The sequence below is a fragment of the Eulemur rufifrons genome, chromosome 2, assembly GCF_041146395.1.
Source record: "Eulemur rufifrons isolate Redbay chromosome 2, OSU_ERuf_1, whole genome shotgun sequence".
In the NCBI taxonomy this organism is placed as follows: domain Eukaryota; kingdom Metazoa; phylum Chordata; class Mammalia; order Primates; family Lemuridae; genus Eulemur; species Eulemur rufifrons.
In genome coordinates this window covers 19,347,079-19,455,134 of record NC_090984.1, presented here as the reverse complement: position 1 = coordinate 19,455,134, position 108,056 = coordinate 19,347,079, and the positions used below count along the sequence as shown (strand labels likewise).

At 47.6% G+C, this 108,056-nt stretch overlaps 2 protein-coding genes across 4 annotated transcripts; one reads left to right on the top strand and one right to left on the bottom strand.

The window, feature by feature from the left end:
• The first annotated feature begins 32,027 nt into the window (after positions 1-32,027).
• ACSBG1 (acyl-CoA synthetase bubblegum family member 1) lies at positions 32,028-86,055 on the top strand. Of its 2 annotated transcripts, none has more exons than XM_069481424.1 (14): positions 32,028-32,158; positions 52,696-52,796; positions 65,233-65,453; positions 65,909-65,985; positions 66,285-66,405; positions 75,572-75,652; positions 75,743-75,892; positions 76,212-76,388; positions 77,165-77,346; positions 78,652-78,882; positions 79,580-79,797; positions 82,705-82,844; positions 83,392-83,638; positions 85,985-86,055. In XM_069481424.1, the coding sequence occupies exons 1-14, from the start codon at positions 32,028-32,030 to the stop codon at positions 86,053-86,055; spliced, it is 2,148 nt and encodes a 715-aa protein (XP_069337525.1). The 2 variants fall into 2 exon arrangements, with proteins under 2 accessions (XP_069337525.1, XP_069337517.1); XM_069481416.1 differs by having other exon boundaries at positions 65,897-65,985.
• Positions 86,056-86,096: 41 nt separating this feature from the next.
• Positions 86,097-103,794, bottom strand: IDH3A (isocitrate dehydrogenase (NAD(+)) 3 catalytic subunit alpha). 2 transcript variants are annotated; one of them, XM_069481446.1, is made up of 12 exons: positions 103,750-103,794; positions 98,764-98,826; positions 96,579-96,662; positions 94,885-94,999; positions 94,342-94,529; positions 93,741-93,874; positions 92,794-92,896; positions 92,631-92,695; positions 91,512-91,596; positions 90,933-91,085; positions 88,448-88,545; positions 86,097-86,419 (listed from the first exon to the last, which is right to left on the bottom strand). In XM_069481446.1, the coding sequence occupies exons 1-11, from the start codon at positions 103,774-103,776 to the stop codon at positions 88,462-88,464; spliced, it is 1,101 nt and encodes a 366-aa protein (XP_069337547.1). In that variant the 5' UTR covers positions 103,777-103,794; the 3' UTR covers positions 86,097-86,419; positions 88,448-88,461. The 2 variants fall into 2 exon arrangements, with proteins under 2 accessions (XP_069337547.1, XP_069337538.1); XM_069481437.1 differs by lacking the exon at positions 86,097-86,419 and having other exon boundaries at positions 88,170-88,545.
• Between the last annotated feature and the right edge of the window lie 4,262 nt (positions 103,795-108,056).

The following is a 108,056-nucleotide window of genomic DNA, read 5'->3' as shown; positions in this document are numbered from 1 at the left end:
AGATGGTCTCAAACCAGCTCCTCATAGGGACCAGCTGGAAGCTGGTAGTAATCCCTGCAACCAGGCTGTACCCCAGACCAGTTATTTTAGAGCTTCTGAGGGTGGGTCCCAAACATGGGTATTTTTAAGGTTCCCCAGGTGGTTGCAATGTGCAGCCAGAGCTGAGATCCACTGCCCAGCACCACATACTTGCCCAGATCCAGTACTCTGTCCAGTGACATTGGTAGGATGAGCATGTGAGGGAGGGAGATGGCTTAAAGGTGGTTGGAGCCTAGAGGCATAGAATGGGTCTGTGGACTCTGGGTGACAGCTAATTCTGGAACCAGGTTCAAATCTCAGCACTACTACTTCTGGCTGTGTGACCTTGAGCAGGTGACAATCTTTTTGAGCCTCAGTTTTCTCATCCTTTTAATGGAGATGATATCAACAGCACCTACCTTATAATCTTGTGAAGCACCTGAAAAATAGTCTCAACATGTTGATGCATGCTTTTTTTTTTTTTCTTCTTTTTATGTTTGTCTAAGCTAAAAAAGCTGACAAAGATTCCTTTCTTGGCCAAACTCTAGCCTCTGCTTGGCTAGGCTTCAATTTAGGCTTATAAAGACTGAGCAAACACATAGTTTCTAACAGCTCAAGGCCAATCCCTGAGATGACCCTAGATCCCCTTAGAGTGTCTGCCTGAGAAAACTCAAGGCTGCCCCCCAAATGTACTGCTTGTTTCATCCAGCACCTGAGGATAGAGCTGCCTCCCGGTCTCTGTGGGAGGATAGACTCCTAATTTCAGTAATTGCCAGCTAGCAGACACAGCTGGCCTAATCTCGTTTACACTGACTGGCACTTGGTAATTTTTTACTTCCCTGACTATATTGAACCCCTGCTTGTCCCTCTCCCTATTCTCTCATCCTCTCTTCAAAATGCAAGTTACTTTTGTATGAATCAGTTAAGTTCATGCTAGACTCTTTTCTCTGTTGCAACAGTTATTACTGATTAAATTCTGTCCTTTCCATTTTAACTAGTGTCCAGCTTTGTTTATCTTCAACAAAGCTTTTGATGATCTAGATTGTTTCCCACAACTATACATGGGAGGGTTTGAGGCATTACACAGACATTTCTTACATTATCAGTTACGTGTTTATTTTCATGATTACCTTTTCTTTATTGCAGATTTTATTGCAAGTGACATTGGTTTTCCAGTCATGGGAAGCAATGTAAAGTTTCCTTTTTATATTTTTTTAAAAAGAGTAGATAAATAGTTAAGCATAAGTGGTACTGGTGATACTTGAATGACTGAAATTTGAGAAATGCTGATCCAATTCTACCATCTCATTTTGCAGTTGGGGAGACTCTTAGACAAAGAAGTCAAACCAGTAGGCATAGAATGGGCATTGTCCCCTGACTCCCAGTGCCTGACTTCCTCTCTGACCCAGTGTGGAAGGAGAATCAAAACAAGCAAGAAAGTAGCTTTTGCCCAAGGAAGCCTGGGGTAGGTTCTTAAAGGAGAAGGACTTCATGGAGGAGGGGCACGTGCCGTGCCGGAGACTGGAAGGCAGAAGTCCCTTGAGCAGAGGTGGGAGGGAGGGAGCCATGCTGGCGGGACAGCAGAGTAAAGGCCGAGAGCACAGGTGGATGAAGGCTTTGAATTGGGTGGGATGCAGGGACAGGTGTACTGGAGCCTGGATGCCTTGGGCAGGGGTTTGCTCCTCCTCTGATGGACCCTGGGAAGCCATCGAAGGTCTCAAAGCAGGACCTGCATTCTGGGAGGAGTAACCAGCAGCAGCTGTCAGGGGCTGGGTGGGTCTGGACCTTCTGGGAGAGATCTGAGCTGGTCATGCAGATTTAAGACGCTGGCCCAGAGAGAGGGTGTAGGAGGAAGAAGAAAGCGCCAAGGAGAAGCCTGCAGGGGGCACGGGCCTTTAGGAATTGGAAGTAAGAAGAACAGCCATCAGAGAGGCAGGAGGAGAGCACAGAAGGTGGAGAGGGGCTGAGACCGTGGAAGGCCTGGACAGCGGGAAGGAGCACAGGGGTCAGTGGGTGGCAGAGAGGCGGAGAATGGTGGGGCCAGCACTTTGAGGGGAGGACACTGGGCTTCTCCAATGAGAGGATGTTAGTTTATTGGCCCCCAAAAGAGCAGTTGTCATTCCAGACCATTGTTTCAATATCTCGAGAGATTTCTGCTTGAAGAGGCCCTGCCTCTTGCTGGTTGTGTGACTTTGGGCAAATTACCTCTTTCTAAACCTCCATCTCCTCCTCTGTAAAGTGAGGATAAGAACATCTACTTCAGGGGGTTACAGTAAAGATGCATAGAGACAATGTGTAGAGGGCTTACCCTGTGCAGAGATCACATGCTCACAAAAAGGAATTTATTGATTTCATCACAACAGGGTTAGTGTGCACCTGCTGCCTTTGTGGTGCAGTGCTAGATTCTGGTTGTGCCTGCCTTCGGTTAGTTCACGGGACTTGCCGTGCCTGAATACCTGAATCTAACCGCTCTGGGTGACCTCTGGCATGGGCTGATTTCACTCGCACTCCAACCCCTCAGGTCCTCTCATCAGGGCACCCATCTTGTGAGGTCCCAGAGTCCTGAGAGAAGACACCCATCCAATGTCCTTTCAGCTTGTTAATAAAGTGCCTTTTGCGTCCCAGCACTGCAAGAGGCTTTGGAGCACACTGAGAAACACCACTTTCTCGCCCACATGGAGGGCAAGGGCAAGTGGAGAAATAAAGCTCCAACTGCAAGTAGTGATGAGAGCCATGAAGGAGAAGTATCCCATTGAATTCTGGGTGGTCAGGGAGGTTTATTGGAGGACATGATCTTCAGATGAGTCCTGGAGGTTGAGAAGAAGCTGGCCGTGAAGGGCTAGAGGTACAAAGTTCCAGGCACAGGCAACAGCATGTGTGAAGGCCCCAAGGTGTGAAAGACCTTGGCCTCTTCTAGAACCAAAAAGGAACCAGTGTTTCCAGAACAGAGATGAAGCAGGGGTGTGGCCCTTAGGGCAGAGTTGGATTTTATCCTTAGGGTGACAAGAAGCCTCTAAAGGGCTGTAAGCTGGGGGGTGTACTTTTAAAAAAAAATGTTATCTATTTATTTCATAACATTTTTTTACTTTATTTCAGAAAAATCACTATGTTATAAACAGCATCTTTGCTCACTTTCTGTTCTATTTTCAGTAATGCCAGATTATAAAACATTTCTTGGGCCATGGTAGCTCTCTGTTTTAATTTGGAAATATTTTACTCTTCTGAGGCATAGCACAATTCTCAAAGGGATACTTAGCTTCAGAAATGTTGAACTATGTATTTTATGTATAATGTTTGAACACTGTAATGGAGTCATGTAAGATAAATGAGAGTTACTGTGGAAATACTACAAATGTTTTAATTCCATCATATAATTGCTATCAGTTTTTAAAAACAGCTTTATTGAGTTATAATAAACACAAATGAATTGTGCATATTTAATGTGTACCATTTAATAAGTGTCTTTACCACTTTAACTTTTAAATTTGATATTTTGGTTTTTTTTTTTATTTTATTTATTTATTTTTTTTCATATTGTTATGAAAATTTTTTTTTTATTTTATTTTACAGAATCAAAGAGTCTAACAGTATATCTTGTTAGATACAGTATGTCCTCATAATGTATACATTATTTCTTGTACAATGATATGAAATAATATGGGAAATATTCATGATAAATTATTAAGTGAACAGTGCAAGTTAAAAACAATAGTTTCATATTTTTTTCTCCACCCCCCCTTTCCCGAGTCAGCACCTTCAAGTGTTACCACTCCCCAAACGGTGCGCATTGCACTCATTGTGTAGGCATACCCCCATCCCCTCCCCCACCCCCCACCTCAGTCTGATGTCCAATTGGTGTCGTTTCCAGATTTGTATTTAGGTGATGATCAGGGAAACCAATTTTCTGGTGAGTACCTGTGATGCTTGTTTTTCCATTCTTGGGATACTTCACTTAATATAATGGGTTCCAACTCTCTCCAGGAGAACCATAGAGATGTCGTATCTTCATCATTCCTTATAGCTGAGTAATATTCCATGGTATACATATACCACAGTTTACTAATCCAATCATGTATTGATGGGCATTTGGGTTGTTTCCACATCTTTGCTATTGTGAATTGTGCTGCTATAAACATTTGGGTACACGTGCCTTTGTTACAGAATGACCTTTTTTCCTTTGGGTATATGCCCAGTAATGGGATTGCTGGGTCAAATGGCAGGTCTACTTGAATCTGTTTAAGATACCTCCATAATGCTTTCCACAGGGGTTGCACTAGTTTGCAGTCCCACCAGCAGTGTATTAGTGTTCCTGTCTCTCCACACCCACGCCAACATGTGTTGTTTTGGGTTTTTTTGATAAAGGCCATTAAGTTTGATATTTTGAATAGGTAACATGGGCAATCCACATGGTTCAATTTTTTTTTTAATTTCAAAATACTAAGGAGATACAAATGTTTTTGTTACATGTATACATCGTATAATGCTGAAGTCAGGGCTTTCAGCGTACCTGCCACCAGGACAGTGTTCTTCGTACTTGAGAAGTTTTTAATCCTTCAACCCCCTCCCACCTTCCCCCTCTTGTTGGTTTCCAATGTCCTTTACATCTCTTTGTGACCATGTGTACCCACCGTTTGATCAGTTTTGATATACATACAGACCCGTGAAACCATCACCTTAAGAGATATAGAACATATCCATTACTCCCAAAAGAGTCCTCATGAGGGAGTGTACATTTAAAAGATGACCTGCTCAAGATTGTACCAGTCAGCAGCTAAACTGGGGGCACAGGCCTGGTCTGCTGTTTCCTAGTTTGGTTTTTTTCCAGAAAATAAACCCATCAGCACTTGGTTGTGATACTGGGTCTGCCACTCCCTAGCTGTGTGACCTTAGGCAAGTTACTTAACTTCTCTGCTTCTATTTCTTATCTGTAAAAGAGTACCTAGCTCATAGGGCTATGAGGAATATGTGAAATTATATACATATATATTTATACACAGATGCATATATTAATATATGTACACACAAAATAATATAAATTATACAATAAAAAGCCCTCAGTACTAGGCACAGCATTCAACAAATAATGGCCATTGTTGTTATTTGATACAAAAAGCTCCATACATGTATCGTATTTGGAGATACAAAAAGGCAAATAGGGTGGAAGGCTGAAAAACCTCTTCCTTCTCCAGGGGTGTTGGGTTGAGACATTTACCTTAATGATGCCACTAGTGGTTCTAGAATGTCCTGTGTGTGTGTCTAGTAAAAGCTACACTTAATGGTTTCTTCAGATCTTTCCACAACCTTGGCCAGTTCTATCTCAGCATCATGGCCTGTGTTAAGTCTGGTGCCTGGCAAACTACAGACTATTCCATGCCAGAAAGAAGATTTGACTTTAGCCTCAGACACTCAGGCTCAAACCTCAAGGCATCTCATCTCTTCCTCTCTCCTTCCCTATTACTAAATGGTGTGAATGTTCCCTGGAGTTTCCCAGACCTGTCCTCTGCTTTAAGAGGTGCCCTCATCATCCTCTGACTCTCCCCTTCCAATCACTGTCCTTCCATCCCAGCTGGCCATGTGACATCCAGATTATAACATTTCCAGAAGTCCAGTTCTGTTCAAGTCACAAACCTGCTCTAGAACCTTTGATGGATCCCTGAATAAAATGATCAAATCCAAATCCTCCCCCTGGCATTGAATTTTCTCTATGGTCTGAACCCAGCTCACCTTTCTTGGCTCCGAGTCCCACTCAGAGCCCTGTTTGCACCGTCAGAGTAGCACAGTGTGTTCACCAGCTCGGGAGGTTGGAGAACAAGCCTGGAATCCGTCCGAAATCAGACACCGTGATTCTATCATGTACATTTAAAAGATGACCTGCTCAAGATTGTACCAGTCAGCAGCTAAACTGGGGGCACAGGCCTGGTCTTCTGTCTCCTAGTTTGGTTTTTTCCAGAAAATAAACCCATCAGCACTTGGTTGTAATACTGGGTCTGCCACTTCCTAGCTGTGTTATCTTAATCTTTTAAATGTATCATGGTGAAGTAACATTTTAAAATGTGCATCTAAGTAGCTAGCATTGATTGTTCTTAGAATGGGAGCTATCTTTGGAAAAATACATCGATAAGCAGTTTAGAGAGGTGTTCGAGATTCTAAGGTCAGGGCCTTAAAAGGTGATGGCAAAATTGCCTGGCATCACACCAAACAGGAATTTCTTATACTTGGAGGAAGGAGAAAAATGAGAAGCGAGGACGGAGAGACAAGAGAGAAGAGCTTGGAGGAGGTGATGGGGTCCTCAGCCTCTGGGAAGGCACAGAACTGTGGGGAGAGCTTCAGAGTGTGACAGGCTGTGACAGTTGAGGGATTTGAGCCAAATTTACCCAGTCTTGATGAGCAGCCAGTTCCATTTATTATTGTTACTATCGTTATTACAAAAAAAAAAAAAATACTCCTTAAAAAGATACTCCTGCCTTGGGAGAAGCACAGGCGAGAGAAGAACAGAATCTTGCTGCAAAAAATTTAAAAATATATATCCTTTAGAAATGCTTGCTTGCAGAAACACATCTTTCCTTTTTGGTTAGCTGACAAGTTGTTTGTGGAACAAGGCCCTAGAAAATGTTGGGCTCTGAATAAAGTAATGAAAATGGCCAGTAACCGTATTTTAGAAGTTCAACCTCACTACTGATCAAAGAAAAGCAAATTAAGACAATGACGTGATACCATTTTTTGCCAGTGAGGACTGAGGAGCAGCTGAGTCAATAAGGGGACCTGTGCAGTGGCAAAAGAGATAACCCCATGTTCACTTGCTGCAGGCCTCTCAGGGGAGGCCATCAGAGCCAGCAGGGACCAGGCAACAGATGTCCCCACCTTGGGTCCAAGTCCCACCCCCCAGCATCCAGAAAAAAAGAGTAAATCTCCCTACTCACCCAGAAGCTGGGGGCCAGAGCTGGGCAAAGCTGAATATTCACCTGAAAAGGGCCATTGTAACTTGAAAAGGGGCCACCCTTTTTAATTTTTAAATTTTCATAGTACTTTATTAAAGTATAACTCACACATAGTAAATTGCACAAAACTTAAGTGGACTGCTCAATGACATTTTACACACGTGTATACCTGTGTGACTACCACCTGAATCCAAGATACAGGATACTTCTGTCACCCCAGAAAGTTCCCTCATTATTCTGAGTTCTGACATCGCAGACTGAGTTTGCCTGTTTTTGAACTCCATGTCGGTGGAACCATGCAGTGTGTATTCTTTTAGTCTGGCTACTTTTGCTCACTGTACAGTTTTGAGATTTATCTGTAAACATCATCAGTATTTCATTTGTATCGATGACAAGTATTCTATTGTACGACTATGCCACGATTTGTTTATCCATTTTTCTGATGATGGACATCAGGGTTGTTTCCTGTTTTAGTCCATCACAAATGAAGCTGCTTGTACAAATTTTTGTGTGAACATGTGGTTTCATTTCTCATCAGTAAATACCTGGGAGTGGATTTATAGGGTCATAGAATAGGTGTCGGTTTAACTGCTGTGTGGGGGTATCTCTGCACCAACAACCAAGCAAGCAATTCTGCAGTGGACATCAGCTGTGTATCCTCCAATTCCATTCACTTCTGACACTGTCTACCTGGAGATAGCATCAGATCCCACAGGTCAGTCCCACAAGACTGCCTCCCACTTTAGATGCCAATCACAAGCACAGGTTGTGACCTGTGCTCCTATTGACAGGCTGTAAACTGGGGTTCCCACAACCCGTTCTTTGGGTTTGATTACTAGAACAGCTCATGGAACTCAGGGAAACACGTTACTTACATTTACTGGTTTATCATAAAGAATATTACAGAAGACACAGATAAGCAGCCAGATGCAATAGACGCAAAGGTATGTGGGAGGGGGCAGGGAGCTCCCATGCCTTCTCTGAGGGCACCACCCTATGGAAACCTCCACGTGTTCAGCTGTCTGGAAGCCCATCCGAACCCTGTCCATTTGAGTTTTTATGGAGGCTCTATTATACAGGCATGCTTGATTACATCATTGGCCACTGGTGATTGACTCAATCTTCAGCCCCATCTCCGCTCTCATAGGTGGTGGGGTCAGGGGAGCTGTGAAAGTTCCAACCCTTTGATCACGGGATTAGTTCCCCTGGCAACCAGCCCCCATCCTGAGGCTATTCAGGAACCCACCAAGAGTCACCTCATTAGAACAAAAGACACTCCTATCATCCAGGAAATTCCAAGGGAGTTCTGTGTTAGGAATCTGGGTCAAAGACCAAATATTAGAACAGAAGATTTTCCTAGCATCTCTATTGCTCAGAAAATTACAAGGGTTTTAGTAGCTCCATCCCAAGGACCAAGAGCAGAGACTTATATGTATTTTTCTTATTTCACAACTGCCAGGCAGTTTTGCAAAATGGTTATACCACTGTATACTCCTACCAGCAATGTATATGAGTTCCAGTCACTCTGTATTGTTGGCAGCACGAGGGATTATCTGTCTTTTTAATTTCAGCCATTTCTGGTGAATGTGCAGTCATAACCCATGGTTTTCATTTGTATTTCCCTGAGAACCAACAATGTCAGCATCTTTTTGTGTACTTATTGTTTCACATGTGGAATGTGGTGTGTCAAGGACCTGGGCAATCATGGAGTGAGGTCTCCTAAAGACAAAACACCTCCAAACTGAAATTTGCATTTGTAGGCATTCTCTTTCCCGGTCCTTTCTCTGCTTTTTAGTGGCTATGGGTTGTTTCAATGATGGGGAGGGCTGGGGAAGTTGTCCTTGTGTATTTGGGGGCTTAACTCACCTTAGTGAGATGGAGCTGTTTTGAGCTGTGTTGGACTCCGCATGGCTCCTTTCCATGGGCTTCTGGGCAATTCTGTTTACCAGATGCTCTGACTTCTCTCCATTGCTGCAGAAACCCTGGGACAGCGATGGCCACTCAGTGGACAGGTGGGTAGGGGACACATGGGGCAAGACACGGGAAGGTCCCAGGTCTGATAACACAGTATGGTGAGATAGTATAAAAACTTGTTATTTGACTATCTATCACTAATCTGCTTTCTCAACAGCCTTTCAGAAAATTGTCCTTTTGTCACTGTTGACAACGCTGCATGATCTCACTCATAAGTGGAATCTAAAAACGTCAAAGTCACAGAAGCAGAGAGTGGAGTGGTGGGTGCCAGGGGTGGGAGAGGGGAGATGTTGGGCCAAGGGTGCAAAGTCCTGTAGTTAACAATAGTGTATTGTATACTTGGGATTTGCTAAGAGAGCAGATCTTAAGTGTTCTCACCACACACACAAAAAAGTAACTATGTGAGGTGGTGGATATGTTAATTAGCTTGGTTATGGTAATCATTTCACAATGTATACGTATATTAAATTATCACATTGTATGCCTTAAATAGGTACAATTTTTATTTGTCAGTTCTACCAAAATAAAACTGGAAGAAAAAGAAAATTGTCTCCCCTGAGGAGGGAGTGGGGGGAGCCCAGCAGAGGGAAGAGCCTGCCTCCCAGTGCTGAGGTTAAGGCACAAGACCCAGCCTCTCCTGGCCCTGGTGCAGCCAGGGATGGATGCATCACCAGTCAGAGAGACACTCTCTTCTAGAACACTGGATCCCAATAGAGCGACACCAGAAGCCAAGGAAGAATTGGAGGAAGTTCTTAGCAGCCATAGTGGGGCCGGGGGTGAGGATGTCAGTGGTGGCAGGCCCAGGCTGGCTATGGGGTCATTGCCATGTTTATTGCTTCCTGCTTTTAAGCTCCCTGGAGCTCCTTGGAGACTACTCAGTCTCAAGCCTGGTGCCCTAGCCTCCTAGATGAGGCCATGTCACTGCATTCTGGCCAATGGAAAGTGGAGAAATAGTATGGACACCACTTCAGGCCCACAAAATCTTCCCGCACAATCCTCCACACTCTCTCTTCCTCTGTCTGCTGGCTGCGTGCTGGCTGATAACCTAGGATGTCGTGTATTGAATGGGAGCAGGGGGGCCTTTGGCCTGTGTGAATCAGAACTGGCTCCCCCCACCACCATTTTTTGCCAGTGAGTACTGGGGAGCAGCTGAGTCAATAAGGAGACCTGTGCAGTGGCGAGAGAGAAAACCTCATGTTCACTTGCCGCAAGAACAGCTTTGTGGAGCTTTACGTGAGCAACTCATAAATTTGTGTTGTATAAAGCTATTGTTATTTTGGTATTTTCTTAATACAGCAGCTAATTATGCCTTAACTAATATAGCTGACCATAGTCAGTTTCTGTTGTCCGCAACCAAGAACCCTGACTGATAAAATATATCTGGTGATCCTTCATATAGACCACGAGGATATACACAAAAAATGCTAACAATACAATCTCCAGATGATGAAATGATGCTTGAGTTTTATTTCCTTATTTTGCTTTTCTGTGTGTTTCAAATTTTTCTGCATGAACATATATACATCATCTAATTAGAAAATACAGCTTTAAAAATAAGCAGGTTTGGATTCTCTGAGAAAGAGTCCTCCACACAAAAGGCCAGGAAATCCAGAGAGCCCATTGGATTTGCAAAAGCAATGACTCCAGGCCCCTCAAGTCTTCTCTAGGCTACACTGTCCAAATTCCAGCAGTTTCTCCAGAGGTCTCTCATGTTTCAAGATCTTTCCTCATTGCCCACTCTGGACCCCTCCTCAGAGTTTGTCAACAACCCCTCACAGCGTGGGCCCCAGAGCTGAGCACAGTGGGAAAGGCTGGAACTCCAGTTCAGCTCAGCAAGGCTTCACTGGCATCAGCCGTTGGCAGGTCCACAAGGCACTGGGAGTGATGACAGGCCCCCTGGACACTGGCCCATGCCCCTCTCTGCCGCATAGCAGTCCTATTACTCTGTGATCTCCTGCCAAGCCCCCAGCTCCCAGGCCTCAAGGGCAGGGGTGGTCTGAGTCCCCCCGGTGAGGTGAGGCTCTCAGACAAGGTCTCTATGACCAGGCAAGCAGGGGCCTGCTCTCCCAGGCGTCCCCGCCTACCAACAGCTGGGGGCACTTTTCACTTAATCCTCACATCTGCCCAGTAGAGTGGGCACAGTTGCCCTCACTTTACTAGTGAGGAAACTGGGACTCAGGGAGGTTAAGTATTAATATTAATAACTCACCCAAGTTCACACACAACTAAAATGGGGACCCTGCCAGAACCCTAACCCAGACTGAATGATGCCAAAGCCCACCACGTTCTTTCCAGTCCGCCACACACCTGTCTCTGTGGCCAAGGTCAAATACCTGGACTGTTAGTAACGGAGCCAAACCATTGCATGGCCACTCTAACAAGGAAACAGGAAAACATCTCCAGTTCAAACAAAGTTTTGGGCTCGCTCTTTCTTTCTTTTCGCCTCCCTCCCTCCCTCCCTCCCTTCCTTCTCTCTCTCTCTTTCTCTCTTTCTTTCCTCCTTTCTTCTTCTTTCTTTGTTTTTCTTTCTTTCCTCCTCTCCTTCCTTCCTTCCTTTCTTCTTTCTTTCTTTCTTTCTTTTTCTCCTTCCTTCCTTCTTTCCTTCCTTCTTTTCTCCCTTCCTTCCTCTCTTTCTTTCTTTTTAAATAGGGATTCAGGTTAGCAATAGTCCAATATTCTGCTGAGTTCCTGCAAAAATCATATAATGCACATACACACCCTCTCTCCCAATTTTTGGGTGAAGGAAACTGGGACCCAAAGAGGGGTCACAGCTTGCTCAGGGTCACACAGCATCTTATTCCAGGCCGGTTAAAGCCAGAACCTGGGCCTTCTAACTCCAAGCCAATGTCCTCTACATCAGATAGCCACCAAAATACCCCCAAGCATGCCAGTATATTCATTAATAATTTTTAAAATAAACCTATTGTAATATAATGTATACAAAGAAAATGCACAATCCCTAAGTGTACAACACAATGAATTACCATAAAGTGAACACGTCTATTTAACCCCTGCCCGGAATTAGAAAGAGAACATTGGCCGGGCGTGGTGGCTCACGCCTGTAATCCTAGCACTCTGGGAGGCCGAGGCGGGTGGATCGCTCAAGGTCAGGAGTTCGAGACCAGCCTGAGCGAGAGCGAGACCCCGTCTCTACTAAAAATAGAAAGAAATTATATGGACAACTAAAAAAATATATATATATATAGAAAAATTAGCCGGGCATAGTGGCGCATGCCTGTAGTCCCAGCTACTCGGGAGGCTGAGGCAGGAGGATCGCTTGAGCCCAGGAGTCTGAGGTTGCTGTGAGCTAGGCTGACGCCACGGCACTCACTCTAGCCTGGGCAACAAAGTGAGACTCTGTCTCTAAAAAAAAAAAAAAAAGAAAGAAAGAGAACATCACCAGCACTCCAGAAGCTGTCTAGCATGAGGGGTCATTTTGCCTCTTTGTGAGCATCATACAAGTGGAGCCATGTAATAGGTATTCTTCTGTGTCTGGCTTTTCATGCTCAACATCAAATTGGCAAGAATTTTCAGCGCTGCTGGGTTTAGCAATATTTCATTCATTTTCATTGCTGCTTAGTGTTCCATCGTAGGAATACACCACACTTTAACCATCCGTTCTACAGTTGGTGGACGTTGGGCTGTTTCCAGTTTGGGGCAGTTATGGCACTGCCGTTATGCCTTTTGGCACAAGTATGTTCACACTTCTGTTATTAATAGATACACTCCTGGGAGTGGAATTGCCGGGTGGGTTCAGGGCCACTTCAGTGGCCCTCTTGCTTTCTCCCAGCACACTGCCCCCACAGTGGAGACTCCTATTTGGCGCTTTGAGAAATCCCTGCTGACCCCCACGCCTTGTTGCCCACAAGACCCTCAGGCTGCCCCGCTGAGAATGGGCAGCGGGCAGCCATGGCACAAATTTGCTACAGCCAAGTGGCTGCGGGGCTGGCTTAGCACATCTGCTGGGAAGCGCTCTGCTCCGAGCTCTGCAGACAAGTCCCTTCTCAATTAAACACAGGCCCCGCAGCTGCCAGCTGGGAACTGGCTCTGTTCAGGCTGCCAGTTAGTGATAATCTGCTCATTTTGTTATCATTGTGGTTTTAATTTGCATTTCCCTAATGTTTGTTGGCCATTTGTCTATCTTCTTTTGAAAACAATCTGTTCGTGTCTTTCCCTCACTTTTTTTAAAGACGATTTTCTTTTTTTATTTCAGCATATTACGGGAGTACAAATGTTTAGGTTACATATATTGCCTTTGCCCCACCCAGGTCAGAGCTTCAAGTGTGTCCATCCCCCAGACAGTGAACACTGCACCCATTAGGTGTGAATATACCCATCCCCACCCCCCCCCACCTGCCCAACACCAGATGAATGTTATTACTATATGTGCACTTAAATGTTGATCAGTTAATACCAATTTGATGGTGAATACATGTGGTGCTTGTCTTTCCATTCTTGTGATACTTCACTTAGTAGAATGGCCTCCAGCTGTATCCAGGGTAATACAAGAGGTGCTAGAGCACCATTGTTTTTTGTGGCTGAGTAGAACTCCATGGTATATATATACACCACATTTTATTAATCCACTCATGTATTGATGGGCACTTGGGCTGTTTCCACATCTTTGCAATTGTGAATTATGCTCCTATAAACATTCGAGTGCAGATGTCTCTTTTATAGAATGTCTTTTATTCCTTTGGGTAGATGCCCAGTAATGGGATTGCTGGATCAAATGGTAGTTCTACCTGTAGCTCTTTGAGGTATCTCCAAATTACTTTCCACAGAGGTTGTACTAGTTTGCAGTCCCACCAGCAGTGTAAGAGTGTTCCTGTCTGCATCCATGCCAACATTTATTGTTTGGGGACTTTTTGATAAAGGCCATTCTTACTGGAGATCAGTGATATCTCATTGTGATTTAGATTTGCATTTCCCTGATGATTAGAGGTATTGAGCATTTTTTCATGTTTTTTGGCCATTAGTCTATCTTGTTTTGCAAAGTTTCTGTTGATGTCCTTCACCTCTCACAAAAATCAACTCACGGTTGGTAACAGACTTAAACCTAAGGCCTGAAACTGTAAGAATCCTAGAAGAAACTGTTGTAAAACTCTTGTAGACATTGGCCTAGGCAAAGAATTTATGAAGAAGTCCCCCACTTATTGATGGGGTTATTTTCTTTTTTTTTTTTTTTCTTGCTGATTTGAGTTCTTTGTAGATTCTGTATATTAGTCCTTTGTCAGATATATAGTTTGTGAATATTTTCTCACATTCTGTAGGTTATCTATTTACTCTGTTATTTCTTTTTCTGTGCAGAAACTTTTTGGTTTAATTAAGTCCCATTTATTTATTTTTCTTGTTGCTGTATGTGCTTTTAGGGTCTTAGTCATAAATTCTTTGCCTAGGCCAATGTCTAGAAGAGTTTTTCCTACATTTTCTTCTAGAATTTTTAGGGGTTCAGGTATTTCATTTAAGTCTTTAATCTATCTTACGTTAATTTTTAATCTGTTTTACGTTAATCCAGTTTCATTCTTCTGCATGTATCTATCCAATTTTCCCAGCACCATTTATTGAATAGACTGTCCTTTCCCCATTGTATGTTTTTGTCTGATTTGTTGAAAATCAGTTGGTCATAGTTATATATCTTTATTTCTGGGTTCTCTGTTCTGTTCCATTGTTCTATGTGTCTACATTTACCCCATAACCATGCTGTTTTGATTACTACAGCCATGAAGTATAATTTGAAGTCAAGCAATATGATGCCTCCAGATTTGTTCCTTTTGCTTAGGATTGCTTTGGCTATTTGGGCTCTTTTTGGTTCCATATGAAGTTTAGGACTGTTTTTTCTAGGTCTGTGAAAAATGATGTTGGCATTTTCATGGGAATTGCACTGAATCCATAAATCACTTTGAGCAGTATGGACATTTTAATAATGTTGATTGTTCCAATCCATGAGCATGGGATGTTTTTCCATTTGTTTGTGTTATCTATGATTTCTTTCATCAGTGTTTTGTAATTCTCCTTGTAGAGATCTTTCATCTCCTTGGTTAAATATATTCCTAGGTATTTTGTTTTCTTTGCAGCTATTATAAATGGTATTGAGTGCTTGATTTGAGTGTCAGCTACATTCATGTAATTTATGTATATTAATTTTGTAACCTGAGACTTTACTGAATTTATTTATTAATTCTAGGAGTCGTTTGGTGGAGTCTTTAGGGTTTTCTAGATATAATATCATATTGTCAGCAAACAGGGATAGTTTGCCCTCCTCTTTACCAGTTTGGATGCCATTTATTTCTTTCTCTTGCCTGATTGCTCTGCCTAGGACTTCCAATACTGTGTTGAATAGAAGTGCTGACAGTGGGCATCTTTGTCTTGTTCCAGTTCTTAGGGGTAATTTTTTCAAGTTTTCCCCATTCAGTATGATGTTGACTGTGGGTTTGTCATATGTGGCTTTTATTATTTTTGAGGTATGTTCCTTCTATGCCTAGTTTGTTGAGGGTTTTTATCATAAAGTGGTGGCGGATTTTATTGAATGCTTTTTCTGCATCTGAGATGATCATATGGTTTTTGTTTTTAATTCTGTTTGTGTGGTGACTCACATTTATTCATTTGTGTATATTGAACCATACTTGCATCTCTGAGATAAAACCTACTTGGTCATGGCGGACTATTTTTTTGATGTGCTGTTGGATTCAGTTTGCTAGTATTTTGCTGAGAATTTTTGCATCTATGTTCATTGGGTATATTGGTCTATAGTTTTCTTTTCTTCTTTTACTCTTTCCTGGCTTTGGTATCAGGGTGATATTGGCTTGATAGAATGAGTTAGGGAGGATTCCCTGCTTCTTGATATTATGGAACAGTTTTCAGTGTAGAGGTTTTCATAGTAGTCTTGGATGATATTTTATACTTCTGTGGTATCAGTCATAATGCCTCCTTTTCTTTTCTGTTTGAGCTTATCTGAATCCTTTCCCTTTTATTTATGGTTAATATAGCTAGTGGTCTATTGATTCTGCTTACCTTTTCAAAGACCCAACTTTTTTTTTTTTTTAAGAGATGATGTTTCACTATGTTGCTCAGGGTGGTTTCAAACTCCTGAGCTCAAGTGATCCTCCTGTCTCAGCCTGCCAAAGTACTAGAATTACAGTCATGAGCCTTCATGCCTGGCCTCAAAGAAGCAACTTTGTGTTTCATTGACCCTCTGTATTGCTTTTTTGGTTTCAATTTTGTTTGGGTCTACTCTGATCTTTGTTATTTCTTTTCTTCTGCTACCTTTGGGTTTGGTTTGTTCTTTTTTTTCTAACTTAATTTGTGATCTTTCTTTCTTTTTGATGTAGGCATTTAAGTCTATGAACTTCTCTCTTAACACTGCTTCTTCTGTATCCTAGAGATTTTGAAAACTTTTGTCACCTTTGTTGTTCCATTCAAAAAAATTTTTTATTTCCATTTGACTTCATAATTGATCCAAGGATCATTCAGCAGCAGGTTGTTTAATTTCCCTGTATTTGTGTCATTTTGAGAGTTCCTCTTGGAATTGGAGAGTTCCTCTTGTGGTCTGAGAAGATACATGGTATGATTTCAACTTTTTATTTCTTTTTTTTTTTTTTTTTTTGAGACAGAGTCTCACTCTGTTGACCAGGCTAGAGTGAGTGCCATGGCGTCAGCCTAACTCACAGCAACCTCAAACTCCTGAGCTCAAGCGATCCTCCTGTCTCAGCCTCCCAAGTAGCTGGGACTACAGGCATGCACCACCATGCCCGGCTAATTTTTTCTATATATATTTTTAGCTGTCTGTATAATTTCTTTCTATTTTTAGTAGAGATGGGGTCTCGCTCTTGCTCAGGCTGGTCTCGAACTCCTGAGCTCAAACGATCCGCCCACCTCGGCCTCCCAGAGTGTTAGGATTACAGGCGTGAGCCACCGCGCCTGGCCTGATTTCAACTTTTTAAAATTTGCCAAGACTTATTTTGTGGCCTAACATATGATCTATTTTGGAAAATGTCCTATGTGCTGATGAGAAGAATGTATATTCTGAAGTTTTTGAGTAGAATATTTTGTAAATATCTGTTAGATCCATTTGTTCTGAAGTTCTGTTTAAGTCCCATGTATCTTTGTTGATTTTCTGCCTTGATGATCTGTCTGGTTCTGTAGTGAAGTGTTGAAGTTCCTGGCCATTTTGATTTTGCTGTTATTTCTTTCCTTAATAAAGAAATAAAATTAATAAATAAAATCTAGTGGAATTTGTTTTATGAACCTGGGAGCTCCTGTGTTAGGTGCATATATATGTAGAATTGTTATATCTTCTTGTTGAATTGATACCTTTATCATTATATAATGGCTATCTTTGTCTTTTTTTAACCATTGTTGATTTAAGTCTATTTTATCTGATACAAAAATAGATACTCCTGCTTGCTTTTGATTTCCATTTGAGTGGAATATTTTTTCCACCCTATTACCTTGAGTCTATGAGAATCTTTGTGAGTTAAATGAGTTTCTTGGAGACAGCATATAATTGGGTTGTATTTTTTTTTATTCATTCAGCCAATCTGTATCTTTTCAGTGGGGCATTAAGACCATTTACATTCAATGTTAATATTGATATGTGAGATACTATTCTGGTCATCCCTGTTGATTGCTACCTAGCTGCTTTGTTTTTCTCTCTTATTTACTGTTTTATAAGAGCTGTGAGTTTTAACTTTTGGATGTTTTTACACTGGTAGGTATTGACTGTTCTGCTCCATGTATAGAGCACTTTCAAGCATTTCTTGTAGGGCAGGTCTAATGTGACAAATTCCCTTAGTATTAGCTTGTTTGGGAGAGACTTCTTTTCTCTTTTATTTATAAAATTAGTTTTGCAGGATACAAAATCCTTGGCTGGCAGTTATTCTATTAATAAGAAGACTAAAAATGGAACCCCAATCCCTTCTGGCTTGTAAGGTTTCTGCTGAGAAGTCTGCCATTAATCTTGGGGAGGCAGCAGCAATGGATCTGACCTCTGGGTAGACGCAGCACTCTGGGACTGGGTTTTCCTTTGTAAGTTACTTGATGCTTTTGTCTCAGAACTTACAGGATTTTCTCCTTCACTTTGACTTTGGCCAGATTGATGATTATGTGCCTTGATGATGTCCTATTTGCCTTGAATCTTCCAAGTATTTGATGACTTCTTGTATCTGGATATCTATATCTCTACCAATACTAGGAAAGCTTTCCTCCATTATTTCCTCAAATTGATTTTCCATACTTTTTGCTTTTTCTTCTTCTCTCTCCCGGATACCTATGCTTCTTATATATTTGTTCACTTTACATAGTCCCATATTTCTTGGAGACATTGTTCATTCTTCTTCATTTTTGACTGACTGGGTTAATTCAAAAGCCTTGTCTTCAAGCTCTGAAATTATTTCTTCTGCTTGGTATAGTCTGTTCTTAAAACTTTCTGCTGTACTTTTTGAAATTCCCTAAATGACTTTCATTTCTAGAAGTTCTATTGTTTCTTATATTATCTATTTCATTAGTGAATTTTTCAGTTATGTCCTGAATTTTTTTTGGTTTGTGTTAGTTTTCAACTTTCATATCAATTCCATTAATCTTACTTGTGATCCATACTCTGAATTCCGTATCCAACATTACAACAATTTCCTTTGGGTTGGAGTCCATTGCTGGAGTATGATCCTTCGGGGTGTCAAAGCAGCCTGTTTGTTTTTTTTTTTTTTCCACGTTGCCAGTTCTTATGCTTGTTCCTTTTTATCTGGTACCTATTCTCTCAGCTCAAAACAGATAGCTTTGCAGTACACCTGTTCTCCTCTGCTGGGAACTCTGCTGCTCAGTGAAGAGATGGAGAGGTCCCTGGATGGCATGCTAGAGTCCTACTCTGAAAGACTGACTGGGGAGGAGAGGGTGGATCCACTGTGAGCCTTTAACACTGCTGCTCTTCTGTGTCTCCCTGTTCCCCTGTAGTTGTCACAGGTGGACGAGTGCACAGCGGGTGTGTGGCAGGCAGTAGTCATGCAGTGGATGTGCAGTGGGTGGTCTGTGCACAGTGGCATAGGTGTGCCCAGGTTCATCAGTGGCAGTGCTACCCAGGTGGTGGCAGCAGGTGCTGGGGGCCACAAGTCCCTGCTCCACCCAGGTCCCATGGCAGCTGTGGCTGGGTGGGGTCACCTAGGCAATGACAGCAGGCACTGGGTCCATGGGTGCCTTCTCTGCCTGGGTCCCCCAGTGGCAGTGGGGGCATTCAGCACCTGCCCACAGGGTGTACGAGAGTGCCTGGCCTCCCCACTCCATCCCTGGCTCAGCAGGGGTGATGGGAAGGTGGCAGCAACAGATATGACTCCCAGTAGATGCAACACCCTGGGGATGGGACCTCAAAACTGTGCCAGCCACAGTGCCCAGGGTTCATAAGCCAGCGAGACCCTACTGTGCCTTCTCTCTGAAGAAATGTTGCTGCACAGTCTCTATTCAGCTCCCTGTATCAGACCTGGGGCCTCCTGTGATGGAGGGGCCCTCCCACAGAGAGTGGCGTGTGCAGGCTCCTTCTAGTCCCCCATCTCGGCCCCTCCCCTCACATCTCCTTCCCTCACTCTGACCCTCCTGCCTCCTTCTTATAAGGCCTCATGACTGATTACACTGGGCTCACCTGGACAATCCAGGCTACTCTTCCCATCTCAAAATCCTTAACTTGATCACACCTGAAACATCTCTTTTGCCGTGTAAGCGGGCATATTCACAGGTTTCAGGTATTAGGATATGGACATCTTTGGGGCCGTAATGCTTCTTACCATAAGCCCCAAGCCCTCAGCCTGGCAGCAGGGGCCCAAGCCTATGAAATTGCGTTTCCCTCCACTCAGTCCACATCCACACCCTCCTCTTCTGGCCTGCACACTCCTCCTTGGTCACTCCACATGCCTTGCACTTTTCTACCTTTGTTCCTAGAATTCTCATGGCCCAAGTCTCAGTGCCTCCAATCCAGGCCCCGCTGACAAGTCACCAGGAAACCACTCCTGGCACCCCCAGTGAGAGTGGCCTCTTCTTAGTCCCGCACATGCTGGTGGCTCTGACAGGTGGCATTTCTGGGGTGCAAAACCTGGATCTGTCATTTGCTGCCCTTGTGGCAAGTTAATGTCTATGTATTTTAGTGTCCTTATCTATGTGATAATAATAATAATAGTGGTTTGATAAGGTTGTATGAGGATTAAATGAGAAAATGTGCATAAAATGCTTTAGCACAGAGCCTAGTACATAATAAAAGCTTATTTTTTAAAAACGGTGCTGTTTCTATCACTATTGATGGCTAATGCTTGATTCCTAGCTGGGCTGTGATTCCACATAAGTAGACCAGTGTTACTTATCCTGGTGTCACCAAGGTGTCCCCTGCATACTCATAGACACTTGTTAAATTGGTGTTGGAGGGATGGAGGGATGGGTGGACAGAGGGATGGATGTGTGGTCACATTTATTTGTGCTCATCTAGCTGAGTGTTGTCAGACCATGGGATCAGCAGGAAAACCAAGCTTCTGTGGCCCCAGGCCGAGCAGAAGTGGCAGCTTAGCTGAAAGTGGTGGTGGGGGAGTCTTCACGGAATATATGAAGAAGTCAGAGAACGTAGGGGTATCTGGAAAGGATTCCCAGAGGAGTAAGCGTGGGAAGCCAGAGGGGAGAAAGCAGTGGGTTGTCTTCCCTCTCTTCCTGGGCCCACCCCTCAAAGGTAACAACCCGAGGGCTCTCCCCACCCCTCTGTCCGTTTATAGCACCGTCTTCAGCTTTCCACGGCCCTGCTGTGTGAATGGTTTTTGCAAATGGTGGTAAAGCCCCAAGGGCAGTCAGTTATAGATGCCGAGAAGGTCCCTGGGGTGACTCTTATGTGACCCAGAGATCCTCAAAAAGGGCCGATCAAGACTAATCCTACCTGTTCCCAACCATCCAGGAATGGGCAGCTCTTTCCCCGTCTTTGACAGGGGCTTCGCTCTACCTTCTTGGGGAGTGGGGGCAAGATATGTCTGGGTTCTGCCTAAGAGAGAACATCATAAAAAATGGAGCCCCTGAAGTCCTACCAGGCAAGAGTGGTCTATTGAAGTGATCAGATTCCTATTTGGACAAAGAAAAAAATGTTTTTTTAGAGTTTTGGGCAATGTTACAGAAAAGAGCACCAATGCGCTCAGCTGGAACCGTGCCCTGCACTGTGAGTTCCGCTAGGGACTCGCAGGGAAGGCCCCGGCCCCTGGGTCAGTGCAGCCACCACACGTTCATTATCCGATGGCTGCAGGGCCTCCTCTGGGCTCCTGCCCCACAGCTCAGGAGGCCCTTGGCACTGGCAGTGGAGGCCTGGGTCAGATGTCAGCCCACCCGGGTTCTAGTCCCATGTCTGTAACTGGCTTGCTGGGGGACCTTGGCATGTCTCAGCCCCCTCAGAATGACTCCATATGTACTAGGGGGGTTACACTAATGCCTCCTGGCAGGACTGTCACGAGGCACTCATGAAACCTTTGGTGTGAGTGGCTGGCACGGCTCTGGGGACTTTGGCACCAGTATCACCGCCTACCCATCCCCTTCTTGTTTTGGAAGGCCAGGAAGCAGCCACTCACCCCTGAGTGTGGGCTCACCTGGACACTTCCTTTCCTCCCAGCTAGTGCCCTCTGGACATCCAGGAGCAGGGGGTGGGGGATGAAAGGTCAGCCAGAATCTGAGAGGGTCCAGCCCGGCTCAGCTAAAGATGCTCCCCTCGCCCCTCACGGCCTGGCCTTAGAAGTTTGTCATTCAGTAAGCCATAGGGTTTGAGCAAGGTGGCAAGTTCTCTGTGCTTGGGTGTTCAGCCCCCACGGTGAGCAGACCTGATCTGTCCCAGCCTGCCTCAGCCCATGTGTCAGGACTCAGCCTGGGGTCCCCATTCCCGGCCACATCCACAGGCCCAGGCAGAGGCTGGAGAGTCCCCAGACTTGGAGCAGATACCCCCTTTCAGGATCCCTGATGCTGGAAGTCTGTGCCAGAGAAGGTATTTCCAGGCCAGCTCTAAGGCTCAGAGAGAGGAACTTACACACGCCCTCCCTCTGACACGCCACTCTGTCCCTGTCCCATACCACAGGCCCTTTCCCTCACCCTGGCCACGATACTTCCTCACTCTGGGCCGCAGCTTCCTCATCTGTAAAATGAAGGCTGAGGGCTGGAGGGAATGTCTCTAAGCCCTTCCAGGTCTGACAGTCACAGACATCGCCTGGGGTAAGCACCTACTGGCGTTCTGTTCAATCAATGTAGTCCCTTTACAGGTAAGGAAATTGAGGTTCTGAGATGCAGAGGCCTCTCCTGGGGTCACGCAGGCTGGAAACAAATCCTGCTGACTCTCAGTCCAGTGCTCCTTCGCCAGCCCCAGGCCACTCCCCCAACTTCAGGGGCAGCCAGCTCCAGGCACGGTGCAGCCTGGGCAGCAACAAGCACCCTCTGCCCCCAGGCTCTGTCATTGATGAGAGGCCTGGAGAAAGTCTTTCAAACGTGCATTCTCCTCTTGATGACCTGCCTCTGTCCAGGGTCCAGAGATTTCTCCGGCCCCAGGGTACTAAAAAGAGCAAATGTGAACTTTTATTGAAAGCTTACATGCTGCTGAGTGCGTTCTGTGTGTTTAACTCACTACAATCCCATAGGATAGGAATTATGATGACTCCATTTTACAGATGAGGAAACTGAAGCACAGAGAGGTTAAGTCATGTACCCAAGGTCACACAGCTTGTAAGCGGCTATCTTATCCCCAGCTCCCTAAAAACCAGAGTCCAAGGCAAAGCTTATGTCCTAAGGCTTTGTTGGCAGTGCAACCCTAGGGCGCAAGAGTGAGGGGAAAAGGAAGTGAGGCAGAACAGGGAGAAAGCAAATGCAAGCTAGAGAGTGCATTTCTGAGCTGTCCACTGTTGCACAACGAAACAGAGCTCTTTGCCATGTCACGCAGGACACCCAGACAGGTCCCGTGCTCTGCCCTTTGGACATTCTGCTGAGAGCAGAAAGGGGGGAACTTTCTGCTGTCTCCTTCCTCTCGCCTGTGTCTCCACAGGAAGGAGCCAGTGTACAGTGCGCCATGAGGCTGATGGGATGTGGGGGCGGGGAGGTGGGCCCTGTCCAGCTGGTTGACCACCCCTGACACTCCATATTTGGTTGCTAACCCTGTCTTGGATCGAATGAGTCATCTTGTTGTCGTTTTTGCCTGAGCTGGTTTCAGTTGGGGAGCAGGAGCCCTATTTTACAAATGGGGAAACTGAGACTCGGAAAGGTGGGGTGGCTTGGCTTGGGTCATGTGGCTAATTCAAAGACCAGTGTGCTTGGCCGGGCGCGGTGGCTCACGCCTGTAATCCTAGCACTCTGGGAGGCCGAGGCGGGTGGATTGCTCAAGGTCAGGAGTTCGAGACCAGCCTGAGCGAGACCCCGTCTCTACTAAAAATAGAAAGACATTATATGGACACCTAAAAATCTATATAGAAAAAATTAGCCGGGCATAGTGGCGCATGCCTGTAGTCCCAGCTACTCGGGAGGCTGAGGCAGTAGGATCGCTTGAGCCCAGGAGTTTGAGGTTGCTGTGAGCTAAGCTGACGCCACGGCACTCACTCTAGCCTGGGCAACAAAGTGAGACTCTGTCTCAACAAAAAAAAAAAAAAAAAAAAAAAAAAAAAAACAAAGACCAGTGTGCTCAACCTCTGCCCTGTTTGGTCCAGATCCTGAGCATGCAGGTCACATGGCCCTGGAGCCAGGTCTCTCCAGGTGAGAAGAGAAGGTGGCTCCTCTGCAGAGGCTGGGCAGAAATCTGGGTTTGCTTCCTTCCTTCTTTTCTTCCCTAATTCCCTCCCCCAGAGGGACTGACCTCCGTGGTCCCCGTCGCCCACTCCCAGCTGTGTACCTACTCGTTAGAATCCTCTGTGTGTCATGTCCTTATGCCCCTGCTCACAGGAAAGCTCTGCTTGGGTAGCCTAATCCTCCTAGAATCTGAGTCCCTGGGAGAGGAGTCTGACCCTCTGAATTCTCTGGGTTCTATCTAGAGCTGGAGGAAACTCACAGCTCTGATCCCGGGACCCAAACCCTACCCATGCAGTGTAGACAGGGGGGCCATGAGGACACAAACGCAGCCCAGGGCCTCAGCGCCCTCAGGAGCACAGGAGCCTCGCAGCTGGACCCTGAGACCTGACGTCCAGGGCGCACTGCGATGGCTGACGGAGCTGTCCTGCAGGCGGGGGGTGGCAGGAGGCAGTTTCTGGGGCTGCTGGTGGCAGCAAGATCCCAGGTTCTGGGGACACTAGGGCAGGTGGGTGGTGCTGTGGCCGGCAGGGGTCAGCAGAGGCCCATTGTTCTCCTGCTCCTCCTGCGCACAGAAAGCACGTGCGAGGCCTCCAGCCGGAGCCCCAGCTACAGTACTTTGAAATTTAGAAAGAAAAACAGGCTGAGCGCGGTGGCTCACGCCTGTAATCCTAGCACTCTGGGAGGCCGAGGTGGGCGGATCGTTTGAGCTCAGGAGTTCGAGACCAGCCTGAGCAAGAGCGAGACCCCACCTCTACTAAAAATAGAAAGAAATTATATGGACAGCTAAAAATATATATAGAAAAAAATTAGCCGGGCATGGTGGCGCATGCCTGTAGTCCCAGCTACTCGGGAGGCTGAGACAGGAGGATCGCTTGAGCTCAGGAGTTTGAGGTTGCTGTGAGGTTGCTGTGAGCTAGGCTGACGCCACGGCACTCACTCTAGCATGGGCAACAGAGTGAGACTCGGTCTCAAAAAAAAAAAAAAGAAAGAAAGAAAAACAAATTGTATCCTAGTAATACATACACATAACAAAAAAGTAGCCCAGAATAGTTGACGCTGAAAAGATACAGCAATGCTCCTGCCACCCAAGCCCCAGGGGCACATTTTAAAAATAAAACACAAAACAAAACCCCATTTCTTATGGAGCAGATATCCCCAATAGAAAAAAAAAACCTCACATTTCTGCCTCTAATACCTCTTTCCTGTGGGGGCTCCACAGGTTTAAAGCACATGTCTATCTCTCTAGATCTTGATTCACTCACTGTAAATGACACCGCGTACGATGATGTAGCTTGTTACACTCAGCTTCCTCCCTGCCTGCTTCCAGTGTTTGATAATTATACTCCAAATTTCAGTTCTATTATTTGCTTCTGTGCCTTTAAATGCATATGGACACCCCTAATCCATGTTCCATCCGCGTGTCACAGCACCTCAGCTGCCCCCGGTGCAGGACGGGGACCGTGAGCAGACCCGCTCCCAGCCACCTCCCACCCTCCCACAGCCGTGCCTTTACTTCGGTGTTGTTAGGATTAAATTAACATTTACATTCTTTAATGAAAACAAAATGAAGTTTTCAGCGCTTTTTCTATACTGTAGTAGATTCCAGACGTGTCCTATGATGTTATGGGCGGTACATGGACAAACATTTTAAAAAATAGTTTCCACATCAACTTCAATATGCTTTAGGAAATATATGTGTACATTCAAGTATACGATGAATCGTTCAGTTTGTGAGTTCACAGATATAATTGCTTAGGATAAAGCTAGAGTCCATTTTTAAATTTTAAAAGTGAAGCCAGGCATGATAGAGCGGGCCTGTAGTCCCAGCTACTTGGGAGGCTGAGGCGGGAGGATCGCTCGAGATCAGGAGTTCGAGGCTGCAGGGAGCTCTGATTGTGCCACTGCACTCCAGCCTGGGTGACAGAGTGAGACCCTGTCTTTAAATAAATAATAAAAAAATAAATTTAAAAAGTGAGTCAGGGTGAAGAAAAATATTAAATGATATACAGTACAAGAGGGATGCAGATATGGCAAAAATCATACAGGTGGTTAAGAAATGGATCAGGAAACAGCGGTCTTGATTCTCAAAGTTGAAAACCAGTGAGCCCAGCAATCGCTTCTGTGACAGTAAATGTCGTCTACTGCTGAGCCAAGCAGCATGCTACGATGATATTTCCCTCCCTAGAGGCCAGTGCCAGGGACCCAGGCTACCTGAGACACAATGTGTCCACTGAGGACATGCGAACTCCGTTTTCTTACAGTTGATTGTTTACAATCATGCCACATTCATATTTGTGCCATGACTTATTTTTGCAGGCTGTTTTTCCTGGTGTTTCTAATCACCTTTTTCCCCTTATGACTGAACAGCATATCTTCAGGTGGAGGTGTCAGCTCAGTCATAGCATCTATTACACAGAATCCCCCTTTTTGCTGGGAGACACCCAGGACCTGTTTCCAAAAGGCGCCATGGTGGGCGGAGTCCACACGGCTGCACCTGTTCCATGCTCGTAGGTAACAGGTCATGCGTGTGACTGATATTTATGAAGCACCGATTCCATGCCAGGCTGTGTTTTGGAGTCCCGTGGATAGGAAAGGAACAAAAGAGACAAAATCCCTGCCCTCAAGGAGCACGCACTCCAGTGGACAGATACATGCACGGTAAGACACACAGCATGTTAGGATGGAATGACGGTCAGGGCAGTGGAGAAAACCAACCAGAAAGTGGGTGGGGTGCGGGGTCAGGTGTGGCTTTAGATGGCCTGGTCAGAGAAGGCCTCCCTGGGAAGGTGACATCTGAGTAAAGGCTGAGAGAGGGAGGGAGAGAGCTGGCTGCTATGTGGGGAAAGTGTGTTTCCGGCCCAGGGAGCAGCCAGGACCACAGCCCAGCCTGGTGTGTGGGATGAACAGCAGGAAGCCAGCGTGGCCAGGGTGCGGCAGGCGGAGTCGTGGGAGAGGAGGGCAGAAGATGGCAGGGCCAGATCCCAGAGGGCCCAGTGTAAGGACTTTGGCTTTTATTCTGAGAAGGGAAGGCTTGGCAAGGCTCTGGCAGAGGAGCAATGTGCTCTCTGACTTCGGTTCTAGTCCTTGTGGCCTCATTCTTGTGCAGGGTCCCTGGATCCCGGTCTGCTCCAGGCGGCTCACACAGGGTCAGGACGATGACAGCCGGTCACCCGCGGCCAACGGTGTCACCCCCAGCACTTCCCGTCCTCTGAGTCCCTTCCAGCCCGCTTCCTCCCATTCTGAGGATTCCTCATCCTCCCTGAGCCCGTATGCCTCACTCTCCCTTTCACTCTCCCTTCTCAGCTGCTCTCCGGGAGAGGAAAATGGGCTCCGCATGCGTATTTACACCATCCGCCCAGTCAGCAGTTTCTGGGCATCACTGTGTCTGCCTTAGTAGGGACCCGCGTGGTCCCCTCGGAGTGCCGGTGAGAGGCAAGGAGGCAGACAAGTCCACAGAAACAGGTGGCACAATAGCAGGGTGCAACAGTGTCGCCAGGACGTCCCTACCAGCTGCCAGCCCCATGCGGTCTGGATCATTCCTCCCCCACAGCTCCAAGAAGTACTTACTACTCACCCACCTCACTGTGACAGAACGCAGGCTCAGAGAGGTGGAGTCCTTGTCCAAGGTCATTCAGGTCCTAAGCGGAAGACACAAGATTGAACACAGGTCTGTGTAACTCCAAAGCTTGAGGTTTTGCGCTGTTCCTCTGGTTCCTCACTGTCAGATACAGAGGTTTGAGAGGATCTACACGGAACCAGCACCCTCTCTCTAGAAAAATGCAAACAAATGATGGACACACATACAAGTCGCCTGTGACTTCAGGGGGTCCCCAGACTCCAGGTAGGAAGGTCTGCATCATCCGTTGGGCTGTCTCTCTGGAGAACCTTATCTTGGCTGGGCCCCATCTTACCAAACTGTACCCGGCCTTGGAGCCTCCAGGAGACATCCTGCTGCCAGCCAGCAAGCCTCCCCACTCCGCCCTCCCGGCATGGCACGCAGCCAGAGCAGAGGGAAGAGCCCTCCCGCTGGTGCGGAAGCGTTTGGCCCTTACACACCCAGCAGACACAAACTTCTGCAGTCAGCAAACTCAGGTGTGCAAAACTGCAACTTTATTTTCAGTAACTCAATGGAAAAAATATCTTTACAGCTCTCTCCCCTGCCTCCTACTTCCTCCTCCTGATAGAACTTTTTTTTTTTTTTGAGACAGAGTCTCACTCTGTTGCCTGGGCTAGAGTGAGTGCCGTGGCATCAGCCTAGCTCACAGCAACCTCAAACTCCTGGGCTTAAGCAGTCCTTCTGCCTCAGCCTCCAAAGTAGCTGGGACTACAGGCATGCACCACCATGCCCAGCTAATTTTTTCTGTATATTTTTAGCTGTCCAGCTAAATTATTTCTATTTTTAGTAGAGACGGGGTCTTCCTCTTGCTCAGGCTGGTCTCGAACTCCTGAGCTCAAATGATCCGCCTGCCTCAGCCTCCCAGAGTGCTAGGATTACAGGCCTGAGCCACCACGCTCAGCCTGATAGAACTTTTAATCTGTTCATTTTACAAAACTCTGTCATTTTCAGGTTTAAACTTAAAGTTCCAGCAGTTAGTTCCATTTCTAGGAGTTTGTCCTAGAGATAGACTAGCTCAAGTGGGCACGGTGCAGGAATAATATTATTTGTTGCAGCTTTGTCTGTAACAACAGAAGACTGAAAACAACGTAAAGGTTCATCATACAGAACTGGTTAAATGCTGGGCAGCCCTCCACGGGGATGCAGCACCTACATACCAAAAATGAGGCCCAGGAAGCTCTCAGGCAACAATATGAAAAGTCCTCCAGGGACTATTGTCAAGTGTAAGAAGCAAGGTACCAAACTGTGTGTGCCGTGTGTTACCGTTGATATATGCCTGGGATATTTCTAGAATGGTGCAAAAAGAAACTTAACAGCGGTGGCTCTGGGGAGAAGAAATGGGTGAGGGACAGGAGAGGGCAGAGAGGAGGAGGAAATTTTACTTTTCATTCTGAAGACCTTTGTACCTTTTAAAAAATGTTTTTTTAATGAGGTCAAATTCACCATTTTCAAGTGGACAATTCAATGGCGTTCAGTACATTCACAATGTTGTGCAACTATCACCTCTGCCCAGTCTCAATACACTGTCATCGCCCCCAAAGGAGACCCTGACCCCCCGGGCAGCCAGTCCTGTGCTCCTGGCACGCTCTGCTGTGTCTCTCAGGGCTCTGCCAGACAGCGGTGGCCTGCTCAGAAGGGACAGGGTAAGAGTTTACTGCGGGGCAGTTAGAGAAGTGAGGGCCGGGTTCAGGCAGCCACAAGGGAAGCGAGGCAACGCCAGGAGCCTGTGGCAGCCAGGGAGGAGCTGTCCCACCCAAAGCAGAGCCGGCTGAGAGGGGCTGCCCACGGGAGCTGCTGCCCAAGGGCCAGCAGGGAGGGCAGGAGGAATAAAACCCCAGCCTCTCTTTCCATCCACCCTCTACTCTCCTGCCGCAGCCTGCATCGGCCTCACGCAACCAGAGGTCAGAGGCCAGGAGCCCGAGTGACGCTCACACAGGTCAGCTCTGGGGACAGAGCCGGAGGAGAGGGTGGAGAGGGAATCTGGGGGCAAACAGAGAACAACTGGCATGCTGTTTGTATCTATTTTTCAAAATGAAATGAGCCATTGTAAAAGCCAAACTGAATCAGACTCCACCACTCCTTTTCCTTTGCAGTACTGTGTCCGGCCTCAAGCTTCTGCTGAGATGCATCTTTGGTCCCGGTGGGACCAAGCCTCCTGGCAGTGACTGCTGGGTATCCGTGTTCCCACCGGCCTCTTTCACCAGCCCACCGACTCCTCTTCACGTGCCCCCCAGACCCTCGGTTCGCTGCCTGCTCTGAGGTGGTGGCTGCCCGGGCCTTCTTGTCCCAGTACCCTGGAGCCATCTCTCCTCCGTAGCCTGCGCTGGGCACTCTGGGGGCCTTGTCACTTTGGTGGGTGACCTCAGGTCCCCATTACCCTCAGATCTCCACCCTGATCTGGAAGATCTGCCCAAAGGAGATGTCTCAAGACCATCCCGGGATTCTTTCTTCCCTTTACACTCTCTCTGCCCACCCCCACCCCCCCCCAGTTCCCAGGACCCGTGAGCATCTGAGGGGTGGGAGGGGAGAGGGGGCTGGGGGAGGAAGAACTTGTCCCGCCTCTTCACTATCTTTCCAGACCTTCCAGGCTTTCATCTTGACCAAGGCTTTCAAACTTAAAAGCTCAGAATTTTATGTCTTTTTCTCTGATTCAGTTTCCCCCCGGGCGGGGCTGCACTGACTTACGACTTACAGTGTCGGCCCACTCGGCTCATCAGTCAGCCCACGAGCTAAGCTCTCCCCACACCTTCCTGTGTCCAGGTGGAGCTGGCGGCCACTTTGGCCAGCCACCAGGCCACCACCCTCGTGATCTAGACAGTTAAAACTGAATCCTATGAGGATGGAGATCTGCCTAAGGTCACAGGGGCGGGGGTCAGGGGAAGATTCAGGCCCTGAAGCCAGACCCCAGGCCTCCTGCCCAGTGCACCTTGAGCAGTACCGAGGAGGCAGCGTTCGGGGCCTGTGTCCTGAATTTGCTAGGAGACGGCCCTGCTTTTTCTCAGTTACCTGCCTTCACCGGTCAGGGCAGCATCACCTGTGACCTAGCCGGACCCACCTCCCCTTCTTGGTGATGTTTCCTAGGAACCCCCACCAGCACCTACTGCTGCATCAGAGGGTGTCCCCTGGCCCCAAATTCATGTCCACCCAGAGCCTCAGAATGTGACCTTATTTGGAAATAAGGTCTTTGCAGATGTATTAATAATTGGTGAAGATGAGGTCATACGGCATTAGGGTGGGCCCCAGTCTAATGACTGCTGTCCTTACAAGAAGAGAAAATAGGCACGTAGACTGACTGCTATGGGTTGAATGTGTTCCCCAAAATTTCATGTGTTGGAAACTTAATCCCTAAATTCATACGTCGATTAGAGGTGGGGCCTCTGGGAGGTCATTAGGTAATACTAATAAGGTCATCAGCGTGGGGCCCCACTATGAGGCTTTACAAGAAGAAGAGAGACCTGAGCTGACACCCTTGCTCTTCCCTCTCGCCCGCGATGCCCTCTGCCGTGCTGTGACGCAGCGAGAAGGCCCTCACCAGATGCCAGCACCGTGCTCTTGGACTTCCAGCCTCCAGAGCTGTGTGAAATAGATTCATTTTCTTTATAGATTACTGAGTGTGAAGTATTCTGTTATCGCAACAGAAAACGGACCGAGATAGACACAGTGTGAAGAGGGAGGCAGAGGCTGGAGTGACGCAGCTGCAAGCCGAGGAACACCAAGGCCCGCCAGTGGCCGTAAGAAGCCAGGAGAGAGGCAGAGCACCTTCCCCAGAGCTTTCGGAGGGAGTATGGCCTTGCTCACGTCTTGACCTTGGACTTCTGGCCTCCAGAACCGTGAGGGAATACATTTCTGTTGTTTCACACCACCCAGTTCGTGGTACTTTGTTATGGCAGCCCTAGGGAATAAATGCACAGTCTCAAGGGGAGCTGTCTGGTATTCAGGGACAGCCCCTGTCCTCTGTGACTCTCCCACATCTCTTCACGGCTGCCTGAAAACCCACCATCACACACCTCTTTCCTGTAGCTGAAGGGCTAGATCCACGCTTCTATTTAGGTGTCCCTGGATGGTCACTGGATAGTTCCTAGGTCTCTCTGTCACATCCCCTCAGTGGAAATGCGTCTGTGAATTACATCGCAGTCCCCAGTGTTGGGAATGTCTCTTTCCTTCCCGCCTGTGCGAGCAGGAGCTGTGAGGCCGCCCCCAGGCCTCCAGCCTCCAGCGCAGGACCTGGGGGAGGTGGAGTGGGTGGGCGGACGCCCTCTCCGGGCTGCGTCCAGCTCGCGGTGGGTCAAGGTTGCGGAGTGCAGGCAGGCAGCGTGAGCAGCCACCGCAGGATCTGGGTCTGGGTTTGTGCTGAGAGCCCCTTTTGCTCCACTGCGGCCTGTTAAAGCCAGTGAGGAGGTTTTCTAGGGGCCCAGAAGCCCTGAGCCCATTGCCCAAACCCCTGGCAGAACCGGAGCGAATTTGCATCAAAAAGAACACTGGCTTCATTGAAATTCTCCTCATCCTGGGTGAACAAAACCACAAAGAGAAGGAAAGTTTTAATTCTAAGCAACTTCACCACTGAGGAGAGGGTTTTTTTTTTTTTTTTTTTTTTTGCTTCTAAAAATAGAGAGGAAATGGGCCTCTTTGGGTCACTCTAGTCACTCCCCCCGCCTGTCTCCACTACCCGCTCAAGGCCAGCCTCTCACAGTGGGTGACGGAGCTCTTCGGGACGCCTGAGGCAGATGCCACGCAGTTCTGGAGCTGGATACAGCTGCTCCCACAGGGACCCCAGCATGCTTGACAGCAGAGAGGTCCCACAGGACAGCCGACAGGGCACGATCCTGGAGGCCACCCAAGAAAACGTGAAAACCAGGTAGGTCGGTGGTCAGGTCTCTGCACACTGAGCCTGTGGGCCAACGTCTAGGTGTGACTCCGCTGTGTGGACCCGGGCAAGATGCCCCTCTCCGGCTCGGTTTCTTTGCCTGGGAAATGAAGGGAAGGGTCTGGATGATCTTTAAGATGGAATAAGAACTTGTCATTTGGAGTGCCACCTTGTGTGTCTGCTCCCCGGCGTGGCCAACAGAGGCTCAACTGAAGAACGAGTCACAACCCAGCAGTGTGAGTTGTGGGCTGCAGTTGGTTGGAGGAAGAATTTTTCAGTCAATATGATTGTTTCCCTGTCTCCTCGGGGGACCTTTGGCTTGGCGGGGTGGGGGTGGGGGTCAATGACAGAGAAGTTCAGGGGGAGGTAGAGGTTTTGGCTCCAGCTTGCTGTGTGACCTTGGCTAGTCTCTGGCCCTCTCTGGGCTGTAGCTTCCCAGTCTGTACATGAGTACAGTGGCTGAAGTTTCCCTAAAGCCCTTCCGCTGTGTATATTCAACTAGTCTGATTCGGAGGAAGTGGATTCAATTATTCAGTACTCACCCATGTTCATCTGGCCCAGGCCCAGCCCATCAGAGGAGTGGGGGACCCTGGGAAGAAGGGACCCAGTCCCAGCCCCAGACTCTCCAGCCAGGAGGCAGGGAGAAAGCCACCACACAGAGCTCCAGGGCCCAGACGTCTGGGTGATCGATGCCCAGGAGGGGCAGAAGCCAAGGGGAGGAGGGGAGAGGCTTCTAACTGGGGGCACTTGAGCCAGACCATGGATGATTGGGGGCCTTGGCCTTCAGAGTGGAGACAGAGCCGAGGGCGGGGGGAGCAGCTCGGCGGTGCAAGGCAGGAAGTTCAGGGCGGGAGAGGTCTGGGGGGCTGGAGCGTAGAATGGGCAAGGACAGGGCCTAAATGCCAGGGTCTGTGGAAATGGGGAGAAATTGCCATTTTTTAGTGTTTGAGCTACAGAGACCACGGCCCCTGTTCTGATTGGAGGTTTGTGGAAGGAAGATGGATGAGAAAGGGAGCCATGTTAACATTTCTCAGAGACACAGGGCCCTTCCCTGGGGCCCTGCTAAGTCAGAGTGAACGCCTGTCCTCCCAGAAGCAGGGGCTCCTCACCCGCAAGGCCTCCAAGAGCAAGAGGCTCAGCCCCTCTCTGGACATGGGCTGCACCCCCCTGGAGGAAAGCTGGCCTGACGTCCTCACCCAGGGACACATTCAGGATCTGCTCTGGGCACCACTGTCCTGCCATCTCTCCTCCTCCCTGGGCCACGGGCTCAGACAGCAGCAGGGCCGGGCATGCCTGCCCCTACGAGGCGCTTGTAGACATGCCTCAAAATGTGGCCAGACAAGGGGCAGCCCAGCAGGAGGACAGCCAGGGCCAGAGGAGCCACTGAAAACAAAAACAAGGTCTGCTGGGTCCCAAGGTTTGCCACCCCTGTGAGTGAGGGGCCGAGTGGCACTCAGGAGCCCAGCTTTGTGGAGGTCCATGGCGAGAAGGGGCAGCAGAGGGTACTGGGTGTCCAGTGAGGCTCACAGAGCACTGGGCCTGTTTTGCAGACATCACTGAAGGGAGGTGGCCAAACCCGGGGCAGAGCCCCAGCCTGGGGCAGGGCAGGACTCCCTCGGGGAGGGTAAATAAACCCTATAGAGCAAGAGAAGGGCTGAAAACCCAGAGTTGGCGTACCAGTTCCACTACTTTTTTTCTCAGTGACTTTGGATAAGTGGTTTAATCTCTCTGAGCCTAATATCATCCTCTGTGCAAATGGAGATAAAATGCCTGAACTTCATTGACATCACAGAAAAGTTAGGTGGATTATATCAATGCGTGTATGAAAATGCTTTCAAAAGCACAAGATCACATCTCATAGGTGTAGCAACCCTCATAGCAACACCCTGGAACTCTCTCAGCAGCCGGCTGGAAGGCCCATGCCTTGGGTTCCAGTCCAGCCCTGCTCCTGACCTACTCTGTGACCCAGGGTAAGACATCTCTGAGCCTCAGTTTCCCCACCTGTCAAATGGGAAAATACACCTCTGTCAGCCTTGCTGTGAGGAAAGAACTTTGAGCCCTTGTTAAACACTGTTCTAAAATCAGAGACATAGCTTCTGCTGCCGCTGCTACTGCGATGCCAACTTTCCACTTCTCTGCCCCCCACACCCCACCCCCACCCCGCCAGGCCAACTCCAGCTAGGAAGGGCTCCACCTCAGGCCTGCCCACCTGCCCTGACCTTGTGGCCAAAGGCGGGCCTGCCTTCCTTTAACAGCCTGAGGGGGACTTATCTCCCCACCAGTGTTGCAGACGTTAGGCTGGAGGTGGAGGAAGGGGGAGGCTGAGAGCCAGGGGAGAGCTTGCACCCTGGCCTGACCCACATGAATTCCCTTTTGTGCCACACCAGTTTAATGGCTAGAGCCCAGTAGTATGGGCAGTTGTCTGGAGGATGCCACCAGGCCAGGGCCAGGAGAGGCGGAACTTTCTGGAACCTGGGTCTAGCACTGCTCTGCTTCCTGTATCCTGCTTCCTTTGCCACGCCATCCATCAAGGGTACCCACCGAGCATGCCCAGGGCCTGGAGCCTGGCCCTGTTAAACCCTCTGTCCGGGAGAAGCACCAGTGTCCCTGAGCCTGAAGAAGCCCGTTATGGAGGAAGGGCTTGGAAGGAACCTAAGAGGGGTCCGGTTCATCCTGGACTTGAAAGGTTGTAGATGCCCAGGATAGCCGGCAGGGGGCATTGTGTTGACCAAGGTGTGGCTGTGGAGGAGCTACAGGTGGCCATCAGGCTGGTCCGGTTGGGGCCAGGCTAACTCCTGGGTCTAGCGAGGCTGACAAGGCCAGACCAGGGCAGCCAGGCACGTGGGCAGCCAGGGCCAGAGGAGGAGGAGAGGGAGCCCCGGGAGGTGTGGGAGCAGCAGGAGCCTGGTTTAGGGGAGGCAAAGCTGGCAGTGATGAATACCGGCAGAACTAGGGGTGGGCTGGAGGCAGGAGGCCAGGAGACGGGAGCCCCCGGGGTCCTGTCTGGCCCAGGGAAGGATGGCAGACTCTGAATTAACCACCCTCACCCTGGGCTCCCAGCTGCCTCTCCAAGTGCTGCTTGCCCAAAGACTGGGTACAGAAAGGAGCCCCCTAAAACCCAGCGATGTGGGACAGTCACAGCAGGCTGCTGCAAGCCCCATGAGCAAGGCCGTTCTCACTGACAAACCTTTCCAAGGATGACAGGGAGTGAGCTCCCCATCTCCGGAGTGTGCTAGCCTAGGAAGAACGTCCATAATGTGAATGTTGCTGAAAAGATACAGACATCCTTAAGAATATGGAATATCCGGGGCCTTCTAGTTTTTAAATTCTTTACCATTTCCACCACCCACTTCCCCACCATGATGTAGAAACACAGTTGTTTTCCCTTCACGTTTTGGTTTCTTTATTGGTTTCTTTTTTTTTTTTTTCTGTTTTTGTAAGAATACATTCATTTATTCAGAATTATTTATTGTTGAATACTCAAGCACTGTACTGAGCACTAGAAGATATCATAGAAGACAAAGCAAGTCCCTGCCTGAAGGAGTTCACGTGCCTGGGGAGAAGACAGACATTAACAATTACACAACTATTTGTTAAACTGTGACAGGTGCCATGAAGGAATAAAAACAACTTGGAGGGAACATAATCAATACTCTGAATTATATACTTAAAAATGGTTAAAATGGCAAATTTTATGCTGCATACGTTTTACCACAATAAAAAAGTCCAGTCCACTCTCTTACAACATTCATGTATTATCAATCTACTCTGACTTGAATACGTCCAGTGAAAAGGAACTTGCTACCTACCTCTTCCTCATCCCTGCAAACGCATGATTTCATCCAGGGATAGTGGTGGTAGAAGAAAGTCCTGTCTCACTCTGGGTCCTGTGAGAGACTCCTGGGTCTCAGCCCTCCTCAGACCAGCCTGGCTCCTTACAAGGGGGCTTGTGAGGGCCTGTGAGAACAGATACATGTATTGCAAATATTTTCTCCCAGTTTGTGGCTTATCTTTACTTTCTTAGTGGTGTCTTTTGATGAGCAAATACTTTTTATTTAATAAAGTCCAATTTACCTAATTTTTTAATTCTATGGTTGGTGCTACTGTGCCCTCTCTAAGAAATCTTTGCTATTCCAAGGTCATAAATATATTTTCCTACATGTTCTACTAGAAGTTTTATAGTTTCAGCTTTTACATTTACATCTATGATCCATCTTGAGTTAATATTTTCTTTTTTCCACATATTTATCCAGTTGTTCAAGCGTCATTTGTTGACAATGATTTTTTTCCACATTAAATTGCCTTGGCTCCTTTGTCAAAAATTTACCACATATATATGGGCCTATTTCTGGGTTTTCTTTCTGTGAGCTATTTTTCTGTCTTTATATCAATACCCCACTGTATTCATTACTATAGCTTTATATTAAGTCTTGAAATCAGATAGTGTTGGTCCTCCAACTTTGTGGATTGTTTTTTTCCCCCAAGATAGTTTTGGCTATCCTAGGTATAGCAGGCAACCTCTAAGATGTTCCCCAGTGATTCTTGCCTTCTGGATTCTTGTGTAATCCCCTACCCTAGAATGTGGATTAGATCTAGTGATTCATTTCTAACATAGAATATGTCAAAAGTGATGGGATTTTACTTCTGAGATTAGTTTACAAAAAGATTGTGCCTTTTCTTGTGATTGTTTTCTCTCAGTTTCTTACTTGCTTACTCTGAGAGAGAGGCCCGTGTGGCAAGGGAGATCTCTGGCCAATATCTGGAGGAATGGAGGCCCTCAGTCCAACCAGCCACAAGGAACTGAATCCTGCCAACGGCTACATGAGCTTGAAAGCACATCCCCCCTCATTGAGCCTTCAGCCCTGGCTGACAGTTTAACTGTAACCCCATGAGAGACTCTGAGCCTGAGCTAGGCCACATTTAGATTCCCAACCCACAGAAACTGTGAGATAATAAATGTTTGTTTTTTTAAGTCACTACATTTTGAAATATTTGTTATGTAAGAATAGATTACTAATATGATAGATCCTTTGGATTTACATGTAAAATTTAGAACATCTTGTCAATTTCTACAAAAAAGACTATGAAATTTTGACTGGGAATGAATTGACTACGTATTTAAAATTGGGGTGAATCTTCTGATCCATGAACATGGCATGTATTTCCATTTATTTACAGTTTTTCATATCTCTCAACTATGATTGTAGTTTTCAGCATAGATGTCTTGTACATTTTTTCTTAAATTTATTCCAAAAAATTATATGATTTTGTTACTATGTAAATTGTATTTTTAGTTTAATTTTTCCATCATTTTTTGTTAGTTTGGCTTTTTAATATTGACCTTATATCCTGTGGTCTTAGTAAATTCACTTATTAGTTTTAGTACTTTTTTTGGTAGATTCCCCTAGGATTTTTATGTACACAATTTTGTTACCTATTAATACAATTTTACTTCTGCCTTTCCATTCATTTTTCCTTTTAATTCTTGCCTTATTGCATTGTCTAGGACCTCCAATGTAATGTTGAATAGAGGTAGTAAGAGTGGATGCCCTTGCCTTGTTCCTAATATATTCAGCATCTCCAGTGATCTTCATTCCTTCCTGTAGGTTCATGTTTCCATTTGGTACAAGTCCCTTCAGCCCAAATAAATTCCTATAACATTTCTTATGGTGAAGGTGTGCTAAGTATGTATCATTGATTAACAAATCACTCAAAAACATAGTATCTTCAACCAACCACAACCATGTATTGTTGTTCACAGTTTCTATGAGCCAGTAGTTCAGGAGGAACTTGGCTTAGTGGTTCTGACTCAGGATCTTATGAGGTTACAGCCAAGCTGTCAGGCAGGGTGACAGCCCTCTGTAGCAGGAGGACCTGCTTTCAACCTCACTTATGCAGTTGTTGGCAGGCCTCTGTTCCTCACTGGCTGTATTAGTTTCCCTTTGCCACTATAAAAAATTACCACAAACTTGGTGGCTTAAGACATTAGAAATTTATTCTTCCACAGTTCCGGACGGTAGAAGTTCAAAATTGGTTTCACTGGACTAAAATCAAAGTGTAGGACCATGCTTCTTCCAGAGGCTCTAGGGAAGAATCCGTTCCTTGACTCTTCCAGCTTCTGTTGCTACCAGCATCCCACCCTTGGCTTGTATTTGCATCACTCCAATCTCTGCCTCTGTGGTCACATTGTCTTCTCTTCTACGCATTTTGAATCTCTCTCTGCTTTCTCTTGTAAGAACACATGTGATTGCATTTGGGGCCTACTTGGATAACACAGGATAATATCCCTGTTTCAAGATCCTTAGTTCACATCCGAAAAATCTGCACAATCCTTTTTTTTTTTTTTTTTTTGCCATATAAAGTAATATTAACAGGTTTCAGAAATTAGAATATGGATAACTTTGGGGGAACATTTTCAATTTATCATTCTGCTGTTCACTAGAGACCTTAGTCCTTCACCATTGGGCCTCTCCGTAAGCTACTTGAGTATCCTCATGACATGGCAGCTGGTGGCTGAGGCTAGGGCCATCTCAAAGTCCTCTTTACTCACATGTCTTGTGTCTGAAATGGGAAGACTCGATAAGCTAGGGTTTGAAATAGCTGGGTTCTTCAGCATCTCCACTTCTCCACATGATCTCCAACATTGTGCCTTCAAGGTAGGCAGACTTCTGACATGGTGGGTCAGAGATCCAAAAGGCATGTGTCCCAAGAAAGTCAAGTAGAAACTATATTACTTTTTATGACTTAGACTTGGAAGCCACATAATGTTACTTTCCATACATTGTATTTGCTAGATGACATTCATTAAGACCAGCACATATTCAAAAAGAGGGGAATTAGACTCCATCTATTGATGGGAGGAGTGTTAAGGAATTTGCACACAGGATTTCAAGATTTCAAGCTTTCAAACAGCAGTTTCCTGGTAAGAAATCCTCACATCTTTCATTTAACAAATATGTCATTATTTGGCTTTGTTTTCCAAGGCTATATTCACTGGAAAAGAATTCTGGCTTGGCCATATACTTATTTTAGCACTTTAAAAATATATTGTTCCCATACCTTTTGGTCTTCATCAGTCGTCACTTCTACCATTGCTTCCTTTCATATAATGTGTCCTCCCCACTCTACCCCACTCACTCCTGCTTCAGTTGCTTTTAAAATATTATCTTTATCTTTTTGGTTTTCAGTGGTTTGACTATGATGGATTTAAGAGTGGTTTTCTCTTTTAGTCCAGCTTATGTTCAGTGATCTGTAATTTCTAGGTTTTCAATATGTAATTTGTAGGTTGATGTTTTTCACCAAATTTGAAAAAAAATTAGACATCATATCTTTAAATATTTTTTTGGCCCCATTCTCTCTTCTTCTCTGGGACTCCAATTAAACATATGTTAGACCATTTGATATTGTCTCACAGGTCACTGAGTCTCTGTTCATTTTTTTTTAATATAACAGTTATACTGAGATATAATTCACCTACCATAAAATTTACCCATTTAAAGTATACCAAGACAGGCAATAATGAATGCTAGTGAGGATGTGGAGAAAAAGAAACCCTCATACACTATTGGTAGGAACGTAAATTAGTGCAGTTACTATGGTGAACACTACAGATGTTCCTCAAAAAACTACCACATGACCCAGCAATCCCTCAAAGGAGGAGAATTCAGTATATTGAAAAGATATCTGCACTGCCATGTTTATTGCCACACTATTCGCAATAGTCAAGATTTGGAATCAACCTAATTGTCCATCAACAGATGAACAGATAGGCCGGGCGCGGTGGCTCACGCCTGTAATCCTAGCTCTCTGGGAGGCCGAGGTGGGCGGATCGTTTGAGCTCAGGAGTTCGAGACCAGCCTGAGCAAGAGCGAGACCCCATCTCTACTAAAAAATAGAAAGAAATTATATGGACAGCCAAAAATATATATAGAAAAAATTAGCCGGGCATGGTGGTGCATGCCTGTAGTCCCAGCTACTCGGGAGGCTGAGACGGTAGGACCGCTTAAGCCCAGGAGTTTGAGGTTGCTGTGAGCTAGGCTGACGCCACGGCACTCACTCTAGCCTGGGCAACAGAGTGAGACTCTGTCTCAAAAAAAAAAAAAAACAGATGAACAGATAAAGAAATTGTGGTACATATACACAATGGAATATTATGTAGCCACACAAATAATGAAATCCTGCCATTTGCAACAGCATGGATGGAACTAGAGAACATCGTATTAAATGAAATAAGCCAAGCACAGAAAGACAAATCTCACATATTCTCACTTTTATGTGGGAGCTAAATATTAAAAACAATTAGTGTCATGGAGACAGAGAGTAGAATGATGGTTACCAGAGGTTGGGAAGGGTAACGGGAAGGGAGGATAAAGTGGAGATAGTTAATTGGTACAAAAATATAGTTAGATAGTTAGATAGAATGAACAATATTTGATAGCACAACAAAGTAGCTGTAATCAATAATAAGGACATAGTTTAAAATCACTAAAAGTGTGGAATTAGAATGTTCCTAATACAAAGAAATGATAAATGCCTGAAGTGAGGGATATCCCAGTCACTCTAATTTGATTAATTCACACTGTATGCCTGTATCAAAACATCACATGTACCCTATAAAGATATATAACTATTATGTACCCATAATAATTAAAAATAAAATTTAAAAATTTTAAAAATAAAGTATATTAACTGAAGGTTTTTAGTATAGTCACAGAGTTAGGCAATCATCACCACAACCAATTTTAGAACATTTTTGTCATACCCAAAGGAAACCCTATATTCATTAGCAGTAATTTCCCATTTCTCCTCAATCCCCCTAGCCATAAGAAACCACTAATCTGCTTTTCTCTATATAGATTTGCTTATTCCAGACATTTCATTTAAATGGGATGATATAATATATGATCTATTGTGACTGGTTTTTTTCACTTAACATAATGTTTTCAAGATTCTTCCATGTTACATGAAAACTGAGACATACTATAATATGTAGCATGTATCAATACTTCATTCCTTTTATGGGTGAATAATATTTCATTATATGGATATACCACATTTTATTTATGCATTCATCAGTTGATGGACATTTGAGTTGTTTTCACTTTGGGGCTATTATGAATAATGCCCCAACATTTACATGCAAGTGTTTGTGTGGACTGTTTTCATTTTGGGGAGGGTATATACCTAGGAGTGGAATTGTGGGTCATATAGTAACCCTACACATAACATTTTGAGGAACTTCCAGGTTTGTTTTCTAAAGTATCTACATTCCCACCAGCAGTGAATGAGGGTTCCAATTTCTCTACATCCTAACCAATGCTGCAATTATCTTTTTTAATTACAACCTCCTAGCAGGTGTGAGATGTTATCTTATTGTAGTTTTGATTTGCATTTCCTGATGGCTTAATGATGTTGAACATTTTTCTTTTTTTGTTTTTCTTTTTTTTTGAGACAGAGTCTTGCTCTGTTGCCCAGACTAGAGTGCCGTGGCATCAACCTAGCTCACAGCAACCTCAAACTCCTAGGCTTAAGCAATCCTCCTGCCTCAGCCTCCTGAGTAGCTGGGACTACAGGTGTGAGCCACCACGCCTGGCTAATTTTTTCTATTTTTATTTTTTTTAGTTGCCTGGCTAATTCTTTCTATTTTTAGTAGAAATGAGATCTCACTGTTGCTGAGGCTGGTCTCCAATTCCTGACCTCAAGTGATCCTCCTGCCTCAGCCTCCCAGAGTGCTAGGATTACAGGCGTGAGCCACCACGCCAGGCCTGAGCAGTTTTCGATGTTCTTTTTGTCCATTTGCATGTCTTCTTTGGAGAAATGTCTATTTAAATCCTTTGTCGAGTTTTAATTGGATTGTCTTCTTATTATTGAGTTTTAAGAATTCTTTATATATTCTAGATACAATTCCCTTATTACATATATGATTTGCAAATATCTTTTCCCATTCTGTGGGTTAAGTTTTCACTTTGTTGATGGTGTCCCTTGAAAAACAACAAGTTTTAATTTTGATGAAGTCCAATATATCTATTTTTGTTGTTGTTATTGTTGTTTATGTTTTTGGTGTCATATCTAAGATATATCTTTGCCTAACACAAAGTCACAAAGATTTAACCATTTTTCTCCTAGTATTTTTATAGTTTTAGCTCTTACATTTATGTTTTTGATAAATTTGAGTTAATTTTGTGTATGGTGTGTGGAAGGAGTCCAACTTCATTTTTTTTTTTTTTTTTTTTTGCATGTGTATATTCAGTTATCTCAACACCGTTTGTTGAAAAGATTATTCCCATTGGATTGTCTTGGCACCCTTGTTGAAAATCAATTCACTATAAATTTACTGTAAATGTGAATTTGATTTCTGAATTCTTAATTCCATTCCAATCATCTATATGTCTATCCTTATGTAAGTACCTCATTGTCTTGATTACTGCAGGTTTTCAATCTGTTTTGAAATCAGAAAGTGTAAATTCTCCAACTTTGCTCTTTTTCAAGATTGTTTTGGCTATTCTGGGTCTCTTGAATTTTCACATAAATTTTAGGACTAGCTTGTCGATTCCTGCAAAGAAGCCAGCTGGGATTTTGATGGGAGTTGTGTTGCCCTGTGGATAAATTTGGAGAGTGTTACCATCTCAACAATGTTAAGGCTGTTGATCCTGAGATGTTTTCTTATTTACTTAGGTCTTCCTTAATTTCCTTCAAGAATGTTGTGTGCTATTCAATTTAAAAATATTTTTTCTCTCTACGCTTTGAATTGAATAATTTCTATACTTTGTTTTCAAGTTCACTAACATTTTTTTCAGTTTCCAATCTGCTGTTAAGGCCATCTGGTCATTTTTTCATCTTAGAGATTGTACTTTTCTTATACTTTCCATTGTCATGTTGAGATTCTCCATCTGTTCATCAATTAGGTCTAATTTTCTCTTAAATTCTTAAACATGTTAATAGCTTCTTTAAATCCTTGTATTCTTATTCCAACATCTGTCTCATATCAGGGTTTATTTCTATGGACTGCTTTTTTCCTTGATCTTGGCTCACATTTTCCTACTTCTTCAGATGTCTACTCATTCTTCCTTGTATGCTGGATATCAAGAATGATATGTTGAAGGGAGTCAATAGTATGTTGGTTTGAAGAATTTAAATACACATGCATATGAAAGTAGTGTCTTAGCCACAGTGCTCTGCCTTTCTAGTCTATCGTTCCCTAGGAAATCCTGTGTTGTAGAAGTGTGTGGTGAGGTGCCAGGGGCCTCACAGAGCCTTGGCCAGGTTTAGGTGGTGCATATCATGGTTAAGAACATGAAATCTGGACCCAGAGTGTTTACATTTGAATTCCAACTGTCCCCGTTACTAACTGCATAAACTTCCGCAAGTTATTTCATCTCTTTACACTTCCATTTCCTCATAAAATGGGGGTTATAATTCAGTACCTACTTGATAGGATTGTTGAGATGATTAAATGAGTTAATACATATAAAGCAATTGGAACGGTGCCTGGCACATTCTAAGTGCCAAAGTGAAATAAAGTTCCCCAGAAGACCAGTCTCCTCCTGCTCTGTGCTCTCACGAGTGACCCCTTTTCCTGCTATGTGCAGAGATGCCTCTCACATGTACAGGTCATGCGTGTGTTTCCGTTCTTCATCCTCCTCTTTAGACCCTGGGCTCCTCCAGGGTAGGGACCAAGTCTGTGAGCCAGAATCAGCCCACTGCAGGGCACAGGGCCCGCACTGGTGGAAGCCTCCCCCCAGCTTCACCCCACTCCCACACCGTGAAGTTTCTCTGGAGCCTGAGCAATAGACAGAGTTCACCCTTCTTCTCGTGTCCCTAGAAGAAAGGAGGCGAATCACCTATCATCAGAGCTAGGACGTAGTGGCCGTCTCATCCACCACCACCCCATTTCACAGATGGGGTAACTGAGGCCCTAATAGGAGAAGGAGAGTGCCCAAACTCACACTTGTGGTACTTCAGATAAAAATGGCGAGTGCGGTGGCTCACGCCTGTAATCCTAGCACTCTGGGAGGCCGAGGTGGGCGGATCGTTTGAGCTCAGGAGTTCGAGACCAGCCTGAGCAAGAGCGAGACCCCATCTCTACTAAAAATAGAAAGAAATTATATGGACAGCTAATATATATAGAAAAAATTAGCCGGGCATGGTGGCGCATGCCTGTAGTCCCAGCTACTCGGGAGGCTGAGACAGGAGGATCGCTTGAGCTCAGGAGTTTGAGGTTGCTGTGAGCTAGGCTGACGCCACGGCACTCACTCTAGCCTGGGCAACAGAGTGAGATTCTGTCTCAAAAAAAAAAAAAAAAATGGTGAGTGATGGGGAGATGGTGATTTTCTACTAGTCTTTGCTTGGGGCTTGAATTATGTCAGCTCTGAGCTTTATACTGCCTTCCCCATGATGATCAAAACCACCAGTTGGCAGTTCTCTGTGCGTGTCATCAATATAACATAAGAAAATGCCTTAATTGTGATTGAATATATGCATGTTGCTTATATACAACAGTTTTCAAAAGCGTCTGATGATGAATGGTGGGAAAAGGGGGTTTAGAGGACCCTGAGATGCCTCACTCTCTGCATCTCCCCATCCTTATTCCTGTCCTGCCCCACCCTAATCACCCAAAAGGCCTGAGGCTACTGGGAACGGCTGGTTGGTTAAGAGCATAAACTCTGGAGCCCACTTCCTGAGTTTATATCCTGACTCTGCTAACCAAAACAATTTCTGTAATCTCTCTGTACCTCAGTTTCCTCATCTGTAAAGTGGGGATGGTGATAACACCTCATTGGACTGTTATGGGGATTGGACGTGTTACTATACGTGTCAAGTGTGTAGAACATTGCCTGGCACACTGTAGGTGCCGGGTACATGTTAATTACTAGCTAGTACTATTATTAATATTATTCTTGTCTGGTTTTCCCCCTCAGCCCTGGGAGCCTCACAACCACCAACCTTGTAGACTTGTCCCTACCTGGAGCAGCAGAATTCCAGCGTAGGCCCCCAAATGACCAATCACAAATAGAAAATTGGAAGGCCCTTTATCTGTAACATCTGAGGAAATGGTGTTCCAGAGGGAACCAGGGACTTGCCCAAGGTCGCACAAGAGAGACAGAGCCTGGCTGAAAAGCCAGATGTCCCAGTGCCCAGAGAATTTTGTTCTGGGTATGACCAAACTGCTTGCAGAGTCCTTTGGGTCTTTGCAGTGGGACTTGATGTCTGACACATTTATGTCCATACAGCAAGCTGTTGGAGTTGGCTTGACAGGGTTGGACACTCTGGGCACTGCCAATTGGGTTAAAAGTGAGCTGGCTGGCCGTACTGCCCCACCCGCCAAGGCAGGAACCAGGCTGAAGCTGGGATGAGCCTTCCGGGGCGGAGGCCTCTTTGCAAACACACTCTTGTTGGCCTTGGCCTTGGAGCTTCTGTCAGTCAAAGGTTCTGGGTACCTGCTCCAAATATGTTCTTTCTGGTGGATTCTGGGGGGATATGTCTTAAACATACGCCTGCCCTGCCTGCACCCTTTCTGAAAGAGTATGAGTAGTCCCGAGCAGATCTCTGTCTCAGTCCAAGTCCCCACCCCTGTGGACTGGGGCCCCAAGGCTGGGGATGGCCCACAGCCTGGGTCTGTCACCTGGGCCTTGGCTCCTGTCTGCACCAGCCTCCCCCACTGCCCCATTGCCTGGGGCACCTGCCCTCTGTCTCACACGAAGTAGTCAGACCTTCGCCCCTTACCAGCTCTCTCCCTTTAACTTCAGTGTGTCCTCCCCAAGCCTGGGCAGGCAGCCCACAGTGAATGCCTCTTTGTTAACTGAGCATCGGTCCCATCATCTCTAAGCCTTGGAGGCCGGGACCGGGTCCATTTTGCTCACCCCTGCCCCCACATCCCGCGCAGCATCTGGCACAGAGGAGGTGCTAAATCAGTATGCACAGATGGAAAGAGGATCCTTGTGGAACGGTCAGTCACTGGGGTGGGGAGAGATCATTTCCAACTCTGGGAATGAGGATTTAATTAATATTTTTATTTCATGGTAGACAATTGTGTTTTTTAAAAAAGCAATACCCAGACTCTAAATACTATGTGCCCTGAGAGGAGATCAGCCAGGGCAGCTCCAGGAAGAAGCGTGAGCGCTGAGGCCCCTCCCAGAGGGCTTCCCAGAGGAGGAGGCTCTGTCACCGCAGGTCAGCTGGTGGGTTTTGCAAAAGGATGGCGAGGGAAGATTACACATTTCCCAAGCCCTCCTGACCCTGGAGTGAGCCACATGCTGGCTTTCTAACTGTTGAGGTTTTCAGACCTCATCAATTTGGAAACTCTATATCCAGAGTAGCCATGGAGGTGCCCACAGTGCCCAGAGATCTGGGCATGGGGCTCCTGCTAGCCTCAAAGTGGGGGGCATTTCTACGGCCTTCCCCCAACCGCGTCAAGCACCAGTGCCAACTCCAATCTTTAACGTCATTGCTCAGCCCTCACCAGGACAGGGGGACAAGGAGAGGAAAAATTCCATCTTTAGCTCTTCAGACAGGGGAGAGGTCTGAACTAGGGCTGGGGTTGTTAATGTATTATGGCATGGGCTTCTGGCGTCCCCTGGGAGCCTGAAATAGCAAGAGAGCATCTGGGTGCAGAAGTACGTTGATGGGGGGTGGTGGTGAGGGGAGGGCTTCCAGCAAGTTCTCACAAGGGCTCCTTTCCCATCTGAGGCTCAGGACTGGCCATGGGAAACGGTCGCTGGGAAAAGAGGCCTTTAGGGAAGTGGACTTTGGTCAGAGCCAGCTGTAGACCTGGGTTTAAAATGCTAGTTCTGCCTCTTGCTGGCCGAGTCGCACCGAGCAAGTCCAGAGCTCGCTGGGCCTCCATTGCCTCTTCTGGAAAATGCCACTGTGGATAAAATCTACATGGCAGGGTGTAAGGTTTTTGGATGGTCGGCACCAGAGAAAGAAAGACAAGCAGAGTAGAAAGGGGTAAGCAACGAGGCTTTGTTGGAGCGCTCCCGGGTGAGGGTAACGGGTCCCAAGAGAGAGGGGCCCGGGCGAGGTTCTCAGGTCCCGGGGGAGAGTTTTGTGTGGGCTTATATGTTTTAGAGCTGGGGAATGGGGGTTTTTTGGTTCCGTTATGGTTTTAGGTGGGTATTGAGAACTAGGAGGGGCTGGCATATGTATGGATTCCAGGAACTGAGACCCTTATCAGGGTAACCATCCAGATGTGGCTATTCTTTAACTTAGCTGGGCACTGCAGGCATTGTTTTTGGCAGGTCTCCTGGGGTTCTTCTTTTTCTTTCATTAAGGATGGGGAGGGGTGCCCGCCCCCAGCCTTACACAGGGCCATGGAGAGGAGGCAAGGACCAAGTACGGAAAGCACTTGACATAGTATACACACTTAGTAAAGAAAAGTCAAAAACAAAAGAAAACCAAAAAGCCGAGCTTCCCACCTAACCCTGGGGCCCAGTGGCAGGAGAAATATCTCCCAAGCCTCTGGGAAAGATGACAGCCAACAGACAGCCTCTCCTACCCACACCGGCAGGTGCCTCTCCTGCTACCCGCCCTGTTATATAAGAGCCACATGGGTGGGTAGCTGGGGCCTATGCCATGTGGGTCAGAGGTATCTGGGGCCACACCTCACCGGCGGCCCTGGGGCAGGCTGGGGCGGGTCCCTACTCATGCCCAGCCCCACTGCCTCATCTCCCGGAACCTGGAGCACCCACAGGCAAGGGCTGCCATATACACCATGCCTTGGCTGTGGGAGCAAAGGGGATGCTGAGCCCTGCACCTGCCAGTTGCGAGGAGAAAGGTGAGCACCCTGGGGCAGCCAGGCCCCTCTCAGGCATGCCCTCTGCCATCAGTCCACTGTGGGGGTCTTCCGGCAGGAACCAGGAGTCAGGAGGGGGCTGGCAGAGGCCATATCTCTGAGATGAGGCAGTCCACGAGGACTAAAGAGAAGTAGGGGCGTGGGGTCCGCCCTGCAGGGTAAGGGGAGGCCAGCGCGGAATCAGCGTTGCAGACGATGCTGTTGCTATCGGCAGCACCGGGCTGTGCACGGGGACAGGCCTGTGTGGCCGGCACTGTGGGTTTGGAGGAGGCCCTGCTCTTCTCCCTATCTGGGGTTTTTAGAATACGGGGAAATATTCAGGCCACACCCTCCATTGAGAACATTCTCTCTCCATCCTTCTGGGAGCCAGTTCTTTGACTGCTCCCCTGAGCAGGGAGAGGTGAGAACTATGAGTTATAGGGAGGGTAGTCAGAAGTCTTTGCAAAGCAGGAGCCCTGGAAATTTTATTTGTTTGCCCGTCCTGGTGAGCGATAGGCCCTGGGGGATAGAGACCAGGGCCCTAAGGCAGCCACCTCCTGTGCGGTGTGTGTCATTCCCGTTCTGTCTGAGGGTGTGGGCTTACGAGGCAGCAAATTATAGGTAGGTGTCCAGCCCGGGGACCGATGAGTCAGGCCCAGAAAGGAGAGCAATCGTCCCCTCTCCCAGCCAGGCTGTGGGGCCGTGACTCACACTGTGTCTCTGTTGCAGGGTGGTTTGGTGGAGTCGGGCCTTGCTGGGCCTGCTGTGGCTCTCCCCGGGGGGACGCCGTGACACGTTCTCTGAGATTCTTGTTCTCTCCCGGGTGAGCCCTCGGGGTGCAGCCGCCCCACAGGTACCATGCCACAGGTGCTTCTGCTCAGGTCTGCCAGCTCCGTCCTGAGGACCGTGTAAGGAACGAGGATCCCACCTTCCTCCCGCCTCCGGGCCCCCAGCCTGTGTTCCCAGGAAAGTAGTTGGCACAGCACCTGGCCCCGCAGACTTGGGTTCAGGGCTTTCACCCCACTCAGTCACACTCCCGGTCTCGCCCAAGGGTCTTCTTCTCGCTCCCCCAAAGATCCAGGAGAACCCACCCATAATAATGATGAGAGCTGACCATGTACTAAGCGCTTTACATGTATCATTTTCTCTTCACAACAGCCATAGGATACAGGCAGAAAACTGAGGCTCAGAGAGGTACAGCAACTTGGCCACAGTCACACAGCTAGTAAAGTGAGTTGAACCCAGGCCGGCAGACAGATTCTGGTGAATATCAATGCTATACTGTTTCAAGAAAGCATTCAGTGAAGCACCTACTGCATACAGAACAGTGGCCTGGCGGCTGAGGGCTAAATGGAAAGAAAGAGCAACAGAAATAAATAGGAAATGGATCCTCATCCATGAGGGGTTCACATGGGAAATGAGGGCTGTCCTTGATTTGTGTGTCACACACACAGTGACAACTCGAGAAGGGTTAGGTCCAACCAACGTTTACAAGCTCCAACGGTGAATGCTCATGGCCAGAACAAAGCTGAATCATGGGTGACCTCTGCTCTCGAGGAGCTTCCCAAGTCACATGTGGCCTTCAAAGCCCAAAGTTGAGTGTCCAAGGGCCATGAGGGTGAGAGGGTGTTGGGAAAATCTAGGAGAGCTTCCTGAAGGCGGAGTTGAAGGAGGCTCTGTGCTCAGATGGTTCCCATTTGAACCTCTGTCTGGCAAGGTCTCTGGCAAGACCGACCAAGGAATATTGCAGAGAAAGATACAGTGCAGGCTCTCCTAGGCTCCTCTGCCCTCACACACCTCGCGTCATGTTTGCTCAAACATGCCTTTTGTTATCTTGCTCTCGTGCTGCTGGGCAGGTAGGTGCCATAAAGCTGTGTGTGTATGTCTTGTGAAAGGAGAGTGAGGCAATGTGCTTTGTAGGGTGCCTATGTGAGCCAAAGGTGAGAATGATCCTTGTCCTCCTGAGGCAAAGGCCCTTGTAGGGTGTTCCTCTTCCCAGGAATGGGAAATGCAAACAGAAGCAGTCAGCCTCCCCTGGCCATTGCCTCACCATTATTGTCATTCTACTATGTTGGGTGATTTCCGCCTCTGAGACTTCTGCCAGCTTCTGGGTACTGCATTCCAGGACCAGTACAATTTTCCAGAATGACAGGAATATGTCAATCACCTCCGACAGGCGCATCGGGGTCACGAGGACAGTAGTATCACCTCACCTGCTGGGAGCATTCACCAGCCACCTGTCCTTCCTAGAATAACAGCAAGAATCAGAAGGGCCCAAAAAGCTTTTCAGGAGTCAAAACAGAGTAGGGTTTGCTCCCCAAACCTCAGGTATCTTTCTTTGAGCACAACATGGTAGGTTCCACCTTGGAACATCTCCTCTAATTTGACCTGTAATTCTAACAAGCTTGGTTGTTTTGTTTTCTATTCCACCACGGAAAGAAATGGCAAAGTAGTAGGGAGATGAGTTGCTAGAAGCCAGCACACTGATGGTGGCAAGAAGTCACTGCTAGTAATGTATGATCATGCTTGGCGCTCGGCTTCCTTAGGTGGCTGTGTTTTCATTTAGTCTTTGTTTAGCTATTTTAAAACCAGAACCAGTTTACACAGATTTTACTGGTGGGGAGAAATGCTGCCTATATCTTTTTTTTTTTTTCTTTCTTTTTTCTTTTTTTTTTTGAGACAGAGTCTCACTCTGTTGCCCAGGCTAGAGTGCCGTGGCGTCAGCCTAGCTCACAGCAACTTCAAACTCCTGGGCTCAAGCGATCCTTCTGCCTCAGCCTCTCAAGTAACTGGGACTACAGGCATGCACCACCAGGCCCGGCTAATTTTTTCTATATATTTTTTAGTTGTCCAGCTAATTTTCTTTCTATTTTTAGTAGGGACCGGGTCTCACTCTTGCTCAGGCTGGTCTCAAACTCCTGACCTCGAGCGATCCTCCCACCTCGGCCTCCCAGAGTGCTAGGATTACAGGCATGAGCCACCGTGCCCGGCCTGCCTATACCTTTTGATGGTAGGGATTTAAAACAGACTTGTTTTTGAGGAAGCGGTTAAGACGGTGGGAGATCATGGCCGAGGCGGCCTTGCCTAGTGTGGGGTGGCTGACCAGCTGGAGATGCCAAAGGCTGATCAGCCCCAAGCACTGAGTTTGTCCTGCTGGCAGCCCCATCTTTTGGGGACACAGGCTGAGATGGAGTGTGGACGTTAGCCAGGTTCTCAGTCCTCCCCAGACAGTCACAGTGCAGGACCCTGAGCCTAGTTCGCCCTCTCATTGCCTGAGCCCAGAGCTCAGGGCCAACTGGTAACATTACAGTCTTCTTTGGCCCAAAGTGAGGGCAGCTTCTACCTGACAACTGAAGAAAATAGTGGCTGTAGCTCATGACCACAAGTCGGCAGGACAAGTTCAGGAACCTCTGTTTCCCTCTGCCTGGGACAGTAGGCCTCACCCCAGAACCATGCTTTGTCATCATTTTAGTCTTTCTGCACCCTCCCTGGAGCAAGTTGCCATAGCAACAGAAGGGCTGCTCCAGCCCCATGGCCCGGGGCTTGCTTACAAAGTTCCCAAGAGGGGGCCAGCTCAGCTCCCCATTCGTCCCCCTTCTCCTCCTTCCCCTCCCTTCATAACCTCCTGATGTCTTTTGCTTTAAAACCGATCTCAGGTTCTTAAGCAGACTGCCACCGAGGGGGCCTGGGTGTGTTCACAAACTTAGTTTTGTTCGGAACCTGCAGCACCAGCAAGAAGTAAGGCTGAATGTGAGAAGCAGGTAATTGGCTCAGCTTCCTGGGGACTGGGCTGGGATGGGGCTAACCCCACCCTGACAGACAGAAGGCCTCCCTGGAGCCAAGGTCCTACCCTCAGGGCTGCCATGACTAGCTGCACAGGTTGCACACTGAACCACTGCAGTGGGCTCTGTTTATATAGACAATGACTGTGAAAGCTGTCCCTGGGTTGTGTAAACCTGCAGCCCTGCACTGTCCTGAGGTGTGTGCAGAAATCCATCTCCTCAGCGACCCAAGAAGTTGAGGTCTGGCCAGGTGAACCCTGAGGGAAAAAATGGTGCTGAGAGACAGTCAGGCTGAGATGATAATGGGAGCCCAGTAATGCCCGGGCTGGCCAGAAGAGGAGACCGTTTATCCAGGGTCACCGAGTCTGGGAAGCAAGAAGGATCTGAGCCAGGGGTGAAGGTAGATGGCACCGGGCCCCACGTCTCCTTGGTCCCATGCCTGTTCTCTCCTGGGGGTGAACCCACAGATCCCGTGGAAGAGGGGAGCCTGCTCAGGACCCCTGAGAGCCCCAGGAATATCCATAGCCCCCTTCTGAGTTTCAAAGCATGGCTGAGGACTGGTGGGTGAGGGGTGAGGAGTGGGGGCTCCTCCCAGCCCTGAAAGCCTGCCCTCCACAGGGGTGGTACTCAGAATCCTCCAGTGCCAGACCCCAACCCCTTCCTTGTCCAGATGGGGACGCTGAGACCCAGAGAGAGGCATGAACTTGCACAGAGTCACACAGCAAATCAGAGCACAGCAGGACTTGATTTCTCTTTTTACTGAGCCCTCAGAACCTGCAGGGAGAGGCTGGGGTGGGGGCAGGGTCCGCCCCTGCAACCACTGAAGTCTTGTCCCCTTGACTTCCACTGGGGCCCCCTCTGTGGATGGCCCCCGAGAGTCTGCAGGAGGCCGAGATGGCAGCGTCACCCTGGGGTGCTGAGATGTGTGCTGGGTCAGAGTCATGTTCTAATGAATGTTTTCTCTGGTCCCCCGCCAGCTCCCTAACTGACGGGCAGACGCTCTCCAACGAGTCTCTAAGCCATGCTCTCGAGCTCTCGGGCCCCGAGAAGGCCCAGGATGCCCCGCTGCATTCTCCAGGTGAGCCAGCCGGGGGCTGCTGGGCGGGGCTGCAGGGGCTGGGCACTGCTCTGTGCTGGTGTGCAGGAGGGGCACGGAGCCCAGAGCCTTGGGGCAGGGGCGGGCGGAGACCCTGCCGGTCCACACACTCTCAGGGACCTTGCCAAGCCCCTTCCCTCACGGCCACCATGGCCACCAGCAGGGCCAGGCGTGATGGAAGGCAATGAGGGGCGCTTCCTTCTTCAAGAAGGTTGGGGAGGAGAGAGGCCAGGGACAGGGAGCCAGCAATGACCTCATTCGGGGCTGCTCTTTTACGACCTTCACTTTCAGATAATTGTGCCTTAAAGAAGGCAGAGTTATCATTGACTCTGAGGCGTCATCACAATGATAATAATAATAATAATGCAGCTTTTGTTCACTTTTATTGGCTGCACAACATTGTAGCAACAACAGAAGTTAAAAAACAAAAAGCAAACAGTAGTTCTCAGTCTGTCTCCGGAGACTGAGATCCGTGCTGTCCTTGGGACCATGCACTGTTGTGGCCGGCCTGGGTCGTCTGTCGTGGGCTAAGCACTTGCCTGGGTTGCTGGTCTTCCCCGTGGTGACTTTCCCCAGCTGCAGGCCCCTCTTCAGGGTGGGCAGGCCGCCATCCCCGGGACCACCCCGCTCCCCTGGCGTCTGGGGAGGGTGAGGTGAATGTTACACGGTGGTGTTTGAACTGGTCGTGTGTTTGGCAGGAAGGCCTTCTGTCTGGGTCTGCCTGTTTTCCCCCTGGTTAGGGCTTAGGGGTTTTGAAGAGCAGGTGGTAGATGTGAAGTGGGACCAGCTGGGGAGGAAGGGGCAGAAGAGGCCCTTTCCAAGAGTTCCTGAACCAGCAGGGTGACAAGGCCAGGCCCAGGGGACAGGAGGAGGGAGGAGGCCACACTGGGCCTTTGTTCTCAGTCTTCTTCCTGTGGGGTTTCCTGGGAAGGAAGCCAGAGGACAGGGACAGGGCCCAGCTCTCTGCTTTGTCACCGCATGGTCGTGGGTGAGGCGTCAGGAGGCAGGGCAAAGGGCGCTGTGCCCGTGTTTGGTGAAGAAACTGAGGCCTAAAGAAGTGTAATGAGGGGGACACTTGGCCAGGGCTCTCTTGGCCACCTGGTTCCTTGAAGGTCAAGTGCCAATCCTCTCCCTGGGACAAGCCGCCCCTCTTCCAGGCTGGGTGTCTCTGGGTGGCCTTGCAGGGACCTGGCCTGAGGGGTGGGGCACATTCCAGGGGTGGACGGTGCTTCTCATGTCCCTCCTCAGAAATAAAGGAGAAAGAACTGGGCCAGGGAGAGGCCCAACTGGTTTCTGAGAATGGTTTGAAAGGCCCCAGAGAGAGGTCAGGAAGGGGCCAGCCGGGCATAGGTGGCCTCCCACATTTGTCCTCCCAGGAGCCAGGGCACCTCCCTGACTTGCCTGCTCTCAGGTAAGTCCCACCAGCCTCAGACGCCTCAGACCCCTCAGACTTTATCATCCTTCTCTGGGTGCTCAAAATGCTGGTGGCAACGTCAGGGAACTTGAGCACGGCGAAGCCCTGAAGCTCCAGAAGTCCTGAGCGCGCTGACGACAGCATTGTTATTCTCACAGGTCAGGGGGCAGGAACGGAGCCAGTGTGGGGGAAGCTCCCTGTCCCCCTGAGCCCCAGAAAAGCATCTGGCATCCCCCTGGAGGACCAAGCAATCCCCAGCCCTGTGGGCCTCAACTGCTTAATCTGGATGGCTGTCGTCTGGCCTCCTGCGGCAGCGGGCCACACAGAATGGGCGGGTTTTAAACAGGCAGGGTAGGGACTCCCAGAGAGGGTGATGGGAGGGGGCTGGAGGAGGGCCATCTGAGCAGCCAGGGGCCAGGAGGGGGCAACAGGGTGGGCACTGGATTTAATGGAGGGGTGGGGAATGGGCAGGCAACTGCAGTGGAGATGGCAAGGCCATCACGGTCTAGTTTATCGGGACGTTGAGAAGCTGCCAGGGACAGCCAGGCTGAGCGTGTACCAGACCCCTCCATCCGGTGTGCTGGGCTGTTGGGGATACTGGGGTGGGCAAGTCTTCTTTCCTGCCCTCGGAGAATCCCCAGTCTGAGGCAGACAGGCCCTTGGGAAAGGGCATGGACAGGCTGAGGAAGGAAGACCTGCTGTCAGGAGCCAGGGGTCAGGGTGGGCTTCCTGGAGGATGGGGACCTCTAGCTGCCCTCAGAACTGCAAGCTCCGTCTGCGCCTGGGTGTAGGCTGAATGATCTGCCCTTGGGAGCTCAGCTTCTAGGGCTGGTGATGGGGAGGAAGGGACAGTCTGGGAGGGACCAAGGGGCCTCTGGACACCATGGCTATCGGCAGGCACCAGGGCAGAGGTCCCCCAAATGCTGCCCAGGGCAGCGTTGAGCAGGCTTCGTTGGCTCTCACGGGCCTGGCTGGTGGGCCACGCTCTGCCCAGCCCTGTCCCGTGCAGCCCCTGCTGTCCCCAGGGGTGGAGGGGAGGCTCTGGAACAGAGCTGTGGTGAGGTCCAGATTCAGCATGAATTGTGTGTTCTCTGTGTGCCAGGCGTCAAGCCAGGGCTTGGGGTCCTTGATCTTCTTGGCTCCCCAGAAGCTCCGGGGCCCTGGACCCTAGACTCAGTACGAGGGAGGAGACTGGGGCTGTCACAGGTTAGGAGGGGTCTGGAAGCTGCCCTTTCCCTAAGATTGAGAAGGGACAACTTCCCATGTCAAAGACTCTTGGGGAGGGGATCTGTGGGATTATGAGAGGCCCTAAAGGCCTCCTCCACACAGCTGCCCCCTTAAGAAGAACAGCAAACTTACCGAACATCCACCATGTGCAAGGCCCCGTGCCAAGGAACTTTCTTGTATTCCCTCACTTTATCTTCATAGTGGCAGTGGAGAAGCCATGTTTATCATTACCATTTGATAGAGGAAATGGAGCTCAGAGAGGTTTAGTGACTTTCTCAGAGTCACACAGCTAGTAAGAGGTGGAACTCTTAACTGGCCACACTGCCTCTTTGGGACCTAGATGGCATCGTGCACAGTCTGATTCCCTCTAGGCCTGGCCAGCCCCTGCTTCCCCTCTACTAACTGTTGAGCTGGCAGCCCCTCCGAGGAGCTCTTTGAGTCTTACATACAGGAATCAGGGCTCACCCTGGAGCCCTCGGAGGCTCCTGGCTCTCCTTGAGCGCCCAAGAAGCTTGAGGGCTCTGAGCTGCCCAGATGGCTGTACTCCCAGGGAACAGCCCCACCAAGTCCGGCCGTCGAGCTGCTGGAATCTGACAACCACACAAAGGCAGCCTTGTACTGGACCCGGGAGACACATTTCTTTCTAGCCCTTTCTAGACTGAGCATGAACCCCAGCTGGAGAAGGGCAGCACTGAGGCCACAGAGAAGGGGAGGGCAGCTGCCGGGGCTGGTCCTCCCTTCCCCCAGCCCACTTTCTCCAGGAATCTCCCACACCCACTGGGGAGATTTTCACTAAAGACGGGGAAGCTGAGTGCTCAGCCCAGCTGGGTCTCCAGCCCAGAGAGGCCCTTTGTGGGTCAAGGGATCTGCTGGGCCTCCTCTGTCCCTCGCTCCCACCCTTGCCAAATGTTCCAAGGACATGGGTGGTGTTTCAGGCCGGAGCTGCGAGCTAGGGCGCGAGAAAGGGGCTGGATACTACCCTTGTCCTCAGGGAGCTCACAGCCTGAGCCTGGGGGGCTGGAAGAGACCCAAGGGGACCTGCTGTCACTTCAGTCTCTGGAAGGGCTGGGGGAAGGTAGGAAAGGCTCCCCAAAGGTGAGAAAAAAAGAGTGTAGATGGCTCCTCATCTATGAAACGGGAACAGGTGGTAATCCCGGCCCTGCCAGCCAAAACAAGGGCGCTTCTGGGAGTTCCTAGGGAAACCTTTCCCACAGGGGTAGAGGCACTCGCCACCCTGCCTAGACATCCGCCCTTCAGACTTTGCCTGGGGGTCCCCGCCTGCTGTCTCCTCTCGGGGGCCCTGCTGTGGGGTGGGGGGCATGTCAGCCCTGGGGCTCTGGGGTAGGATGTCCGTGTCCTTTCCCAGACCCGACTTCTCTGCTGAGCGAGGGTGGAGACCCAGCTCGGGGTCTCCTGTGCGTGTCCCGAGCGCCCACCACTGGGCAAGGAGAGCCCGTCTCGGCTCCGTCACCCCAGTAGTTCAGCCTAGACGAGTGAAATCCTTGGGGCAGGATGGAAAAACTGGTCATTGTTTTAATGACCGTGGGAGCTTACAGAGACCATCTTGTCCATCCCGATTGTAAATCAGATGGGGAACTGAGGCCAGGGGAGGGCAGGGGTCTGCCCAGGGTCACTCTGCTGTAGTGGCCAGAACTCAGAGCTCTTGACCGTCCAGCGGGAAGGCTGGGGAGGGGCTGGCAGCTGCAGGGCCTCTTCCCTCAGGCACAGAGGACAGGAATCACCGGCGCCTTGGCAGGTATGCTCTGCACCACCTGGCCAGGGTACAGCAGGCTGTTCTGTCCCAGGCCTTGTCCTTACCTCTCATCGTTTTCTGAGGCCAAGTTGGCCTCTCCCTCGTCTGTGTCCCCAGAGTGCCTGGCATAGGGCTGGCCTGAGCACGGGGGCCTGTGTGGAGAGAGGGCCCTCCTGGAGCGGGCCTCAGACCGGACTATGGAGGAGGGGCTGTGGGCCCGGTCCCCCGAGGGAATGTCTTGGAGAGAGAGCTGCCCCAGGTCTGAGGACCACCTTTTCCTCAGGACCAGTGTGGCCCTCCATCTACACAATAAGCTTCGTCCCTGCGGCCTTTCCCACAGGCTACAGAAAACACCCCAGTCTTCACACTCTCTGTGCTTGTTTTTGTCCTTCCCAGCTAATTGAGTGGCTTCCTCTGCTGTTCAGATGCCTTTATTCCAGAACTCCAGAGAACACAGCTCCCTGCCTGCCCGGCCCCCCCAGCACAAGGGGTGGATTGATCAGACACAGGCCAGGGTCGGGCCAAGAGGAGTGGCCACGGAGAGGAAGGCAGAGGGAGAGGGAGGCGGCAGGAAGTGTAAGCCGGGCCTGGGAAAGCCCGCCCCAGACCCCCAGCGCTCAGCTGACTTGGCTCTTGGAGGGCTGTGTGCTGGGGCTGCTGGCTGTTGGCCACAGGCTGCTGGCTAGCTGGGTCTCCACTGCGTAGATCTGGACTGGTTGCCTTTTGGAGTCAGCTTGGGTTGGGATCTGGTTGCCTTGCTGGGTGATGGGAACCATTACTGGGTCCCGGCCATGTTCTAGGCTGTGATTGCAGCAGTGATCTTACTTTGGATATGGGACAGACTGACGGTTGTGCCTCTGTTGAACTTTGCTCTAAGGACTGGGAATGCAACCTGATTTCATAAGTGTCTCCTTGCGGGGAGTCAGCTACGCTTCCTGCAAAGCAGTTTGTGTCGGGTCTCTCAGGCAGGGGTCTTCGCAAAGGATGAAAAACTAGTAGGAAACAGAAATAAAAAATAATATGCAGAGCCAAAGATGTAGTTTATAAAGTAAAGGTTTATGAAGACAAAGGAGGGTATCCAGAAGATTACAATCTCTTCGGAGATGTGACAAAGACTGAACTTTTACACTCACAGGTACTTACAGGGCAGATACAGGCTCCCGTTGCCCATTTACACAATGATAGATAGTTTGGTTCAGGGTCAAAAGTCTCCTAACAGGCTACTACAGATCGTTCAACTAACTCTACCTAGGTAAACAATGAGTTAAATCTTCTTAGGGTAAACTTCTAGGTTTATGATAGGCTATTACTTTAGCAAAAACAGAGACATCGTGGCTCTGGTTGTTTTGAGTTAAAACAGAGATTTCAGAAGTCAACATGAGTTGTGCTTTATTTTGCTTACTTTAAACAGAGATTTCAGAAGTCAACATGAGTTGTGCTTTATTTTGCTTACTTTAAACGCATAGTTCATCTGGGCCGGCTCAGGCAATATATCTGTTTAATCAGCTCTCAGCATATTTCATAATCAGCTCTTCTCCCCAGGAGGCCTGTCTTTGTTGATCAGCTCTGGCAACCTATGGCTTTGTCTTTCAAAACAGGTGAGAACCGTAAGGCCTTGGAATGCTTAGCTGTTACTGACCACTGAGACGCCCTCCTGAGGCGAGGCAGCCTTTGATATGTGAACTCACATGTTTATATTTTTCTTTAAGGCAAAGCCTTGCTTGACTTCTGAAATCAAATCTTGTCTCTAAAAATACAGGGAGCATTTCTATAAATCAATATTCTTAGGCTCAACGTCTCCTACCCATGGGGGACTATCCACAGAGAGGCTGGCCGAGAGGTGCCAGGCAGACCTGGGCCCCGCTCACATCCCTCCCTCCTGCTTGGCTGTAAGCAGCCCACCATGTGGCAGAGTCAGGGGGCTCAGGCACCACTCTCCTCCACCCCAACACCATCCCTGAGGGAAAAGACCGTGGACCCTCAGCCTGTACCCCATTCACTGGGCAGCCCCCACCCCAGCAGCTACTGGACATAAGGTAGCTGCCAGGACCACCTGAAGTCTTGCCCCAACTTTGCCCCTAACTTGCTATGACCTTGGCCATCCCTGCCCCCTCTGGGACTCAGTTTCCTCCTCTGTAAAAGCACCCTCTCCCTCTGATATGCTGTGTGTGGGAACTCCCTGCCCTCCCCCAGGTGACCTGTCAGGTTGGGGTCTGCCAGTCTTCCTGCTGTCACTGTGGGCATTGCAGGCTTCACCTGGTTTCTTCCTCCGGCAAACACTTGCTGCAGGCTCAGTGCTTGCACCAGAAGCTCAGAAGCTTCTAACGAGGGCACTCAGCTTTCCTAGTTAGACAGGGTAGAGAGTGATGTCTTGAGTGCCCACAATGTGCTAAGTCTTTTAATAATATGTTGATGTAGATCTTTTCAGTTTTGTCTGTGCATTTTTTTTTTAAAGAAGAGTCTTGCTCTGTCACCCTGGCTAGAGGGCAGTGATGTCACCTCTGTGTATTTTTTTCTCTCTTTTTTTTCTCTTTTTTTTCCCTCTTTTTTTTTTCTCTTTTTTTCTCTTTTTTTCTCTTTTTTTTCTTTTTATTTCTCTGCAACAACTGAAGGAATCTGTGCATTTTTATATGCACTTTCATTTGCTCCCTCTTTCACTTGATGTTACTCTGTAAGCATTTCCTCACATCATTAGATATTTTGGTAGCTGCACAGGAATCCATGATATGGCTGTACCATAATGAACTTGACCAGTCCACTGTTGGACATCTGTGTTGTTTCCAGTGACTTTGCCAGTAGAAAAGGCACTCTAAAGCTATCTGTCCCCACATTCTTGCTGTACGTGATTGTTTCCCATGAGTAACTTCCTAAAAGTGTGATTGATGGGTCAAAGCATACTCCTTTTGTAATCCCTTCGACGTGCGAGGTCTGTCTGGAAAGCACCCAGCCAAGGGTGGGATTGCGTGGTGTGAGGAGGGTGGGGAGGACTGGCACCCCGGGCGGGGAGGTGGGCCGTCTTCTCTCCACTTTCAGTCCAGGAGTGGGCTTGGCACTGGCCCCAGTGGCTGAGAGGACCCTGAGCAGGGCAGGGCCTCGCTGGGCCCCACCTGGGGCTCTGAGGGATGTGGGGTGGGGGGTGCAGCCTGCCGTGTCCCACTTGGGCAGCACCTGCTCTGTGGGCCCATCTCACTCTGCACTTGGGCAGCAATGTGTCCTGCCTTGTCACCAGGCCATCCTGGAGAGCTGTCGGAGGCTTTTAAGCAGGTCAGATCTGGGTTTAGAAAGGTCACTCCGGGAGGCTCAGCAATGTGGCAAAAGGCCAGTGGCTGGAGGACATGGCTGCCCAAGGTCACCGAGCCTGAGCCCCAGCACAGGACTTGGGAAGGGGGCATGATGGTCCTGTCCCAGAGGAGATACGGTACCCAGGTCTGCCTTGAAGCCCGCTTTGAGAGGCCACATGCCTGAGGGGAGCAGCGTGGACTTGGGCATCAGGCCGTGTGGGTCTCGAGCCTCGTTCTGCTGCTCAGCTCTGCCAGCACTCATTCAGCCTCCCTGAGTCTTGGAGCTTTAGCTAAGAGGTGACGGGCAAAGAACGGATGGCGCACAGTCCCACTGGGGCACGGTCCCACTGGCCCACGGCAGGGTCTCAGGGAGGGCGGGGCAGGCCCCTTTCCCGCCAGGATCTTCTCTCCTGGCTGGTGGAGGGGCTCAGACAGGGCCGGGAGAGACAGGGCCGGGCCGTGTGCTGGCCAGTGGGCCTTGTCGCCCTTCCCAAGGGGCCTAGGGTCCTCCAGGGCCAGGTCTCTCGTCCCCGTCAGTCTCAGTCCCCTCCAGCTGGGCTAGGGGGAGACTGACCTTGCAGACCTACCAACTGTTATTCTCTTCCCATTCCTTCTTTCCTCCTTCCAGGAAGGATGTGAGGTGACACAAAGGAATAGGCACCATGAGGGGAAAAAAACAGGAAAAATGCAGTGGAGCGTTGCGCAGTCACACAACACGCACACACGGTGAGAGAGACTTGTTAATGCTACCCAAATCAAAGGTGCATGCCTTGGCTAATGGCTGTGTTTGATTTGGTCCACATAATACTTTTTTAAACATAGACACCCAGATTCCTGGTAGCGCTTGGTTTCCGTTCCTAGTGGGCACTAGCCCTAGAGGTGGGGCAGCCACTGTTTGGATGAAGACGCTCTGGCCCACCCCAGACCCCACCACTTCCTGTCACCTCCCTGACCCTGAGGCCGGAGCCCATACAATTATCACTGCCCTCATATTATAGCTTTTCTTTTTTTTTTGAATTAATTTTTTTTTTTTTTTTTTTTTGAGACAGAGTCTCACTCTGTTGCCCAGGCTAGAGTGCTGTGGCGTCAGCCTAGCTCACAGCAACCTCAAACTCCTGGGCTTAAGCAATCCTACCGCCTCAGCCTCCCAAGTAGCTGGGACTACAGGCATGCGCCACCATGCCCGGCTAATTTTTTCTATATATATTTTAGTTGGCCAGATAATTTCTTTCTATTTTTAGTAGAGACGGGGTCTCGCTCTTGCTCAGGCTGGTCTCGAACTCCTGACCTTGAGTGATCCACCCGCCTCAGCCTCCCAGAGTGCTAGGATTACAGGCGTGAGCCACCGCGCCCCGCCTTGAATTAATTTTTTAATTGACAAATTAAAATTATATATATTGATTGTGTACAACATGTTGTTTTGAAATATGTAGACATTGTGGAATGGCGAAATAGAGTGGTGAGAACACAAACTCTACTCTTAGCGATTTTCAGGAATACAGTACATTGTTACTAACTCCAGTCACCGTGTTGCACAATAGATCTGTGGAACTTTGTAGCTTTTCTTATAATAGAAAAATATTGCACTGCTGCTTGTCTCCATCAAAAGCAGAGAAACAAAGGGTGGACTCCAAGCACCATGTGTCTCGAGGAAAATGAGAGGGAGCCCATTTTCCTGTGGAAAAGACTATATCTCTGGGTTTCACTTGCAAATCCTGGGGCACTTCATTAATTTATTATTATACATTATTTATTATGATCCTAATACGTCATCCACCTGGTTCCATAGGCATTTGGGGTTTGCTACCCTTGATTAATACACTAATATTAATAACATGATCCCCCCCGCCGTTTTTTTTTTTTTTAAAGCAACAGCAGCAACAACAAAATAAAACCAAACTCCCTGTAGGTGTATTTGTATAAGGGGGGCATATCACCATTTACAGCATAGACTTCTAAACTGTTTCCTATTTCTTAGCACAAGTATGCATATTTTCGTCGTTAAAAGAGATCATAAATGTTCAAGTTAAAACTTTTGGCTTGAGGGCAGCTGTGCCAACAGATCACACAAGACTTACCTCTGCTCGTCTTGGCAACCTGGGAGAAGGGCCAAGTGCAGATAAGCAGGAGCTTCCAGAAGTGCCCAGAGGAGACAGACGCCTTTTCTGCTCCAGGCCCTGGGGGGACCTATGCAGGGCGGTAGGGGAACTAGCAACCCCTGAGCAGCGGCGGTCTGCCCAGCCTGGGACATGCCACCCGGGCCATCACACAGGACCCTTGCAACACTTTGGGAGGTCGACGTTCTTCCTCCCATTTTTTTTTTTAAAGCAGCTTTATCGACGTATAATTTACATGCCACTGAATTTACCATTTTGAGTGCACAGTTCAATGATTTTTAGCAAATTTACGGAGTTGCACAAACATCACCACAATCCAATTGTAGAATGTTTCTGTCACCTCAAAAGATCCCTTGTGTCCATTTTGTGGGCACTGTCTACTCCCACCGTCTGCCCCAGGCAGCTACTAGCCTGCGTGCTATCTTTTCTGCCTTTTCTAGATACTTCGTATAAATGGAATCACATGACCTGTGGTCTTTTGCATCCCGAGTCTGTCACGGAACATGCTTTTGAGTTTCACCCATGTCGTGGCCTGTGTCGGCACTTGTTCCCTTTAGGAGCGGAGTGGTGTTCCACCACACGGATAGGCCACAGTTTGTTTTTCATTCACCAGTCGGTGGATAGTTGGCTTATTTCCACTTTTCGACTGTTATAAACACTAAGAACATCCGTGTACAAGTCTTCAAGTTTTTGTGGGGACGTCTATTCATTTCTCCTGGGGAAATACCTAAGCGTGGAGTTGTTGCACTGTATGGTAAATTCACATTTAATGCTTTAAGAAACTGCTCGACTGGTTTCCAGTGTGGCTGTACCTTCTCACTTTTCCACCAGCGCTCTGTCCCCACTGTCCCCGCGTCCTCACTGACCCCTCACACTTGCAGGTGATTAGAGTGCAGCTGAGAGGAGAGTGACTTGTCAGGTCACTCAGCAGGGAGTGACGTAATCGAGGTTTTGAACCCAGGTGTACTTGACTTTCTGCTCTGAGTATGGACCCAAAATGCAGGGGTTGAAAGCTCTGAAGAGGTGGATCAGTGGTGTGTGCCAGGCTGGGGTCCCGGGATATGGGGACAGGGCTTGGGGAAGTGTGAGGAGTGAATGGAGGGGGGCTCGGCAGCCCTTGGCTCACGCCTCCACCCGAGAACATGGGGCATTCATCCTGGGGGGGCGCGAGTGGATGCCAGCCAGCGTGGTCTTGGCCTCCACCAATACACAAGACCTCTCTGGCACCCTCTCCTGCCCCAGCCTGGGTTTCCCGAAGGCTCATGTCCCCTGCCTCACATCTTCCCTTCTCCTGTTTGGGCCTGGGTACGTGCTCTCGTTCCCCACCTCTGGCCCTCCACAGGGGGAAGAAGGGGCTCTCCTGTCCCAACCCCAAGATCTTCACCCTTTTCTGCCAACCTCAGAGTCTGCGTGCAATCTAAGAGTGTCAAAGGGGAGGAATCAGGTCATCTAGTCCACCTGCCGGTCTCAGGGAAGGACCAGTGACTGGACAACAGAAGAGGTGGGTCTGGCCAGCAGGTGGCAGTGCGGCCCCACTTGTCCTGACCAGCCTCACTCCCCTGCTCCCTGCCACCCCCTTCCTGAGGTCATATCTTAGAATGACCACCCTTGCCCCAGGGGAAGGAGGCCCCAGGGTGCCCAAAGGGTCCAGACCACCCTTCCAAGCTTCCTTTGCAAATAATTTGGAGAACTTGGAAAAGGGAGAAGGAAGGAAAGTATGCATTTATTGAGCACCAACTATATACACCGTTTCTTTTGATCCTCATACCCACCTTGAGAGCTGAATCCTCATCTTTCTCTGAGGAAACAGACTCAGTGTTGGGTGGCTTGCCCCAAGTCCCGCACACCAAGTGGCAAGTCTCTGTCCCTACCCACTACACACAGAGCAAGCCTTAAAGTGTCCCAAGCATGAGCTGTGGTAACAGACACACGTGAGTTCAGATCCCGACTCTGCACTTCCTGGTGCGTGACCTTGGGAAAATGACTGAACCTCTGGGAGCTGCGGTTGCCCCATCCTTGCCATGGGCTGTCCAAACCCGTGCTGTGAAGACTAAATGAGATGCCTCGTGTCAGGGAGAATGAACACTGTTGTTGATGGTATTTCTTGGGACTGGAGACTTTTCAGGCTGGAGATCAGGGTCTGCTGGTGTTCGGTCTCCTCCAGGTCCCTGGGAGGGTCACTGTCTTTGAGGCTTTGACCGTCTGTTCAGTTGGGTCTGTCCCCATCCACTCAGCAGGCAGGGGAAGCATGGGAACCACGAAGGCACCTGGAGATCCGACCAAGCTCCATTGCCTAACCTCGAGAGGCAAATCCCAGCTGGGATAAAAACAGAACCAGGTCCAGGGGCTTCAGCGTCTCTAGGGCCTCCCGGTCTTCTCCAGCTCTTCCCTCCCCTCTTCCTTGCTGCATTCCTAAGCTTTGCTCATCCTTCAAGGCCGAGTCAGACCTCCTCCTCCAGGCAGCCTGCCAGCCTACCCCAGTTTCTGGCTTGCCTGTCAGCCCCATGGCCCAGTGCCCAAGGCGTTGTCAGCACCTGCAGGGCTGGGAGCTCTGCCCAGGGCAGTGCTGGGATCCCTGGGGACAGCCCCAGGTTGGCATGATGCAAGCCGTGATCTCCCCCTGCAGAGGAGGTGCTGTGGACGACTCGCGCGGACGGGCGGGTACGTCTGCGGATGGACCCCAGCTGCCCACAGCTTCCCTACACTGTGCACCGGATGTTCTACGAGGCCCTGGACAAGTATGGGGACCTCAGGGCTCTGGGCTTCAAGCGCCAGGAAAAGTGGGAGCACATCTCCTACTCCCAGTACTACCTGCTCGCCCGCAGGGCTGCCAAGGGCTTCCTGAAGGTGAGAGGCCCCCCGCCAGACATGGCCTTCCCCTCCCAAGACCCCCCCCTTCCAGCTCCGGGGCCCTTACAGGCCTCCTCCCCCACTCCCCACTGGGCAAGGCCCTTGGAAACAATAGCTGTAGATGCCTATGTGCTGGGCCCTGTACTGAGGATGTTATATGTACTGAACCCTTACCACGTGCCGGGCATTTGACATGAGCTTTTCATTTGCCCTCACGCTCGAGGTGGGATGGGAAGCCCAGTGCACTGGGCTGAGGGGCCGGGCTCCCTGGGAAGGTCCTGGAGGGGCAGCAAGGGGTACTGAGCGATTGACACCCCAGGGGACTCTCTGGGTGGGCTCTGGGAGGTGGGGGAAGTCCCCTGCAACCTGGAGGGGGCATGTAGGGCCTGAGAGGCCCTTTCCCTGCCCGGCTGACCTGGCCCTCTGCCTCTGGCCTGGAGCTCGGCCTGGAGCGGGCCCACAGCGTAGCCATCCTCGGCTTCAACGCCCCGGAGTGGTTCTTCTCGGCAGTGGGCACGGTGTTTGCAGGGTGAGTGGCTGGGCTGGGGGTGGGAGCCCCAGTGGGTTGGTGGAGGACAGAAAATAGGAGAGGGTCGATATCTCTTTTTAGAGGCCCCTCCCCCCCACAGCCCAACGTCCCCTCTCTTTCCTGGGGCCTCTCTCAGACCTCTCTGCCGGGGTGGCTGTGCTAAGGTGGCCGGCATGGGAGCCCTGCCTGTTTGGGCCATGGGAGCTCTCTGGGGCTGGGGCTGCAGGGGTGGGGGGGTGGGGGCGAGGGGTGGCCCCTCTGCACCTGCCCTGACACAAATCCTCCGGGGTCTCCTGCAGTGGCATCGTCACTGGCATTTACACAACCAGCTCCCCCGAGGCCTGCCAGTACATCGCCTATGACTGCCGCGCCAACATCGTCGTGGTCGACACGCAGAAGCAGCTGGAAAAGATCCTGAAGGTTTGGGGAAAGGGGTGGCAGGCATGGGGTCAGAGGGGGTGCCCTCATGGACCTCCACCCCAACCGACACAGGACCTTCCCGCCCCCGCCCCCACGCACACAGCGAGCAAGGCAGGGCAATAGTTGCCTACCTGTTTGACAGCTCAGGAAGTTGAGACAAGAAGGGAGTGCGGTCACCTAGGAAGTGGGTGACAGGGCCTTGAACTAGGACTCCTGTCCAGCCTGCTGCCTCCCATGGCTTTCTCTTTAGGACGGGGTCTCCCCTGAAGGGGAGCAAGAGCTTGGAGGCTGGGTCCTCTGCCGGTGGGAGGGGTACAGGGGTGGCCCAGGGCCCTGCCACCTCGCACGCTCAAGTCCTAGTGGGGAGCGGTGGTTGAGGCTGCCACAGGGTGAGGTTGAGCCAGGTCGGCGGCAGTCATGGAGCAGGAGCTCACGGTGAAATGAAAAGAAACCCTGGGAAGACCTCAGAGCTGCCCAGGCTGGATGCACAAAGGTCTCTGGCAGGGTTCAACATGGTCGAACACACGGGCTCTGGGCTGGGCTGCCAGAGCTCATGGAGTGGCCCGGAGCAGGATGGTGATGGCAACAGTGGCCACCTCCAGGGGCTGTTATGAGGGTAATCTTTGGCCCCTGATGACACTTGTATTAGTTTGCTGGGGCTACTGTAACAAAGTGCCACCCACTGCCTGGCTTCCGGTGGTTGGCAGCAATCTTTATGCTCCTTGGCCTGTGGATGCGTCACCCGATCTCTGCCTTCATCTTCACACAGTGTTCTCCCTGCGTGTCTTCAGGCTGTCTTCTCTAGCACGTCTCTGTGACCAATTTTCCCTTTTTATGAGGACACTGGGTGTATCAGATTAGGGCCCACCCTAGTGACTTCATTTTAACTTGATTACCTCTGTAAAGACCTGTCTTCAATGGCTCACGCCTGTAATCCTAGCCCTCTGGGAGGCCGAGGCGGGTGGATTGCTCAAGGTCAGGAGTTTGAGACCAGCCTGAGCAAGAGCGAGACCCCGTCTCTACTAAAAATATAAAGAAATTAGCTGGACAACTAAAAATATATACAGAAAAAACTAGCCAGGCATGGTGGTGCATGCCTGTAGCCCCAGCTACTCGGGAGGCTGAGGCAGGAGGTTCGCTTGAGCCCAAGAGTTTGAGGTTGCTGTGAGCTGGGCTGATGCCACGGCACTCTAGCCTGGGCAACAGAGTGAGACTCTGTCAAAAAAAAAAAAAAAAAACCTGTCTTCAAATAAGGTCACGTTCATCCCTCAGCAGCACCATATAAATGCTTTTAAACAGTTATATTGTTAAAGTCTTGACTTGCAAGAGGAGAAGGAAAGGGGTTCTTTGTAAAACTCAGGGAACTTGTAGAGCTTGGCGGGACTGGCAAAGGCATTGCCCCAATGCTTTCCCATCTCCACCTGACGTGGAGAAACAGACCCAGCATGGACAAGGAGGGTCCCAGGAGGCAGCTCCACAGCCTAGTAGCAATAACAGTGTGCGGATGCTATCCATGGGGTGCCAACTCCACATGTGACCTGTGTCTCTCAGCAGCCTGAGAGATGGTTCTTATTGCCCCATTTTACAGGCAAGGAAGCCAAGGGCCAGAGAGGTGGAGTATGGCTTACTCAATGTCCCATCCCTTGCAAGGGCAGCAGAGAGACTCAAGCTCAGACCCTGAGAACCATCTGTGAGAGAGACCGAGCGGGCTGCATCTCCCTGCGGGGCATCATTTGGAGAGAGCTGACGAAGTGCCAGGGCCCGCTCCGCATACCCCAGTACAGCAACTGAGCCATCGCAAGCCCTCCTCCTTGGGGAGGGTCAGTGTACCCTGTGAGGACAGGAAGGAAATGGATAGCCGTGCCCAGCTCCTTACAGCCCTTGGAGCCCAGAACCACTGTGGGAGGGGGCTGGGGGGAGGCCCCTAACCCCCACCAGAGTCTGGCCAGGGAAATGGGTCAATGGCCCTCAGGCAGGGCCCCCTTTGTGGCGCATGGCCGGTGCTCCACTTCACACAGGGCACGAGCTTAGTTTAACACTCTACTGTCACGTCTGGAAGTTCTTAAAAAGTTTGAACAAGGGGCCACACATTTGCATTTTGCACTTGGCTGGTTGGTTCCAGACATGGGTTCCAGACCCCTTGGAGGGTTTCTCTACTCCTTGTGCGTGCACCCCCTTTTATGCCGTTTTAGAGTTACTTTGAAAGCCCTCTTTTTCACCGGCATTTGGGCCCACCTTGTTCTACTGTGAAGGGCGTATCAGATGGGCTCACTTTACCGCCTAGGGGCTTGTCTTGCCTCCTTGTGGGGTCCTCTTCTGTCTCGGCTCCTTTCGAACTCTGTGTTTTCAGCATCTCTCCTTCCGAATGTCTCCATTCTGTCTGGCTCGGACAAATGCTCAAGACTGTGAGAGGACACATGTATGCAGATTACGCAGCCTAAAATGAATTGCTCGGGAAGCCCCAGGAGAGCCTGAGCTGTCCTCAGTGCCTCCTCCTCCCCGTCCCCGCTGGCCTCAGTAGGGATGTCCCGCTACTGGCCTGCCCAGGCACCCTGGCATTTGGTGTGGGCCTGATTTACTCAGGTCTGGAGACTTCACAGACCCCAGTGGCCTCAGAGGCAAATGGGTCATTGGGTCAGTTTCTGAGCCCCGCTCCCTAAGCCCCAGCCAAGAACTGACCCAGGTTCCCCCAGGCCGGCTTCATCCTGAGGCCGTGATAGGCTAAGATTTTCATGACAGCCAAGCTGGCAAGGGCCTGAGCTGCCCGGTTCCCAGTACTTAGCCCTTCTCCCCAGCCTCCCTTGAGGGAGTCAGACAGTCCCCGATATTCTTGCTCATATCAGAATCCAGGCTAGGGAGGGCTGGAGAACTTAAAAGCCCCCCAGGAGATTTTGCCAGGCCCCTCAGGGAGGTCCCTTGCATAGGTTATTGATCTAATCCAAATGCCATCCCCATCCCCATTTTGCAGCTAAAGAAACTGAGGCCCAGAGTTAGGAAATGATCACCCTAGATTACCATTTTAAGTAAAATTTGTATTATGAAAGTTTTCAAAACAAACAAAAATAGGATCCCCATATATCTATCATCAGTTTCAATAACTGTCAGTGTGGTTTGATCACACTTGCTTCTTCTATTCACTTTTTTGCTGAAGCATTTGAAGGTAAATCTCTGACACTGTGTCATTTTATTCCCTGAATACTTCAATGTGCATCTCTAAAACATGTGAAATCTTTCTCAAATAATCCCTGTAACTTTGTCATATCTAGCACAAGTAAAAGAATTCTTTCATATCCTCTAGTACACACATAATGTTGTTTTTCCAATTTTTTAATTGTGGTAAAATACATATAACATAAATTTACCATTTAACCTTTTCTTTTTTTTTTTGAGCTAGAGTCTCACTCTGTCATCTGGGCTGGAATAGAAGTGGCGTCATCATAGCTCACTGCAACCTCAAACACCTGGGCTCAAGCGATCCTCCTGCCTCAGCCTCCTAAGTAGCTGGGACCACAATGCCAGGCTAATTTTTTGTATTTTATTTTTGTAGAGATAGTCAGAATGGTCTCAAACTCCTGGTGTCAAGCAGCCCTCCTCCCTTGGCTTCCCAGAATGCTGGGGTTATACGAGTGAGCCACTGAGCCCGGCCATGTAACCATTTTTAAGTGTACGGTGGTGTTAAGTGCATTCACATTGTTGTGCAACCATTACCATCACGCATCTCCAGAACTCTTTTCATCTTGCATAACTGAAACTCTATATTCATTAAACAAAACTCCTCATTCCCTCCTAGCAACCACCTTTCTCCTCTCTGTCTCTATGGCCACCATGTCATTGTATGGTTGGTTTATTTGAATTAAGATCTAAACCAGGCCCACATGTTGCATGTGACTAGTGTCTCTTACGTGTCTTCTAATTCAGAACAAAGCCCAGCCATAGAACAGCGGGGTTCCTGAATCAGTATCACCTGGGAACTTGTCAGATATGCAGATTATCAGGCCCCACCGCAGTGCTACTGAATCAGAAACTCCGAGTCTGGGGCCCGCACCCAGTGTTTAACGGGCCCTCTGGTGATTCTGACACACATTCAAGTGTGAGAACCTCTGCCATAGACACTCTGCAGAAACTAGGTCAGCTGTCTTGAATAAGTTGTCACATTCTGAACTTGTCTAACTGCTTCCTCTTGCTGTCGTTGAACTTGTTCCTCTAAACTCTGTATTTCCTGTTAGATCTAAAGGCTTGATGCATTTCAGATTAAATCTTTTTGGGCATGAACACTTCGTAAGTGGTCCTGTGTACTTCATAGTGCACTGCTTTAAGAGGCTCGTGATGGCAGGTGGTACCCGCTCTCTGTGATGAGGGCAGTCATCAGTGGATTCAGGTGGTGATCACCTGCTCCTCCCTTGAGAAGTTCCACATCAACCTTTCTCCTAATGGTTTTAGCATCCATTGATGATCTTTGTCTGAATTAGTTATTTTTTGAGGGGTGGAAAAAAATGTTGATTTTATAATTCATTGGCTAGAATTCTTCTCCAAAGGAAGAACTTTCCCTCATCATCTGGGGCTCTTTGGTACCTGTTTGTACAGAGCAGGTGTGATAGACAGGATAATGGTCAATGTCAGTGAATGTTCCATGTATATTTGAAAGAATGTATATTCTGCAGTTGTTGGGCAGAATGTTTTATAAACATGAATTATGTCAAGTTTGTTGGTAGTGTTAGAATGTTGTTTAAATCTTCTATATCACTACTAATTTTCTGTTTACTTGTTCTATCAAATACTGAGAAAAAGGAGTGTTAAAATCTCCAATTACTATTGTGGACTTACCTATTTTTTTCTTTAAGTTCCATCAGTTTTTGCTTCATGTATTTTGGATCCCTGTTATTAAGCATATACATATTTAGATTATTGTGTTATTTTGATGAATTAATACTTTGTCATTAAGAAATGTCCCTCCTTATTCCTGGTAATAGTTATTGCTCCAAGTCTACTTTGCCTCAAATTAATATAGCCACTCCAGATTTCTTATAAGTAATATTTGCACGTATATATTTTTGTATTTTCTTACTTTTAACCTGTGTCTTTATAGTTAAAGTGAGTTTCTTGTAGACAGCATATATCTGGGTCTTGCCCTTTTATCCAATCTGATAAAACTGTAAATCCACCATTTGACTGTATTTGTTTCAGATTTGTCCCATCTGTTCTTTATTCCTTTCTTTCCTTCATGACTTCTTTTGGGTTGAGTTTTGTTTTGTTTTGTTTTGGTATTGTGTTTCATCTCCACAAGCTTATCAGCTATCCTTTCTCACCACATCAGTGTTTGCCTTAGACTTTACTGTTTGCATCTTTAACTTATCACAATTGCTCTCAAATATTAGACCACTTCACATGTAATGTGGAGCCATACAGCAGTGCATGTCCACTCCCCTCACATCGTTTGTGCTATTGTCGTCCATTTTACTTCTGTAGAGGTTATAAACCCCATGGTACATTGTTATTTTTTTTTTTTTTTTTTTTTTTTTTTTTGAGACAGAGTCTCACTCTGTTGCCCAGGCTAGAGTGAGTGCCGTGGCGTCAGCCTAGCTCACAGCAACCTCAAACTCCTGAGCTCAAGCGATCCTCCTGTCTCAGCCTCCCGAGTAGCTGGGACTACAGGCATGCGCCACCATGCCCGGCTAATTTTTTCTATATATATTTTTAGCTGTCCATATAATTTCTTTCTATTTTTTTTTGGTAGAGGTGGGGTCTCGCTCTTGCTCAGGCTGGTCTCGAACTCCTGAGCTCAAACGATCCGCCCACCTCGGCCTCCCAGAGTGCTAGGATTACAGGCGTGAGCCACCGCGCCCGGCCTGGTACATTGTTATTATTCTTGTTATAAACAGTCAAGTATCTTTCAAAGGAATTTTAAAAGAAGGAAAGAATGCCTTTCATATTTACCCACATTTTTGCCATTTCTAACACTCTAACACTAATCTTCTTTTATGCAGATCCAAATTTTTTATTGTTTTGTTTGTTATTATTTTTATTTTATTTTAATTTTTATTTTTTAGAGACAGGGTCTCACCCTGTTGCCCAGGCTGGAGTGCAGTGGGGCAATCATAGCTCAGTACAACCTCGAACTCTTGGGCTCAAGTAATCCTCTTGCCTCAGCCTCCCAGGTAGCTGGGACTACAGGTTTTCACCACCATGCCCAGCTTATTTTTTTTTTTTTTTTTTATTTTTTGTAGAGATGGGGTCTCGATATGTTACATAGGCTGGTCTTGAAGTCTTGGCCTCAAGTGATCCTCCTTCCCTGGCCTTCCAAAGTGCTGGGATTATAGGAATGAGCCACCCTACCTGGCCTGCTTGTTTATTTTTAGAGACAGGGTCTCGTTCTATTACCCAGGCTGGAGTGCAGTGGCAAGTTCATAGCTCATTGCAGCCTCAACCTCCTGGGCTCAGGCAATGCTCCGGCCTCAGCCTCCTGAAAAAATTAAAAATAAATTAGCTGGGCATGGTGGCACATGCCTGTAGTCTCAGCTACTTGGGAGGCTGAGTAGTCCCTCAGCTGGGACTACAGGCATGCACCATTATGCCCAGCTAATTTTTCTATTTTTTATAGAGATGGGTTCTTGCTATATTGCCAAGACTGGTCTTGAACTCCTGGCCTGAAGCAATCCTCCTGCCTTGGCCTCCCAGAGTGCTAGGATTATAGGCATGAGCCACCACATCCAGTTAGATCCAAGTTTTTATCTGGCATTGTCTTCCTGCTGCCTTAAGAACTTCTACATTTCTTGTAGCACAGGTCTGATGGTACCACATTCTCTCAGCTTCTCTTTGTCTGAAAAAGTGTTTATTTTTGTGTTCATTTTTTAAAAGGTATTTCAGCTGGTTTAGAATTCTGGGTTCACAGGGTTTGTTTTTCTTTCAGCACTTCAAAGATTCCATTCCAGTGTTTTCCATGTGCATAGTTTCTGACAAGAAATCTATGATTTCTTATCTTTGTTCCTCCCCACCTAATGTATCTTGTTTCTCTGGCTTCTTTTAAGGTTTTTTTCTTTATCACTGCTTTTCAGCAATTTGGTTCTGTTGTGTCTTGGGGTGGTTTTCTTTGTGTTTATCCTGCTTTGAATTTACTGAGATTCTTGAATTTGTGGATTTATAGTTTTAATCCACCAATTTAAATTTGGAAATTTTTCAGACATTTTTTTCAATTTTTAAGCCAATTATGTATATGTTAAGTTTCTTTCTTTCTTTCTTTCTTTCTTTTTTTTTTTTTTTTTTTTTTTGAGACAAGAGTCTCATTATGTTGCCCAGGCTGGTCTTGTACTCCTGGCCTCAAGTGATCCTCCTAACTCAACCTCCCAAGTAGCTGGGATTACAGCGGTATACCACTGCACCCAGCTCATATTTCTTGATATTATCCCACAGGTAATTTTTTCCAGTTTTTTTTTCCTCTCTGAACTTCATTTTGAGGCTTGTGTTTAAGGCTTTTGGGGCATGTCTGAATAGCCTTTGCTTTAAGGCTAACTTAGTCCCACTGCTAAGTCTTGTTGGCCCTTCTGGTCTCTGCTTAATGCCTGCTGAGGTGCCCCCAGGCTGGCTGCAGGACACAGGAGCAATTCCTATGGGAGCTCTTGTTCGACTTCCAGCCCAGACCTTGATCTTCCTGCAGCTTCGCGGAGTTTCACCCTGTGCATGTGCAGACGGATATTCAGCCAAGACTCAACAGGATACCTAGAGGATTTCTAGAACTCTTTCTCTATTTGTCTGCATAGGTCTCTCCTCTCTAGCATTCTGTCCCACAAATTCTACCACCTCAATTTCCTTAACTCTGATCTTGTCACCTCAACTCAGAGAGACAACCAAGTTCTGTATTCTCTCTCTCTCTCTCTCTCTCTCTCTCTATCTTTCTCTCTGTCTCTCTCTCTCCTCCTCTCCCCATGCCCCAGAAATTCCTGGGGGAAGAAACCTGGGGCACCCAGAGGCTCATCTCTCAGGGATGACAGTCCTGGGCTTTCTGTAGTCCAGTATCTGAAATCAATCGTTGCACATGTTTTGTCCATCTCCTAGTATTTACAGTGGGAGGATAAGGGTTATACTTCGTTGTGGCCAGGATGAGAAGTCTCAGCAATATGTACTTTAACAAAAATCACACTGATATTTCTGATTCCAATGCTACATTGTGGGGCTTTAGCTTACTTTCTTTGACTTGTTTGATTTCTTCTTGCATTTCTTTTATGTTACCTTAAAATCTTAGTTCCTAGTAATATTAACCTAGTCTTGTAATATACATCAAGTAACTTTAAAATAGTAGTATCAGTATTAGGCCTAAAAATCAGACTATTGAATGAAGTTTGGAATTCCCTTCTGCCCCTTGATTATATGTCACTGAGAAAGGAGAATCAAAGTGCACCATGAGAAAAGCCCCTGATGTAATTCTTTGTATGTTTATGGAACACCAGCGTGGCATAAAGTCTAATTTATTTCTTTCAGACTTTTTTCAAGTTTTAAAAATCTTTTTTCTCTTTTTCCTATAACTTTATTTTTCAAATGATTATAACATATCCGTGATTCCAACATCAAAATTACATGATATACTCAAAGAATTTTTGCTTCCATCCCTTTCTTCTTACCTTTATTCCCTTTCTCTGCCTGTAGACAGTCAATTTAATCAGTTTTTGGTTTCACCTTTCAGGGTTCCTTTTTGTAAATAAATACATGCTTGCATATATACACATGTATTTCCATATATTCAAATGGTATCCCTTTTTATTCAAATATAGCATATTATATGCATATTGTACACGTTCCTTTTTTCATTTAACATTATATTCTAGAAACCACTCACTCTATGTCAGTATGTCCTCTGTCCCTCCCATCTACAGTGACATAGTACTGCTCCACTGTGTGTCTGGATCATAGTTTGTTTGGCCAAGCCCCAGGTTGTTTTGTGGTTTTCTTTTAGTAGAAAGTTGTTCCTTGCCCCTTGCCCACCCCCACCTCGGCTGCTCCCACGTTCTCACGAAGGGTGGCTAATTGTCCTGCTGAGGTCAAAGGTCAGACATGCACAATCCAGAGACCTTCCCCACAAAGGGCCTGCCAAGCAGCCTAAGGCCAGGAGATGGGGTTCTTTCAAGGAGGTGACATTTTTCTTGCTGAAACCGATTCATTTTTCCCATCAATGCAGATCTGGAAACATTTGCCACATCTAAAGGCAGTGGTGATATATAAAGAACCTCCTGCAAAGAAGATGGCCAATGTGTACACGGTATGGTCAGTGGGGCCCTGGGCGCCCCGCGGGGACTGTCTGGGCCCACCCCGCTGACCTGATGGCTCACTCTGCCCCACCTGGCCACAGATGGAGGAATTCATGGAGCTGGGGAACGAACTGCCCGAGGAGGCCCTGGATGTCATCATCGATGCCCAGCAGCCCAACCAGTGCTGCGTGCTGGTCTACACGTCGGGCACCACTGGAACCCCCAAGGGTGTGATGCTGAGTCAAGACAATGTAGGATAGGTGCCCAGGGTGGGGGTGGCTGTGGGTGGATCTGGGCCATGGCTCTACCTCAACAGCCCCTGGGGAAGCTCCCCTGGCCCCTGGGCTCGGGGAGCTGGAGAGGCCGAACAGCCTATCAGTCTGCGGTCACGACTGAGCCAGCGAAGGGGAGGGGAGGAGAGAGGAGGCCTGTCCTGGGGATCTCCCAGAGATGCCAGGAAGGGTACTTACTCTGGGGGTCCCCGAAGAAGCAGCCCCAAGTACTCAAAACTGTGAGTACTGCCAGGGCTGGCTCGTGGACACTGCTGGGGCCCATGTCCCTGTCCTCCAGATCACATGGACAGCAAGGTACGGCAGCCAGGCCGGCGACATCCAGCCAGCAGAAGTCCAGCAGGAGGTGGTGGTCAGCTACCTGCCCCTCAGCCACATTGCCGCCCAGATCTATGACCTGTGGACAGGCATCCAGTGGGGGGCCCAGGTCTGCTTTGCCGAGCCCGACGCCCTGAAGGTCTGTCCACCTCTCTACCGTGTGGCTGTGCCGGTCTGCGTGCAAGGGCCCTGTGGGCCTCATCCTGCGTGTGTACTTGTGCCTGTGGGCCACGTGTGTGCATTCATGCGTGCGCTGGGTTTCTGTGCATTTGTCAGTCAGAATTCTGTCAGTTAACACAGCCCAACTTAAATGACCAGGCGACAAGGGAAACTGATGACATTACAAGAGTCGAGTCAGAACCGTTTGCTGGGTTTGCAACACCCTTGAGGACGGGCGTCTCAGAGTAGGTTCACAAGATGGTCACAAGGTGGCCACAGCCCCTCCCCACATCCCATCCTCACGCACCACACCTGTTCTTTGCTTCCTTATTTTAACCGTAAGAGAAACTTTCCAAGAAACCCCCCAGCAGTCTTCCCCCACCCCACATCTCAGTGGCCCGGACAGTGTCACGTGTCCATTCCTAAGCCAAATGCTGCTTAGGGGAATGGGATTATCATGTCTGAGTTAGACTAATGAAGAGTCACCGTGCTCAGGGCTGGGAAGGGACCCAAGTGCTTCTGAAGCATTGGCCACCTGATACCTGACTGCCACCAGGTTCTGTTAGCAAAGAAGAGCAAGGCAACGGTCACTGATCCGACAGTGTGTGCTACATGTCACACGCAAGTGTGTGTGTGTGTGTGTGCCCGTGTGAGCGTCTGTGCACAGGCATGTCTGTGAGGCGTGTGCACAACTGACTCTGGTAGGCCCCTGGCGGGCCCTGAACCAGCGGGCCTGCCTCTCCCTGCGGTGAACAGGGGAGCCTGGTGAACACACTGCGGGAGGTGGAGCCCACATCCCACATGGGGGTGCCGCGGGTGTGGGAGAAGATCATGGAGCGGATCCAGGAAGTGGCAGCTCAGTCTGGCTTCATCCGGCGCAAGATGCTGCTGTGGGCCATGTCGGTGACCTTGGAGCAGAACCTCACCTGCCCTGCCAGGTACAGAGGACCCAGGGGCAGCAGGGCTGGGTCACACCCAGTACACACCACAGATCTGACAGGCCAGGCTTGTCCCGGCTCCAGCGGCCTGGCAGTTCCAGGGCTCCCTGTGCAGAGGCCTGGTCAGTGGCTGGGCTTGCGCTCCTCTCCTCCTCCCAGAGCCTGCCGAGGACAGTCACTCCAGAATCTTTGGGTTCTGGCTGGAGGACTGACTCGCTTCCTCTGAAGTGGAAGTCCCCTCCCTGGGAGCAGCTCCTGCCACAGTCTCCTGAGGTCTTCTGACTTCAGTAGGTGGCGAAGGGACCATAGTGATGGGGACCAGCCTTTCCAGCATCCCAAGCGGCCATTCGGCTCTCTCCCCACACCCTTTCTTTCTTTTTTTTTTTTTTTTGAGATAGAGTCTCACTCTGTTGCCCAGGCTAGAGTGAGTGCCGTGGCGTCAGCCTAGCTCACAGCAACCTCAAACTCCTGAGCTCAAGCGATGATCCTGTCTCAGCCTCCCGAGTAGCTGGGACTACAGGCATGCACCACCATGCCCGGCTAATTTTTTCTATATATTTTTTTAGCTGTCCATATCATTTCTTTCTATTTTTTTAGTAGAGATGGGGTCTCGCTCTTGCTCAGGCTGGTCTCAAACTCCTGAACTCAAATGATCCGCCCACCTCGGCCTCCCAGAGTGCTAGGATTACAGGCGTGAGCCACCGTTCCTGGCCTCCCTACACCCTTTCGATCGCCTTTTAAGTTCCCACACAGCGCTGTGGGAGGGGCAGTGACATAAATCTGACCTGGTTTCAATTTAGAAGTAGTTTCTATTACCAGTGTGTCTGTGAAACAGTATGTTTCATGAGTCAGGTACACATCTGTGCACCCACAGCTTCATTTGCACAGATGTGAAAGGTGAATATGCATGAACAAAACATTTGTGGGCTTCAGTGGGATCATACACCTTTATGTGTGTGCCCATGAATATATACATCAAGTCTCTGCACATGTGTGTAGTGCATGTGCAAATCCGCATGCATCTGTGTTGCCTGTGCACCTGTACACAGCTGAACCTGTGTGTCTAACTTCCTGGCTCAAGATGTACTTGCACACAACTATGCGCATCACCTGCACACCTACGTTTGCAGACATGTTCATGGGCAGGTCCAATATTCAAAATCTAACATGTTCAGCATTGGCACCAACCAATCGGAATAGACAACCCCAATGGCTGTGCTCATGTGTACCCACTGAATACCCATTCTTTCAATGTATGTGTATGTGTGTGTTTTCTTCCATGGACGATTATCCTTCTCCCATTAGTGACCTGAAGCCCTTCACAACCAGACTGGCAGATTACCTGGTGCTAGCCAAGGTCCGCCAGGCGCTGGGCTTTGCCAAGTGTCAGAAGAATTTCTACGGAGCAGCGCCCATGACTGCAGAGACTCAGCGCTTCTTCCTGGGCCTCAACATTCGCTTGTACTCGGGCTATGGCCTCAGTGAGACCTCAGGCCCCCACTTCATGTCCAGCCCCTGCAACTACCGGCTCTACAGGTGAGGCCCGAGGCTGCTGCACACGTGCACACCCACACACACTTGCTGGCACCACCTGTGCCCCCTGCTGAGTGCCCTGGGGACCCTCACCTCTTTGCACACTGATCAGATCCCAGAGACCTGGCCACTGGGTTGTGGGGCCCCTCAGGGCCCATCTTGGTGGGAGTGGTCTCTGCCACCATGTCACGTGAGTCTGCAGTTGAAAACAGCTTCAACACCCCAGGGGTTCCCTGACTCCTGATGGAGCGATTTTCCTCTGTCCCATCCCTCCAGTGGGGGGGGGTGTATTAGAGGGTGCTCCAGGATAGCTGATGGCCCAGGGTCCGGTTGGGGTGGGAGTGGGGAAACCAGGTCAGCCTTCTAGTGGGTGGGGAGGGCAGTCAGCTCTGGGGAGTGATCTGAAGGATCATTTGTTGTGCTTAAATACGTCCCCTCCCTGCCAGCCTGTCACAGGCTCCAAGTTCTACCATTATCATTTCCTTCCTTCCTTCCTTCATCCACTCACCTAAAACCCTTTAATTAGCTCTACCTTTCAGCTCTAAATCCCCTATTAAAACACAAAAACCCTGGGAGGGGACATCTTCTAGTCATCAGTAAAGACTGAGAGGTTGGGAACCCGGCTCCCCAGTGGGGGCTGATCCTGGGCTTGGTGGGGACAGCCCCCTGTGACCACACCTCCCCTGCCCCTCATGGCCAGCTCGGGCAAAGTGGTGCCAGGCTGCGGGGTGAGGCTGCTGAACCAGGACGCAGAGGGCATCGGTGAGATCTGCCTGTGGGGCCGCACCATCTTTATGGGCTACCTGAACATGGAGGACAAGACACGTGAGGCCATCGACGAGGACGGCTGGCTGCACACAGGTGACACCGGCCGCCTGGATGCCGATGGCTTCCTCTATATCACCGGGCGCCTCAAAGGTGAGTGCCTTGGCCTGCTGGTGGGGGTTCGAGACTACAGTGGGGCATAGGAGGAATTCAACTCCCACCACTAATTATACCCACTTGCCAGTGTCACACACCTTTACTGACATCGTTTTACTTACTCTACTTTCCTGGGGGGCAGGTACTGATATTACCCCGACTTATCAATGAGGGCATCCAAACAGGCTAAGTAATTTGCCTCAGGTCACCCAGCTAGTAAATGATGCAGCTGGGATCCAAATCCCCTAGAGAAACAAGGCAAGTTTTTCTGGAAGATTTGAGGGCATAAATATGTGTTTTTACATGCAAACACGGATATGAAGAACAGAACGCACACTGGATATAAAATTTTAAATGAAACATAAGCCTTCAAAGAAATTGCTTGCACAGACAGGGAAATTAAGTTGTGGATTCCTCCGTGGAAAGATGCTTTGCTTACTGTGCCTAAGTGGGTGTAATAACCGCAGTACCCACGTGGGAATCAGGCCCAGCTTTCCCAGGGGAAATTGAGCTCGGCGAGTGGGGGAACGGCTTCCTGGAAATCACTCAGACAGGTGTGCGACGTGCTCAGGTGCTAACCGACGTCCACCGAGGCGCAGACGCTCGCTGGAGGGCAGGGGTCCCAGCGCCATGCGGGCAGCGCGTGCCGCCGGCGAGCGCGCGGGGCTGCGGGGAAGACCGCCGCCAGACGGCGAGGGCAGCGGGCGCGCGGGCGCCGCCTAGCGTCCCCTTTTGCAACGGCAGGTGAGGGGACGGGCATCCCAGCACAGCGAGGACAGTAGCCAGAAAACAGTTCAACCAGAGTTGGCCCTCCTCTTAGAACTAGCATGGTGAGAGGTAAAGGTCCAGATACCCTTTCTCCAAATACAAGCAACCCAGCACTCCTTATAGAAAAGACCAGCCTTTCCCCATTGCCTTGCAGTGCCACCTGTGTCATTGATGAAGTGACAGTCTATGAGAGGTCTATTCTTGGACTCTATCCTGTTCCATTGGCCTATTTGACTATCCTTGCACCAATACTCCAGTGTCTTAATTTCTGTAGCTTTGTGATAGAGCTAGATACATGCTTGTGTAAGTCCTACAGCCTTGGTCTTCATCTTCAAGATGACCTTGGCTACTCTTGGCCATTTGCATTTCACTATGAATTTTAGAATCATTGTATCAATTTACTCAAAAAATTGACTGGAATTTTGATTTTGATGTCATTGAATCTACATATTAATTTGGTGAGGATGTACATCTTTACAATATTAAGTCTTCTAATCCATAAACATGGTATATCCATCCCTCCATTTATTCAGGTCTCTTTTTTTTTTTTTTTTTTTTTTGAGACAGAGTCTCACTCTGTTGCCCAGGCTAGAGTGAGTGCCGTGGCGTCAGCCTAGCTCACAGCAACTTCAAACTCCTGAGCTCAAAGGATCCTCCTGTCTCAGCCTCCCAAGTAGCTGGGACTACAGGCATGTGCCACCATGCCCGGCTAATTTTTTCTATATATATTTTTAGCTGTCTATATAATTTCTTTCTATTTTTAGTAGAGATGGGGTCTCGCTCTTGCTCAGGCTGGTCTCGAACTCCTGAGCTCAAACGATCCGCCCACCTCGGCCTCCCAGAGTGCTAGGATTACAGGCGTGAGCCACTGCGCCCGGCCTATTTAGGTCTTTTTAAATTTCTCTCAATAGTGTATTGCATAGGTTTTAGTATAGAAATTTTTAAAATTTTATTTATGGCTGCCATGGTGGCTCACACCTGTAATCCCAGCACTTTAGGAGGCTGAGACAGGAAGATTGCTTGAGGCCAAGAGTTCAAGACCAGCCTGAACAACGCAGGGAGACCCTGTCTCTACAAAAAAATAGAAAAATTAGCCAGGTATGTTGGTATGTACCTGTTGTCCCAGCTGCTTGGGAGGCTGAGGCAGGAGGATCACTTGAGCCCAGGGGTTTGAGGTTGCAGTGAGCTATGATGATCCCACTGCACTCTAGCCCAGGCAACCAAGACTCTCTCTCTCAAAAAAAAAAATAAATATATATATATATATATATACACATACGATTTATTTTATTGAATTTATGACCATCAAGCCTGGAGTAAGCCGTCATTCAGAGAACAGCAGGCCAGTACACTGAGCGCCCAGCGCCTGACATTGCACACAGAGACATTCCATAAACATTTGACTGAAAGGAGGGCTTCCTGAAGGAGGCAAGCAAGCTGGACCTAGAACAGGCCAGCTCCCAAAGCCTGTGGGAAGGAGGGAATGAACCGGAGGGGTATTCCAGCGGGACAGACAAGCAAGGTGAGAGGCACCACAGCAGGGTGGGTAAGAGCATGGGCTCTGGAACTGGGCTGGATTTAAAATCTTAGCTCTGCTACTTACTAGCACGTGAGCTTGGACAAGTTACTGGACCTCTTTGTGCCTCAGTTTCTTCATGTGCAAAACGATGAGCGCCTGTTTCTTTCTGGAATTGTGAGGATTAAACGTTACTGTCTGTGCAGCACTGAGTGTGGCAGTGAGTGCCGTGTGAGTGACGGCGATGCTGGTCATTCAGCAAAGGCAGGAGGGGAACCGGCACAGGCTAGCCAGGGGACAGGGTGGGAGGTCCGTGGAGGAACTGGGGCTGGCAGAAGGGGGCCATGGACGAGACATCTGAGCAGGCAAAGTCTCGGATGACGAATGGAGGAGAGGGAGCTCTGGGTGAACATTTGTCCTCTGGCGACTGCCACCGTCCCCCAGCAGGTGTGAAGTGCTTCAGAGGGCCTGGCACCGCTTCTTGGCTCCCAGAGAGGGGGCGTCTCCAGCGGTGCTGCCTGCTGTTCTGGGCTCCCAGGCTGTGGCTGAAGCTTGGGTCCTGGTTCAGCTGGGGAATTGGGACTACAGCCTGTGCCGGGGGCCTGGCCTTGCCTTCCCAGAACTAATCATCACAGCCGGTGGAGAGAATGTGCCCCCTGTGCCCATCGAGGAGGCCGTGAAAATGGAGCTGCCCATTGTCAGCAACGCCATGCTGATCGGGGACCAGAGGAAGTTCCTGTCCATGCTGCTCACCTTGAAGGTGTGTCCAGGGGACTCTGGCTCTGGAGGAGCAGCCGGGAGTGGGGGTTTGTGGGTCTGGCCTAGCAGAAGCCATGTTCAGCCCAGGGCACACCTGGATCTCGTGGCTGTATTCTGGATTAAGTGCAGTCAGTGCTGCCTGCACTGTGGGGGCAGTTGTAGCACGTGCAGGTTCCCTCTGTCCCCAGTGTGCAGCCGTGATGATCCTCGGCACGTTACCAGTACATGCCCGTTCACGAAGTGCTGCTGCCTTCTGCCCCTTGCCTTCACAGATTCATGCCCCCAGGGGAGTAGACAGGTGGGAGTTACGGGGTGTGCTACAGATGATGACTTCATGACTGAGGTCTTCTAATTCTCAAACCACCGCTCCTTCCACCACACCACGGGGCTCAACACAGTAGCACCCTACTCACTCTAGAACCATCTCTTTGAAACATAGCTCACACAGTTCACACCCTTGCCATTAGCAGCAGTAAGACCTCCACCAAGACCAGGGCTTGTGTCTTGCAGGGCAGGGCCTGGTCCTCACCTGATCTCTGGCTTTTCAGTGCACTCTGGACCCAGACACCTCTGACCCGACTGACAATCTGACCGAACAAGCTGTGGAGTTCTGCCAGAGGGTGGGCAGCAAAGCCACCACAGTGTCTGAGATCGTGGGGAAGAAGGATGAGGCTGTGTATCAGGCCATCGAAGAGGGCATCCAGAGGGTCAACATGAACGCGGCAGCCCGACCCTACCACATCCAGAAGTGGGCCATTCTTGAGAGGGACTTCTCCATTTCGGGTGGAGAGTTTGGTAGGTATTTTTCTTTGCCCTATTCCAGGGGCCGTGCAGGAAAGCAGAGGCCATGGCACGGCCTGGGAGGCACCTGTTCCGAAGTGGCCATGGCAAGGAGAAGGTCACAGACAGGGCTTTGGGAGACACCAGCACATTGATTGCTCAGTACACGGGCTTGTGATTGTGTAGAGCCTGTTGAATGTATATGTGCTAGAACTTACTAATTTGAACATAGGACATTTAATTTTGCCTTGACTATGGGACCATTTTTCCCTAAAACCAGTGGAACTATCAGGCAAACACCAAGGCCTTGCTGATGTTCGGGCTGGAGTCACTTGGCTTTAGGCGTGAGACTACAGTAATCTTCAGTAAGTCAGCTCATACGACAGGTAAGGGGAGGAGGCCATTATGGACCATGGCCCACAGGACAAGAAAAAAACTCTGATGCAGCCTCAGCTGGTTGGATGAGGTTGTTCTTGGCTGTAGCATCTTGGGGTGCTCATGGCATATGGAGGTGAAAATGGCTTCTCCAGTGAGATTCGCTCAAACCCAACAAAGCTGAACCCACATGCAACTATCTACAGTAATGCTGAGCTGCAGTCAGAGACCCTGAGCTTGTCTGGTTGTCTGGTGCCAACACACTGAATGCACAATCAGACAGAAAGGGTCCTCTCTAAGCAGTTAACAGAAATGACTTTGATTCTGAAGTTTCCAGTTACACAGTCAAGAATGACTTAGGCACAAAAATGACTTTAAGCTACCCAGGACCTCAAATAAGAACCCTTTCAACCTCACTTTAGAGGCGGGAAACCAAGGGCAAGAGAAGAGATTTGGGGAAAATCTCTCATAAAGACCATGGCAGAGGCTTCCCCTAACTGGGGCTTTCTCCTGCCCCATCATAATCCATCAAAGCATAATGGCAGCTGGGCATGGATACTCACGCCTGTAATCCCAGCACTTTGGGAGGCTGAGGCTAGGGAGGATCGCTTGAGGCCAGGAGTTCAAAACCAGCCTGGGTAACAGCAAAACCTCATTTCTACAAAAAATTTAAAAGTTAGCCAGGTGTGGTGGTGCACGCCTGTAGTCCCAGCTATTCCGGAGGCTGAGGCAGGAGGATCGCTTGAGCCCAGGAGTGTGAGGCTGTAGTGAGCTGTGATCACACCACAGCATTCCAGCCTGAGCAACAGCATGAGACCTCTTCTCTTACAACACACACACATAAAAAAAGCATAATGTCCAACATTGTATGAATTTTCACAAAAATGTAGAGATGATGAATTAGTCATCTGTTGCTGTGTAACAAACAAATTACCCCTAATGTAGTAGCTTAAAATGTTTATTTTTTATGAAGTGGGGAGTGGAGAGGGGGGGTTCAATTTCCTTTTCCTTTTTTTTTTTTGAGACAGAGTCTGGCTCTGTTGCCCTGGGTTGAGTGCAGTGGCGTCATCATAACTCACTGCAGCCCAAACTCGCAGGCTCAAGCAATCCTCCTGCCTCAGCCTCCAAAGTAGCTGGGACTACAGGCACACGCCATGACGCCTGACTAATTTTTCTATTTTTAGTAGAGACAGGGTCTCACTCTTGCTTAAGCTGGTCTCAAACTCCTGAGTTCAAGTGGTCCTCCTGCCTCAGCCTCCCAGAGTGCTAGGCTTACAGGCGTGAGCCACCAGCCTGGCTGGAAACATTTATTATCTACATTTCTGTGGGTCGGCAACCCAGGAGCAGCGAGGTGGGTGGTTCTGGCTCGGGCCTGCCGTCACGCTGCAGTCCGTGTGGGCTGGGCCAGCAGGCATGTGGAGCTGGAGGGCCACCCCACGCTCACTCATGTGGCTGTGGGCCAGCCTCAGCTCCTCACTGGCTGTTGGCCCGAGACCTGTCCTTGGCCAGCGGACTCTCCATAGGCTGCCTGTATGTCCTTTGGACGTGGCAGCTGGCTTACCCCAGAATGATCCAAGAGGGAGCCCAAGGCAGAAACTGCAGTCTTTTTATTTTTGATTGCTTGAATCATTTATTCATTCAAGGGGCAGAACAGAAAATAGATCAAGGACCGAGAATGGGTGTAGGTCAAGGACAAGGTGGATGTGGCTTACACCACTTTAGTCCTTTATAACCTACTCTCAGGAGTGTCACACCATCGCTTCCTCTCTGTGGGCCACACGACCAACGATGGCACAACATGGAGGGGACTACACAAGGGGCGTGAATGCCAGAAGGGCTCCGTCTTGGAGGCTGGCTACCGTCTGTCCTAACTGTCCAGCTTCATTCCAGAGTTGCAGGACTTCCCGAAATCTGGGTCTTTGCCACACTCCTTCTCAGAGTTCTCGCAGCCTGGGCCTCACTCATTTCTTCCATTTTCTCTTTCAGGTCCCACAATGAAATTGAAGCGGCTCACAGTTTTGGAGAAGTACAAAGATATCATTGACTCTTTTTACTAAGAGGAGAAAATGTAACCAGGGGCCGTGCTTGAAGTTCCTTTGGGATGGACGGCGGGCCCCCCAAGTGTCCTCCTGAGCCCCAGATCCCTTCAGTCTGGGCACGGGCCCTCCTCTGGCAGATCTGTCAGGTCTCCAGGTGAGGGGAGGGCACCGGCACCTGCGTTTGCCAGGTCTTACGCCAACAATAGCTGACAATTCCGAGAAGCTTCACGTGTGGGTAGTTTTAATTCTATTTAAGTACTGCTTTTTGTCCAGGTGACAGATGAGATCAGCTCTCCAGAACTAAAGGGCAGGTAACTTTTGGCCTGAGTTCGAGGTAGATTAACACGCTGCTAGCTCAGGTAATGGGCCAGCCAGCAGCAGGCTGTGGAGGGAAGTGGGGGAGATAGCGGGTATTACTAGCGTGTGCCACAGGGAAAGCAAACAGTTGTAACTCACCTAGCGGCCTGACTTACTTCGGAATCTTGTTGGACACTGCTGACTCGATCATCCCATCACCAGGCGCTCCTTCACCACGCACATGCCAACTGACTTGATGCTTAATAAAACTGCTGCTGCCTATTTGATTCTATTTAATGTGTAATTTGAATATTAAACCTTTTAACAGAACTGTTAACAAAGACCTGATTTTTTTTTTGTCAATTGAGCAGATGGGACTAGTCCAGAGACTAGCGGGCATTTATCCCACAAGATTATGTGCAATGGGAATGTAAGTGACCATTAGTGCCCTGGAATAAACAAAGGTGCAGGGGGGTGGCATCAAGTGGGACATTCTAGTAAAAGCAGCCAACTGTGGAGTTAACCTGTTGTCACCAGGCCACCCGACCAGAAAAAGCCATTCTTAGCAGCAAGCTAGGCCAGGATGAACTAAGCAAAACAGGGAGAAAAAGCATTCATCTCAATCATTTTTGGAATTCTTTATTATTTTGAACCCAGGAACCACTGATAATTAGCACAATCCAATAAAACAGAGGAAGCAGCAGCTTAAACAAAGTAAAATACATGTAAGATTGTAAGTCTGGTTACAAGCTTAAAATGACCCAGACAGGGATATGTGTTGTTGTTAAGAAATCCCCTTGAGACCTGGGTACACTGCCACAGGTTTGCAATGTTCCCAGGGCCAAGGGAGGCCATGAGTTGCCTTTGGCGTGGGGCCAGGAGGTCACCGTTCATAAAAATAGTGACTTAGTATCTGAAGATTAAGAAATATCATGCTGCAGCAGAGGGGAGGGGAGGGGGGGGCAGGGGGTGCCTGAAGGTCAGAAGCTGAGCCCAAGCCCAGGCCCCGAGGTGGCGCAATTTGTAAATCAACTTTGGCTGAGGCAGCTCATCTCTAAAAGTATCATTCTGTACTGATATAGCTGAGGCGGAGAAAACTGATTTGGTGCTTTGGGGTCCTAAAAGGGCAGTCACTGAAACATAAAATTAATAGCCAGCATCCCAAGTTCCTCAATTGCAGCAAAAATACACGTGATCAGGTCTTCCAGCAGTATCACACCTGGCAGTACCAGCCGGAGTGTGGTCCATTTCCAGATAGCAAAATGCAAGAATAAATGCACAACATAGTCAGCTGCCCTGGCCTGACTCAGAGCGTCAAGTACCGGCGCTCAGAGGCTGTGACAACCCATGATGCTTAAAAGGTGTCCGTGAAAAGGAGGTACCGCTCCTTTGCTTTATGAAAAGCTCTTCCAAGAATATTAAAATCTCAAGATAACAAAATAATTGAACACACAATGCATGTGTCTTTGTGCCTAATATATTACCTATATCTTATTAACAAAAATTATATTTTTCATTATATATTTCTTGGCTGAAGTTTTTATTCATACTCAGTAATTCATGTAAAGGACAAATCTGTCTCTATGTTCCATATCACTAGGAAATATACCACATTCACGGTTTCTGATTTGCACTTTCCCAGGAAATTTCTCTTTGTGCCCTTTCAGTTTTATAAGAATGTCATCTTGTGCTATCATGTCAATATCCTATTCTATTTCCATTATGTTTTTCATAAACCAAGGAAAATAGGGTTTTTCTTTAAAAAGTTAGATATTTTTTCTTATTAACTCTGTATCATGATATTTACAGCTGAGGAAAAACTATTTTAACTGAAGTGTAAAATGGTTAAGAATGGCAAACGATACAGTTCACTTAGAGTTTACAAAAAAATGTTTACCGGATAGACATTTAATAAATAACACAAGCACTTGGAAAAAGTCCTTTGAAAGTAGGCCTATGGACATCACCTGTATCCTTTGCACAGATTTTGTTAAGAAAAGGCCAGACCTAAAAATGTACTGTCAAGAAACAAGCAAACCAAATGCATACGTAACGGTAGGTGTCCTAAACAGAGGTTTACGTGGTGTCCATTTGGAGTGATTGACATGAATACCATTTGTAGAAGCATTAATCTAAATCCTTTACTCGGCGACAGATTTCCTCTGTGAAGTCTGAGCATTTTGCGTTGCCTCCCAGATCTTTTGTTAAGCTCTGAGAAATGGAAAAAGGGAAAATAAAAATGTATTCACACACTAAACTAAACCGAGGTTAATTTTATTTAAAGCCCTCAGTGAGATGCCAGCCACGCAAGTTACCGGGCTGCTCTGACTTTCATTTAGTGCTTCATTTCCAACTGAGGTGCCACCCCACCACCACCTGCCCACCCCCGGAGACCAGGAAAATCCAGTAAGATAGAGCACACAGAACACTGTGAAAAGAACAAGGTGTTTTCAATGCAAAGGGAAGCAGGGAAGTTTTCCAAAGTTTTCTCCTTGTTCATATGATAGACCCTGAGAAAAACTGGCTCATTGTGGACATTTAAATGAAAGCAAATCCAAACCAGAGGTTTCATAAAGTTCTTGGGGAATTTTTAAAGGTGAAAAAACTTAAGACTATGATTTATTTTTGGAGGCTGGTCAACAAATACTAAATACCAAAGAATTAAATCACTAATTCTTAAACCTCTCTCTTTAGGAAAGATAGTCACCCATACAACCAATCTGTTCTGACAGTTTATCCTCTCTTTACAGCAAACAGACCTCCATATATTTAATTGTCTTTATCTTCCCACCTTACACAATTAAAAGGGCCCACTGTGTCATTCAGGTACCTCTCTGCTGCGCTCCAGAGTATAACTTTCCAAGTACAGCTTCAGAATGAAAAACTAAATCTTATGCCCTCTAATGTATTATAACTATGAGGGTGTTAAAAACAAGCCTGGATTTCTTGCATTTTGGCCAGAAGATGTAATTTCAAGTTACAGAATTTTTTTTAAAAAGAAGGGGCCAACTTTGAAGACATTATGCTAAGTCAAATAAGCCAGACATAATGGAGAATTACTGTATGACTCCACTTACATGAGGCTCCTAGAGCAGTCAAACTCATAGAGATAGAAAGTAGAACGGTGGCTGCCAGGGCTGGGAGGAGGTGGGAGGGGGAGTTATGTGTAACGGGTACAGAGTTCCAGTGTGGGAAAACGAAAAGAGTCTAGAGAGGATTGGTGGTGATGATGACATAATAATGTGAATATACTCTATGTTACTGAACGGTATATCTAAAAATGGCTCAAATGGTAAACTGTGTGTCCGTGTGTATACATTTTTTAACAACAATTAAAAAAAAAAAAAAGGACCTCAAATTAGGGATCAGCCTGTAAGGCCCAGACTTGTGAAGCCATTACCTCCCCTGTCCCCCTTCTCACTTTGAGAACAATCCACCACACTCCTTCCATAGGCCACGGCTGCTATGGAGGCAGTGAAGCTGGTTGGGTAAGAGCTGGAATGAGTGTGAACACCAACTTTGTCATTAGGGGCTATGAGACCTTGGACAAATTACTTAATCTCTCTGTACCTGTTTCCTCATTGATAAAATGGGACTAATAATAATATCTACTTTTATAGAGTAGAAAAGATTTGCTGAGATGATATATATATATATATATATGTATATGTATATATCTAAAAAGAACTTAAAATCATCTAAGTATTCAATTAATATTAGCCATCGACCAGGCGTGGTGGCTCATGCCTATAATCCTAGCACTCAGGGAGGCCAAGGCAGGAAGATCACTTGAGGTCAGGAGTTTGAGACCAGCATCAGCAATAGTGGGACCCCCGTCTTTACTAAAAATAGAAAGAAATTAGCTAGGCAACTAAAATAGAAAAAATTAGCCGGGCATGATGGCACATGGCTATAGTCCCAGCTATTTGGGAGGCTGAGGCAGGAGGATGGCTGGAGCCCAGGAGTTTGAGGTTGCTGTGAGCTATGATGATGCCATAGCACTCTAGCCTACACAACAGAGTGAGACTCTGTCTCAAAAAAAAAAAAAAAAAAAAATTAGCCATGATTATTACTTTTATACAACTTCTGTATTGCTGATTATAAATGCAGATAGTATAACACATAAGAATATTATACTGTAGACACATCCACATCTGTATCTGCCACTAGATTCCAAGACTCTTGAGGCCCAGGACCTTATCTTACTCATCATTTTATTATATTCTTCACACCTTATAATGTACATTCAATAGATGCCTGTTGTGAGGAGGAAAAAGCTGCCTATAAATATTAATGAACTGGGCCAAGATCACACAGCTAACAAGAGATAACTGGGCCTGCACATGACTCTGGCTCCCAAACCACTGCTTTCTCTACATCAGTGCTTCTTAAGCTTTCTTGGATGAAACATTTGATCCTCAGAAAATGCAGACGTGTGCACGCACATCCAGTTCAATGGGGGAGCCCACAGCAAGCATCCTTGTTCAACATCAAATCCTGCGGTTCCCTTGAGAACTATTATCTGTCCCGGCCACACAGATAAAACATGTGGAAGAAATGCATTTCACCCAGCGTAAGGAAGTCAAGATTACTGTTACCTTTCCATCCTTAATTGTAGCAAAACAGGCAGCCTCGATTCTTGCAGCGTGGTCAACAAGTCCCATGTGGCGCAGCATCATCACAGCACTGAGCAGGAGGGCCGTGGGATTGGCCATGTCCTTGCCTGCGATGTCCGGGGCAGTCCCGTGAACCTGTGCATCGGGAAAAGTGTCATCCTCAGGAGGGAGACAAGAACTAATTGCTCTCTTCTGGGGAAGCTGGGGTCTTAATCATCTTTCCTTACTAAGAAAAAATATTTACTGAAAGCTACTGTGTGCAATTCATCTGACACGGATCTTAGAAATGAAGCCTACGAGAAGTATAAAAATATGGACCAACAATCTTTTCCAGTCAATTTTTTGTAAAGTATCTTAATGAGGAAGGAAGTATGCATAATAAAGAAATATCTGGAGGGAAATGAAGGGACAAACCACGCTTATATAAAAAAACAAACAAAGCACCGTTTTCTTTTCACAATTTGAAAAACTCAAGAGTTAAAACATATTTATACAGATAACTCCTCCTGAGTTCCCATGCTTTTCTGACCTGAATTTCACTTTAGGTGACACGGTCCTTACCGATTCGAAGATCGCGACCCCATTGGCTCCAATGTTGCCACTTGGTGTCACACCAAGACCGCCAATCAATCCAGCACACAGGTCACTAGGGACAGAAAAACATTTCAAAGGACACTTTGAGAAATAAAACATCTCACCTAGCACCCAGATTTTAGTTTTGAAATACCATTCTCCACCAAAACGATCCAGGGTTCCTTGAAAAAATGGCTGATTCCAGGGCTAAGGTTAGCACATTAAAGATGAGGCTGGAGCATTGCACTGGGCCAGAAAGCAAGGCGAAGCTCAAAGAATTAAGGGCCCTGTCCAAAGGACACAGGGGACAGTGAAGGGATCCCCACTGGTCAAGTTGGGACAACTTGAGCATCAGTATAAATGATAATAGTGATGGATACACTACTGAATAAAATAGAAAACCATGAACCCATATTGATATGGATAAATAAGTAAACAAATAAATAAACAAGAAAGGGCTTGTCCTTACAGTAGACTGCCAACTAATAAACGTACAAGGAATGACAGGCCTAGAAAAATCACCATTTGGCCAACACCTTATGTTGGGGGGGTAGGGTGAGGAGGGTGGGGGAGAGACAGAGGCAGACAAAGGAGAAGGAGGAGGAGGAAGAAGAAGGAAGGAAGATGGAAGAGAGGGAAAGGGAAAAGAAAGAAAGTGGGAAGAAGTAACAAAGTAAACATGGTGAAATGTTAACATCGGGGGAATCTGGGTGCTGAGTATAAGGAAATTCTTTGTACCATTCTCACAGCTTTTCAGTTAGTCTGAAATTATGTCAAAAGTTATAAAAAAATTGTATAAATGACCACCCATCTACCTAGCTATAAAAAACAAAATATTGAAATTAATAAAGCAATCAATAAAACATCTGAAAAATGGGAAGAGTGAACTAATTATAGGTATAAATAGCCCAGCATCGATTTGCAAATAAATGAACAACCTGCCCAACATGTAATCATTGATATCACCACTGGAATTGTTAAAATTCAACTCATATCTTATAATAAATGCTATACTTTATAATACTTGATTTTAAATTTTAAGCTATATTTTAGGAATGTTCATAAATAACCCATAGACTAAAGTAAAAAGGGTGCAGTCAGACTCACCTAAGGATGTCTCCATACAAATTTGGCATAACGAGAACATCAAATTGGGAAGGATCTTGCACCATCTACAAGGAATGCATTTGTGTATTCAGCAATCAAAAACTGCATGGTACGCACGTACTATTCACCATAAAAAGTAGCAGGTAAGTGAATATATACTTACATTCAAACATACTGTATCAAGGTACATCTCATTAAATTTAATATCTTTACAGTTTTCTGCAACTTCCCTGCATTTTTGCAGAAAAAGCCCATCTGACATCCGCCTGTATTTAATCAAATAAAAACTGCTGAAAACAAAGACTTGCATAAAGCAAACAATCGAATCAAAGAAGTAAAGTAAGTTCAAGAAATTTAAGTTCCAGAAGCCAAGGTGTCTGACTTCAATTGCAGTAAAATTATTTCTTAGGTAGTTAATAAATTGCAAGTTGAAAATGATTCGCGACCCTTCTTCAAGCACTAAAGGGCAAAAGCGTGGAAATAGGTTGATCCTAAGAGAAGACTATATTTTTACAGTGTTATTAGCAAGACTAAGAAATATCCATTAATATTATTAAAATTGCTTTCAAAGGTTAACTTAAATAGTTTTATTATTTTACATGTTCGACATTTTTCTTGGGTTAGGAAACCTGTTTCTTAGTGTATTTGGAGACGGCCTTTAACTGACTCTGGATGAGGAGAATTTGAAGTGCTAGCTTAACACATCAGGTAGTGCCAGCACCCTTAGCACTGACTATGATAAGCCCCTGAGCACGTGGCCACTTCAGAAACACTCCCGCTATTCCAATTCTAAAACATAAACTACGTGGCTGCTGGCCACAGCATCTGGGGACCCAGAGTCTCCAGCTTCCTTTTCTGATAACCCTCGGTCCCTCCTGAAATTTCCAAGACCTGAATTCCTTCCTGCCCCTCCTCATTTGCTCCTGTCATTCACCCAGTGAAGTGCAGAAAGGAGATGATGACAGAAATGCCAGACTCTCTGACTGTCACGAGGTTCTTTTCCAGAGATATCAGGAACCAGTGAGCGAGCTGGCGAGAAGAAAGGGAGGCTCCGTCACTGCCTTCCCCACAACAAAGCAAGGCAGGGCGCCGGCCCCTGCAGGTACTCACATGATGTTGGCTTTGTGCACAGCCGTGACATTGCTCCGGTGATTGTTCCGGGCATATTCAAAGGCAAACTCAGCGATGCGCTTGCTTGCCGCCTCGGTGATGAGCTTGATACTCTGCACGACTCCATCAACGATCTGAAAGAAAGGAAGAATCGCCTCACTGGAAAGGGTATGGCAACAGCAGCTGCGGCATGCTTGCACAGTACCAGCTAGCATGGCTGGCATCACCCACACAGTACGTCAATGGGCTTTATGTTAACCCTAGCCCCATGAGGTAGGTATTCTAAGTCCCACTGCACAGATAAGGAAAACTGAGGCGCAGGGATGGTCACTGGCCCAAGAGTATACCTGTGAAGTAGGAGATTCAAAATTCAGAAAGCGTATTCCCAGGCCCGTGTCCTGAACCACCCACACCCTGCTCCTCCTGGTACCTACGGGAGCACTGTTGGCCAGAGACTCAGCACCAAGACACATACAACTCCTCATAGAGGCAAAACCAATCTGTCTTTAGAAGATATTTTCCACTGGGAGTTTGAACAACTGTCCCAACTGCACAGAAAGAAGCCCAACAGGGAATAAAAAAGGATCTGAGGTGAACATACCACATGCTCAATCCCACTGTATTCTCCTTCCGTGTTCTCTCGAATGGTGACAATATTTACATCGGTGTAAGGGGTTTTATAGCCTTCAATTGAGACACATGGTCGGACATTCGCATAAAGGTCAAATGTTTTACGCAGCAATAAATTCATGGACGGGTGACCGGCTGCTATTGGGGTCTTTAAAGGGCCTGTAATAAAGAAGAACACCCAGATGATAACAGAATGCATTCTGGTCTCGTGACCTACTAACCCACCTGGGCTACTTCGCAAACTGTGTTCTGTCTCTCACTTCACCCTCTCCATCAGATTCAAATGAAGGAGGAAAATTTCCTCATGGAAGCCTTCTGGAACATTAACTGCATTTCTCATTTTGACAACTTCCTGAGGACCAAGCATTGTATTAACATCATGTGCTTGACATTATCTAATCCTCACCATCATCCTACATAGGCCAGGCCTTATTTAGCTTAAATGCACAAACTTTCAAAAATTTAACATCTGTGGCAGAAATCAACCATGACTATCGTCTCCCTCCAGTGCTACCTTTCAAGCCCATCTTGTTCTTATCCATGGACTCTTTGGCTTCTGAAGGGATCATCCACTTTCCTCCCGGTCCTTGAATGGCCGTGACATTCCGCTCTTCCCACTGAATAGGCGCCTAGAAGCCACCACAGAGCACAGTGAGCTGGAAAGACTCAAGTGAGACTGACATTCATACTATGGTGATAAAGAAACTTCTTCAACTCTGGATGTGACTGGTAAACACACGTACACTGAAGGTCCAGAAAGTTCCTGGCATGCAAGAAGAGAGGTCATTCTCCAGCAAGCCCAGAGGGACTCTCCACATTACCCGCACCCAGTCATCACGCCTAGCCACCACCTGCCCACTTATTTTTTTCACAGGGACTCCTAAGGTGGCTATAAATAGAACATCACAAGCAGCAGTGGAATATGGTTCATAGAAAACATTACACAATACTGATACATGGATGAACCTTGAAAACATGCTGAGTGAAGGAAGTCTCATATATTCTAAGACTCGATTCATGTGAAATGCCCAGAACAGGCAAATCTACACAGACAGAAGGTAGGTGACTGGTTAGTTGTCTAGGGCTGGGCAGGGAAAAGGGCGAGGGGTGGGTGGGAGGAGGAATGAGGAGTGACTGACTGCTATGGGGTATGGAGTTTCTTTTTGGGTGATGAAAATGTTCTAAAATTAGATTGCAGTGATGACTGGATAACTCTGTGAATGCACTAAAAACCACTGAATTGAAACGTTTACTTTAAATGAGTGAATATATATCACAATAAAACTATTTTTAAAAAACCAATATTATATAACCTATGAAGGTACCAGTTTAAGGTATAGTGTCCCCCTTCTTTCAACCTACATCCTTCATCTAGGTATGCACACATCTGACAGCCAGCACACTGACTGAGCATGTTCTGGGAACAGAAGCACAGACTGAGATACAGTGCTGTTCACAAGGCCCTTACAACCGAGTCAGCAATCATACTGCAGTTCCCGTGCAGAACCTGCCACTTGACAAACATCACCTCCTCTGTTGGAGTTTCAATTAGAAACTCATATAGAAAAAAAATGTTCAATAGTTTAAATAAATTTCATTCTTCAACTTACAGCTGTTGGTGTCATAACCATCACTGATTTAATCTTACGTGTTATTGCACCTAACAACTGTAAATAACAACAACAAAGCATCATGTCAAACAAAGGCCAAGTGCCCTAAATCCCAAAAACAAAAATATTTTAAAATATCTACCTATATTGAAGGCTGGGCTATTAGAAGTAATAACACCTCATTTTTGATAATACATCAGAAATTTTTTTTTTTAAAAGATTCTTTCAAAAGCTCCTACATAGATGTTTGATTCTATTCCCTTTTTGCAAAAAGGTAGAATGAGCTAGACAGGTGATTTGGAAGGATTTAAAAGACCCTAAACCCAAACAGGGCTCAAAGAGACACAACACTGCAGTATTGCTTTGTTTACTTTATATGTAACTCATGCCAATGTAATAGCTTAAACTACCAACAACGGCAATAGCAAATGGCACTGAGACACAACGCTGTTAAAGTGACAATCTGTGGATTTTAATGACAGACTTTACCAACTTTTATAGAAATGTGTATAATTCATCATAAGAGTTCACAGAATCCAAGTGGCTAAGAAAACTCTTCAAGGAATTATTATTAAACATAGTTTTTAAGCCCACTTACTTTGGCAGCATCAAAAATCTTCATAACTGCAGCTGAAATTTCTGGGCCAATACCATCTCCTGGAATTAAAGTTACTGTCTGAACCTGAATATAAGAAATCATCAAAGAAGACAATGAGAACTTATTTTTGAAAATTTAAAAAAAGAATATTATTGACAGAGAAATCCACATTATGGGGTGTCTCAAAAAGATTCAAATGCTGTTAAGAAAACAGCCCTACCTCCCCCAGGATCATCAAAGGGGGGCAGGAATCCACAGATAAGAGACTCCACGATTCTACTCTTTACCTGAGGTCAGAGGTTTAAAAAGAACTCAAATGATGCTCTTTACATAAAACAAAAATAAATTAGATTACCAAGTAGACTTCCCAACTGATCGTTCTTTTCAAACAAGCTATAAAAAGACCAATTAACTCAAATCGTTAAAGGCAAAGACAGCAAAAATATTAACAATGTTCTCTACCTAAAATCTAGAGAGTTTCTCATAAAGGCAAGTGCTTTCCTTTCCATTTGATCCTGAAAAGTGTTTCGTGCAATTTCTTCAGTCTTAAAAATACTTTCAGATACATTTCCAGAATATCACTGAGGTCTGCTGTAGTACTCAGAGAAAATCAGACTTCACATCAAGAGAAAACCCTCTTTTTTTGTTGTTCCTCTATAAAATTGACTCCTTTAAGATAAGAGTAATCTAAATAAGCTCAGCAAAGTTGATTTGTAAGAATAGCATATGTGATCATACTTGCGAAGCCTGAGTCACACTCAGAATGACAGTAAGTGCATTTATAATATAACATCAATGATTTCTTTCAAAGGCTTCAGGCAAAATGAAACCAGCATTTCAAACATAGAAATAAAAATATGGAAGGGGAAAAGATCAGAGGATTTAAATGAGATAAGATCATTTTCAGACCTCCTCTCTCCATTTGAGAAGTATACATTTTATTATTTGGGGGACTTTCCCCCACCTAGGAGTTTGGCCCAGACAATGGCTCCTGGCCTTTTTCAGTTCCAGTTGCTTGAGCTACATTTTTAAAAAATCACCAATCAAGTTTCCTGGTACTCTCCCTTCTGCTGATATCCCTTGGACAGGTGGACTAATTATTTCTGAAGTTTTCTGTACAACTGAAGAAACCTTTTTAAAAATTAGTGTCGCTTCTTATTTCTTCAAAAATAATCCCCTCCATCAGGCTAATATTTTTTTTTTTAATGAACAGCCTGAAAATTAAATTATAGCAGAAGCAATGATTATCTCATCAGCTTTAGGAATGTGTTTGAAATGCTAGTTTTGCTATCCTTGAGCTTGAAGTATAAGCCTCATTCCATATTTTTTGCATAAGCAGAGTCAAAAGAATGCTTTGGCTACTTCTTCCTGTTTTCCCAACATGTAATAATAAATGTCATCAAACTACCAGAAAATCTATGAATACTTTTCTTCCACAGTATAGAAAGTAAATGGGAAAAAAATGTACTATGGGCTAATAAATTCCTCATGGCCTAAGACTTTATATGGGAGTACAGGAATTATGAAATCCAAATCAGATTCCCATAAAAAGGGGGTAAAACAAAAACAAATAGGAAGTCACTGACCCACAGTCTTAGAATGTTCCAAAAATGTGGTGTCAGCTTTTAAAGCACAGAAATCCAATGCTGGGAATTCTAAAAGCAGCAGATTTAATGAGCAACAGATGATCCACTAACATGAGACTCTATAATGACTGCATAAGGCAAGTATAAGCCTACAGGGCTTAGAGATGTTTCAAGCATTCCTAATTGACAATCAATCTACTGTTTTTAGGGAAGCTCACAAAATAAAAATGCAAAGCAGGTTTTGAAGCTTCTCAACAACTTTCTCTCAACTTGTACTAGTTTTAAAAAAGCTATCTCACCAAAAGGAGATTGTGAAATAAAATAATGGACACAAGGGTAATTTCTATCTATTTTTAACACAGCTCCTTCAAGATATTAATGCAACTTTACACAGCCAGCTATAATATAATTCTTTTACAGATGCAAGTGATCTAACAGATTTGTGCATGTGAGCCGATAATTTCAATACACATTATAAGTAAGGCCAATTTTCCCTAGTTTTAAATAAAGGGAGATAAAATTCTAAATAATAAATATATTAGAGCATCTTTCTTGAGAAACTTCTAAAACAAAAAAATAAAAGACATAATTATACTCACGCCACCAGCAAAACCTCTGGTCACCTGTTTTGGGTTGTGGAATGCCCCCAGCAGCCGAGAGACCTATATTAACATCAACAGAGAAATGTCATGCACAGAATTAAACCACATACACCACCAAACAGTGGAGATGAAGATGAAACCATGCTGACGGCTGATAATGCTGCAAATCTGCACAGATGTATTCAGCAACTTTCCAGGAACACTTTTCTCACATATTAGCTCAAAGTGGCAAGGTATTTCAGATTTGAAAACCTAAATATTCAGTTTTTTACTTTTTTTTTTTTTTTAGACAGAGTCTTGCTCTGTCACCTGGGCTAGAGTGCTGTGGCATCAGCTTAGCTCACAGGAACCTCAAATTCCTGGGCACAAGTGATCCTCCTGCCTCAGCCTCCCAATAAGCTGGGACTACAGGCATGCGCCCCCATGCCCAGCTAATTTTTTCTATTTTTAGTAGAGACAGGGTCTCGCTCTTGCACAGGCTGGTCTTGAATTCCTGACCTAAAGTGATCCTCCCACATCAGCCTCCCAAGAATGCTAGGATTACAGGCGTGAGCCACCACACACAGCCCAGTTTTTTACTTTTGATCTGAGAATTTAAGTACTACATATTTTCAAAGTCTATTTTAAGAATATGTATTGTCAAACTAAAGATACTTTTTTAGCTCAAACACTGGATTTTTCTTCGATGATCTGGAAGGTTTTATGTCGACATTCTTGACTACCAGATCAATTTGGGGGTAACACATACTCGAGGAAAATTATCACAAATTCTAGAGCCAGGAGGTCCTTATGAAACCCAGAACACAACTCACTTATTTTGTAAGTGGAGACACTGGGCTCAAAGAGTAAGGATTTGCATAAGGTCACACAGTGAGTAACAAGCAAAACAGAAACCAGAACCCAGGTCTGATTGTTAGTCCAGCAATCTTTCAATGATACATTGCGTCTAGTCTTCTCCCATGAATATTAAGAAACTACCTTTTATACTAAAATCTAAGAAAGTTCATTTAATACCTATGCTATACAGAATGAAGATTTTTAAATAATTTATTTCTTCTGATAATATAGGTAACATGGTCATTATTACTTGCTGGGACTGGGGAAAGACATAAAAAAATCAAATAAAAATTACCCAATAATCCCACCATCCCAAGATATTACCATTGGTACATTTTTTTCCCAATGAACACTAGCATACACCAGAAATAAATTTTATTTATTTATTTTTTTGAGACAGAGTCTTGCTCTGTTGCTGGCTAGCGTGCCATGGCGTCAGCCTAGCTCACAGCAACCTCAGACTACTGGGCTCAAGCGATCCTTCTGCGTCAGCCTCCCGAGTAGCTGGGACTACAGGCATGCACCACCATGCCTGGTTAATTTTTTCTATATATTTTTAGTTGTCCAGCTAATTTCTTTCTATTTTTTTTAGTAGAGACAGGGTCTCGCCCTTGTTCAGGCTGGTCTCGAATTTCTGACCTCGAGCGATCCTCCCGCCTTGGCCTCCCAGAGTGCTAGAGAAATAAATTTTAAAAGGGTATTTTGAACTTTAACAACTCAGTCCTTGAGAATTGGTACAAAGTCATATTATATAAAAGTCATACTATATCATAATAATATAAAAAAATTGGGTACATAGACCAAAAGTATTAATATTCATTAAAAATTTTAAAGGTAACTTTTTCTCATGCTGGATACATGAGCAAAGACAGAACTGTTCTACCCTGTCTTCCTTTTTGGGGCCTGAACCTTTGCTGAAATAGTGGCTACTGCTAATGATGAGATACCAATCAACAGGCAAAAAAGGTATGAACTAATTGTGTCCTCTAATCTTCTGGTATTTATAGTCATGTCTCTGGACTGAAAATAAAAGGGCCAAACCCAAAAGAATACTCCATGCTGAAAGCATTAGCCAAAATCTTAATACTAGGACATGATTCATCCACCAGCAAATGGGCTATGGAAAGGAGGCCATTTAAAGGCTATGTTGTGACAAGCCTAAAACTTATATCAAGTATAAAATTGACATGAGTCCTTCTGCTAACTCCGCCCCAAAAGAGGGAAAAGCCATTCACACAAAACAGATTCATGTCCTTGTGACAGAAGACCTGACCAAAACAAATGATTTAAAATGCAAACCCAGAAGTGCACGGATTTTTATGTTTTGTTCACTGTTTATCTCCAGTGTCCAGAACGGTGCCTGGCTCATAGTAGATACTCGATGGTTTTTGAAAAAACTGAGTGCAACCTCAATCATATCTCTATCTGAAGAGTTTCCACCGCAGCAAACAGCCTTAATACCTGCCATAATTTTAACAACCAGTTTTTTCCATATTTGTCATCTCTCCTCCATGACCCTAGAATAAAGCAGTACTACATCTAAGTCATTAGAATGATGCAGAATTTTAAGTAAAAATTGTTAAAGCATAGACTGTTTCCTACTTTATACTATACTTATACATATATCATTTTATTTCTGTAAAATCTGGAGAGACAGGTATCAGTGGCCCTTTTCAGATGAGGAAACTGAAGCCAGGGTCACAGAGCCTGGACAAAACCCCCAAACTTCTGACTTCATGTCCTGGGCCATTTTAATCCATAGTTCCTCATTTCCCTTTTTAGCTTCAGATTCCAACTTAAAAACATATAAATATAGCGTTGGATGTATGGCAGGACTCAATACATGCTCGCTGATGGGGAACTGGCTCCTTACAATTATAGTATTTTAGAGCCAGAAGTCTTTGGAAACTCACTATTTTCTCTATGTGAAAAACTTTTTAAAGCTGCAGATTCTTTTTCCGCCCCCCAAATAAAATTTTAAATGGAAACCCAATAGAAGAACTGCTGCGATTGAAACTGGCATCTGGCTCAGCACCCCCACCATCCTGGGGTCAGCCTCTGAGGCACCTTCTGCTCCAACCCCTAAAATGAGAAACTGGCCCAGAAGTCAAATGACTTTGCCAAAGGTCACACAGTATGTCCATGTCAAAGGAGAACCTCATCTTCTGACTCCACAACCCAACCCTTTCTGAACACCTACCATGAGATATTTTTTTCTTGCAGAACACACTAAAGGTAAAACAAATTTACCAGCACATTCACTAACAGTGTTGCTTTAGTCCCTGATTCTGAAGGCTTAATGTATCTACCAAAAATGAATTAGGTGTTAAGTGTAAGCTCAGTTATTAAAGGATGGACTTCTGTTTTCAGTGACACAAAAGTTGCTTTACCTTTAGAAGCAAATGTGACATAGATACTATCTTAAGCAAATCCGGTCTCAAGAGGGTGACAAACTAGAATCTAGTTACTGAGCAAAAACTCCAGTTATTGGTGCTTAAGAATCATTGCCTGCGTGATGACCACAAAGATAAATATATTGATAGCTAAGAAAGCTCCAGATTTTTGTCTTCCTTCCGAACACACTAGGTGTGCTTTCACATACTTTGTGTGTGTGTGTGTGTGTGTGTGTGTGTGACAGGGCTTTAGCCCAGACTAAAGCGCAGTGGTGATATTATACCTCACTGCAACCTTGAAATCCTGGACTCAAGTAATCCTCCTGCCTCAGCCTTCCAGTGCGCTGGGATTTCAGGTGCACACCATCATGCCAGCTAAGTTTTCAATTTTTTTTTTTTTAGAGATGAGGTCTCACTAAGTTGCCCAGGCTGGCCTCAAGCAATCCTCTTGCCTCTGCCTCTCCAAGTGCTAAGAGTACAGGCGTGAGCTACTGCGCCCAGCCCACATACATTATTTTATTTAATAAACAACTCCATGACACAAGTATAGCGATTTCACAGATGGGCATACTGAGGATTCTCTAGATGTTAAGCAGTTTGCTCAGGGTCACACAGCTAATCAGTGGCATTGCCAGGATTTAAACTTGAGACTCCTAAATTCCAGCACAGAGATCTTTTCACTAAATAACAGTGCTTCTCTGGACCTCTCTTTAAATTGAAAACCAAGGAGAAAAGTAGTATAAAACTTTATAGAAAAAAATTAAATTGCTTATGGTAGATTATAGCAACAGGAGACCCTAGGCCTATCTTCCCCTGTACCCATAATTTGCTATGGGACCCTGGCCACAGAACAGGCAGAATGGAACTGAGAACTGGGAACCAAGACACTTAGGTTCCTCTCCCAGCTCTGGCACCGACTTCCTGTGTGACCTTGAACAAGTTGGTCTACAGGCACAGGTCAGCTCCTCAGAGAAACCAAGAAATCACATAGATGATCTGAAACCCTTTCCAGCTCCAGTTATTTGAGCTGCCGAATAGAGCTAAAGCTCTCTAGATCGCAGGATCCCCACGGATACAAGGAAGAAGGCAGGCGCTGCTGGTTAATTCCCTCTCCCGGGGGTTCGGATGGTTAATTCCAAGGTGTAAGATGCCCTATGTCCTTCGAAGGGGAAATAGCTACAAGAGCACCAGAGGTCAAACTAGAAAGAGCTCCAAGAGAAAAAAAATCTGGCAGGAAAAGGGGCCCCGGGATTCCCTCACCTGGGCAATCGTCCCAAACCCAACGCCCACGGTCCCTGCGGCTACCCAGTCCAGGGACCAGACACCGGAGGAGAGGCCTGAGCGGTGCTGGGGGGTCTGTCCGCGCGATCAGCACGGCAGCAGGGCCGCAGCCTCGGGAGCGGCCGGGATAGCAGAGCCGAAGGAGACTCGCGGGACCGTCCCCGGCTCTGCGCGAGGCCTGGCCTTTGGCCGGGCGGATGCGAGGGGTGGCTCGGGTCTCATTAGGAGCATGGCCGGCGCCCCCGCCTTGACCTTGACGCGGTCCCTGCCTCAGGCGCGGCTGTCCCGGGGCAGGGCTCCTACGTACTGCGCGCCGGCCACGGAGTGCGCTGCACGGGCGGCCAGGACAGGCTCCCAAACTGTCCCCGCGGGCCGCCGCCTCCCCACCGGGCCCGCGCACTAGCCCCTGTCCAGCACGCGGCTTGCTCACCGGCCCGAGCCGCCCGCCACCCGCCGGCCTGCCAGCGCTCACCTTGGAGATCCACGCGGGGCCGGCCATCGCGTCCCCTGCGCTCACCGCGGCTACAGCGGCGGCAGTGTGCGCAAGCGCTCGGCCCGCCCCCGGCCCCGTGGCCACGCCCCCTGGAAGCCCGCCCCCGCGGGCCCGCGCCTCCGCCGGCCAATCGCCGGGCTCGGCTCGCCGCGACTCACGGAGCTGCAACCCGGAAGCTGCCTGGCTGGGATCCGCGGGAAGCTTCCTTCTTCTCCTGCATTCGTGTCCCGCTTCTTGGCCCAGACGTTTGCTCCGCGCCTGCCAGGTGCCCGGTAATTTTCTAGATTTAGGGGATATAGCGCTTCTCAGGGAGCTTACAATGCCGTGGAGAAAGACATAATTTTCTCATTCCACAAATACTGATTTAAAAAATTTTTTGATCTGGCCTTACCGAATCCGATTTTGATTTTTTAACACCTTCATTGAGGTATAATTTACATATCATAAAATTCACTCACTGTAAGTGTACAGTTGGATAATTTTTAGTAAATGTAAACAGTACACAACCATTACCACAATCCAGTTTTTGAACATACGAAAATGTTCCCCATGCCCATTTTCAACCCTCCCATCCTCAGTCCTAGGCAATTACTGATCTGTCTTTGTAGCTCTACAAATACTTTTGAGTGCCAACTAGATGCCAGGCACTGTTCTAAGTGGTGGGGCTTATGGTCCATGAGGAAAGACAGGCATCGATCAAGTATCACACAAATACATGTCATTAAAACTGTTGTGTCAAGAAGCAAAAAGAGCAAGGAGCTATGGTATAATGCCAGCGTGCAGCAGGCACTGGAGGTCCAGCGATTCTCCCCAGGGTTTGGGCCTAGAGTCAGAAACGCAGTGAAGCCCACAGGTCCACCCGGTTGGTGAGACACAGCACTGCCTTCCACACAAGGCTTATTTCCTAACCCCCTGAGGACCAGGTCATGGAGTCTGGGCCTCCCTGCCCTACCTGCTCAAGCCCCTGTGGGGGTGCAGCTCCATCTGTGCTGCCAGAGCCCCCCACTGGCCCTTCTTGTTCTCTGGGGTCCCAGCCGGAACCTTCCTCCCAGCCACCCCGGAGTCCATCCTTCCTCAGCCAGGCTCCTCTGTGTGTGCACCTTGGTACGTAATTGATGGCAAAGAAAGGGCTGGATTTTCAGCTCCCAGGACCTGCCTGAGGAAGACCTCACCAAGGGGCCCCCAACCCCACTGTCCCCAGCACATCAGACTGGCCAGGAGACATCCCAGAAGTGGTGGCCTCAGCCCAAGTTTCAATTCCAAAGGCAGTAATTGTCTTGACTTTTCCTTGGTGTTTCACTTGGGACAGTGCCAGACAGCCTGGACCTTTTCCCCAGCTTGGAGGCTGTGACCTAGCAGACACAGGCTATTTCTCAAAGCCCTGCTTATGAGCAAGGTCTATTGTATCAAACTTTTCAGAATGTTGTGCATTATTTCATTAAAACTAACATTAAAAAAAGAGCCATGGCAAGGCAAAATCAGGCACCTAACCTGGAGGCCTCTCTGAGGAAATAACATCCATACTCACCTTCCCCCTCATCCTCTCCCTTTCAATCACAGACTGTCCTGAGCTCCTACGGATCGCCAGACCCCTGGCTGGGTGCTAGGGGGAGGTTGGTTGATTTAGATCAGATCTCCCTCACCACACCCTGGAAAGTGCTCTGTCCAGAGAGGAGCTGCCCACCTCTGAGCTGAGTGCGGTGGAGAAGTGCCAAGGGCTTTCATGAAATAAAGTAATAAACTGCAGCTAAATCTGTGGCCTTGTCAGGAAGGAGGGCTCTCATCAACCTCTTCCTGTTGGGGCCCTTCCCCTCATTAGGCCCTGGCGGTGTCACCCTGAAGTGTTCTCCCACAGTCCTGCCATCCCCACTGTCACCCTTGCCCTCCTTCAGACCTGACCACCTCATGCCCAGACTCTTACAACAGCCTCTTCCCCCGCCAACCTGCCCCTCCCGTCCTCTCTCCCTATAGCCAGCCCGCGCCCCGTCCTCTTGAAGCACAGCTCTGTTCAGGGCTCTCTCACCCTGGCTTTCCCTTGCATTCTCTTCCCACACCGTTGTCTTTTTCCGGCTTCATTTCCCACCACTCCTTCCAGCCCCAAAGACATGTAGCCCCAGCCAACTAGGGCTGCTGACCAGTTCCCAAATGCTCTCCATATTTTACTGCTCTGCACCTGTGCTCGTGCCCTTCCCTGAGTCAGAATGCCCTTTTGCCTCATTTCTTCAGTTGAAATTCCAGTCACTTGTCAAGACTCAGCTCAGATGTTGATTCCTTTGGGAAGCCCCAAGGCCTACCCATGTGCCCGCTCTCTCTACTCAGAGTCCCCTAGCACTTGGCTCCAGCCTCTCTTGGGAATCTATTCATATTCTCTCCTGCTGTGTGCCACTGAGAAGATATTCCTCAAGCCCAGAGATGATCTCTTACGTCTTTATTTCTGGGACAGAGACTAGTACACTAAGAATACTTGCTGCTCAGGGATTATAAAATAAACGTTGTCCAATTTCCATTTGATCTTCACCACAACTCTACAAGGAGACTGAGGTACAGCTGTTACTGAACCTGCAGGGGGGTTCTGGCCTAGGTCCAGTTACTTGCCACACAGAAAGCCAATTACTGAGACATGGAGGAGTGCCAAGGAAGAAAGGGAATTTATTACGAATAACATCAGCTGGAAGACCGAGAACTGCCTCAAATCCATCACGCTGACCAATTGAGGGTAGAGATTTTTATAAGGGGTTCAGGAAGGCAGCTGTGTGCAGTGCAGCGGGTTGTGTTGAAATCAACACGTGCAGGAGTCTAATCCAGAAATCACAAGTTAAGCTGGGCTCGGTGGCTCACACTTGTAATCGTATCTAACACTTTGGGAAGCCAAGGCAGAAGGATCCCTTGAGGCTAGGAGTTCAAGACCAGCCTAAGAAACATAATGAGACTCCATCTCTATAATTTTTTTTTAATTAGCCAGGCATGGTGGTATGCACCTGTAGTCCCAGGTTCTTGGGACAGGAGCATCATTTGAGCCCAGGAATTCACAGTTGCAGTGAGCTATGGTGACATCACTACACTCTAACCTGGGCAATAGAGCGAGACCCTGTCCTTCCAAAAAAAATCAATCACAAGCTAGTGATAAATGGTGAGTCTCAGCATTGTTATCCTGCAAAGAATCCACTGTTTCCGGAAAACAACTCAAAAGGTAAAAAGGTTAGCTAAACGTTCTGGTCCTGGTCATAGAGCCCTATTGGCCTGGGAATCCAAAGCATAAGAAAGCTACAATTAAGGAAGTTACAATTAGAAAGCTACAGGGGACTGGGCCCAGTGGCTCACGCCTGTAATCCTAGCACTCTGGGAGGCCGAGGTGGGAGGATCCCTTGAGGTCAGGATTTCGAAACCAGCCTGAGCAAGAGCAAGACCCTCTCTCTACAAAAAATAGAAAAATTGGCTGGGCGCGGTGGCTCACACCTGTAATCCTAGCACTCTGGGAGGCCGAGGTGGGTGGATTGAGCTCAGGAGCTCGAGACTAGCCTGAGCAAGAGCAAGACCCCATTTCTACTAAAAAAATAGAAAGAAATTATATGGACAACTAAAAATATATGTAGAAAAAATTAGCCACGCATGGTGGCGCATGCCTGTATAGTCCCAGCTACTTGGGAGGCTGAGGCAGAAGGATCGCTTGAGCCCAGGAGTTTGAGGTTGCTGTGAGCTAGGCTGACGCCACAGCACTCTAGCCTGGGCAACAGAGTGAGACTCTGTCTCAAAAAAAAAAAAAAAGAAAAGAAAAAGAAAAATTAGCCAGGCGTGGTGGCATGTACCTGTAGTTCCAGCTACTCGGGAGGCTGAGGCAGGAGGATCCCTTAAGCCCAGGAGTTTGAGGCTGCAGTGAGCTATGATGACATCACTGCACTCTAGCCCAGGAGACAGGAAAAAAAAAAAAAAAAAAAAACCAAAAGCTACAGGGAAAACATATATAGGGAGGTCATTTTGTGTTTGTTCGTGGAGCCACATTCAACAAAGGCTTGCCAAACTGAGTCCCTATCAAGTGCACTGGTGAAAACAAAGTAATGAATAAGACCCAGCCCTGCCTTCCAGGTCAAGTGAGAGAGGAACTCAGAAGTTTCAGATGGGGGGTTGGGAAGGGTGTTGATTCCACAATGGGGATAGCATTTGAATCTGTCCTTAAAGAGGTAAAATGTCAGCAGCTGGAGGAACATGGGGGGAGTGACTGAAGTGACCTCACTCTGAGCTCAGCTCTGTTCCCTGAGTCAGCCCTCAGGCTCCAGAGGCCCCAGTCA

Bases quoted from the DNA above. Each gene is read 5' to 3' on its own strand.
- ACSBG1 (XM_069481416.1), top strand. From the start codon at position 32,028: ATGCCACGCAGTTCTGGAGCTGGATACAGCTGCTCCCACAGGGACCCC. The intron at 52,797-65,232 runs GTGAGCCAGCCG...CTCCCCCTGCAG, and splicing joins TGCCCCGCTGCATTCTCCAG to AGGAGGTGCTGTGGACGACT. The intron at 75,893-76,211 runs GTAGGATAGGTG...CCTGTCCTCCAG, and splicing joins TGATGCTGAGTCAAGACAAT to ATCACATGGACAGCAAGGTA.
- IDH3A (XM_069481446.1), bottom strand. From the start codon at position 103,776: ATGGCCGGCCCCGCGTGGATCTCCAAG. The intron at 98,827-103,749 runs GTGAGCGCTGGC...ATGTTAATATAG, and splicing joins GCCCCGCGTGGATCTCCAAG to GTCTCTCGGCTGCTGGGGGC. The intron at 88,546-90,932 runs GTAACAGTAATC...TCCATTTCTCAG, and splicing joins CTACAATTAAGGATGGAAAG to AGCTTAACAAAAGATCTGGG.